This window comes from Nicotiana sylvestris, chromosome 5, assembly GCF_000393655.2.
Source record: "Nicotiana sylvestris chromosome 5, ASM39365v2, whole genome shotgun sequence".
Lineage (NCBI taxonomy): Eukaryota > Viridiplantae > Streptophyta > Magnoliopsida > Solanales > Solanaceae > Nicotiana > Nicotiana sylvestris.
The window spans coordinates 80,175,827-80,320,005 of NC_091061.1; the positions used below are offsets into that span (position 1 = coordinate 80,175,827).

At 38.5% G+C, this 144,179-nt stretch overlaps 2 protein-coding genes across 4 annotated transcripts; both read left to right on the top strand.

Annotated features, from left to right (window-relative positions):
- Positions 1–29,519: 29,519 nt before the first annotated feature.
- On the top strand, positions 29,520–93,103 carry LOC104236172 (DNA topoisomerase 3-alpha). 3 transcript variants are annotated; one of them, XM_070174492.1, is made up of 24 exons: positions 29,521–29,917; positions 30,853–31,031; positions 31,133–31,205; positions 31,457–31,579; positions 31,669–31,790; positions 31,871–31,943; positions 32,037–32,153; positions 36,902–36,985; positions 46,351–46,530; positions 46,693–46,821; positions 48,499–48,573; positions 60,504–60,593; positions 60,754–60,858; positions 63,767–63,801; positions 69,691–69,820; positions 73,152–73,204; positions 73,275–73,374; positions 74,018–74,056; positions 85,475–85,553; positions 85,656–85,727; positions 86,669–86,752; positions 89,839–90,006; positions 92,055–92,175; positions 92,649–93,103. In XM_070174492.1, exons 1-24 carry the CDS (start codon positions 29,600–29,602, stop codon positions 92,845–92,847), a joined length of 2,748 nt encoding a protein of 915 aa, XP_070030593.1. In that variant the 5' UTR covers positions 29,521–29,599; the 3' UTR covers positions 92,848–93,103. The 3 variants fall into 3 exon arrangements, with proteins under 3 accessions (XP_070030594.1, XP_070030595.1, XP_070030593.1); XM_070174493.1 differs by lacking the exon at positions 74,018–74,056 and having other exon boundaries at positions 29,520–29,917; XM_070174494.1 differs by lacking the exon at positions 46,351–46,530 and having other exon boundaries at positions 29,520–29,917.
- A 37,270-nt stretch (positions 93,104–130,373) lies between these two features.
- On the top strand, positions 130,374–138,551 carry LOC104236171 (phragmoplastin interacting protein 1). The gene is made up of 4 exons (XM_009790050.2): positions 130,374–130,965; positions 134,831–135,002; positions 137,725–137,771; positions 137,850–138,551. Exons 1-4 carry the CDS (start codon positions 130,517–130,519, stop codon positions 138,358–138,360), a joined length of 1,179 nt encoding a protein of 392 aa, XP_009788352.1. The 5' UTR covers positions 130,374–130,516; the 3' UTR covers positions 138,361–138,551.
- Positions 138,552–144,179: the final 5,628 nt, after the last annotated feature.

Below are 144,179 nucleotides of genomic sequence, written 5' to 3' on the forward strand. Positions count from 1 at the left end.
CGTATCTTCGATTCTAGTGCCTCTTGCCCATTTCCGCATCTGCGACCCTAACTGCGCTTCTGCGGTCCCCTAGCCGTAGGTGTGGTTATGACAGACTTCAACAGCTTCAGCTGCAACTCCCCAACTCCAACTTTCTGTCAACCATCCGAAAACACCCCGAGGCCCCCGAGACCCCAACCAAAAGCACGAACAAGTCATATACCACTATCCACACTTATACTAATCCCCGAAACACCTAAAACAACATCGAATCAACCAAATGACATCGGATTCAAGCCTAAGGTTCCAAAAACTTCCGAATTCCGCTTTTGATCAAAAAGTCTATCAAACCTCGTCCGAATGACCTGAAATTTTGCACACACATCACAAATGACACGACGGATCTACTCTAACTTTCAGAATTCCATTCCGACCCCTATATTAAAATCTCACCTACTAACCGGAAAATGCCAAAATTCCAATTTCGCCAATTCAAGCCTAAATCTACTCTGAACCTCCAAAATACATTCCGACCACGCTCCTAAGTCCCAAATCACCTAACGGAGCTAACCAAATCATAAAAATTCCAATTCGAGATCATATACTAACAAGTCAAAACTTGGTCAAACCTTTCAAATTTTAAGCTTCAAACTGAGAACTGTCCTTCCAAATTCATTCCGATTACCCTGAAATCCAAAACCAACAATTTACATAAGTCATAATACATCACATGAGGCTTGTCATGCCCGAGAACTGGCGAGCGAAGTGCAAAAGCTCAAAACAACCGGTTGGGTCGTTACATCCTCCCCCATTTAAACATATGTTCGTCCTCGAACGTGCCCAGTCCGAAAACTATCAAATCGCTGTGTAGCCTTACCATGCACATACCTAGGGTAAAAGTAATATGACTACGCCAACTCAGTAAGTAATAAAAGTAAATGAAAGTTGAGCAGTAAGAAAACACGTAAGCCACGTCATAACGCTACAGCAAATGCAGTACATTTTCAAAACAGTAAAGAAATATTCACTTCGTAAATCAAGCTCAGTTTCAGTAAATCCTTTTAAAACAACTTTCAATAGTTTCAAACGAATGATAAAACAATGCATAAAAATGATGGAAACATAAACAGCCTCTCGAGCAAAACATGTACCATAAACCGCCCCTCGGGCATAATATCAACAGAACCATCCCCTCGGGCTACCTCACAAACACTCGTAATCAGCCCCTCGGGCATAACATGAATCAAGAACCGCCCCTCGGGCAAACATGGATCAAAAATAGCCCCTCAGGCTATAACATATCACTCACACTGTGTACCCGCGCTCATTGAGGGGGTGTACAGACTCCGGGAGAGGCCCATTATGGCCCAAGCGCAATAACAAGCCACCTCGTGGCATAATCAAACAGGCTCTCGGCCTCAAATCAAGCCACCTCGTGGCGTAACAAATCAGGCCCTTGGCCTCCAAATAATGAATCAGCAACACTGCTGCGGCACGCAGCCCGATACCACAGTATCCTCACAACACAGGCCCTCGGCCTCACTCAGGCAGAAATCGCTCAAGCCACTCGGGCAACAGTAAAACATGATGCTCAGCCCAAAATATCGTTTAAAGTATCAAAATGGAGTAAATGTGGCTGAGTAATGAAAATAGTAGCATACAGCATGATTGAGTACAAATATGAAGTCAAAACAGTGAGGAATAATAGTAAAAATCCCCTAAGAGTCCTAAACAATTGACACGAGGCCCAAATATGGCATTCAGCCCAAAATATGGTAATACTTTCCAAAACACAATGATAACAAACAATTTTCAATTAAATACGTGACTTAACAGTCATACGGGACAGACTAAGTCACAATCCCAATGGTGCACGACCTCACGCTCGTTATCTAGCGTGTGTGTCACCTCAAAGTAGCACAACGATGTGAAATCCGGGGTTTCATACCCTTAGGACAACATTTACAATCATTACTTACCTCAATCCCCTCCAAACTCTAGCCCGTGATGCCTTTGCCCCTCGATTCGGCCTCCGATTGCTCCAAATCTAGCCAAAAGCAGATTCATACCATCAAAATATGCTAAGGGAACAAGACCCACTCGAAAATCCAATTTACATAAAAAATCCCAAAATTGGCCAAACCCGACCCCCGGGCCCACATCTTAGAATCCGATAAAAAACACATCAATAGAATCCTTATCTCAAATACATATCAAATATACCAAAATCCAATCACAAATGACCCCTCAAATCCCTAATCGAAGGTCTCCAATTTCAAGCCCTAGTTCTTTAATTTTTAACCACAAATTTCCATAAATTTCAAGCCTAATCAGTGAAATAATACCATAGAAACGAGTTTAGGGTCCAAAAACCTTACCTCTACGAAATCCCCTTGAATCCCCTCTTCAAATCGCTATCCAAAGCTTTCTCCCGAATGAAATATGGTGAAAACCCACTCAAAATTGCAAAGGACCAAATATATGTTCTGCCCCAGCTAAACCGCTTCTGCAGTACAAAATCTCGCACCTGCGGTCCCAGGTGCGCTTCTGTGCAAATCACTTAAGCACCCCAGACCGCACCTGTGATCAAACTCCAGCATCTATGCTATCACAGGTGAGCTCAACCTCCCGCATCTACGTTTCCTGTGCCTCATGCCCATTTTCTCATCTGCGACCCTAATTGCGCTTCTGTGGTCCCACACCTGCGGTCCCCTAACCACAAGTGCGGTTATGACAGACTTCAACAGCTTCAACTGCAACTCCCCAACTCCAACTTTCCGTCAACCATCTGAAATCACCCCGAGGCCCCCAGGACCCAAACCAAAAGCACGAACAAGTCATATACCACTATCCACACTTATACCAAACCCCGAAACACCTAAAACAATATCGAATCAACCAAATGACATCGGATTCAAGCCTAAGGTTCCAAAAACTTCCGAATTCCACTTTTGATCAAAAAGTCTATCAAACCTCGTCTGAATGACCTGAAATTTTGCACACACGTAACAAATGACACAACGGACCTACTCCAACTTCCGGAATTCCATTCCGACCCCTATATCAAAATCTCACCTACCAACCGAAAAACACCAAAATTCCAATTTCGCCAATTCAAGCCTAAATCTACTTCGAACCTCCAAAACACATTTTGACCATGCTCCTAAGTCCTAAATCACCTAACGGAGCTAACCAAATCATAAAAATTCTAATCCGAGATCATATACTAACAAGTCAAAACTTGGTCAAACCTTTCAAATTTTAAGCTTCAAACTGAGAACTGTCCTTCCAAATTCATTCTGATTGCCTTGAAAACCAAAACCAACGATTTACATAAGTCATAATACATCACACGGGGCTAGTCATGCCCGAGAACTAGCGATTTAAGTGCAAAAGCTCAAAACGACCGGTCGGATCGTTACAACGGACTCAATCTTCCAATTCAACAATTTATATTAAACCTTCATTATCATAGCTAATGATGAACAATAGACAACAATTAAGCATTCAACTAGACTAAACAAAGGAAACTACAACAAAGTAGATATAAATAAAACCCATATGAATCACTAAACAGAAATTAAAATGAAAGCCTAGGCATGATAAAAACGACAAAGCATCCAATAACCAGTGAATCCATATATCCCAAGATTTTAAAAGAAAAGTGAGAACAATGAAAGGATAGAAGTGAACCTTAAACTGAGCTTTTCAATTAATAAGAACCTCTAACATTATAAATTCGGTTTGGATGCAAAATTGATATGGCATACGACGACGACTAGAACCTGAACTGCGGACGACGGTGAACTTCAGACTTTGACCTCGAACGGAACTTAAATCCAAACCTCAAAACTTGCCGGAGTTGGTGATGCTACTACCACAATGATGACGACATTGTTAGGTCTAAACCCATCCGATATAGAAGTGAAGCACATAAGAATAGTGGTGATGAAACAGTCGCCGGATTAATTTTCCCGATTATATCGAAACCAAGATTTCTAGCCAGACCATGGTTGAAACGGCAGTAGAGGTGAGGAGATAAAGAACTCGAGTTCGTTTTTGGTGGAGTGACGACTGGTTTTTTTTAATGAAGGGAGGAGTTGGCGGGGAGAAGGTGGAAAAGAGAGGGTGCTACTGGTGTGTGTTATTCAAAGAAGAAGAAAGGGGAACGGTCCTCTCATGGGGGTGGATGGCAGATTAGGTTCTTAATTAGCAAAATGAGGTTGTCGTTTCCAGATTTTGGGAAATTGGGTCTTTTCGATCCTTGCGCTGGTGCTCCCTTAGAGATTAGGGTCCCTCTTTTTTATTGTGTAATTAGGTTTTATTTAGCATTATCAGAAGGTGTGGGCTCAAATGAGTGATGGGTCAATTGATATTGGATTTTGGGTAGTGTGCTTGGCCGAATTTGGGCCTTTTTGGGCCAAGTCAAGCTCAAAATAATAGTCTTCTCACATAAAAACAAGACAATATTAGTCCAAAATTTTTCTTCGTATATTTTTTTTGGAAAAATATAATATCAATACTATTTCTTATACTTTTAATTTATGAAAGATAATGTGTAACACCTTGAGGAGGGTCAAAAATTACATGTCTACACTGTCTTCCTAAAACTTTGTCGCTCTATCATACTTTAGCTTGCGACATACATATATCTATTTATACTACTTGCAACCTTCCTTCAACTTGCTTGCCCCATAGATTTCTTTATGTTATTCTGGAACATCAGGCGAGAGATCGCATCATCTTTAACTTTTCTTTACTCTCTTAACTATGCCTCTTGATACCTAGAAACCATAGGCTGAAAGATATGCCACTAACGATGCCGCTATCATTCCTGGATACTGAGTCTAAACGCTTCTAGCCTTCTATCTGAAGGATGGACTATTCACAACCTTTTGCATTTGAATATCTCGTACGTTGTTCACCTTTACCTTACTTACCTTAAAATATTGCATTGTATCTTCTATCTCGTTCATGACCTCCCTTCCACATAGGTATTATTCACATCCACAACTTGAAGCTCTATTATAATACTTGCACCTCTGGTGCATACACAATCCGGTGGGAGCTTCATACTGACTTCTTATAAGGCTATTACTTCTTCTAACTGGTTTATCATAGAGCCATTATAGAATATGGCTATTGTACTATCTGTCTTGTACCTTTGATATCTAAGAGTAATCCTGCAATGTTCTCAATCATGATTTCTATAATTTTCCAGGTTGATATAACTCTTTAGTTTTCTCTTCCCTCTGATCAACCTTTTATGTAAGCTTAAGCTATCTTCCGACTAGTGCCTCATGGTATTAGTTAATACTTTAGCCCTTCATTGATACTATGGAATATCCATGATACAATCTTCTAACTATTCAATCCTTTGTCTATGACTTGGGCTCAATTTTTTCTTTTAACTTTTACCGGAATCTTCTACGGCTGTATGATTGTCAACATATATGCTGCATGGATAATACTCCGAAATATTAAGTGCATTCATAATGTAACTAACTCTGGATCATTGATCGAATAATTCCTTTCGTTCCTTCTCAACTTCCTTTAAATGCGAGCAATTGTTTTTCCTGGTTATTATGCCACTTGTCGCATGAATACTTGGCTTATCTTAGTGCCCACACATATTGAAATTCCATGCAACCCATATCATCTTGAATATCACCTTTTGATATTTTTCTTCTTCCAGTTCATTACCCACGACAGGTGCCACTTTCATATGAGGTGCATACAATGTTGTTATGGGACTATTGTTACAAGACCATTTCCTCTTTAGGTCACTGTGCTTAGGTTGAAGCCTTCTTTCTTATTTTTCTCAGCTAGTCTTTCATTGTAGTACTTAGGGAGGACCCTCTGACTCATGTAAAGCTGTAAGCTTATTGCATTGTATAGTCGACGGAATTTGATGTCCTTCCTCGCCTATAATTATCCGTAGTTACTTACCTCCACGCCCTTGTGCTTGTAGGGTTGCTTCTGAACTTGATATTTGACAGTTTTTCCGGTGGCATTCTCTTTTATTTCTGTAATACTCATACGGTATATTTAACTACCCTAACTCCTATCTGAATATTTCTCAAGGCATACGATGTCATACTTGCCTGAATTCCCCATGTTGGGGTTTACTATGTTTATCTTGCACGATCTGTTGATTTGTCTGTATCCTCTGGTCTAGCCATAATGAGGCTCATCCTAAAACAACTACTAACTACTCATTGGCCCATTCTCATATCAATATTTCGTTAAAGCTTTCTTGGGTTATTCCCTGTGTTTGAACTTACCTCTCGCACTATCTCCTTATTTATCAATAATATCTCGATCAGGAACCCTTACTTCCTCTCCTTGACGTCGTGCTTGCATAATGTTCTAGAATCGTAGCATATCTGTAGGATTTGAATAAGTGCAGTCACATTCCTTTCTCATTTTTATCGCATTCTTCATTTATCATTCCCTAGTTACTAGAACCATTTAACTCTAACTTAATGTCACATCACTCCATATTCCCTCATTTAGGGGAGTACTAAGATTTAGCATTACGACGATATACCTATAGATGTTTTACCTCTTCATCTTTGGCGTCTTCTCGCATCATTAATGACCCTTACTCGCCTTGCAGTGATACTTTTGTACCAAGGATAGCAAAATTCCTTACTCGCGAGGGTGACACTTAGTTTAACTGGCACATACAGTCCCTTAGGCTTAATTTTACTCACATTGCATATTTTAGGGAGCGTCTTCCTGAATGACCATTCTCTGAATTTCTCATGAATATTCCATTCTATTATCGCTAGAATGCAATCTGAAATTCTCATGATGCCGACTATTATCAGATCTGTTACACCTCATATTTTCATACGTGAAAGTATGCCATAAGTAATTGATGGAAGCTCGGAAATGAGATATTACATCCCGCATTTTTGTGTGTTAAAGTTCCGTTGTAAGTTAATCGACGTAAGTTCGGGGATGATATTTTCTTGAAATTACAAGGATTATGCTATTTCAAACACATGATGAGTAAATTCGTGAAGAAGAGAAGGTAAGCAAATAGAAGAAAATGAGTTTCATTAAAGGTTGTCGATTTGGGGATAAAATACGATCCAAGTATAATACCACATATTCATGGACTAATGCCACACAAGGTACTACATGACCATGATAGTGAGGTGTATAAAGTGTATTAAAAGTAAGTAGTATTTTAAGTAATTTGAGATAATTCCTAAATTATGGGGATAATTGATTAATGATAGGGATAATTGTGGTATTAAGAAGAATTATGTGGATAAGGATATTCTTTTGGGGTTGCCACATGGCATTAAACCAAGCCAAAGTGGCAAAATGTCTATGATGGGTCAAAAAGACAAGAGTTTGCCTTGATTACACATTCTTCTTTGTATAACTTAGAGAATTAGACATAAGTTGCCTAATTTGGTTTCTTACTTGAATGCCATTTTAGAAGATATGACCAGCAAGCTAAAGCCATGGATAATCTTCCAACAACTTTAAATAAATGGCTTATAAAGTAAGTGATATGAAAAAAGAAATGCAGACAATCTTAAGAGACTTCCAACTAAGGGTCTCTTATTTAATACGGCTTGCAAATACCAAAATGGAGGAATTCTCAAATGAATTCATATGAATTTCATAACGCTAGAACTGTGTGAGACGCAATTCGGAGAGAGCATGGTACAATCTTTCTCAGGAATATCATACGGATTTTCCCCTACTTTGATCCGCCATTACATATTTTATTGCAATCAACATGTATTGGAGGGATTGTCAAGAAAATCGGTTTAGGTATGTTAAGGCTATCCCTTCTTTCTTTTTGGCATGATCTATACGACACAAACGAAACGAGCAAATGTACAACTTCCATGAATGACTCTACTCATAGAAGTATTAGAGGTGTCTATGTTCTTGAATTCTCATATGTCTTATTGTTCTATCATCTGTTCATGGGTCTCAGAAAAATACGTAGTTGATAAAGTTTATCCAAAACGTATATTGATCTTATTAACATATTTTTATGCATTTCATTCATTTATACATGTACATTGACCCATGACTAGATGGCATTATATACGCGCATATATATATATATATATATATATATATATATGTACTTATATGTATATGGGATATTGGGAAAAGGTTACAGTGTTATATGCGCACCACTACCTGATCAGTTGGTATACATTGATGATGTTGCCCACAATGGCCAAGATGATATGATGGGATGACCTTAGAGGCTTGATGATGTTATGAACGCATATACCTATGCATGGTATGGCATTTATATGCATATGCATGACATTATAAAAATAAAATGATTTACAAAACTATGTAGACGTACATTTCGAGTCTTTTACTCCATGTTTCTCTCATGTTTATTATTTATTGATTTTCATTCCTTACGTACTCGATACATTATTTGTACTGACGTCCCTTTTGCCTGGGGACGCTACGTTTCATGCCCGCAGGTCCCGATAGACAGGTTGAGAGTCCTACGAGTAGATTATCAGCTCAGCGGAAGGTGTTGGTGCGCTCAATTTGCTCCGGAGTTGCTTCTTTGGTTAGTATGATTAGTTCATGTATTGATTGGTATGGCGGGGCCCTATCCCGACCTTTATGATATTATGTATTCTTAGAGGCTTATAAACAGATGTCATGTATATGGATTCTTGTATGGCCTTGTCAGCCTATGTTTTGAGTATATAAAGGATCACGCTGGCCTTATAGGCCCGTACGTCATATGTATAAGTTTGGATTACATGTTGGGTCGTCCAATATCGAGTATTTCCCCTTGTTGTACTCTGCCTATTTCACGGAAGCCTATCTAGCTCAGTTATCTATGATAGTATGATAGTAAAAGATACCTTATGTTGGTACTCGATTGAGTAAGGTACCGGGTGCCCGTCGCGGCCCATCGGTTTGGGTCATGACAAAAGTGGTATTAGAGCATGTTTACCGTGAAAATGGTAACAACAATTAAATTTGTAGATGGGATTCTAAAAATATGTGATCTATTTTTATGCTAGTTATATGAGCATATGATGCTAAAAATATAAAGTTTAACGATGAAATGCGAGCTAAAACGAGGCAATAATTAGACCGAGGGGCTTACTGTCCTGGCTTCGGACTGGTCGATCGAGGACCTTGGGGTCGATACCTGGGCTTGATCTCGAGCTATCGGGGGTAGTCGGGAATGGGATAATAGTTAAGATATGATTAATCAAGGCTCCTTATGGCCAAGACCAAGCAATAGATGAAGAACAAGTAAGAAAGCTATAAATGCTAAAGTGGCCTCGAGCCAGAGAGAACGAACAAGTTAGAAAGAAGATAGAGAGAGAGATATTATTGATCTTGTGGAGAAATAGTTGGAGCTAGATCAGCCCTTTACAAGGTAGTATAGGTTCCCTTTATATAGGAGGGGAACCCGGCTATAGTACAAGGGCATTAATTGTAAGGTATGGAGATGTGACGGCTAGACGCCATGCTTCGGCGTAGGCTATGGATAGGCCAGCCCTGTCAGACTTAGCCGTGTGTTTAGGGAACTTCCCCTTCTATTCTAGCCTCGTCCTCTGTCTTCTTCGAGTCGGGCCCCGACGAGTCCCGAGGGAGGGAACTCGGTCGTGGCTTCACGTCCTTGGGGTGTCGAGGCATTCTTTTGAAGTGGCTTGATAGTGAGAAATCAAGTCCTCTGATTTCTCCGCATATAGAGTAGTTCTGTCCTAGGGTGTCTACAAGTCGTGTCTAGTAAAGTCTTGTTTATTGGTGTGTCGTGCAAAACACTTATAAGTAGGAGACTACAGGGCATTTAGGATTGTCACTCTTTCTTCTTACTCTAGATCATGTGGTAGAGCTCAGTTGTAAGAATTCAAACTCCTAAATTCCATTTTATTCGTAATACAACGATACCTACATCCAAAAATACGGTTGGTAAGAGGTATAGTTGTGGAAGAGTTGAGTCAGAGGAACTCAATTTTTGCATCATGCTTATGATGGATAAATATAAGGCATTCAGCAAATCATGTGTATACTAAGATGTGCAAGCTTCTTGATAAGGATCCCTAAGGCAAGAATGTCTATCCACTCTTATGGTAAAAAGGAATAAGGAGGGAGACACAAGTTTCAGCAAGTAAAAGAAGCAAGGTGAAGAAGGGTACAAGGTACTTAGTTAATGAAGATTATCAGTATTACAGTTCAGGCAGAGAAATATAAGCATTTTGAGTTACTTTCAACTGTAACAGAGGTATGTACAATTGGCCACAACCATCTCATTTATGCCCAATGGAAGCTAATAGAAGTAGTAAAAGAGAAGGGCGGATATCAGGATTCGGCTGGGGTTAGAGTGACCTAAAATGGTGGATAGATTGTTTGCGTTAGTTGACATTTCTGAAAGATATTACAAATATGCTAATAGATCTCCTTGTGAGACATCCAGATGGTGTAGTCTAGAATATTATTATGGTGTAGTCTAGATAAATATTACCTTAACGTGGCTCCCGTCCCTAATAGAGAAAGAATGTTAGGCAACCCGAAGAGCCAGTAGATGGAGCAAGGGGAGCTAAAAGCAAAAGAATATCTTGTTCGAGTTTCCAGAATAAATTGATAGACATAAATGTTAGCGGGAAATAGGAAGAGAGTTAATGAAGCATTATGACTAAGATGTGATACATGGATGACAACGGTAGATCAAAAATATAAAAATATTATAGAGTATATAGTCAAGTGAAGGAAAAGATGAGAGGAGACGGGCCTTGGGACAACAAAAGAGTATAGACCATAAAGTCATATCCTCATTTTGAGAAATAAGCTCGTGGTTCCAATGTGATTACGAGAAGCAAAAGTTAGACTCCAAAGTAATAGAAATCAGTATAGATTGGTAAACATGATAAACTAAACATGAACTAGGGACTGAGTGGTTTGATAATGGTCGACATCATGAGAATTTTAGATTGCGTTTCGGCGATAATAGAATGGACAACAGAAGAAGATTCATGAGAAATTCTGAGAATGTTCATTCAGGAAGACGCTTCCCTAAAGCAAGCAATGTGAGCAAAAGTAAGATTAAGGGACTGTATGTGCCAGTTATACTAAATGTCACCCTCGCGAGTAAGGAATTTTGTTATCCTTGGTACATAAGGATTACTGCAAGGCGAGTGAGGGTTATCGGTGATGTGAAAGGACGCCAAATATGAAAAGGTAAAACATCTATAGGTAGGTCGTCATAGTTCCAACTCTTACTACTCCCCTAAAGGGGGAAATATAAAGTTATGTGGCATGAAGTCAGAATTAAGTGGTTCTAGTAATCATGGAGTGGTAAAGGAAGAATGCGGTAAAAACAAAAAAGGAATGAGATTACACTTATTCACCTCCTACATATATGCTACGATTCCAGGGCATTATGAAAACACGAAGTCAAGGAGAGAAAGTAAGGGTCCATGCCTGAGATGTTATTGATTAATAAGGAGCCAGTGCGAGAGGTAAGTTAAGACAAAGGAAATAACCCAAGAAAGATTACGCGGATTATTAATATAGGAATGGGCCAATGAATAGTTAGTAGTTGATTCAGGAAGAGCCTAGTTATGGCTAGACAAGAGGATACAGACAAATCATCATATCGTCTAAGATAAACATAGTAAAACCCAATGTAGTGAATTCAGCCTCACAGTTATGACATCGTTATCATTGAAAAATATTTAGATAGGAGTTGGGTAGTTAAAGGTACCATATGAGTATTACGGAGATCAAAGAGAGTGCCACTGGGAAGTCAGTCAAAATATCAAGTTCAGAAGCAACCCTACAAGTACAAGGGGGTGGAAGTAAGTAACTACGGATAATTATAGGCAATGAAGGACATAAAATTCTGTCAGGCATACGATGTGATAAGCTTACAGCCTTACAAGAGTTAGAGGATCCCCCCCTTAAGTACTATAATGAAAGACTAGTTGAGGAAATAAGGAAGAAGGCTTCAACCAAAACACAGTGACCTAAAGAGGAAATGGTTATGTAACAGCAGTCAAACTACAAAATTGTATGCACTCCAAAAGAAAGTTGCACCTACCATGGCTAATGAGCGGGGAGTAAAACCAAAAGTAATATTCGAGACCATATGAGTTGCATAAAAACTTCTGCATGCGTGAGAACTCAAATAAGTATGCACGCAAAAAGAGGGCAAAAATACTAGGAAAAGCAATTGCTTACGATTGAAGAAAGCTAAAATGGAACGAAAGGAATTATTCAATTAATGATCAGCCATAAAAGACTCGGGTATAAGTTAAAAGAAGGAATTGGGTCCAGGACATAGACAAAAGATTGAATTATTAGAAGATTATATCATGGTTTTCCATAGCGTCCATAAAAGGCTAAAGCAATAACTAAATGCCATGAGCCAGAGATCGGAAGATAGCTTAAGCCTACATAAAGGCTAATCAGAAAGAAGAGGAAACTAAAGAGTTACACCAACTAAGTAAATTAGGAGTCTGCTTATTGGACCCAGAAAGTTACATACATCATGATTGAGAACATTGTAGAATCACTCTTAATATCATGGGTACAAGAAAGATAGTACAGTAGTCATATTCTATAACGGATCTACGATAAAGCCAGTTAGAAGTGTCCCAACCTCATAAGAAATTAGTATGAAAGCTCTCACGAGATTGTGTAAAGAGGTGCATGTATTATAAGAGAAGTTCAAGATGTGGATGTGAATTATTCCTATGTGGAGGGGAAGTCACGAAAGAGAAAGAAGATGTGATGTGAGGCTTTAAGGTAAATAAGGTAAAGGTGGACAACGTACGAGATACTCAATGCAGAAGGTTGTGAATAGTCCATAGTTCAGATAGAGGGCTAGAAGCATTGGGATTCAGTATCCAGGAATGGCAGCGGTGTCATTAGTCGCATACCTTCTAGTCTATGGTTTCTAAGTACCGAAAGATCTAGTCAAGAGAGTAAAGAAGAGTTAGAGACTAGGTGATGTCTCGCTTGATGTTTCAGAATAACACAAGAAAATATATGATGCAAGAAAGTTGAAGGAAGGTTGCGAGTAGTATAAATAGATATGTGTAGGTCGCAGGCTAAATATAGTAAAACGACAAGGTTTTAGGAAGACAAGAGTAAGGATAAGAAAGGGCGAGTGAGAAGGTGAAGAGAATGGATAAGTCCTCGGGATTAAGCCTACAAAATCGAGAGAGCTGATGGTTTCTCTAAGTTATAGAAAGATCAGTATAGCCTAAATGAGCTCAAATGAGTCTATGACTAGTAGCATCTAGAAGAAATTGAATGTTGCCCTAGTAGTGGAATGAGGGTGTGATTGTGATAGATAAAGGATGACGCTTGGGCCTTCGATTGAGTAATGAATTGAAGAGGATTTCATGAATTGTACGGGATTAAGATACCCATGTAAGGTGAGTCATATTCGGATGCTATAAAATACGGTTATGGAAGTATAATATCGCCCCTAAGAGGATCAATCTAATTACTCCAGATGTTTCTAATGAGACGTAAGCCCTAGTGGTAAGGTATTATGTAAGAAATTTCAAGTTATCAGTGGTAGATTGTAGATCAATATTGAGGTGAATCAACAATGGATGGATAAAATTACAAAGTATGAAATGAGATTAGGCCGTCATTTTTAAGATGAATAGTAATGAGGAAGCATTAAAGGACTTATTTATACATATAGGATAAGCAACGAGAGTAAGCTAGAATTTGGTAACATACCTCGATAATAATAAAACCAAGGTAGGAGTAATGGAATAGTGTGACCTACCTAGATGCAGTAAAGTCATACGAATGAATAACCAGGTCTATGAAATGAGATATAACAATATTCGTAAGTTCGACAAAGTACCGAGAGAAGAACTTCAGTATACTAATAGATGCCCATAGAGACATCTTATTAATCTCTGTATATGCTTACCAAGTGAGGCTTAGAGGTTGGCTAAAAGCAGGAGGAAAAAGAAGAGAAAAGTCGCATAGGCGCATTTACAAGGTCAGAATCGTACTGGCTACAGGATAGAAGGTAGCAACAGTTACAAGATTGGCTGCAAGTCAGAATCGTACTGGCTGCAAGTCAGAATCACATTTAAGGATATCCCTTCTTTCTTTTTGGCATGATCTATACGACACAAACGAAACGAGCAAATGCACAACTTCCATAAATGACTCTACTCATAGAAGTATTAAAGGTGTCTATGTTCTTGAATTCCCATATATCTGATTATTTTATCATTTGTTCATGGGTCTCAGAAAAATACGTAGTTGATAAAGTACATGTAAATTTTATACATGTACCCTCTCACCTTCACGAATTAACTTATCACTTGTTTGAAATAGCATAATACTTATAATCTCCAAATAATCTTGTCCTTTAACTGGTGTCAATTATCTTACAACAAATTCAACGTATAATACTACAGGGAGTAACATCGTCGTAATATAATATTGTGGGGTGTAACATCATCGTAATATAATACTGCAGAGTGTAACATTAACGTAATACTATGGGGTGTAATAATATTGATCAATAATAGATCGGCTCTAGTTTCAAAACCACTAAGAACAACTAAACACTACTGATACACACGGTCAACAATAATAAAATCTCCCACAGGCGTGGACACATAGATAGGAGAACTCAAAGAATTATGGGATATGCCCAAATATGGAGCAAAGTAAGATGATACATAGGAATAAGTGGAGCCTGGGTCAAATAAGACTGATGCATCTCTATGACAAACCAGAATAATACCTGTGATAACTGAGTCGGATGCAACTGCCTCTGTCCTAACAGTAAGAGCATAATATCTGGTATGGCCTCCCTCTCTAGGGCGACCTCTATCTGCCCAACCTCCACCTCTAGCTGGTTGTGTAGGTGGAGTGGCAACTGGTGTGATAACTACGCCCTGAGAAGCCTAATGACCTTGTGGAATACGTGGGGCCTGAGTAGTCTATGGAGGTGCACCACTCCTGAGTCTGGGGCAGTCCCTCACCATATGACGAGTGTAGAGAGATATTTGCAGTTTCGCAAGACTGTGCAAACTGCATAGGTGACAAGTGGGTGTGTCACTAAAGCTTTTTGAGAAATACATTTCATGTGTTATATGAGATCTTTTTGGGACATATTATAAACCAAGTTGAAGGTCTTGGAATGTAGTTTCTAATGCTCTTAATCGTTTGTTCATAGGACATCCGAATAAAAAGATATAAGTGTCGGAAGAAGGACCAATGCTGGGGTACCAAGTTAGCACCTCTTTGACTTTTCAAAAGTTAATATATATAGGGTTTTAAATCGTCTTTCTCTTCATTTTTCATAGAACACGACCAGAGAACCTCGAAAAACTTACCCTTAAGCTCTCTACAAGGGTTCCAAAGAAGATTAACCTCCCGGGTACGAAATCAAGAAACGATAACATTAGATCGATCCCTACGAAGTAAGTATCGCAATATCGCCTCTCTTTTTCTTTGTAGTTTGAGTTTTGGAAGGTACTTCATAGTTAAGAAATGCCTAATTTATGTATTTAAGCTTTTAAATGGCAAGGAAGGTTGATAAATTTGTTTCCTAATAGTTAGAACTCACGGGACAGTGATCGAAAACCGTGAGTTCGATTTATTTTACTTTTAGTCAGTTGTTTTGTAGTCCACTCATGTTGGCCTCTTGTGCTGATGTTATGGAGTTTTGGAGGAGAAAGGGTGTGGAGAAATACCACATAATGACGGAATGGTGGGCTGGTCGTTCGTTGTTACATTTTCTAGGTTGTTTGGCACTACTTTGGTTGTCGTTTTATGTATGAAGTGATTAGGGTGTGTAGGCTATTTTGTGGTATAATGTGATGGAGATAAGATTGGAAAATGATGCATACATGTTATTATTGTTGTTTTCTTGTTGTTGATGGTATATGGTATTGGAGGAGGGCCTTGTTACAGGGGAGATGCTGCCCAAATTTATGTAAACGAGCTACTAGTTTAAGTTGTGTACTAGCCTTTACTCAGCACTGATTTTAAATCTCCTTATGCTGTGGCAGATTGAGTTGAGTTGTTTGAAGAATTGCTTCGAAGGTATTAAGGACTCAACATAGTTAAGGTATGTTAAGGCTATACCTTTCCTTCATTTTGGCATGATCCCGTAACTACATGCGTTTGATAATAAGACATAAAGAGAAGTTCTTATTCCTGAATTTATGTACATTATCCTAGTCTCATAAGCTATAGTATTCTCCCTTATCGGGACTTCATATTCAGTTCAGTTTTGTCTTCTTTCAACCAAGAGAGCAGATAGTGTGTGTGTGTGTGTATATATATATATACACACAGTATTACAGTATTTTCACCACCATCGAGCTATAATCGATGGGCAGGCCCCTATTGGGAAACCTCTGATTAGATGGTAAGTTATATATACCGAGCCTACTGTGGCCGAGCACCTATGAGCGAGCCCTGAATGGTCGAGATATAGAGCCTAGTATAGCCGAGCGCCTATGAGCGAGCCTACTACGGCAGAGCAGTTAACATACTGAGCCTTATAGGTCCGGATAACTATTTTACTTACTATATTGAGAGAGATGAGTCAGTATCAACAGGTAAGCATATTTTCAAATTATATTTAACTCCCAAGTACTTTCAGCTATTATATTATCAATTTAGTTCCAGCTTTCAGTTATTTTGTTGCATTATATACTCGGTATATTATTTTGTACTGACGTCCCTTTTGCTGGGGACACTGCATTTCATGCCTGCAGGTCATGATAGACAGCTGTATAGACCTTCCCAGTAGACAAAGTCAAACACCAGCTTGGTTAGTAAGCTCCACTTCCTCGGAGTTACCAGGTCTATACCAGGAGTCCATTTTATATATACAGGTTTGATGGGTAGGTCGTGTGACGACCCAAAGGGTCATCACCGTAATTCTTCCTAGTTCCGTGCTTTCGAGGCCCTGAAAACCTCGCTTTTAGTTGCCTCAATTTGCGTGCACAGTTCGAGCGCATAGATGGAAAGTTTTTATGTTAGAATATGCGAATTTGTGAAAAAATTGATGAATTTTGATATTAATATTGACTTCGGTCAATATTTTGGGTAAACGGACCCGGACCTGTGATTCGACGGTCCCGGAGGGTCCGTAGAAAAATATGGGACTTGGGCGTGTACTCGGAATCAAATTTCGAGGTCCCAAGCCTGAGAAATGAATTTTTGTGTGAAATTGTTTTCTGAAAGTAATTAAGGAAAATGAAGAAGAAAATTGATCAGAAAACTATGGTATCGGGCTCGTATTTTGGTTCTGACGCCCGGTACGAGTCTTAAATATGTTTTAAGCACTATCTATAAAGTTTGGCTAAAAACGGATGTTATATGACGTGTTTCGGACTTAAAAGGGGGAATTTGAGTTTTTATGAAAGTTGAAAGAAAATCATGTATTTTGAGGCTTGATCCTATGTATATGATGTTATTTTGGCGATTTGATCACACGAGTAAGTGCGTAAGGTGTTTTCGAGATCATATGAATGTTTGTTTTGGAGCCCCGAGGGCTCGGGTGAGTTTTGAGTAGGGCCTGGGAGGTCTTAGACTTAGAAAAATATACAGGTTCAGATGTTGCAGGCCCAGCGCGTCCGCGGCCATTTCCACGCGGTCCGCGTTGGCAGCCACGCGGCCGCGGTGCTTTTCTGTGCGGTCCGCGTGGTGGGGTTCAGAGGGTCGACCAGCGCGGCCGCGCACCAAATCAGTGCGGTCCGCGCAGGGTGGGTTCAGAGAGAGCCCACTTCTCCCCTCCCTCGGCGCGACCGCGGTACATTTTTGTGCGGTCGCGCCAGCCCCCAGCAAAATGTATAAATTCGGGATTTTCAGTCATTCTTTTCACTTTTAAAAACCCCAAAACCTAAGAGGCGATTTTTCAAATAACTTTTCTTCTTCAAAACGATTGGTAAGTGATTTCTAACTCATTTCTTCACTTCTAAACATCTTTAACATGATTTCAACTTCAAAACAAAGATTTTCATGGGGGGAAATTAGGTGTTTTGGGTAGAACCTAGGTTTTCTACAAATTGAGAAGTTGGACCTCAATTTGAGGTCCGATTTCAAAACAAATCATATATTTGGATTCGTGGGAGAATGGGTAACCGGGTTTTGGCCCGAACCTCGAATTTCGACCACGTGGGTCTGGGGGTGTTTTTGACCATTTTGGGAAAAACCTTGTAAAATTTATTTTTCATGCATGGGGAGTGATTCATTTAGTAATTATTAACGTGATTAAGTAACTTATGACTAGATTCGAGCGGATTGGTGATGGAATCAAGAGGTAAAGCTATACTAGAAGCGTGAGTTGAGTTTGGAGCATTCGAGGTAAGTGTTTGTTCTAACTTTGGCTTGAAGGAATAGGATTAGGATGTTATTTGCTACTTGCTAATGTGGAGTACGGTGTATAGGCATGGTGATGGTTATCTATGCACCGGAGTCTAGCATGACCGTGAGTCTTAATTGCTTTTAATTCGAATAACGTGACACAATCTCCTTGTTCATTCGATGAGTTTCGCATAATGTGAACGGTTGAGGTAAAATTGTGATTGGTGTACTTTTGGAGCATTAGCTCGAACATGAATGGTGTTAGTTGAGGAAGAAGGGATTTAAAAAGAGAATGTGTTGTGATTACTCCCTTGCCGGGATGTGTATACCGATATATATACTCTCCCTTGCCGGGATATTTTGGGTTGTTAGTTGTACCCTTGCCGGGTTAGAGTGATATGTTGTTGATTTCCCCTAATGGGACTCTCCTTACAAAATCAGATGGTTCGAGTTATATTATGGGATCATGTGGCATGCCGTCCACTTATATATGATATTATGGGATCGTGTGGCACGCCGTCCACTTATATATGATATTATGGGATCGTGTGGCACGCCGTCCACTTATATATGAACATTGGGATCGTGTGGCACGTCGTCCACTTATAAATGATATTATGGGATCGTGTGGCACGCCGTCCACTTATATATGAAAATTTGGATCGTGTGGCACGCCGCCCACTTACAAATGATATTATGGGATCGTGTGGCACGTCGTCCACTATATATATATATATATATATATATATATATATATATATATATATATATATATATCATGAAAACCGGAGTTTCTTCTGTTTATTTCCGATATTTTATTTTTATCTGTAACTCCCCGATGTCATGTCCCCTCCTAGCTTTACTTTGTATTATCTTGTTATTGTCTTCTTTCACTTGTATATATATCTATACAGGTTAATTGTGGTAGGTCATGTCTAGCCTCGTCACTACTTCGCCGGGGTTAGGCCAGGCACTTACTAGCACATGGGGTCAGTTGTGCTGATGCTACACTCTGTGCATTTTTGTGCACAGATCAGGGAACAGCTTACGGACCACAGCAGTAGGACTTCTGGGAGCTATCTTCAGTCCAGGGACTCTCGAGGTAGCCTAGCTGGCGTTCGCAGGCCGAAGCCCCTTTCCATGTTTTCGTTTGTTCATCTTGTATCAGACAAACATGATGTATTCCCTTTCAGACATTGTTTGTAGTATTCTGTAGTAGTCCGTGAGCTAGTGACACCAGACCTTGGGTAGTGATGTGTATTAAACTTCCGCACTTTTGGTTTTCAGTTGCTTTAGATTTAAAGTCTTCCGCTTAAATTTTGTCTCGTTCATTTTATTGTTTGAAAGAAAGCAGGAAAGGTGTTTTAAATATTTGGCTTGCCTAGCTCCGATAGTAGGCGCCATCACGACACCCGATGGTGGGAAATCCGGGTCGTGAAAAGTTGGTATCAGAGCACTAGGTTACTTAGGTCTCACAAGCCACGGACAGCTCGGTAGAGTCTGAGGGATCAGTACGGAGACGTCTGTATTTATCCCGCAAAGACTATTGAGTTAGGAAAACTTCACTTTGTTCATTCTTGTCGTGTGATTCTGTTTCTCAAGTACTGATTGTCTTTCCACTCTGTTCTTTCGCAGATGGCGAGAATACGTGCTTCCTCTTCTACCGCGCAGTAGCCTTAGCCCCCAGCAGCAGCTCCTATTAGGGGTAGAGGGTGAGGCCGAGGCAGAGCTCAGCCCCGAGCAACAGTCCCAAGGACGGAGCCTTAGGTCGATTTTGAGGAGGACGTTCCGGCCCCAGCTGTTCCAGTGGGCCCAGCTCAGGTCCTAGAGGGTTTCATAGACACTCCAGTGCTTCAGGACGCTTTGGTTCGACTGGTAGGCTTTATAGAGGGAATTTCTAGAGCGGGTTTGCTTCCCGTAGCTCCAGCCACATCTCAGGCTGGGGGAGGAGTTCAGAATCCCGATACTCGTACTCCAGAGCCGGTAGCTCCTCAGGCTCAGGTTCCAGCAGTTCAGCCAGCCGTGGTAGTTCAGCCAGCTGTGGCAGCCCAGCCAGGTATTGCGGCTCAGTCCAGTGATGGTGCGGATATGTCCGCGGATGCTTTGTGGAGGCTTGATCGTTTTACCAAGCTCTTCACTACTACATATAGTGGCACTCCCTTAGAGGATGCTCAGGATTTCATCTTCAGCTGTCATGAGGTTCTACGTACTTTGGGCATTGTAGAGACCAATGGGGTCGACTTCGCCACTTTTCGCCTGGCAGGATCCGCCAAGACTTGGTGGAGGGATTTCTGTGTAGCTAGGCCAGCAGGGTCGCCATCATTGACCTGAGATCAGTTTTCAGAGTTATTTCTGGGGAAGTTTCTTCCAGTTACTCAGTGAGATGCTCTTCGCAGGCAATTTGAGCGTCTCCAGTAGGGTCCTATGATGGTCACCCAGTATGAGACCTGGTTTATTGATCTTGCTCATCATACCATTGTGATACTCCCCACCGATAGAGAGAGGGTGCGGAGGTTTATTGATGGGTTGGCCCAGCCGATCCGTGTTCAGATGGCCATGAGTGCCGATAGTGAGATTTCATTTTAGGAGGCGGCAGATGGTGCCCGCCGGATAGAGATGGCACTTGCTCAGGGAGGTGGTCATGGGTCTGATAAGAGCCCCCGTCATTCTGGTAGATTCAGTGGTACCTCATCTGGAGGTAGGGATTCTTATGGTAGAGGCCATCCTTCGAGGCCCTTTCAGTCAGCTCTCCAGGCTTCTCATGGTACACCAGGTGGTTGTGGTTCTTAGCCACAGTATTCTGACCAGCAGCTCTTCAGTTCACCATCAGCACCTATCAGTGCACCACCACTTCGTTATTCTCAGTAGCCGAGGACTTGTTATACTTGCGGCGATGTGAGTCACATTGCCAGATATTGCCCTTGAGCTTCCAGCAGCTCGTAGCAGCAGGGTCCTCGCCCGATGATCCAGCCACCAGTTACCCCACAGCCTGCCCAGCCAGCTAGAGGCGGGGGTAGAGGGCATAGAGGTGGAGGTAGAGGTCTTAGAAGTGGAGCTCAGACCGCTAGAGGTAGGGGTCAGCCAGCAGCAGATCGTCCCAGGGATATGATTCAGGGAGGTGCGGCCCAACCCCATTATTATGCTTTGCCAGCCAGGCCAGAGGCTGAGTCATCAGATGTTGTGATTACAGGTACTATTCTGGTCTGTGATAGGGATGCTTCTGTGCTATTTGATCCCGGATCTACGTATTCATATGTGTCGTCCTATTTTGCACCCTATTTGGTTATGCCTAGTGACTCGTTGAGTATTCATGTTTATGTGTCAACACCGGTGGGTGATTCTATTGTGGTTGACCAAGTTTATCGTTCTTGTATCGTAGTGTTTGGGGGTCTTGAAACCCGTGTTGAATTGTTGCTTTTGGACATGGTCAACTTCGATGTTATATTAGGGATGGATTAGTTATCCCCGTACCATGCTATCTTGGATTGTCATGCCAAGACCATGACCTTAGCCTTACCGGATTTACCCCGTTTAGAGTGGAGAGGGACTTCTAGTCATTGTACTCGCACTGTTATCTCGTATATGAAGGCTCGGCGTATGGTCGAGAAAGGATGTTTGGCCTACTTGGCGTATGTTCGCGATTCTAGCGCGGAGGTCCCTTCTATTGATTTTGTGCCCGTTGTTCGGGAGTTTCCTGAGGTTTTCCATTCAGACCTGCCGGGTATGCCGCCCGACAGGGATATCGACTTTTGTATTGATTTGGCCCCGGGCACTCAGCCCATTTCTATCCTGCCATATCGTATGGCCCCGCCGGAGTTGAAAGAGTTAAAGGAACAATTGCAGGATTTGCTTGAGAAAGGTTTCATTAAACCCAGTATGTCGCCTTGGGGTGCACCGATGTTGTTTGTTTAGAAAAAGGATGGTTCGATGAGAATGTGCATCGATTACCGGCAATTGAACAAGGTTACAATTAAGAATAAGTATCCACTGCCGAGGATTGATGATTTATTCGACCAGCTTCAGGGTGCGAGGGTGTTCTCGAAGATAGATTTGAGATCTGGTTATCACCAGCTGAGGATTAGGGCGTCTGATGTTCCTAAGACAGCATTTCGCACTCGGTATGGGCATTATGAGTTTTTGGTCATGTCATTTGGATTGACTAATGCCCCAACAACGTTCATGGAGTAGATGAACCGAGTGTTCAGACCTTATTTGGACTTGTTCGTGATAGTATTCATTGACGATATTCTTATATACTCCCGCAGTTAGGAGGAGCATGAGCAGCACCTCAGAGCGGTTCTTCAGACCCTAAAGGATAGTCAGTTGTATGCTAAGTTCTCGAAGTGCGAGTTTTGGTTGAGTTCGGTCGCATTCCTGGGTCATGTCGTATCAGCAGCAGGTATTCAGGTAGACCCGAAGAAGATAGAGGCAGTCAAGGACTGGCCTCGACCAGCTTCAGCTACGGAGATTCGGAGTTTCCTGGGGTTAACAGGTTACTACCGTTGGTTCGTGGAGGGGTTTTCATCCATTGCAGCCCCTATGACCAGATTGACCCAGAAAGGTGCCCAGTTCAGATGGTCAGATGAGTGTGAGGCGAGCTTTCAGAGGCTCAAGGCAACTCTGACCACGACACCGGTGTTGGTTTTGCCCACAGGTTCAGGGCCCTATACAGTCTATTGTGATGAATCTCGTATTGGACTTGGTGCAGTGTTGATGTAGGATAGCAAGGTCATTGTCTATGCCTCGAGGTAGTTGAAGGTTCATGAGAAGAACTATCCAGTGCATGATTTAGAGTTGGCAGCCATTGTTCACGCATTGAAGATTTGGAGGCACTATTTGTATGGTGAGGCGTGTGAGGTGTTCACGGATCATAAGAGTCTTCAGTATTTGTTCAAGCAAAAGGAGTTGAATTTGAGGCAGAGGAGGTGGTTGGAATTGTTGAAAGATTATGACATCACTATCTTATATCACCCGGGAAAGGCCAATGTGGTGGCCGATGCATTGAGTAGGAAGTCAGCCAGTATGGGCAGTCTGGCTTATATTCCATTCGGTGAGAGACCGCTTGCTTTGGACGTTCAGGCTTAGGCTAATCAGTTTGTGAGGTTGTACATTTCTGAGCCTAGTCGGGTAATAGCTTGCACGGTCGCTCGTTCTTCGTTATTGGAGCGTATCCGTGATCGGCAATTCGATGATCCCCATTTGTGTGTCTTGAGAGATACGGTGCAGCGTGGAGGTGCCAAGAAAGTAGCCTTAGAGTTGATCTTAGTGGAGGCCCACAGTTCTCGGTATTCTATTCACCCGGACGCCGCGAAGATGTGTCAGGATCTGAGGCAGCACTATTGGTGGCATAAGATGAAGAAAGACACTGTTGCGCATGTGGCTCGGTGTTTGAATTGTCAGCAGGTTAAATACGAGCATCAAAGACCTGGTGGTCTATTTAAGAGGATTGCACTTCCCGCGTGGAAGTGGGAGAGGATTACGATGGATTTCGTTACTGGACATCCGATGACTCGGAAGAAGTTTGATGCAGTTTGGGTCATTGTTGATAGGCTGACCAAGTCAGCACATTTTGTTCTTGTTGCAGCCACCTATTCGTCCGAAAGGTTAGCCGAGATTTATATCAGGGAGATTGTTCGCCTTCATGGGGTGCCGCTATCTATCATCTCGGATCGAGGTACGCAGTTCACCTCGCATTTCTAGAGAGCGGTTCAGCGAGAGTTGGGCACCCAGGTTGAGTTGAGTACAACATTTCATCCCCAGACGGACGGTCAGTCCGAGAGGACTATTCAGATTCTTGAAGATCTGCTCTGAGCCTGTGTTATTCATTTTGGAGGCTCGTGGGACCAGTTTTTGCCTTTAGCAGAGTTCGCCTACAACAACAGCTACCAGTCCAGCATCCAGATGGCTCCGTATGAGGCGTTGTATAGTAGGCGATGTCGGTCTCCGGTTGGATGGTTTGAGCCGGGAGAGGCTCGATTATGGGGTGCTGATTTGGTTCAGGAGGCCTTGGACAAGGTCAGGATTATTCAGGATAGACTTCGTACAGCTCAGTCAAGACAAAGGAGTTATGCAGACCGCAAGGGCAGAGATGATGCTTTCATGGTTGGGGAGCGGGTATTGCTCCGTGTATCGCCTATGAAGGGCGTGATAAGATTTGGGAAAAAGGGCAAGCTCAGCCCTAGGTTCATCGGTCCATTTGAGATTCTTGATCGTGTGGAAGAGGTGGCTTATAGACTTGCCTTACCACCTAGCTTGTCAGCTGTGCATCCCGTGTTTCATGTATCTATGCTCCGGAAGTATTGCGGAGATCTGTCGCACGTGTTAGATGTCAGCACCATCCAATTGGACAAGGATCTGTCATATGAGGAGGAGCCGGTGGCTATTCTAGACCGGCAGGTTCGACAGTTGAGGTCGAAGAGTTTTCCTTCGGTGCGTGTTCAGTGGAGAGGTCAGCCTCCTGAGGCATCGACCTGGGAGTCCGAGTCCGATATGCGGAGCCGTTATCCTCATTTATTTCCCGACTCAGGTACTTCTTTCTTTTGTCCGTTCGAGGACGAACGGTTGTTTTAGAGGTGGAGAATGTGACGACCCAAAGGGTCATCACCGTAATTCTTCTAGTTCCGTGCTTCCGAGGCCCTGAAAACCTCGCTTTTAGTTGCCTCGATTTGCGTGCACAGTTCGAGCGCGTAGCCGAAAAGTTTTTATGTTAGAATATGCGAATTTTGTGAAAAATTTGATGAATTTTGATATTAATATGCATAATATTGACTTCGGTCAATATTTTGGGTAAACGGACCCAGACCTATGATTCGACGGTCCCAGAGGGTCCGTAGAAAAATATGGGACTTGGGCGTGTACTCGGAATCAAATTCCAAGGTCCCAAGCCCGAGAAATGAATTTTTTTGTGTGAAATTGTTTTCTGAAATTAATTAAGGAAACTGAAGAAGAAAATTGATCAGAAAACTGTGGTATCGGGCTCGTATTTTGGTTCCGACGCCCGGTACGAGTCTTAAATATGTTTTAAGCACTATTTGTAAAGTTTGGCTAAAAACGGATGTCATATGATGTGTTTCGGACTTAAAAGGGGGAATTTGAGTTTTTATGAAAGTTGAAAGAAAATCATGTATTTTGAGGCTTGATCCTATGTATATGATATTATTTTGGCGATTTGGTCGCACGAGTAAGTCCGTAAGGTGTTTTCGAGATCATATGAATGTTTGGTTTGGAGCCCCGAGGGCTCGGGTGAGTTTTGAGTAGGGCCCGAGAGGTCTTAGACTTAGAAAAATATATAGGTTCAGATGTTGCAGGCCCAACGCGGCCGCGACCATTTCCACGCGGCCGCGGTGCTTTTCTATGCGGTCCTCATGGTGAGGTTCAGAGGGTCGACCAGCGCGGTCTCGCACCAAATCAGTGCGGTCCACGCCGGGTGGGTTCAGAGAGAGCCCACTTCTCCCCTCCCTCGGCGTGGTCGCGGTGCATTTTTGTGCGGTCACGCCATCCCCCAACAAAATGTATAAATTCGGGATTTTCAGTCAGTTTTTTCACTTTTCAAAAACCCAAAACCTAAGAGGCGATTTTCCAAACAACTTTTCTTCTTCAAAACGAGTGGTAAGTGATTTCTAACTCATTTTCTTCACTTCTTAACATCTTTTAACATGATTTCAACTTCAAACCAAAGATTTTCATGGGGGGAAATTGGGTGTTTTGGGTAGAACCTAGGTTTTCTACAAATTGAGAAGTTGGACCTCAATTTGAGGTCCGATTTCAAAACAAATCATATATTTGGATTCGTGGGAGAATGGGTAACCGGGTTTTGGCCCGAACCTCGAGTTTCGACCACGTGGGTTCGGGGGTGTTTTTGACCATTTTGGGAAAAACCTTGTAAAATTTATTTTTCATGCATGGGGAGTGATTCATTTAGTAATTATTAATGTGATTAAGTAACTTATGACTAGATTCGAGCGGATTGGTGGTGGAATCAAGAGGTAAAGCTATACTAGAAGCGTGAGTTGAGTTTGGAGCATTCGAGGTAAGTGTTTGTTCTAACTTTGGCTTGAGGGAATATGATTAGGATGTTATTTGCTACTTGCTAATGTGGAGTACGGTGTATAGGCATGGTGACGATTATCTATGCACCGGTATATTTTAGGCTGTTAGTTGCCGTGATGTGTATACCGATATATATACTCTCCCTTGACGGGATATTTTGGGCTGTTAGTTGTACCCTTGCCGGGTTAGAGTGATATGTTGTTGATTTCCCCTAATGGGACTCTCCTTAAAAAATCAGATGATTCGAGTTATATTATGGGATCGTGTGGCACGCCGTCCACTTATATATGATATTATGGGATCGTGTGGCACACCGTCCACTTATATATGAACATTGGGATCGTGTGACACGCCGTCCACTTATAAATGATATTATGGGATCGTTTGGCACGCCGTCCACTTATATATGAAATTTGGGATCGTGTGGCACGCCGTCTACTTATATATGAAAATTGGGATCGTGTGGCACGCCGTCCACTTACAAATGATATTATGGGATCGTGTGGCACGTCGTCCACTATATATATATATATCATGGGAACCAGAGTTTCTTCTATTTATTTCCGATATTTCATTTTTATCTGTTACTCCCCGATGGCATGTCCCCTCCTAGCTTTACTTTGTATTATCTTGTTATTGTCTTCTTGTACTTGTATATATATCTGTACAGGTTAATTGTGGTAGGTCCTGTCTAGCCTCGTCACTACTTCACCGGGGTTAGGCTAGGCACTTACCAGCACATGGGGTCGGTTGTGCTGATGCTACACTCTGTGCATTTTTGTGCACAGATCAGGGAACAGCTTACGAACCATAGCAGTAGGACTTCTGGGAGCTATCTTCAGTCTAGGGACTCTCGAGGTAGCCTAGCTGGCGTTCGCAGGCCGAAGCCCCTTTCCATGTTTTCGTTTGTTCATCTTGTATCAGACAAACATGATGTATTCCCTTTCAGACATTGTTTGTAGTATTCTGTAGTAGTCCGTGAGCTAGTGACACCAGACCTTGGGTAGTGATGTGTATTAAACTTCCGCACTTTTGGTTTTAAGTTGCTTTAGATTTAAAGTCTTCCGCTTAAATTTTGTCTCGTTCATTTTATTGTTTGAAAGAAAGCAGGAAAGGTGTTTTAAATATTTGGCTTACCTAGCTCCGATAGTAGGCGCCATCACGACACCCGATGGTGGAAAATCCGGGTCGTGACAGGTTGAGACCCTATCCCGACCATAATACAGTTCAGTTATCTCTAGAGGCTTGTAGACGAGTCCTGTTTATTTTTTATATCAGTATTGTGGCTTTACCAGCCTTATGTAGATGTTTAGTTTGGTATTGCTGGTTGTAGATATTAATTTTCAGATGATTTAAAATATGACCTCATCGGCCTAAGTTGAGGGTTACCCCTCCAGAGTTCACAGTTATAGAGTTGTACGCTCGAGCCGAATATGCCACGGGTATGTGTCACGCCTTTTCGGGTTTGGAGCGTGACACCAACCCAAAGTCCCCAGCCCTACTTGAAAAAGTCCTTCGACAACTAAAATCTTACCTGAACTAACCCATTCCCTTATTTCGCTAGTTAGTTTTCATTATCTCAGTTAGTTCCACTCACCCATTAAAGAAATGGACGACAATGACAGTTCCACTTTATTGCACATTTTTAGAAATTTCTCTAGGAATGTCTCACTCACTCTACACAATAACACATCACATTTCTTAATCCATAGCTTACTTGATAAAAAGAATTCATAGAGAACAAAAGATACATGCAGAGATATAGACCACCATGAAGGGACGATTTTTTTGGGATAAGATTCCATAACCCCTCAAAGATATCTCTCCTACCTAGGGACGACGAACAACCTCTTATTCATTTATTACTATCCATAAATGACAAAACACATTCTCAGTCTCCATTATGATTTTATTGCCATCGTCCTTCACCGCCTCACTATTATACCTCATAGATTTGTACTGAAAGTATTACATATCCTCAAAATTAAAGGTGAGGGTAGGCGTTTTCCTATGTAATTCCCTGTTTGTGGGTTTCCGTCACTGAAGATGTATTTTGGAGCCTCTTATTATTTTTTATTTTTTAATGATGGAGTGCGCTTGATAACTGAGAGTAGGCCATGTGAAATGAGATAGGTGTGCATATGAGAATCTTGTCGAATGGAGTCAAGAAAAAGGGCTATCTAACGTAGGGGCTTTTTTTTTGTGGGACCGGAGGACTTTGGGTTGGGTAATAAATAAATATAAGGATGGTCTTTTTAATCATGTGAAACCACATAGAATTCCGTCGAAAATAAGGGTATATCTGCTTCATAGTATAACGGTAGGGTCTGAAATGACCAAATAGTATAACATAGGGCATATTTAAATTATTTTTGATAATACAGAGATATATTTGACCTTTTTCCATTTATAAAATCTACGTCTAGCATTGGTAAGAATAAACAATGCAAAATAATTCGTAATCAGTCCACAATAGTATCTATGTGAGTTAATTGGATCACGAGAAGAAACTGGAGATTCAGACAGTGATGAACTTTAAAAGAACTAATTTTACAGAAGGTGTAAATGGGAGGAATTGAAGAAAAAAGAGCAAGAAGAAAACCCAAAAGCTTATTTTTAAAGAAAATAATACTTAGACGAAGAAAGAAAAGAAGGTCACACAAAATGGAGGAAAGAAATTACTTGGGCCTTTTTTTTAGGAGAATTCGGGTCGAGGTGGTATATGTGGGTCGAATGGGTTTTTAGTGGATGGGCATTTTAATTTAGATTTGAGTAAAAAAAGGAGCAATAATTGAGTGTCACGAAAAAGTTATATTTATAATGGTAGTGGTATTCAAAAGTTTAACTAATTGGGCGTTTGGACGTAAGAATTGTAAAATTCCAAAAGGATGTGTTTTTTTTAAGTGAAAATGGTATTTAAACATTACAGTTGTGTTTGGACATGAATATAATTTTGGGTTGTTTTTGAAATTTTTTGAATGATTTGAGCATAATTTTTGAAAAATAGCTTTTTGGAGTTTTCCAAATTTTTGAAAAATTTAGAAATTTTTGAAAAATTTAGAAATTCATAGTTAAAGGTAAAAATTGAAAATTTTATGGCATTTTTGTTATGTCCAAACGGCTCTAAATTGAATAGGTTGGGGCATTTTTAGCCACTTCCGAAAAAACGAATAAAAAGAGGTTTGGCTGCACAGCTTTAAGTTAAGCCGGGAAAATCCTATAAAGCAGCGGCGGAATGGCGAGCGGTGGAAACGGAGGCGGAGGGCGGGTGATAAGGGTGCTGAACGTGGCAGAAAAGCCATCGGTGGCGAAGGCAGTGTCGGGGATACTATCGAGGAATCAAGGAGGTGGGATGAGAGTGAGAGACGGACGTTCCAGGTACAACAAAATCTTCGAGTTCAACTACACCATTCGGAACCAGCCTTGCCAGATGCTCTTTACCTCTGTCACCGGCCACCTCATGGAGCTTGAGTTTGACGATCGTTTCCGCAAATGGCACTCCTGTGACCCCCTCCACCTCTACGATGCCCCTGTTCGCAAGTATGTACCTCAGGTACCGTCTTTCATCTCCTCCCCTACAGTTTGTTTTTGTTGGAAAAGAATTGGTATTTCTTCTAGATGCAGAATTGGTGTTTCTAATCTTCCTCTTCTTGCCCTTCAAGTATTCTTCTAGTCCTGCCTATCCAAAATATACACAATGGGGTAACCTTCCAAATATCCTTCCCCCGCATCCCAAAGGGAAGTTCTAGATGCAAATTATGTATAGGGATGGCAATGGGGTGGTGCGGGTGCGGGTTTGAGTGCTAGCGGCGGTGCGGGTTTGGGAGTTTGCGGTTGCGGGCAGGGCGGGTTCAAATTTTAAATTAAAAAAATCAAGCGGGGCGGGTCGCGGGTTGGGGATTTAATTTTTTGAACTAACTAGTGCTGTGTCCTGTTGAAGGTTCGTTAAAGTGCTGTTTTCGTAACTAATTTTTCTTCTTCTTTGAATATCAAATTTGGTGAATTTAACAGAAGAAGCATTAGTAATTCTTTGTAAATCCTTGCATATGCAACATCCTTAAACGCTTTCAGATTTGACACGAACGTGAGCAGAAAGTAAGTCCCACATAATGATCGGAATCTATGTTATTTCCAAGTCACCTGATGTGATTAGGGTGGAAGTTTATTTGTGTTATTGGCAAAAAACCACAAAAAAAGAGAATTTTTATTAAAAAAGTTTGCGGGGCGCGGCGGGTTGAAATTATGCGGGTTCAGACAGAACCCGCCCCCCGCCCTGCCTGCCATTCCTAATTATGTATCCCCAATTTAAAATTTTTCAATATTTTATATTCATGTCAAATGTTGTTGTATTTGTTTCCTCCCTCTTGCTATGTTGTAATTTATATTTTTCTCCTTTGGTTTATCGCAACATTGTTGTGATTGAAATTGAGACGTCATTTGTAAAAGAATATGAAAATATGGGCTATAATATTTTCTGGTAATTTGTAGGATAAATTGGATATCAAAAGGACACTGGAGGAAGAAGCCAGAGGATGTCAGTGGATTATATTGTGGCTTGATTGTGATAGAGAAGGAGAAAATATTGCATTTGAAGTGTTGGAAGTATGTAGACAAGCGAATCATAACCTTAATGTGTGGAGAGCTCGTTTCTCTGCCTTAATTGACAGGTTCTGCCAGCTACCTGACATCTTGTGTTCCATATTAAGGTTTTACGTGCTACTCATGAATTGTCATTTTACTTTCTGAAAAATACTTCTGAGACCTCCAGGGAAATTCACCAATCAGTGCAGACCCTTGTTCAGCCAAATCAGTTATTTTCTGACGCTGTAGATGTTCGGCAAGTGAGTTCCGTTCCACAAGTCATTCTATTTTAAGACAGTGAAAAGCTTTCTTAGGTCTGAGACAGCTAACTAGAGCTTAACCATCATCTTCCTGTGGCAATAAAATTGCAATAACCTTTTTAAATAATAAATTAAGTGCTAACCATTATATTTTACAGTTGGAATCTTTATTACTGGTTGGTCAAGTATGACAGAATGCTCTAATATAGTTCTTTGTTTCTCATACTGTATTTTTCTATTTGAATTTGCAGGAGATAGATCTTCGTATTGGAGCTTCTTTTACAAGATTTCAGACAATGCTTCTGAGAGATGCATTTGTCCTTGATTTTGCAACTGATGATAGAAATCTTGTCTTAAGCTATGGTCCCTGCCAGGTAACAGATAGTATAACATTTTCACTAGGTTGATTTTATTTTACAGTGTGAGGTGTAAAATTTTGCAATGTACATTGTATTTGCTGCAGTTCCCTACACTTGGCTTTGTTGTGGAGCGTTATTGGGAAATACAAGCACATGAGCCTGAAGAGTTTTGGACAATCAATTGTACTCACAATTTCGATGAAGGCAGTGCTACGTTTAACTGGATGTAATGTTGCACTTGGTTCCGTCATAAGATTATTTCTGAAATAGAAGGTCAAAGTACCTATACTAATTTTGACTTGGCAGGCGTGGTCATCTGTTTGATTACACATGTGCAGTAACAATTTATGAGATGTGCATCCAGGAACCCACTGCAACAGTGAGCTCTAGAAAGCCAATTCTCATAGCTAAACCTTTTTATAGACCAGAAATTGAGGTTGCGAAGCTTAATTGATTATGTTGATTTGGGAAGGTTTCCAAAGTTAAACAGCAGGAGAAACTCAAATACCCCCCTCATCCATTAAGTACAATTGAGCTTGAAAAGCGTGCATCCAGATACTTCCGTATGAGTTCCGAGCAGACAATGAAGGTTGGCATTGTTCAAAAGTTTTTCCTGGAAATGTCTCTTTTGCTGTTTTGCACATATTCTTTTCTTTAATTTTATGGAAATATTGTTAGTTTTCCTTTTCTTTTCTTTTATTTTCCTCTTTGGTTTCTTTGTAGAATTGAGGCCTGCAATTAATATAGGTAAATTAAGGTATAAAATTTACACAACCGTTATATTAGGTGATTATAATCAGCTTCAAGCGCTAAGTTCTTTATTTGAGGCTTTGCAGATGAAGCTTCATATCCCAAGGTCATGGGCGTTGTTGCTGTCAAGGATCGTCCTATCATTTTATGTTGCTAATAGTTTTATGCATTTGTTTTCTTGATCTTAAAAAGCACCCGGCTAAAGTTTTTTACAAAACTAGCGAAAGTGTTCTTCAAACTCACGTGAGAAGAATGTAAGATGAAAAGAACCTTACCCACACGTTCTTCAATCCTGCAAGATTGCAAGAAGCGTTGAATAAAGGAAGAAAAAATAAACAAAAGAGAAATCACGTTTTTGAAGCAAGAGCTTAGAAAAACCAATCACCAATGTTTATTTTCAGCATATTGAGCTCTTTAAATAGGTGTTACAATGAGTAAGATTGATAAGGTTAAGGAAAACTAATCCTAATTAAACTAGAATAAGAATAAGGCTAAGAAAAACCTATCCTAACTAAAATAGGAAAAAAAATTCTTGTAGGAATGGAATACCACTAATCCTACTAAAATAAGAATTAAGAAATCCTAATCTTTAAGGAAAAGAAATCCTAATCTTGAATGAACTCTTGGACTTCTTCAATTTCTTGAAATTCTTGGGCCTCAACTGGACTAAGGCTAATTAGAGTAAGCATTTTAAATTTGTGACCCAATTCTCCAAATCCATTGGCACCTTCGTGAGCCTAATAATCCTCCATTGTTGTAGAAAACATGGCCTCTACTTGTGCTTCTCTAGCATCACGATTTGAGAATGTATGTTCATCATTCTCCCCTGGTTGAAAAGGACTCGCCCTCGAGTCATCGAAATAGTAGGGAGCAAGATCTGCTACATTGAAGATAGGTGATATCTCAAAGTCATTGAGAAGCTCCAAGCGATAAGCATTATCACCAATCTTTTGATGCACCTTAAAAGGTCCATTAGCTCATTTTTGTAATTTCGAAAACTTGCGGTTTGGAAACTCTCCTTACTTAAATGAACCCAAACCAGGTCGCCTTCCTTGAACGCCACATGTTTCCTATGCGTATCAGCCTTTTCTTTGTATTTAGCATTTTGCTTCTCGATATGTGCCCGAACTTTCTCATGTAGTTTCTTGAGTTGCTTCAATTTATCGACAACATTTCCACTAAAAGAATGAGTAACTAGAAGAGGGGAAAGATCAAGTGGTCTAAGAGGATTCTTACCATATACGACATCGAATGGACTCTTTCCCGTAGTGCGGTTAGTTGACTTGTTGAAAGCAAACTCAGCGGTAGGAAGTAACGATTCCCACTCTTTGAGATTCTTCTTTATTAACCCACACAGTAAAACAACTAAACTTCGGTTGACAACTTCGGGTTGCCCATCAGTTTGGGGATGATGAGAAGTGCTAGGTGTTAGCTTAGTACCAAGTTTAGCCCATAAAGTCCTCCAAAAATGACCCAGGAACATCGAAACCCTATTTAAGACAATAGTTCTCAGAATTCCATGCAATTTCACAAATATGATCAAAGAAGAGATCAACAATGTTTGTTGCATTTGAAGTCTTATCGCAAGGAATAAAGTGAGCCATCTTTGAAAATCGATCAACAACAACGAAGATGGAATCCTTACCCCTTTGAGTCCTTGGAAGGCCCAACGTAAAGTCCATGCTATTGTCTTCCCAAGGTTGAGTAGGAATTGACAGAGGAGATTAAAGACTGTGCATTTTTGCCTTTATACAAGTTTCACATCTTTCAACCAGCTTATTGACATCTCGAACCATCTTAGGCCAATAGAATTTTTCTTGAACTAGGTGTAGAGTCTTTGTTTGCCCAAAGTGGCCAGCTAATCCTCCCTCATGGGACCCACGAATTATAAATTCACACAATCTCTTTTGTGAAATACAAAGCTGCTTACCATAATAAAGATAGCCATCCCTAAGCACAAACATACACTGAGGACCCTCCCAACATTGACTCCAGATAGCTCCAAAGCTCGGATCTGTTGCATATAATTCCTTTATGTGCTCAAAACCCGAAATAGTATATTGCATAGCAGAAACAAACAAGGTTGACTTAATGCATCTGTTACTTGATTGACCTTCCCAACCTTGTGTTTAATAACAAAGTGAAAGGCTTGCAAAAATTCTACTCACTTGGCATGCCTAATGTTGAGTTTTTGAGGTTATTTACATACTTCAAGGCCTCATGATCAGAATAAATTATAAATTCTCGAGGTAAAAGATAGCGACTCCAATGAGAAAGAGCTCTAACAATAGCATAGAACTCCTTGTCATAAGTAGAATACTTTAACTTTGCATCATTCAACTTCTTGGTGGTGGTGGAGGTTGTAGGCATTGTGGCGGATTTGGGGGCTGATTTTGAATCGCCAAACCTTCAACTAATTTTGCATTAATTTCTTTAAGCCATCTAGCTGGACTTTAATTTTTTCTTTGTCCCGTTCAAGGGTTTTAGCTCTTAATCTTTCAATTTGAAGTTGTTCATCAGTTGAAAATGATCCCAAGTTTGTTATTTTCTTGTCTGGCGACATGATGAACAAGATAACAATTTAAGAATTCAGACCTAGAACTAGTGCTTTGATACCATTGATGTTCTTGCAAGGTTTTGCACCTCTCAAGCACAAAGAAGAGAGAAAACAAAAGCACCCTGCTAAAGTTTTTCACAAGACTAGCGAATGCGTTCTTCAAACTCATGTGAGAAGAATTTAAGATGAAAAGAACCTTACTCACACGTTCTTCAATCCCGGAAGATTGCAAGAAACGTTGAATAAAGGAAGAAGAAATAAACAAAAGAGAAATCACGTTTTTGAAGCAAGAGCCTAAAAAAACTGATCACCAATGCTTTTTTAAGCATATTGAGCTCTTTAAATTGGCTTTACAATGAGTAAAATTGATAAGGTTTAGGAAAATTAATCCTAATTAAATTAGAATAAGAATAAAGCTAGCACCCAAGGGTGTGACCTAGTGGTGGTCAATGAAGTGGGTGAGAACCATAAGGTCTCATGTTCAAATCCCAGAGGCAAAAAATACTAGGTGATTTTCTCTCATCTATCCAAGTCTTGATGGATAGAGTTACCTGGTACCTGTTGCTGGTGGGAGGTGGCAGGTATCCGTGGAATTAGTCGAGGTGCACGCAAGTTGAATCGGACACCACGATTATATAAAAAAAAGAATAAGAATAAGGTTGAGAAAAACCTATCCTAACTAAAAAAAAAGAATTCTACTAGGAATGGAATGCCAACTAATCTTACTAATTAAGAAATCCTAATCTTGAATGGATTATTGGATTTCTTCAATTTCTTGAGATTCTTGGGCCTCAATTGGACTAAGGCTAATTAGTGTAAGCGTTTTAAATTCGTGGCTCAATTCTCCAAATCCATTGGCACTTTCGTAAGCCCAATAAACCTCCATTGTTGTAGACAACATGGCCTCCATTTGTACTTCTCTAGCATTACAATTTGAGCTTGTATGTTCATCCAGAATTTAGATATTTTTCTTTAAATATCCATAATTTCTAATGCATTTGAACTATGCTATCCACATTTATTAATTTTGGGTGTCAAAGGGGCGAGTTTACGGAGGGGGTGGGTCAAAATAGGGTGAGTCAATAAATGATTTATGACCCCAATTTTATGTGGAGCAAGATGGGTGATTGACTAAACTATGGGTCATAGTTGAACCTGCTCAGATCAAAGCCATTTTTTCCACTTATTTGTTTGTTATGTTAATAATTTATTTAGTTATCAAACCATTTTTTTTCTTTATACAGAGAAAGATTGTGAAAGTATAAAGACAGAAATATCCATAACGATTAAATAAAATGTCATGTTGTATTTGTTGTCGAAGTTTACTTATGGGTCAAGTTGGGCTGCTCTGAAGCTTCTGTATGAGTTATCTTGGGTTTGGTGTGCCCAAATCGACCCATCAATGAATGTATTCCTAGCCCAATCTGTCCAAGCTTGGGGGAGTTGGACGGGTACGCTTTTCTAGACTAATTTGACTCTCTTAGTTTTTTTCTGGTGTGTTACTTCATGCGTCTCAGAATGATTGGTGTTGGTAAGGCATTAGTATTTTCATGGTTTTCGAATGTCCTACTTCCTTTGTCTTTGTCCCCATCTTAATGTGATGTTGTTCAACTTGCGAATTCTACAGTTTAAATTGAATTGTATGTTTTTGTTTAAATAGAACAAAATGATAGTTGAAAATTTGTTTATATGGAAAAATATTTTGTCAGACTTCAAATTTGAAATTTTGAATAGCTAAATGTACTGAGTTCTTGACAAGTTCTCAAGAAAATTAATACTAGCAGCGAGACGAATTTTGGGAGTCCAGGATGCAAAGTGAATAACATAAACTAGGATAGGAGTATTATGTATCTTCTTCCGGTGTCTTTTCTATCGGTCAGTGAGTTGATTGGTCTAGTGTTCAGAATTTTACATTATTTGCCTCATTGATGTGGTATGCCCTTTAATATTTACTGATGAATATGTTTAATTGCTCGACATGCTTCTGGATCAGGATTATTAGATTAACTTCCTCTGTTCCTTTTTGGCAGGTGGCAGAAGATCTATATCAAAATGGTTTTATCAGTTATCCTCGCACAGAAACTGATTGCTTCTCGGAGAAGACTGACTTGCGTGTGAGTAACTATTTTTTTCACTTATAAGCTAAATGTAAGTCATGTTGTAGGTAATGTTATTCAAGCTATGCCACTTGTTAAATCATGATTAGTATGTGAAGAGAGAAGTTATGAAAAAGCATGAGTTCCATCTATGTTGCTCGGATCGGGTGTGGCACCTGACATGAGTACGGATCTAGAAGTTCGTCATCACCTAAATTTTAGGATTCGGGGATTAGGATAGGAGCATGTGTATGGGTGTTAAGGTAAAACCAGTAAATGCATATTACGAAGTATATAAGCCTCTTTGAAAAGCCACCATGGGGTGCAATTACACAATTTAAGATGTTTGTTTGACCAAATAATTACACGGTCAGCATGTAACTAAGTGTAGGGGGAGGGGTTGCAATTACAATCTCCAATTCTCAAGGGGTAAGTAAGAATTGGTGGTAATTACCCGTGTAATATAACCTTATATAGCTTTTCTAATTCTCTTTTTTTTTTCTTTTTTTTTTCCTTCAAATATTTAAGTGTTATTTTTACACTATTTTTCTTCCATTTCTCTTATTCTCATTTTCAACCTTCGAACGTATTGCTTATGGTGTGCTTCCATACGATTTTGCAACTTCGCATGTTTCTTACTTTATTTTTCTTAATTGTTAAAAACAATTTCGTATTTTACTAGCTTTACTTTCCATTCATTAGTATTAATATGTATTAAGAAAAAATACCTTCTAAACTCATATATATCTTTTTGTTATTTAAAAAGTGCAAAAAATAAAATATTTCATATAATATTCATACGAGCGGGTAAAAAACTTAATTTCATAGTTAAAATTTGTATTGATTATTTTAAGTTAAGATATTATTTATTTGAAAGATAGTCAAGATACCGATTATTCTTTACAATATTAGTTAGGCAGAATATAGTGGGACTCCCCCTGAATGTGACTGATTTTAATTCAATACACACCTAAACTTTAGGGTAGCCTAATTTCCCCCTAAACTTGGCAATCTGATAGCCTCAACTCCCTTGACACTGATGTGGCAAAGAGCGTGAATACACTATCTGTTTGTGCGTGGGAGGGAGAAAAAATTAAAAAAACAGATTCCAAATGGGATATTTTTCAACTATTATGCCACATAATCAAATACAATAATTTATTTGTTTCAACTTTGTTTCTCCTTGTTTCATCTTACTATACACTGGATATTTTATCTCAATTGTATTTCTCTTTTTTTTTTCGAGCAAAATCTTTGAAACTCCATTATTTTAGCCAATTAAAAAGATGTTTTAACAAAAGTAATTGAGTTCAAGTGATGTATTTTCAAGAGTGAAAAAAACTGTGTATTTCTTCTTCTCATGCAACGACTATTTGTTTAACTATGTATTAATTCCTTTTTGGGTCAAATTCGTTAGACATTTGGTTGGAATTTTGTTTTTTGCCTTTTTAGCCAGAATAATGGAGTTCCAACTGCATATTTTTTATTTCTTCTTACATGGAATGATTGTTTATTATAACAGTGTCATTTGTTTAAACAACTTTACTAGGATATCATTATCTTTAGCCAAAATAATAAAGCTGTTATACAAAATAACGTTTTAAAGTTTTTTCTAGAGATTTGGCTCCAAAAAAATGATCGTAATAATTGGACTTAAAAAGATTAAAAAAAAAATTATTCTAAAAAATGCCACATTGACAAAAAATCCATGTGACGGTGCGTGTGCCACACTTATATGGGTTTTTACTGACTCCCGAACCTTTTGCTCTAATTGAGGCCATGACCTTGTCGCATTCTACCGGCAAATATCTCCTCTCTACTGTTGCTTCACACCACAAAAAGTCCCTTATTAATTTCTTACTCAAGCTAAGAGAAGCAAAATGGTGACCAATAACATGAGTTGTGAACTACCGGCTTGAAAGTGTCGCTTCTACAAGAGTTTTTTTTTTTGATTTGCACCGGGTGTCCGAGTCTCTTCGAGCCCCGACTATTCCCGGGGGTGCACAGGCCCTCGGAAAGGAGTTTCCCGCAAGTGCACCACGGTTAATTCAGGTTTTACCCAGTCCGATGGCCCTCAGAAATTGTTTGCACCCAGTGGGTTTTACCCAGTCCGGGGGTGCACAGGCCCTCAGCTACAAGAGTTTTTACACCCCTATTGGAAAAATATTGCTTTTTTTATTCTCCAATCTCCTTTAAATTTTTCGCATCACCGGTCACCACCCTAAGGTAGGGTCAGATAAATGGGCTCAAGTAGAGTGGATGGAGTATAGAGGATTCAAATAGCCTATCTCAACTAGTTTGAGATGGAGGAGTAGATGAATGATAGAAAGTGGGATCAGATAAGTTCTCAGGAGATTAGCCACCTTATATCCATATGATGATGTTAATTCTTGTATGGTCTGTGCTTCTCCTATGGGAATATAATCTCAATTAATTATATCTATACATTGTCTGGATTAACCTGAAACCATATCAATATTTTTGAATGTCTTATTTGTAATTCGCACAATATCAATTTATCATCTAGGAATAAAAGATGTGGAATATGGATCTTTTCATTCATTCCCTCGATCGCCAGAGATGACGACGAGTTTCCTTGTCTAATGCCTCTATTATTACTGGAAAAGCCATAGGAGTCCCCTTAATCATTATGGAGAACTTTAAGGTGGATATGTGATAATGTATCAACTTTTTGTCCCCAAAAGCCCATTGTGCAGTAGTATTTATTTAAGAGCTTCCTTTTTACGTGGTCATAAGCTTTCCCATATCTGCTTAGCACGTAAGCGATGATCTCCGCTTCTGAGCCTCGAGTACCCTGTCTCATTAGAAATAAAACTTGCATCCAAGATTTGTCTTCCACTCACAAAGGCACTCTAAGTAAAAGATTCTAATCCATTACTATCCTATATCTTATTCATTCTATTTTTGCCATGATTTTGTACATGCTCCATATCAGATGCCCCTCTTCTCTTAGGCATCCAAACTATTAAATGATGAACTGAAACTTATCCCAAATGATCCACAAAAATGGAAATATCTATACATTCCAACACATCTTTTTTCAAAAATCATTTCTGTTAGCGGAAACGTAAAAGAAAGAACACAAGATTTAACGTGGTTCGGATCAAAATAATCCTACGTCCACCAGAGAACAGTTGCCTTCTTATTATTAACAAAGGAAGGGGAGATTTCCCAATTACACTTAAGAGAATTTCTCTTTTAACTCTCTACTCACTACAATGTATTGTATTATTTTTGGGATGGTTTCTACAAATGAAGGAGTGCATCTATTTATAGAGGTCATTGGTGACATCAAACTACCTCCTCTTGATGTCATGGGTGACATCAAAGGAGGAAGCTTCCTCCTAGCATCCACACCAACTCTTTCCACCAACTCTTCCAATTGGCATGCCATTGTTGACTAAACATAAACCAACATTTTCAGCATGCCATTGTTAACTAAACATAAACCAACATTTTCAATCTCCACCTTGGTTTGCGTTTCGAGCGTGTGAACAACTCTGGCCAAAACTTCTAAGCTTACTGGGCAACCCCGTTGTAAGAAACAAGAAGAATCAAACCATTGTTGAACATACCACCTCCACCTAGCAACTGTTCTCTTCGGAGTTGCATCAGTTGATGCACACCCCCGCCAAGTCCTTGCAGTGTGCAAACTTAGCGAGCGGGACTATCTTGGTCAACATGTCTGCAGCATTATCATCTGTGATAACCTTCACGACCTTGATAGTTCCCTCATCAATAACATCTCGAATAAAATGAAATCTGACATCAATGTGTTTAGTGCGCTCATGAAATCTCTGATTTTTCATTAGATGAATAGCACTCTGACTATCACATCTAAGAGTTGATTCCAGCTGAACCAAACTCAATTCCGCTACTAAACTTTTCAACCAGATAGCTTCCTTTACCGCCTCCGCTGCTGCCATGTATTCTGCTTCTGTCGTAGACAAAGCGACAATCGACTGCAGAGTCGACTTCCAACTAACGGCACTGCCAACGAGGGTAAAGATGTATCCAGTTGTGGACCTTCTTCTGTCAAGATCTCCTGCATAGTCAGAATCTACATAACCGAGAATTGAAATACCTCCACCACTTTTTCGAAAGGTCAGACCAACACCAGAAGCTCCTTTGAGATATCTCAATATCCACTTGACAGCTTCCCAATGCCTCTTTCCTGGGCTGGACATGTATCTACTTACCACACTTACAGATTGAGCAATATCTGGACGTGTGCATACCATAGCATACATAATGCTACCAACTGCACTGGCATAAGGAATCTTTGACATATGCTGGACACCCAAATACTCGTAAGTATGAATAGTTAGAGGGTTCACCTGACCATACCTCATTCGGAGTCTTAAAGTCAATTGCCGATGCTGGAGATCGATTGACAATATGAGCAGCAGTGTGAACTGCTTCAGCCCAAAATACTTTGGACATTTTGGCTTGTAGGAGCATACAACGAGCCTTTTCAAGAAGAGTTCTGTTCATTCTCTCGGCAACTCCATTCTGCTGTGGGGTATGCCTGACAGTCCTATGTCTTGAGATCCCATGAACCTTGCAGAATTCATTAAACTCTTCATTGCAAAACTCCAAGCCATTGTCTGTGCGAAGATACTTGATTTTCCGCTCCATTTGATTTTCAACCAAAATCTTCCACTCTTTAAATGCTTCAAAAGCATCACTTTTTGCCTTCAAAAAATACACCCAAACCTTTCGTGAGAAATCATCAATAAAAATGAGAAGATACCTCTTTCCGCCCTTCGATGGAAGTTTAGAAGGACCCCATAAATCTGAATGGATGTAGTCTAGCACTCCTCTTGTCTTGTGTTTGCCAGTGCTGAAGCTGACCTTCTTCTGCTTCCCTAGAACGCAGTGCTCACAGAAGTCAAGCGTGCTGATCTTCTCACCTTCCAAAAGTTTACGATTGCTCAACATCTCCAGTCCACGTGCGCTCATATGACCTAGTCTCATGTGCCATAGTCTTGCCTTGTCATCATTAGATAACTGCATTGTGGATGCATTTGCAGAGCCAACAATGGTGCTTCCGACCAATGTGTAAAGGCCGTTCTCTAGCTTGCCTTTCAGCATGACTAAAGAACCTTTAGTCACCTTTATAGTTCCTGCTTCGCTCATGTACCTGTAGCCTTGTTCATCCAGAGTACTCAGGGAGATCAAATTCTTCTTCAGATCAGGAACATGACGGACTTGTGTAATAGTCCTCACGACTCCATCATGGCAGCGAACCCGAACTGAGCCAATGCCAACTATTGCACAAGTTGCATTATTGCCCATTACTACGGTTCCTCCACTTTTCTCATAGCTGCTAAACCAGTCTTTTCGGAACGTCATATGCAGAGTGCAAGCAGAGTCTAACACCCATTTGTTTCCATAACTACTATTATTATTACACGATGTTGTTAGTACATAATCATTATCAAAATCATGTACCTGTTCAACTGTGGATGCACTCGCCTTTTCCTTGGACTTTGACATTGGGCAGTCTCGTTCAAAGTGCCCCTTCTTGCCACAACCCCAACACTCTGTATTCTTCTTGTTCACACGAGACTTTGATCTGTGCTTTGATTTGCTCTTTCCCTGTTGGCTAGTCCGGCCTCTCATAAAGAGCCCACTTGCCTGGTCATCTCTATCTCCTTCGATGTGCCTCCGCACATCACTAGAGTTAAGTGTCTGCCGCACTTGCTCAAGCTTGATAGGCTTCTTGCTATACATCATTGAATTCTCAATATCACGATATCCTGAAGTCAATGAAAATAGCAAAGCACATGCAAGCGTCTCCTCTTCCTTTTTAATTCCTGCAATCAGTAAGTCCATGACAAGTTTATTGAACGCATCTAAATGATCTTGTAACGAAGTACCTGACCCCATCTTAAATGTGTGAAGACGCCGTTGTAACAACATCCTTGTTGTCACTGATCGGTCTTGGTATAGCCCTTCTAGCTTTTCCCATAACTGTTTGGCCGTCTCTTCGGTACCCGTACTCACTTCACAAAGCACGTTAGGTGCAAGGGATAGTTGGATTGCACTCAATGCATCCCCTTCAATCTTCTCCTTGTCGGGAGCTGATATATCCGTAGGATACTTTCCGTCAATAGCATGGATTGAACCTTCCCTCCGCAGTAACGCCATCATCTGGATCTTCCAGATATTGAAGTTGTTGCGTCCATTGAATCTATCAATTTCAAACTTCATGGAACTCATATTTGCTTGTTCTTCCTCCTTGGATCGTTAAAGAATCCTGTCGCTCTGATACCAATTGTTAGTGGAAATATAAAAGAAAGAAAACAAGATTTAACGTGGTTCGGATCAAATAATCCTACGTCCACCAGAGAACAGTTGCCTTTTTAATATTAACAAAGGAAGGGGAGAGTTCCCAATTACACTTAAGAGAATTTCTCTCTTAACTCTCTACTCACTACAATGTGTTGTATTATTTTTGGGATGGTTTCTACAAATGAAGGAGTGCATCTATTTATAGAGGTAAAGACCTCCTCTTGATGTCATTGGTGACATCAAACTACCTCCTCTTGATGTCATGGGTGACATCAAAGGAGGAAGCTTCCTCCTAGCATCCACACCAACTCTTTCCACCAACTCTTCCAATTGGCATGCCATTGTTGACTAAACATAAACCAACACTTTCAATTTTCCTACAATGTTGAAGAATGTTAGGGTTAGAGTGCATACCATCAAACCTTGGTGCCTCATTACCTAAGCAATGGCAAAACAACTTGTTTAACCACCTCTTCCTGAAAGGTTTCTCAAGCTCCTTCTCATTCTCATGGCTTATACTCGAGAAAGTAACACCATCCATGCCTTGTCTCTAGGCTTCCTTCTTCAGTATGTAGTGTCTGATAATACTGTAGCATCATTTGCCAAACTTTGAGACTACCAAATTTGTTAAGTTCGCGGGCGGGGGGGGGGGGTTGATAATTATTTAATACTTCTATCTTAAAGAAAAATATATAGTTTAAATTTCTTATATACATGTATTTTTCACACATTAACGTTTGCTTACTTTGTATTCTACTAGTTTTATTTTATACTCCCTCCGGTCCACAATAAGTGACCATTTTACCTTTTTATTTTTATTCTGGGAGGGTAGAGTGTAAGCAGACCTTACTCCTGCCTTTAAAAAGGTAGAGAGGATGTTTCCGGAAGACCCTTGGCTCAGGAAGGAAAAAGGGAAGTGGCAATAACAAGCAAACCAGTCTGACAACCAAAGCGAAAATACAAAACTAACACTAAGTAATGCAAACAGAAAACCGAAACATGGCAACAATAAGTAATAACAACAATCTAGGGATAAAAAGAAGTACTCGAGGGACACTAAGAGTTGTAAGCTACTGAGACAAACAAGGACAACAATCTGCTAGGTAACCCTCTACCTTTATTCTCAATCTCCACACCTTCTTATCTATGGTCATGTCCTCAGTTAGCTGGAGCAACGCCATATCTCGCCTAATCACTTCACCCCAATACTTCTTCGGCCTGCCTTTACCTCTCCGTTGGCCCTCCAATGCCGGCCTCTCACACCTCCTCACCGGAGCATCAATGCCTTTCCTCTTTACATGCCCGAACCATCTAAGTCTCGCCTCCCGCATCTTATCCTCCACAAGGGCCACGCCAACAGGATGCTCGGAATTAAAAACTGGACTGCAAAAGACGGAGTAAAACCAAAATTTCTGATTTGGCAATAGATTTGTGCCTTCAAATATTTTGACAAATTGGATTAACCTGAACAAGCTGAGAGCATCCAACCCAATACTCATACTCGCGACAAGTATTAGTAGAATATGAGTTGAAGTTCAATTATTGAAATTGAATTGTGTTAAAACATGAGATAACATTAATCTTTTTGGCAAACTTAGTACTCTCTCTATCGTAAGAAGACTGGCATGGTTCTGAGCACGAGGGCCAATGCATCTAATTTTTAATTTTTTAATTTTTTGGAATAATTTACATATCCAGGAAGTACATAAACGTACTATATAACAATCTATTATAAGTAAAACTATGTAAAAACGTTTCAACAAAATGCAGTAAAAAATACTCCACAAATAATAACTTTCCTTTTAGATTGAGGAAGTACTTGTAGAAGACAAATAAGTCCCATGCTCCGGTTTCAGTTTGGGTAATGAAAGAGCATATATGAGTTTCCTTAAAAATCTAATTTTTCTCCAATGCAGTAATACAGAAGCATTTGGTGTTGTGGAAAAACCTAACTAGTAAACTAGACATAATTAACCAAAAATGAGACTAAGACAGTTAAATTAGGCCAATTGGTAGGGTTAAGTTGAGGAAAGCTCATCGAGGCTTGCTAACTAAAACACCAGAATTTTTTAAATAGCTCTTAGAAGCCAAAAGCAAATTTACTATGAATTTGAATTAGAAAACAATTTTCTTTTGTTTTTGTTCTGCATTTTTTTTCCCAGAATGTGTTCAGATTTTGTATGTGAGAATGGTTTCTGGGTGTGTGCTGAGAATTGGCTTTGTTTTTTCTTTTTCTTTTTCCAAAAAGAAAACTGTTTTTTACAGCAAAACCCGTTTTGTTTTGAAAATCAGAACAATTTTCTTCGTTTCAAGAAACTATTGTTTTTCAAGACATACAGTTCCAAAGATAATAACTGGACTTGTAGAGAGGGACCAGTATTAAGGTACTTGGGCTCTTAAATCTCTAAGCTTAATAACTCGTACATAACTTGTAACATATAAGGAGAAGTTCTCAAAACAATTGCTCCCTCTGTTTCAATTTGTTTGGCAAAATTTGACTTAGCACGAAATTTAAGAAAGAAAGGAAGACATTTAAAACATGTGGTCTTACACATGCCATATCATTTGTGTGGCTATAAGACTTTTGAAACTTGTGGTCTTAAACATGTCATATCATTTGTGTGACTATAAAAGCTTCTCATTACGGAGATATAAAAATGTACCCTTCTTTTTGAAACAGACTAATTAGAAATAGTGTCAAACAAAGTGGAAAAGAGGGAGTAGCAAGTAACAACTTAGCCAAGCCATAATGACCTTATTGCCCGTACCCATGACATAGCAGAGAATAGCTCAGGAAATTCAGGAAAAGGTAGGAAGTTGTTATATGATTTAAAATTAAAACGCTGGTAACAATTGAGCTGAGAAAATTTAGTAACAATTAAAGCGTGGAATTCAGCTGTGTCAGCTGACCAGAATGCCCATGCTGCTTAACTGTAATATTCAGGCAACCAGAATGGCTACTAAGGTTCTGTGATCTGTTTTGACTGAGTTGCTTGATTGTTAGAATACAGTCATTTTAGGTATCATTAATGAAATTACACAGTTGATTCTTTTTATATACACAGACAATGGTGCAAGAACAAGGTGGTCATCCTGTATGGGGTTCATATGCGCAGCGCCTACTAGACCCTCAATCAGGACTATGGAGAAACCCTAGTGGAGGTGGGCATGATGACAAAGCCCATCCACCCATTCATCCAACTAAATTTTCTGCTGGAGAATCTAGGTGGAGCCAGGACCACCATGTTAGTACTGGACCTGACACTAATTCTTAGTTGGTGTCAATTTAGATGAGACTTCCCCTTGAGGCCTATGTTGACACTATTCATCCAACTCAAGGGGAAATGACTTCCCCTTGAGGCCTATGTTGAACTCCTTTTCTACTACTGACATTTGTTCTTGTGCAGAGAGTGTATGAGTTGGTTGTTCGCCATTTCTTGGCCTGTGTTTCTAAACCTGCTGTTGGGGCTGAAACTACAGTTGAGATTGATATTGCTGGTGAATCCTTTTTTGCATGTGGGAGAGTGATACTTGCAGTAAGTTTCCTATTGCAATAATTGCTTCTGTATGCATTCTGTCCGACTGCTGGCGCATGCTCTGACAGCGTGCCATTTTTGTTCTGTGATGGGGTTGACCGTGTGCTGCCATGAGCAGAATAAAGTGAACTTATAGTATGATACTGCTTCTAAATTGCTTTCTTAGTTTTAATTTTGTTTAAAGTGATTAAAGTCTCAAGCTAAGATTTAAAACTTAAAAACACTTGTCATAAAAAGATTTAAAACCTAAACAAGTATATTCTTTTAGTGCTTTATGCTTCTTCGGATAAAGTTAGTCTTTTTGGGATACAAGTTATTTGTGGATCATTTTTGATTTTTTATAACCATGGTGTGCGAGCCAGCTTGCGCACACCTCGGCTACTCACTAGCACAGGTACCAGGTAACTCCATCTGCTAAAGCTTGGACATATGGGAAGAAATCACCTAGTGTTTTTGCCTCTGCTGGGATTGAACCTGAGACCTCAAGGTTCTCAACCTATTTCATTGACCACTAGGCCACAACCTTGGGTTGTTTTGGAATTAGGTCTTCCTTTTTAAGTACAAACTGTTGCTTTTAGTTGGGTTTTTTCTATAAAAATGGATAAATAAAATGAGTAAAAGGATGCCTACAACGAAAAAGCTGTGTAAAAAGGATTTCCGTGCAAGTTTGGGGGGGATAAGGTGTGTATTAAACGTTTTATCCCATTATATGGGCCCTATGAGATGTTTATTTGAAGTCTACAATTTTTCAGTTACACTTGACGGTTTAGTAAGTCGGTATATTGACAGTTTGCTCTTGATGAAAGCTTTCTTTCCCCTATGGACATTTGCCCTTTTTTGCCACCCTGCTGGTGTTTTCCTCACTATTTCAATTATCAGGTTCCAAACTGTGAGATCCCTATTTAATGCTCCTGGCGGTAGGCTGGAGAGGCTGTTTTGGTGCTATAGCTTAGGGTCCTTTTAATGATAGTTGATCAAAAGGACATTTAATGTGTTGCTTCAACCTCTGAGGTTAGCTTTGCTCATATTTATCCATTAGTGTTAACGTCTCTGATTCAAAACCGAACATGAAACCTTGGTTTCATTTGCCTCCTTTATGGAGAGGAGTCAATTTATAGATCCAAGATGTGAACAAAATTCAGAAAAAATATTTTTACCCATAACATCTATGTCAGTTTTTGGTCTGAATGCAGGTAAAATGAATAGATTTGTAGATAATCCTTCTAGAAGAGGGGGATTCCAGTATCCTTTCTAGTTATTTCGTTCTCTATTTCTATTTAATTGGATCTTGAGGAAAAGGATTTTGTTTCAGGATACATGTTTGATTTATCGATAATGGAGGAAGAAGAAACCTCCAACTGCTAATATTGTTTTAATTTGATTTTTGAATGCTTTCCATTCATTCTCTTCTTTAGCCTTTTTCTTTTCATAATTTCTTCAGTTTTCTTATACTGGACCAATTTTTACTATGAGGATAGACTTTAAACATCTACTTAGATACCAATACCTGGAGGATGTTAATTACCTCTTCTTCTTTATAAAATTCTTTTGGCACCCTAACTCAAGCATGTAATTTCTTCACTCAAACAAGAAAGTGAGAAATATGTAGAGGACTTGTGCAACTACGATCGTAATTTGGCTATTTGTAATGAATTGTCATTTTTTCTATGTTCACAGAAAAACTACCTTGACGTGTACCGATTTGAATCATGGGGAGGTTCAGTGATCCCCACGTACACTTTTGGTCAACAGGTTCGTTCATACTCTTTGTTTCTATCTAATCACCAAGTAATTATTTTGTTACTGATTGCAATTATGCAATGGTGAGGCTAAGCATGCACTTTTTGGTGATTTTCTTTGCAGTATTTTGATTATCACCTGCGCTATGATGATAAGCTTTATTATTTCAACCCATTTCTAAGTATATTTAGGAAACTTCAAGTTTATGAACTAAAATTAGAGAATGAGCCTGTGGTCGTGGGGCTGACAACTGATTTCACATGAAATCTTGATATGCTTTTTCATATTCAGACTTGAGAATTCAGATTCCTCTTAAGATGCATGAGTCCTTTGGCACTCTTCTTCCCTTTATTACTTCTGGCAGTGGTTGGTTGCTAGATGTTACAAAATTTTCTTAAACAACTTCTTACATCCTATTTCCTCCTCTAGATCCCTTATCTTACCCCTTCCCTTTTCTCTAAGGATATCACTAACAATGAAAGTGGGCTATTATGAAGGCACGAATTACGAAGCCACCAAATCCTATGTTGTTCGGATCTTCCAAAAATGCCGCCCAACCCATGTTAGATCCTCCAAAAATGAATAACTTTTGGAGGATTCGATATATTCGGAAACATTTTTAAGGATCTGAGCAACATAGACCAAAACTGTGAAAGCTAATCCAAACAAAGAGGGCGCCCCCAGCTACTGTCATCTAGTTACTTTTTTTCTGATTTACTTTTCAAGGTTTTCAATGCAGCCTCTTGAAAAGAACATTATTCCTCCCATTATCTCTTGACTGTCTGAAGATTAAATTGCTCATCTAGTTTATGCAGCAAATTTAAATTCGATGATGTAAGTCTAGACTGGGCAGGTTGAATCTGCCAGGACTTGAAGAGGGGAAAGGTCAATAAGTTAACAGATTCAGCGGCTCTGCCCTCAACTTTGAGTTGACTGAGGTTGGTCGCTGAGGAGGACAAAAGGTAGCTCAAGGGGGATAGTTAGGTGGTAGAGGGGGAATAGTGTGGGAACATGAAAGTGGAGGCAGTGCTGGGGTTAGCAAAGGCCTATCAGCAGTTCCTTCTTCGATGATCAGCGCGTTTGTTGGCAAAGAGGTTATAGCCCAGTATTCATTAATTATACAAGAGTATGGACCAGCTATAGAGGGGTTCCCGCTACTAAATGCATCGAATGGTCTATACAAGTACATAATACACGTGTTCGAAAAGAGCCAAAAATAATTACATCAGCCTGTCCACTTGGAGCTCTGTTGTTTCTTTTTATCTTTTACATCTTTTTCTTGGGTTTTCCTTTTAATTCCCATCTTACCTCTCAAAAGTTAATTACATCATGGGTGTGCTACTGAAATTAAAAATTCTCTTCATTTTACTTTTAGTTGACTGAGTATCCATTTAAGATCAAATATTTTAGTTTGAGATGCAACAACAGTTTGAAGACCAGCGCTAACTTGTAGCTTTAGCTTGAACAATAATTCTGTAATTTATAAGTCCTAAGTTCAGTAAGATAGCTTCAGAGTTTTCGTAGCATTGAGGACCACTTTTAGCTTTCTTTTGCGTAAGCAAAAGAATGCACTTTCTGATTTGCCGAGTGGCCCAATTTTACATGGTTCATTTCATCTTCTTGTTTTTGTGTTAGGACAGTCCGTACCTCCAATAAACCTGCTTCAAAAAGCAAACTTTTTTGCCTTTATGTTGAAAATGTTAATGATGTTTATGTGGATTTTGAGAAGAAGAAAAGGCTTTTTATATTTCTGTATGTTTCTTACATCCCTAAGCATATGTATCTATACACTAGGTCCTATGACTATTTTAGTAAGGTAGATAAATTACAATCAATCTGAATAAAAATCAAATCTCAATCAGAATCAAATTTTTTTCAATCAAAATCAAATCTTTCCTAATAATTAAGCCAATCAACACCCCCCTTAAGTTGGTGCAAAGATGTCACACATGCCCAACTTGCAAACCAGTGTATGAAAAGTACGTTTGTTGATACACTTGGTAAACACATCAGCTAACTGTTTTTCTAGTGACATATGAAACAAGCTCAAGACACCACTCGTAACTTTTTCTTTGATGAAGTATCGATCAATTTCAACATGCCTTGTTTGGTCATGCTGGACTGGATTATAAGTTATGTTGATGGCAGCCTTGTTGGCACAATATAAGAAAAGTTTCCACTTTCCAGACAGTCTCAATTCCTCTAGTAATTTTAGTAACCAAAGAAGTTCACGTACACCTTAAGCCATAGTTCTATATTTTGCTTCCGCACTTGATCTAGCAACTGCAATTTGCTTCTTACTTTTCCAAGTAACCAAATTCCCTCCTACTAGTGTACAGTAACCAGATGTAGATCTTCTATCATCTAAAGATCTAGCCCAATCCGCATTTGTATAGGCTTCTCCTTGAAGGTGACCATGTTTAGAGAAAAGCACACCTTTGCCTGGAGCAGACTTTAGATACCGCAAAATGTGAAAGACAACTTGCATATGAAGATCTCGAGGATCATGCATGAACTGACTCACGAAGCTGACTGAATATGCTATTTCAGGTCTAGTATGAGAGAGATAAATGTGTCTTCTAACCAACCTCTGATATCTCTCCTCATTAACTGGTTCTCCAACTCCTGTTTGTAACTTGTGATTATTTTCAATGGGCGATTCTGTTGGTTTGTAACCTGTCATACCCATTTCTTTCAAGAGATCCAGAATATGCTTCCTTTGAGAAATAACGATTCGTTATTTTGATCTAGCAACCTCAATTCCCAAGAAGTACTGTAGTTTTCCTAGATCCTTGATCTCAAATTCGTGTGCCAACAACTTCTTCAATTGGGCCATCTCCTCTTTGTCATCTCCTGTCATTACTATGTCATCAACATAAACTATGAGAAGAGTGAGTTTACCCGTTTGATGTCTTATGAAGAGGGTGCGACCAACATTGCTTTGTTGGTATGCAAAGGAGATTATTGCTTTGCAGTATCTGTCAAACCAAGCTCTGGGGGATTGCTTCGGTCCGTACAAGGCTTTCTTCAATTTGTATACCTTTCCTTGACTTTTTGCAGTATCAAATCCAGGAGAAATCTTCGTATACACCTATTCTTCTAAGTCTCCATGAAGAAAATGCATTCTTCACATTAAACTGTTGCAAGTGCCAATCAAGATTAATTGCACAAAACAAAAGAATACTAATAGTGTTCATCTTAGTAACAGGGGGCAAATGTCTCTTGATAATCCACTCCGTCCGAGTGATTCCTTAGCCACTAATCTTGCATTGAATTTTTCAATCGAGCCATCAGCTTTGTGCTTCACAGTGAAGACCCATTTGCAGCCAACCAACTTCTTGTCGGGTGGTGAAATGACAAGTTCCCAAGTCTTATTTTTTGGCAAGGCCTTCATTTCTTCAATCATAACTTGCTTCCATTTAGGATATGCAAAAGCTTCCCTCCAACTCTGGGGAATAAACACAGAAGAAATAGACAAGGCAAATGCTCTATAGGAAGGAGACAAAAAATTATAGGAGACAAAAATAGGATAAAAGGGTGTTTGGTGGTGCAAGATGTGACTCCTTTTCTGTGAGCAATAGGCAATAATTCGTTAGGAAATGTAGATAACTCACCAGTAGAAGAAGGTTCAGATTTGGTAGATTGCATAGTGGCTTCTTCTGCACTATTTCTTCTTGAGTAAGTTTTTAAATCAAGCCTATCCAAATGCCCAATAGTCTTCCCCTGAATTCTTTCTCCAATTTCACTTTTCTCTGTGACAATGTCATCAAGAGGTTCAGTAATGGAATTAGCTAGACTCACCTCTTCCTCCTTATTGCTCTCCCCTGAAGAGGTATGAGGTAATACTTGGGGTTCAGATTCACGAAAGGTAAAATTCTTGCTAATAAAAGATCTCCTAGAGGAAGGATGATAACATTTATAACCTTTTTATTAGAGAATACCCTATAAAAACACACTTTATAGCTCTAGGATCAAATTTTCTAGAATTCCTAGTATAGACAAAGCAAACACACCCAAACACCTTTGGAGGAACAATATATTCATTATTACCCTTTAAAGCTTCCAGAAGACTTTGAAAGTTGAGGATTTTACGTGGCATTCTGTTGATAAGATAGGCAACTACTAGAATAGCATCACCCCAGTAAGGTTTTGGTAGATGCATGGTGAACATAAGAGATCTTGCTACTTCTAACAAATGCCTATTCTTTCCTTTCAGCAACCCCATTTTGTGCACTACTGACAGGACAACTAGTGTGATGGACTATCCCATTGGACTCCAAATAAACACCAAATCTTTATCCATGTATTCGTATCCATTGTCAGTTCTCAAGGTTTTCATTTTGGCATCAAAGTGAGTAAATCATCTTATGAAATGACTGAAAACAAGAGAAAACTTCACTTTTGGCTTTTGACAAATATGCTCAAGTCATTCTGGTGCAGCAATCAATGAAAGTAACAAACCATCGACTACTAGACAAAGAAACAGTTTGGGTAGGACCTCATACATTATAATGAATAGTCATAAACAGAGTTATGCTTCTATTGTCACTCACAAGATAAAAGTTTCTACTATGCTTGGCATATTCACACGCATCACAGCACAAAGATTCAAATTGAGTTGTTGAAAACAAATTAGGATATAACTTCATCAAAATAAAGAATGATGAGTGTCCTAACCGTCTCTGCCACTGTATTATTTCTTGACTGAAATCTTTATTTTCCCCTAAAAAAGCTTGACCAGAGTTTTGAATTCTATCTAATATATACAAGTCATCACACAATCTACCACTGCCAATCATTTTCCCTATTTGAAGATCCTGAAAAATACAATGATCGGGAAAGAACTCGATTTTACAATTTAGAGCTTTGGTGATGGCACTTGTGAGAAAGCACGGGAGAAAATATTATTGATATTATTCTCATATGTTAAACATGATACAATGAGCCGTATATAAATATACATAAGATTATATTAGAGTTATTTACTCCTATTTACATAACTATTCTAACACTCCCCCTCAAACTGGTGCATGTAAACCATATGTACCGAGCTTGTTACATATGTAGTTAATACGAGGACCAGTGAGGGACTTGGTGAAAATATCTGCAAGCTGATCATTTGACTTCACAAATTTTGTAGCAATATCTCCCGAGAGTATCCTTTCTCTGACAAAGTGACAGTCAATCTCAATGTGTTTAGTTCTTTCATGGAACACTAGATTTGACGCAATATGAAGAGCAGCTTGATTATCACAAACAAGTCCCATCTGACTAATCTCACCAAATTTCAACTCCTTGAGCAACTGTTTGATCCAAATTAGCTCACGTCGCCATAGCCATTGCTCGATATTCTGCTTCGGTACTAGACCGAGCAACCACATTCTGTTTCTTGTCTTCCAAGACACCAAATTTCCTCCTACTAAGACACAATATCCAGACGTAGAACGTCTATCAGAAGGTGATCCTGCCCAATCAGCATCTGAGTATCCAATGATCTGCTCATGGCCTCGATCCTCAAACAATAAACCTTTGCCGAGAGCTGATTTTATATACCGAAGAATGCGAACAACTGCATCCCAATGACTATCACACGGAGAATCCATAAACTGACTCACAACACTCACATGAAAGGAAATATCAGGTGTTGTCACTGTAAGGTAATTTAATTTACCAACCAACCGCCTATATCTTGCAGGATCGCTAAGAGGTTCCCCCGTCCTGGCAGAAGTTTAGAATTCGGATCCATCAGAGTGTGAACAGGTCTACAACCTGTCATTCTTGCCTCCTCAAGAATATCTAAGGCATACTTCCGTTGTGAGATCACAATACCTGAGCTAGACTGAGCAACCTTGATACCCAGAAAATACTTTAGTTAGCCCAGGTCCTTAGTCTGAAAGTGTTGAGAGAGATGTTGCTTCAATTTAGTAATACCATCCTGATCATTGCCGATAATAACAATATCATCAACATAGACCACCAGACTCGAAGCAGAGTGCCGATAAAACACAGAGTGATCAGCTTCACTCCGAGTCATGCCAAACTCCTGGATAACAGTGCTGAACTTACCAAACCAGGCTCGAGGAGACTGCTTTAGACCATAAAGTGACCGGCGCAAGCGACATACAAGGCCACGAGACTCCCCTGAGCAACAAACCCAAGTGGTTGCTCCATATAAACTTCATCCTCAAGGTCACCGTGTAAAAAGGCATTCTTAATGTCCAGCTGATAGAGAGGCCAATGGCGAACAGCAGCCATGGATAGAAAAAGGCAGACTAATGCTACCTTAGTCACCGGAGAGAAGGTATCACTGTAATCGAGCCCAAATATCTGAGTATATCCCTTGGCAACACGACGGGCCTTAAGGCGATCAATCTTGCCATCCGGACCAACCTTGACTGCATATACCCAGCGACAACCAACAGTAGATTTACCTGAAGGAAGAGGAACGAGCTCCCAAGTACCACTCGTATGTAAAGCCGACATCTCGTCAATTATAGCCTGTCGCCATCCTGGATGAGACAATGCTTCACCTGTAGACTTAGGGATGGAAACAGAGGACAAAGAAGATATAAAAGCATAATAGGGTGATGACAAACGATGATAACTTAAACCGACATAATGGGGATTAGGATTAAGGGTGGTCCGTATACCTTTCCGAAGTGCAATCAGTGTACTAGGAAGAGATAAGTCCGCAGTAGGAGCAGGGTCAGGTGCAGGACGTGAATCAGCTGGGCCTGATGCTGGGTGCGGACGACAATAATACGTCAAGAGCGGTGTTCTTGTGGCGGGAAGTCTAGGAGGAGCCATACTAGACTCCCCAACGGTTGGAATGAGTAAGACTTCTGTGGCGGAAGGTGAAGGAGGAGCTATAGTAAACTCCTTAAAGGTCGGTATAGGTAAGACCTCAAATATATCAAGGTGGTCAGAATGGTCAGAAGAGGTAAAGAAAGGTTTAGACTCAAAAAATGTGACGTCAGATGACGTAAAGTACCTACGAAGATCAGGTGAGTAACAACGATATCCCTTCTGAACACGAGAATAACCAAGGAAGACACACTTGAGAGCATGAGGAGCTAACTTATCTTTCCCAGGGGCTAAGTTATGAACGAAACAAGTGCTCCTAAAAACACGTGGGGAATAGAGTATAAGGGTGACTAGGGAAACAATACTGCATATGGAATCTGATTCTGGATGGGAGAGGAAGGCATCCGATTAACCAAATAACAAACTGTGAGAACTGCATCGCCCCAAAAACGCAACGGAACATGAGATTCAATGAGAAGTATGCGAGCAGTCTCAATGATGTGCCTATTCTTTCTCTCTGCAACCCCATTTTGTTGAGGGGTATAAGGACAAGAGGTCTGATGAATAATTCCTTGAGAAGTCATAAACTGCTGAAATTGAGAGGATAAATATTCTAAGGCATTATCACTGCGAAAAGTGCGAATAGAAACACCAAATTGATTTTTAATTTCAGCACAAAAATTCTGGAATATAGAAAACAACTCAGAACGATCTTTCATTAAGAAAATCATAGTACATCTTAAATGATCATCAATGAAACTAACAAAATAACGAAATCCCAAGGTTGAACTGACTCTACTAGGACCCCATATATCATAATGAACTAAAGAAAAAACAGACTTTGCATGACTCTCAATACTACGAGGAAAAGAGGCTCGGGTATGTTTCCCGAGCTGACATGACTCACACTCTAATGTAGATAAACTAGACAAACTAGGCACCATCTTCTGAAGCTTGGATAAGCTTGGATGCCCTAAACGTTGTGAATTAGGTCCGGAGGATCTGTAACTAGACATGCCTCGGAAGAATTGAGTGAGTTAAGGTAGTAAAGGCCTTCTGATTCAAGTCCTGTTCCAATCGTCTGGCCCGTACTGCGGTCCTGCATAATAAAAGAATCATCAATATAATATATACCACAATGGAGGGCACGAGTCAAACGACTAACAGATGCAAGATTAAAAGGACAACCAGGGACATAAAGAACGGAATCTAGAGTGACAGAGGGTAGGGGATTCGCTTGTCCAACTCCTTTTGCTTTAGTTTGAGACCCATTGGCTAAAGTAACAATGTGAAGAGACTATATATACGCAATATTTGACAAAAGTGATTTATTACCTGAGATATGATCAGAAGCTGCTGAGTCCACAACCCACTGTCCAAGAGTACTAGACTGGGAAACACATGCAAAAGAATTACCAGCACCAGAAGTATCAGTCTGAGCAATAAAGGCTACTTATGGAGATGTCTGCTTACTTGCTCGATACTGAAGGAACTCATTATACTCCCCTTCAGATAAAGAAAATCCCTGGTTACCTGTAGTTTCGGTCTGAGCAACATAAGCATTTTTGGGTGGACGACCATGTAAAGAATAGCACACGTCACGAGTGTGTCCAAGTTTATGACAATAAGAGCACTTGGGTCTAGATCTTCCAAAATGACTTCCTCCTCGCCTATTCTCCATAGTTTGAGATGTCTGATTGTGTCTATGAGTCAAATGTCTATGATGACTGGGATACGAGGACAGATGAGTCAAGTGTCTATGATGAGCTCACTGGGTGACTTGGTGCTGCAGCAAGGCGAAGTAATCTAGAGAATAATTCATCAACTGTGGGGACAGTCGGACTAGCCAAAATCTGGTCATGTACTGAATCAAGGTCATTAGGGAGTCAGCGAGTGTAAGAACTAGAAACATCTTCTGTCGTTGCTCTTGTTGCTTTTCAATACTAGCAGAAACTGGCATCAACGTCTCAAATTCTTCCATGACTGCCTGTACTTGTCCCAAGTAAGTAGACATATCCAATTCCTTTTTCTTCAAGCTTGTCATTCGCGATATTACATCATAGAAACGAGATATGTCATTAGTGTATAAATTACGAGCCTTTTCCTAAACTAAATAACATGTCTGGAATGGACGGAACAAGGGCATCAACTTGGAATCAATAGATCGCCACAGGATACTACATAACTGAGCATCGACCTTCTCCCAAAGTGTTTTGGCCTTTTCAGCACCTTCGCTGGCCTTTTTTGTTAAATGATCTTGAACTCCTTGACCTTTACACCACAACTCGACAGACGAAGCCCAAGCTAAGTAGTTTGAACTTCCCATTAAAGGTTCTGAGGTAATCATAACACCGGAACTGCCAGAACCTGGGTTTTTAGACCCGAAAGCATCGACTCCCAAAGACATCGTTGGATTGAAGTGAGGTCTATAAAATTATCACCAAATAACAGAAAGAATCAATTGAAAACTCGCTGAAACAGATGAAGGAGACACTGTTTTTGCCGGCTGCCGAAAAAAATAAGTGTAGTCGCCGGAAAATCTCAAAGTGGTCAGAATTTGGTTTGAACTAGATGGGTAGGCTCGGAATTATGAGGAGAGCAAGCTGTCCTGAAGAATATTTTTCAAAATCTGACCGGAAGACGCGCCACGGGAAGCAGATCTCCGACAGGCGCGTGGGTGAGTATTTTCCGGTGAATTTTTCTGGGGTTTGGTCAGATATCTCTTGGGAACCTTGTGGTAGTGTTGGATTTTGCACAACACTGATAATTAGTGACTTTGACGCAATCAGTCGCTTAGGTCACCGGAAAATTGCACGATGACCGAGTTCTTTCTTCCCGGATGTCGCTGGAATGACGCACAACGATCTCTTCTCACTGATGCTCTGATACCATGTGAGAAAGCACGGGAGAAAATATTATTGTTATTATTCTCATATGTTAAACATGATACGATGAGCCCTATATATATATACATAACATGTCCTACTCCTAATACATATGGGATTAGGGTTATTTACTCCTATTTACATAACTATTCTAACAACACTAATAGATTAAAGATTGACAAGGAACTCAGGGACATGGAGCATGAATGATAGTTTAATATTAGGAGTATAAAGACAAATAAAAGAACCCTCAGGGGTTGGCCTGGTGGCAATTGACTTGAGCCTTGAGGTTTGCTCCCTTTCAAGGTCTCAAGTTCGAAACCCACTGGGTGCAAACAATTTCTGAGGGCCATCGGACTGGGTAAAACCTGAATTAACCGTGGTGCACTTGCGGGAAACTCCTTGCCGAGGGCCTGTGCACCCCCGGGAATAGTCGGGGCTCGAAGAGACTCGGACACCCGGTGCAAATCAAAAAAAAAAAAAAAGACAGATAAAAGAACCATTGGCTATTTTAACATTGTCTCCTTTGAGATAGGGAGAATAGTTTTGAATGCCTTTAGAAGGTGTCTATTTGCAGCAGAATTAACAATCCAAGAATTAAAGTGAGCAGCAAAGGTAGTACATGATTGTACATGAATGAAGGTGGCAACACTAGTGGGGTTAAGTTTGGCTAACAGGCGACACAGTAGCTGAATTTCATCTGAGGACAAGGTTTCTCCAGAAACCATCTCCTTGAATGTCTTCATATTTTCTGCCCAATCAGAAAAAAAGAAAATTGCTCAAAAAATTATCTGCCATGCCAGAAACCAAATCTGTCTTGACGGAACCTTAACTCCGGTGAACGGAAAAATCAAAACTAGTAGGGATAAGCTTGGAATGTTCCAGCGACCCCAACAGAAAAGAAAATTCCAAAAAAACCGACCACAAGGAGTTTGTGTTGCGGATGGTCACCAAGAGAGAGAAAACTCGACCTCTTTGATAAAAACAAAACCCTAATGCTACGAGGGAGATAACTCACCTCAAAAAAGCAACAATGGCTTTGATACCATGTAGCTTTTGAGTGGAAGAAAAAGTTTCTTGTATTTCTGTATGTTTCTTACATTCCTATGCAAATGTATCTATACACTAGGTCCTATGACTATTTTAGAAAGGAAGATAAATTACAATCAATTTACAATCAATCAAATTCTTTCTCAATCAGAATCAAATTTTTACTAATAATTAAGCCAATCAACAATTGCTACTGTGAAGCTGTGGGAATGACCCCCGAAATATTTTATCTAGGTACTGACTATCCATTATTGATATTGCAGCTTGCTGAATTTTATCTTTAATTTGCCGTATAGCTCTTTCTTGTAAGGGAACATTTCTACGGTGCTTGAATGCTAGAATGAATTGATGTCATATTTCCAAAGAATTACTCCCTCGGATGTAGCTTGACTCAGCACAGGATTTAAGAAAAAAAAAACTTTTGGAACTTGTGGTCGTAAAAGGTTATAGGGTAAAAACTTTGTGGGTCAAATAATTTGTATGGCTATAAATTTTTTTCATTAAGGGTAAAATAGGTAAAACATAAAGTATAAAAAGTTAGTTTTAAATGTAGAAATGTCTCATTCTTTTTGGAATAGACTAATAAGGAAAGTGTGTCACATAAATTGAAACGGAGGGAGTGTATTTTTCTCTCTTTCAAACTCTGTTGTGTATATATCGTGCGTCCTGGAATTCTCATAGTGTTACAGCTCACAGTATGCATGCTTGTTAATTCAACCAGCTGAAACAACCAAAAGCCTCGTGGCCAATTCTTTCACCAATTAACGGAGTTATGATGGTTAATTAGCTAGGACAGATGCTGCATGTGGAATCAATTTCTGGTGGATGCATTGATTTACTATAGTTCTTGATAAGATGGGCGTGTAGCTTTTCCTTTTTTATTTCTGGACATTCATCTCTAGATCTTCTGTGGTAGAACAATTGTTCGTCTCCCGAATCATTTCCTTTTCTATCTTTGATTTCATTGTGACAATCCATTTCTGCCAGCATCATAATGCTCTATATTTCGATCATATTTGCAAATACAACCTTCCTTGTTGAGAGATCATATTAGAAATTTTCCCTAGCATCAGATAATAAACATGCATTCTAGAAAAAGAAGAGGATATGTGAAGAATTGACTTATTTTGTTTTGTGGATTATCTTCTGTTGTCTTCCTGGAAGATGCTTTAACACATACCTGTTTGCTGTTGTAAAGTGCAGTTTATACCAAGAAGTTTGACCCTTGATTCAGGAGTTACTAGACCTCCTCCCCTTTTAAGTGAGGCTGATCTATTGGGTTGTATGGACAAGGTATGGGTTCTGTTATGCTAGTTTTTTTCTTTTTTTGTTCAAAAAGCTCTAACCACGTGATAAACAGTGTCTCCTCATGTGTCTGACCTTCAGTTTTATAGGTCTCCCAGGTAATGATCACAGGGATTTTCATTTATTTCCTTATTGGTTTTTCTAATAGGCTGGCATTGGAACTGATGCAACAATGCATGACCATATAAAGAAACTACTTGATCGATTTTATGCAATTAAAGACTCGAGCACTCGGTTCTCGCCAACTAAACTAGTAATCTCTTTACTCAGTCAGATTATTTATTATCTTATGTGTATTTCTTCTTTTCCTTTATTCCTTCTTCCATTTCCCTTTTTCACATTTGCATATATTGCTTTGCTTGGAAATGAAAATTTGGTATAAGCATAGTAAGATTTACATCGGATAATGGATACATTAAATATGGTAATTGCATGTTTCCCCTTCAGTGTTTTCTTGAAGAACTTTGCCCTTCCTTTTTATGAGAGCTTCTATAGAAGTATCAATTGGTGGAATTAGATGCCATTTTAGTGTCCATAGTAAGAAGAGTGTCAAATTTTGGAGGTTCAGCTTTCTCATTCAGCAGCAATCATGCATTCAGTACGTGTCATTATGTTCCTACTTTTACTGGTACCACTCCTCCCTTAAATTGCACTGGTAAAGAAATGATCAACCCCTTACTGGTTTTGCATTAGAGGTTTGAATTACATGCTGCAGGTGCCTGTTTCAGGACAATGTGGTATCCAACGACATTATTCTTTGCCCATTTGAAATACAAAATAGCATGCTATTACAAAGCATAACTGGAGTTTCACAAACTACATTCATGTGCATGTCACCATCCAAGTTTTGTATTATACATTTTATCGGAATTCTTTCTAATCAATTGTTAGTCTGGTGACCACCAAATGCTTCTTCCTCTACAAGCTGACTTGTTTCCATTCGTGGTAATTTACCATTAGATCTGCTTGGTCTTTACCTAAATCTTTTCATTTTCTGGAAGCCTCATTTTTACCTACACGAATTATACATCTCCCCTAGTATCTTTATTGAAGGTGTAATTGCTTGAGTGATGAAGGCAGTCACCTATTTGCTGCTTCATGGTTAAACACAATACTTGTTGATCACGCCCAACTCTAGTCCTAAAAAGGATAAGCGGTCGCTGCAAATATAATCTGGTCTAAAAGTCCGGAGTCGAATCCCATAGACAACTAAGGTTTAGCTACAACTGTTCACTGTCACCAAGAAAACAAGCTCGAACAATTCCTAAGTTATAAATATTAAGATTCTTATGTCTAACTAATTAACTAAAAAATTTAAAATAGTAAATTAACAACTAAAGATACTAAGGGTTGGAGATAAGATTAAGGAGATCTAGAGTTATGGTTTTTCCAATTGCGGAATCCTTCCCGCTACGTCTCCTATAATTTCGCCTAATTATTCTCTACTGATCGTGAGCCCTTCAGGTGTCGTAGTTATCTCCCGAACAACTACAATAATTTACTAGACATATTCTCCCGAACTACGCTCGCTGGCACTATCTTACCTCTCACTATGACCACGCCAAGACTTTGTTATTCCTAATCCCACCTTTAAACCTGCCGTATTGATTCCTCATATACGTTAGGAGTGACGTTGTTCAACAACTACCTAAATATGTACCCTTTCCCAAGCAATACATAATAAATAAGTATAGTCAATTGATGACCATTCAATCAACAAAAATAAGCACGTAGTTGAACAAGTAAAGAAATTCAAAGGCTATATTATATTCAAACTTAACAAGAATTCATCCTCCAAGTGGTTCCATCAAAACCCTAAATAATAAATTAGCTACTCATAGTAGTATGTGAAAATACAATACTAAAATTCATAACCAACAATAGAAAACAGGAAGAAGAAAGGAAAAACTCGTGGTTGAATCTTCCTCCTTGCTCCTAGTGTATTCTTGCCTCCAAAGGTGTTGTATAACTCTACAGTAGTGTCTGCTCCTCTAAAGTTTTTGTTTTAGGATGTATTTATATGACCAGGTAGGGTGGAGGGCCGTCCAATACAATCTAAATCTCGAATAGGAGAGCTGGAATCCGCGTCTGCCTTCGCGCGTCGAGCGCCCATAGACGCGAACTCAGCTTTTGCAATTTTTCCAGTTCGCAAAGCGATCCGTGCCTTTGCTTCACTTCGCTGTTTTGTACCTTCAGTTTTCTCCTGTTTCGCGTCTGTTTTCGTGCCACGCACGAGATTGGACGAGCTCCCAATTCTTTCCATCTCTTTCTTTTTGTGTCAAATTGTCATCTTTTGATCATTTATCATCCAAACTCGTTCCTACACATAAGAAACACATAATGAACATATTTCACTTCAAAAACCATGCAATCTCCCGCGACTCATTTTTTTGAGAAGAGGAAAAAAAATGATCAAAAGATGACAATTTGACACAAAAAGAAAGAGATGGAAAGAATTGGGAGCTCGTCCAATCTCGTGCGTGGCACGAAAACAGACGCGAAAACCGTGCGTGGCACGAAAACAATCTCCCACGACTCATACAAGAATTAATCTACAAATATACTCAAAAATATGCACTTTTCATCATTTATAACTTGTAGTTCAGCAGACTTGAGAGATTCTTTGACTTTGAATGTTACATCATATGTAACAAGAAGTTCCTCTCGAGTTGTTTCTCCTTTTGTCACGTGCTGCTGTTTCTCTATATTTGTAGAATGTTGGTTTTAACTTTGTTCTCTGCCACATTATGACTGGTTTCTCAAAATGGGAAAGTTACTGGAAGTAGGCCGTGATGGCTGGAAAAAAATGTTTCTGGTTTGACTCTGATGCTCAAAATGTTATGTTGCTGCTATGATGCACAGATAAAACTTTCTTTCCAATCTCTCAAAGAACCAATGACATGATGTGAAGGCTTTCGATTCAGCAGTGGTTCTAATTACAGATAATGAAAAAAAACTTTTTCCTTACGTCGCCTCTTTCCTTGTCCCGTTGCTTTTCCTCGTGAAAAAATAAATTGTTATTTTGAGCTTTCAATATGTTTGTAATCTTATTTCCATTATAACCTTGATTTGTTCTCTTCTCAGCTATTTCAAATGCAGTTTCCTTTGCATCTTCTTCACTTTTTAATTAATTTATTCACAAGGAGTTTTCTTAAATCCAGGGGGAGGCGCTAGTTATGGGATATGATGATATGGGGTGAGTATTCGGATTTAACTTGTTTATCTTGTACTCTTATCTCGATGTCATCTTTGTGTTGTCTTTCTTATTCTTTTCTGATGATTGTGCAGTTGGTCGTCATATTAGAGAAAATGACCAAAATGGCCCTTAATGTATGAGGGTTGGATCATTTTGGTCCTTAATGTATCCCATTGATATAATAGTATCCATGAGGATATTCCTTAATGTTTGTAAAAAAAGTGACACATATGGTCTAAAGCCCTATCTAACGGTCACTCAAAATAGATGTTAAAATTAATGCTGCCTCCATAGGTCTCCCAAAACACAAAACAGAGGACTTCGATCGACCCTAACTTCGATGAGAAAAGGTCAACCAACTCTGAAAGCGTCTCATGTTCTCAAAAGTCAGATGGGTTTTCTCGCCTACAATTGAATTGTTCTTGACAACTCAAATTCATCGGGATGGCTAGAGAGAGAGACTCCTAATTCTCTTTAGAGGCAAGGAAACATAAACTCCAATTGTACAAGAAGACTTTAGTGTGGCCAGCGCTGACTTTCGAAGGGGCTTGTAGAAGGGAGGGGAATGGGCACGAACCCACTTTAACATTGTCTCGAGATCACACGTTGTGGCAAAAAGGAGTTTCTTCAGATCCACTTGGTTGGTAAATTTGAAACTACGTTGGGCTCGATGGGGCTAGTCACTGACTAGGCAACGGAGGCTCGGGAAGTGTTGGCGGGGTTGAAAGTATTAGCTATGGGCGAGTCTTCTTTTCTCTTTCGATTTGTCACTGAAGAGGAAGCCTTGCGTGTCTTGGGCGATGGAACAATATGGATGGGAGAAAATTATCTTCTGTTTTTCAATTTCAGACAAGAAGAAGAAACGTCAGTCGTGAATGTGGTTGGCCTGCTGGCACACTTCTGATGCTATGAGCTTTGTAGAACAATTGGAGATGTTTGTGGAGATTTTGTGGTTGCATATTGTAATTTGGCGGATATGGGCACGGTTACGGTGCTTGTGAAGAAGGGGGAAGATTCTATGTTCATGGTTTGGGGGGGGGGGGGAATTTCAATTTCAGGGTTTGGCTAACTCTAGAGTTCAACTTTGAAATACTGGTTAAAGGTGCTGATAGTGTGGGGAAGGAGGGAGGAGATGACTGGGAGGGTGGATGAGGGGGCGAAATAGGACTTGGGGAGACGTTGAGAGGAGGTTGGTGTCTGAATTTATGACTAAGCCCCTCGTAATGTTAAGAAAAGAGAGGTTGGGTGGTGGGCATTTTGAATTTGGTAGGGATTCGAGAAGGAGAAGTGGTAGGAAAGAACAAAATAGAGTGTGGGACTTGTTTCTGGATAGTTGAGGAAGACATATAACTAATAAGACAACAAGATGGGAGAATTTCATCCCTAAAAAATGCAATGGAACATGGATTGTATGAGTAGGGTACAAGCAATCTCAATGGGATGGCTATTCGTCTTCTCAACTACATTTTGTTGAGATGTGTAAAGATAAGATGTATCATGAATGATCCATAAGAATTCATGAACGGCTGAAATGGAGAAGATAAATATCTTGGTCATTAATCACTATGAAATGTGCGGATAAAAATATCGATTTTGGATTTCAGCGTGGAAATTCTATAATCTAGAAAACAACTATAATCAATTTTTCATCAACAATATCCAATTTCACTTGGAATAATCATCAATGAAACCGACAATTTAGCGGAATCTCCGGGTAGAACTAACCTCATTAGGGCCTAAACATCGGAATGAACTAAAGTAAAAGGTGATTCTGCCTAATTATCAATATATCGAGGGAAAGGGAAGCAAGTATACTTTCATTAGTTGACACGAGAGACATACTTTTTGAAGTTTTTACAAACTAGGATGTTCCAACTGTCTATGTAACAGATCAAGTGAATCAATAACTGAACAATTGTGGAGGGAGGAGAAGCTATGAATGATTCAAAAGGATAATGTAATAAAGTCCATATGATTTACGCACGCTCCTAGTGATCCATCATGTACTGCATTCTTGTATAATGACAAAGTTAATGAAGAGTATTATTGAGTAGTTCAGTGTTTAGCAGTATTGTGAAAAGCGCTCCCTTCAGCGCTTAAAGCGCGAAGCGAAGCGAAGCGAGGCGGGCACATGGTCGCTTCTGTGTTGTGAAGCGTAGCAGGTGATATGAAGCTTGTGCTTCTGCCAAAAAAGCGAGAAGCGCGACTGAAGCGAGAAGCGACAGTAGCAAGTGCTTCACTATATTAAGTGGCTGCCAACGTTAATTAAATAAAAAACTGTCTTTTTTCAAAACATCATCTAGCAGCAGAGAAAAACGACGAATAGGGTTCCCATTTTCAGCAATTTTCAAGTTCAATTTCATTAAGTTCAAGCCCAGGTATGTGATTTCCCATTCTTTTTTTTTTGGATGACCGAGAAATCCGTCTGGGGCCGATCCTTTGGACCAACCGCAGCCTTCGAAACTCGGTGGATAATGGGCCCGCCCCTCTATCCTTCTCCACTTAAATACCAGGCTTTGCTTTGCATGGTGTGGGGGCTTGAACCTGTGACCTAAGACACAAATCCACCACCCTTTTCCACTTGAGCTAGGCCCTAGGGGCTATGTGATTTCCCATTCTTCTTCTTCTTCGGCCTCAAAATAGCAGCGAAATGCTGCCAATTTTTTTTCCCTTCAGTTCTTCTTTTCTCATTCTCTTCTTCTTCTTTTTCTTTCGCTGTTTTAGTCTTAAATTGCAGAAATGTTGCCCAATTTTTTTCTTACTTACTGCCTTCCTTTTTGTTTCAGTTCTTCTTAGTTCTTACTGCCTTTTTTTGTTTCAATATTTATTTTAATATTCTTTTAAAAATTGCGCTTCACTTCAAAAAAGCGAGTGCTTCGCTTCTCGCTTCACACTTTAAGCGAAAAGGGGCTTGTCGCTTTTGCTCGCTTTACGCTCTTTACCACATTGGTGTTTAGGATAAACAGCTAATGCATATGAGATTAAAAGAACAACCAAGAACTGAATTGAAGTGAAGGAAGGAAGTGGGCTAGCTTAACCTATTCCAATAGCCATGGTCTTCGATCCATTAGCCAATGTGACTGTTTGATAAGATTGAGAACAAGAACTAGAGAAAAGGGATTTATCAGAAGAGATTTATTACTAGAAATGTGATCTGATGCACCTGAATCAATGACCCGAAGACTGAGAGACATCTGTTGCACTATTTCTTATAAGAATGATAGGAGCTATCTTAGAGGATGTCTCCTTACGTATTTTTTGCTGAAGGATTTCAATATAATTAGGCAAAGAAACCATCCGACCATTCAACATATTGGATTTGATTTTGGCGCAACCAAATTTCTCAAATCCTAGGAAAGTGCCAAATCAACTCAAATAATGAAAAAATTTGAATATTGTTGCCAAAAGATCATGGTCACTATTGTTGAATTTGAAACCTGCCGGAAACGTCGTAGGAATATTCTTAGGAACTGGTAAGGAACTCCAAAGTCCTAGTCGAGCTGGTCAATGCTAAAAAAATAATGGAGATAGGTCTGTATTATGCAAATTTGGCTACAAAAATGGTCTAACAATACCAAAATAGGGTTCTGGTGACGAAAATTGTGTAAAAGCACTGAAAAAGCTTAGAAAAGTTATTGAAAGTGGCCAAACATAGAGCGGTTGACCACGTAATGTCTAGGCAACCCCAAGGATCAGAAACCAGCCTTTGGAAAGTTGTCGGAAAAGTGAAAAATGAACAACAAAAGTTATTTAAGCCTCGTTGGAACCCTAGTCTCGGAATCTTCATAAACTTGGACGGGTAGGGGTGGAATGAGGAGACGAGACAACAAAAGAAGTTCAAGGAGATCTTGTCGGAGACAACCGCACACGCAAGAGACTTGTGCTGACGCGATAGCGAAAAAACTCTAGATTTTGATGGTGCGTGGAGGCATATATGACAGTAGTTATGAGCCTAGTGGTAGTCTTGCTTTTAACACAACATTGCCAAAAATTAAAGTTGAGTCGGACGACTTCTCTGGTCACTAGAAACAACACGACGATGAACTTTTCCTCCTTCCTAATGTTGCCGGTGATTGCACAATAAGAGTTTTTACACAAGGGCTTTGATACCATGTAAAATAAGACAACGAAGAGAAAATTTAATGAAACTCAGCTTGATTATTAGCTCAAGCTACTGGGTTTATTAGTGAACGTACAAGTGATAAAATAGGAAAGAAAATATTCCGACCACCTAATTACCGGAAAGAATCAATCTAACTAATTCTGACTAATCCCAATCTGCTGAGTTGTGGTATGCTAATGCAGATTGTATTTCATCAGATGTAAGGTAACAATTAAGGTAGGCATTAACATTGGTGCGGATATTGAGCGCTTCAGCGCTTTAAGCGTGAAGCGAAGCAACGTGGCCTCTGTTGTGCTTAAGAGAGTTGAGGCGAATCAGGTTTTGTGAAGCACTCGCTTCTGCCTAAAAAGCAAGAAGCGTGTGCAGCGAGAAAGAAAACACTGGACTTTTTAAGAAAAAAAATCTAAACTTGTACCAAAAGATTTCTCAAGTGACTTTCTTGTGCGACTGCAGCTAGGGTTGTGGCTTTATGCTCCCCCTCTTGTACTTCTTCTTCTGCTGATGATATGTGCATCGATTTGTCTTTTTTCTTTTACTTTGTTAATTTAGTAATTGAAATTTTAAATTATTTCTATTCCCCTTTTCAGTTTTTTAATTAATTGAATTTATTTACTTATTTGTCTCCTTCTCTTGGTATTTTTTACATGTGCTCTATTGTTTTTTTCTAGGTGCTCTGTTTTTCTTCCCTTTGTTAATTTAATTGAATTTTTATATTATTCTATTTTTTTTCCAGTTGTTAATTTAATGGGATTTTCGTGCCCTTGTCGTTTTTTTTCCGCTTCATGCTCTCAAAAACATTGGGGATTGATTGGTTGAGATGATGCATGTCGCGATAAAAAGGTGATTCAATTGATTAGGACGTTCTCCCTTTCCGAGGGTCTCCTGGAAACAGCCTCTCTACCCTTCGGGGTAGGGGTAAGGTCTGCGTACATATTACCCTCCCCAGACCCCACTTGTGGGATTATACTGGGTTGTTGTTGTTGTTGTTGTTCTCCCTTTCCTTCCCCAAACTCTTTTTATGTGATCTTGTGAAAAAACTCGCAAGTTATCTAACTGTTTCATTCATTAGGCTTTTGAATTAGAACTACAACATTAGAAGTGCTAAAATCCCACAATTGAATTGATATATGGTCGGGTGAGCGTTTTTCAGTTTGTGGTTTGGTGAGCTTTTTTATATCTGTCAAGGTTTTTCAACTTCCTTTCCAACTTGAATAGTAGCAGCATTATGCGGACTTAAAGAATTGATGGTCAAACATCCTTGACAAAAAGCAAAGAGATTTCACTAGCTCTATGTCTCACTATGAGTTAAAGCTATATGGAATTGTTCTCTTAGCCCAATTTTTTTGATAAGAACAACTGTTTTCTTCTCATATTTGTTGAGGCAGAAAGACCTACAGAACACAACTTCCTACTTATGATCCATAAAAAACAAAGAGCAAGGTCACCTTTTGCCTCAGTGTTAGAGGAAGTAGAGAGCTTTCTAGAAAACCATTTATTAGACTGTTAAAACCTCAACACATTATTGCACAAGCTATTCAATGAGCATATTTCTTTTCAAAAATGTTATCTGAACTAACAAATTGATGGTATATTTCCCACTATATTAGCTTTATGTTTGAGTAAACATTTGTTCATGTTAGAAATCTTCACATTTTCTTTTTAAGCATGATTATGTTGTTGCATATGTGCTAACATTTTATACTACATTACTGCTTACAACATTTAAGTAACTTGCAACCTTTTATTCTTTTGTTTTTCTATTACAGTTATGAACTATGGAAACCATATCTCCGTGCTATGATGGAATGTGATATGAAAGCTGTTAGCATGGGAACCAAGAGAAAGACAGAGGTTCTAGAAACTTGCTTGCAGCAGATGAAAGCTTGTTTTTTAGATGTAAGTAAATAACAAAATTCAGCAACACAAATGATTTTCAAGATTTTCTTTCGATACTTAACTTAAAAGTTCATTCGGAGCAATGGAATTGTGTCTCCTTTTGAAAAGAGCATGCTACTTTGTCAAGATTCATCTCTTAAGACAATGGGACTTTGTTGATACCGTGGCACAACATAGCGATGTCGAAAACTAGCATTTTAGAAGGTTTCGACTTCCCTTTGAATGAATTCTTTTATTCCATATTTTACTTGAAATGCATTAATAAAAGACAGCCTAAAGTATAGGTTTTCCTCTTTGAGTGCATTTACTTGTCTTAGGGCATGATTTTGTTACTCTATGAAAGGGTAGTAAACATTATCTTTTCTTTGATGCTAGCATTTGTAGTATATGGACCTGTTGCCTTGGCTAAGGTTGTTTCCCACAGTTGTGAGGCTTGACAGATCGTAAATTATTGCTGCTAGGGGTTTCAAATGAGCAGGTTGGGCTAAATTTGGCAGGTTGAAGCAAGTTGAGTTGATTAATGGATTGTGTTAATAACCCGCCCAAAATTTGCTTGGGTTAAGAAGGGCGAGTTTATTTAGGCTAAAGGATGGGTCATAATCCAATTTGTTTTATTTCTGTGTTTGTTCTTTTATAATTTGTTTAATTGTCAAATCAAAGTGCCAAAAGCTTTTTGAGTTCTCATGACTATATTTAGCTAAACAAACATTGATAATTTTATTTTCAATGTTTTGATAAGTTCTCTTATGGTTCAATTCGGGCATGATAGGTTAACCCAAATTGGCCCAAGCTTTTAGATGGGTTAATTTAGCTTATGCCGAAATTGACCCGCCAATAAATATATGCCTAGCTCTACCTAGACTTGGGTTGGGCAGGATATATTGGTATGGGGTAAATTTAACACCCTGAATTGCAACATTTTGTTAAGAGCACTGGTTACTTGCTTTCCCTCTGTGCCCTTTGTCACTCAAAATCATGGTCAGGGGAAGTCCAAGAAGCAAAATGGTGTTAGAGAGTACAAAGTTATCCAAAACGGTTTTGTAGTGGTCTTGAAGTCCTCCTCTCATTGTTTAAGATTTTGGTTGGATGCTCATATTCTTTCACAAGTTATTAAAACTAACTTTTGACAAATTAGTAATGCCAAGCGAATACTCTATAAGGAGTAAGAAGTTGACACAAATATAATGTAGAGGTGCGTCCAATATCGATCCCACTACAAAGTGGAGCTACGATTGCTAATGAAATTATGACCAGCTGACTAAGCCAAACAATTGCTAAAAATGCATATGTAAACTAGTAACTACTTTCAACTTTAAGTTACTTAATGAAGAAACAAGTAAAGATAAACAAAAGAAGTCTCGAGAGAATGAGTGATAAAAGACCTAAGGTTGTAACTTCCCCTTATGCCAAACCTAATGCTTGCCTAATTCCTTGCTTAATTCTGCTTGTGCTAGTGTTATTAGCCATGAATCTCAACAACAACATACCTAGTGTATTCCCACAAGTGGGGTTTGGGGAGGGTAGTATGTACGCAGACCTTACCCCTACCTTGTGAAGGTAGAGGGGTTGTTTCCCGAAGACCCTCGGCTCAATAAAGCAAAAATATAGCAGTTATGGCAAAAAACTATGGTAAGCGAAATAGTAACAACAACCGGAAAAAAAAGAAATCAAAGAAAAGGAAACATTAGATAACAATATCGATATGAAAATAGAGAACATGAGGATAACATTAGTACTACAACTATAAAAGGAAGCACATATTTGGAAAGGAAATACGGCCGACTACTTACTAACCTACAATCCTAATCCTCGATCTCTACGTCCTGCTATTAAGGGTCATGCCCTCAGTAAGCTGAAGGTGTGCCATGTCCTGTCTGATCACCTCTTCCAATACTTCTTCGGCCAACCTTTGCCTCTCCTGGGACTCACCATATCCAACCTATCGCACCTCCTCACTAGGGCATCTGTGCCTCTCCTCTTCACGTGCCCGAACCATCTCAATCTCGCTTCCGTCATCTTGTCCCACCACACATGCCACTTCCACCTTATCTTGAATATCTTCATCCCTAATCCTATGCCTCCTACTATGACCACACATCCATCTCAGCATCCTCATCTCCGCAACTTTTATTAGCTATGAATCTCAATTCTTCCCACCATCTAACGAGCTTAACTTTATTGACCTTTCCTGTTGCACTAAAATGCAGTAAGGCTCACGCGAATTTGGTTACAAGGGCTGAAATTGGCCTAGTCCTAACCTTGTATATGCAATCAAACCAAACAAATAACATAAAAACTCAAGATTAAATATGCAAGAAATCAAGAATATATTTATGTAGACATGAGGTTTTATAACAATCTTTGTTTAGAGCTTAGCCAAGAATCATGGTTAAGCTTAAACAAAACCAAAGAAATAAGCATTACAATTTCATGCGCTTCAATAATCTTAAGGAAGTTTAGGTAGAAGACTATCCAATTTTCTTATCTTGTGGATTAATCCAAGTTCTTTGGTATAGAACTTGCTCTTCGAGTCTCTCCAGTCCAAAGATTCTTCAAAAAGCTAAGGGTTTGGGTATTCGTAGGCTTTCCAACCTCCTAGCTAAAAATGGCATGACACAAAGCATTACAAGCATGTCAATTTACGCTTGAGGCAGTGATTATTTCCATTTTACACTATTTGGTGTCAAGTTGCTCTCTTACACGTTGGATAAATGCTGTCAGTTGCTGTTGTATAAATGAATTTGCAGAATACTGAGTCCTTGTTTCCATCTCCCTAGCAAAATAAAATGGCTGCATATTTCATGAGTTATTGAAATTACTTGTTTGCTAACTTGCCATTAAATTGGTCCCTGCATGTTATTTCTCTAGTTTGATTATATTGTCCCTTCAGTAGCTCAAGCTGTTAGAGAAGGGAGAGTTCTGTTGAAAACTATGGCCTCTAACCTAGTTTGCTACCATCTTTCCACAAGGATGTGAGGCACTTATTGCTAATACAGCAAGGCTTGAATCCAAGATCTCATCAACTTGTGTCTTTATCTGATTTCCAAAGATTATGTTGTTAGTAATGGTGATCATACTGTTTACTAGAATCTTCAGCATCTCCTGCTGGTGGTCCTACCAAAAGAATTTTGGCATAAGGCAGAAGTGCTTAGATCTTAAAAATAATTATAGCTAGACATTTGCTCGAAAAAAGGTTCCACCGCTTATTTGTTACAGGACAAAGGGATGCCTATGCTAAGATAATAATCAGAATGAGACACAGTGCTTCATGTACCTTAGGTTCAAGGTACTTCGTTTTACTTTTTATGTACTCAGAGAAACTTTTTTGCAGGCCAGGGCAAACAAAGGAAAACTCTTTGAAGCCATGGCTATCTTCTTTGAAAGGTACATCTTTTGCTTGCTTTGCTGACGCCGGGATCATCCTTTTCATTGCTTGAGAATTGTGGCTCTGCAGATCAAATAGATCCAGCGGTGGCGAGCAACAAGTAGTTGGAGATGTCGTGCGGAGATGTGGACTTTGTCTAGAGTCAGATATGGTACTCAGACAAAAACCGGTAATGCTTGCAGTTACTTTCTTTCTTATTTTTTGGGGTCTCTTCTCCACCTCCAGCTCCATTGTGCCTCTTTCGTTCAGCATGTGGCCTTTAATGGGAGACAACAGATTAATTGCTGAGAAGAAGTTTGATGATTATTCATAGAACTAGGATACCATTAACTTGAGTCCGTCAGCATTCTTTTCATAAGGGCCATCAGAGGTGGATCCAAGACTTAAACTCTATGGGTTCAGCCTTTAAGATTCTTAATATTGAACCCATTATATTTTTAAAGTTACTGGTTAAATCCACGTGTTGTTGCAATTTTAGTAAATTTTTATACATATATTTATGCACTGCGTCAAAAGTTATGGGTTCAATTGAACCCGTAGGAGTTACGCTAAATCCGCCCCCGAGGGCCATCACTAAAGCACCAGGCCTAAAATTTTCCTTTTGAAGATCAGCATGTTAGTGTAGATATCACTACATCAAGAGCCTGTCTGTTGTGTGAAATCATCTACTGGCTAAATTGGGTTATATGAGACGGCGGCATGCTTAACAATGTCCGTTTTTCATTTCTATAATCAACTATTTTCCATCTTCTGATTGGATTTTCCCTATTTTTATGCAAGGTTTTTTTGATAAAATTTTACCTTAAATGCAGGATGGTAATTTTATGGTTGGTTGCTTGGGTTACCCACAAGTAGGTGCTTTTCCTGTACTTCTGTTAAAAAATGAAGATATCTTGTACAATTTCTTGAGAGCCTTTAATTCCAAAATAGATAAAACCTGCAAATGTAGATTGTAATCGTCATTCATTGTTTCATGAATTCTAGCTGCTTACAGTCTAGCTGCCTGAACTGCTGGTACTTTCCTTGCAATTCTTGGAAGGCAATCTATCAAGATCTATGAGACATTAAGATTGAAACTTTAGTATGAAGCAAGGTTTTCAAAGGCGAAAAGCTCTAAAAAGTGTTCTAGGTCAGTTGGGGCTTTAAGCGCAAAGTGCAATTTAAGTGTGAGCTTTAGTTAAAAAAGGTGCAATGCAAGAAAAAAATAAAAATATACTCCCTCCATTTCAATTTATGTAAATCCATTTGATTGGGCACAGAGTTTAAGAAAAGAGAGAAGGCTTTGAACTTGTGGTGTAAAATGAGGCACATATATTTTGTGTGGTCATAAATCATTGCATAGAGGTAAATTGTTTCCAAATATGGAAAAGAGTCATTCTTTTAGGCACTGACTAAAAAAGGAGATAGATTCACATAAATTGTCACGGATGGAGCATATGTAATTAAAGAGAAAAGTAACAAATTCATTCATATTGTTTTCCTTAACAACTAATATACTTATTTGCCGATTATATTTATAGTCTAGGATTGCTCCATTCGAGATAGAACTCATGGGCAATAAGGGGCATGCCGTGGTACCTTGCCTACACTAAGCTAGCGTTTGGCCATAGATTCCAAATTTGTTTTGAAAAATTTGATTTGGGTGAAGTTTGGTTTGAAGATGAAAATGTGTTTGGTCATCAGGTTTCAAAACATATTTCCCAAATTTATTTTGGAAAAACATAAAACATGACTTATACCCACAAGTTCTAAAAACTATCACAAATACCCAACGGTACCATTATCAATAACATTCATTATATTATTGCAAACCATAGTCCTGAATATAAACAAATTTGGTACAAAATTATCATTTTTATAATGAACTACATGATATACTATCAGATGACCAAGAAGTCGAAGCAATATTGTTACAAAATACTAAATGGTGGGCTCTTTTATAAAATACAAAAGTTTGGGGCAATTTTTAAAAAATGTAAGTGATATTTTGGCCGAAAACCAGCTAATGAGCTGGTTTTGGGTTTTTGCCAAAATGTAGGCCAAATTTATGGCCAAACATGTGTTTGCCAAATAAAACCCAAATTTATTTTGGCAAAATCTATGGCCAAACGGGTCCTAAACCGCAGCTTAAGTGAGATGAAGCGCACTCCTTGAGCTTCTCTGAGTTTCAGGGCTGCGCGCCTTAAAAGAGCCTTTGACTACACTGGTATGAAGTCAATTGAGTATAAGTGTGAAAAGGCTTCATATCAACTAAACTCTCATAATTTTTGTAAGCACTAGGTCAGCCTTCATAGATACGCACAGCTAGATCTGTCCGACAAATGCAACTGCAAACCAAATGCTATTGTTGACTAGCTTGACTGTAGGAAACTTAATTTTAGGAGATTTTATTCTATTCTAGGAGATTTTATTCTAATTGATTTGTGTAATAAATGTAATGATTTCCTTTCCTAAATTAGCCATAGGAACCTCTGTATCAATACTATTGCTCATTGTATGTAAAAACATATCGAAATACAAGAAATTTCATTCTTCTTCTTGAAATCTTCATGATATCAGAGCCATTGATGCCTTTTTGAGGTAAGTGATCTCCCTCGCAGCACAGAAATTCTGTTTTTATCAAAGAGGTTGAGTTTTCTCTCTCTTGCTGGCTACCCGCAACACAAACTCCTTACGAGTTTCCGGTGTGGTGACTACTTTTCCGGCGAGATCTACATCTTTTCGGTGAATTTTTTCGGAATTTTATTCCAAATCTCGGGTCGCAAGCCTATTCCAGCCCTTCATCCAAGTTCTAGTTCTGGCAAATTTCGACCGGATAGAATTTTTCCGGTGACTTAAAGACTTTTTCAAACTATTGGTAATACAAAAACAAATAATAATTCTATGTCTCAAATTAGTGTTGTTAAATTGGATGGGACTAGTACATATCTTGTTTGGTCAAGATCTTGTCTAATTATTATTAAGTCTAGAAAGTTGTGTGGTTAAGAAAGCACCTGTGGTGATCGACCTTAACTATGGTCAATGGGATTCTTATAATTCCCTTGTTATGACATGGCTTTTGAACACTGTGCACCCTCGAATCTCTAAGCAATATTTATTGCTTGATACTGCGGAAAAAGACCTGGAATTCGGCTAGGCGCATTTACTCTCGTAAGGGAAATGATGCTCAGATCTTTGAGGTTCGAAATAAAATCCATGCGACTAAGTAAGGTGAGTAGACTATCACAGATTATTATTCCGAGTTAAGTGGGTTATGGCAAGAGATTGGTTACTATCAGGATCTCCAAGCAAAGTGTACCAATGATGCAGTTCTCTTTCAACAATTGGTTGGAAAGGAAAGGTCTATGATTTTCTGGCCGGTTTGAACAAAGAATATGATCAAATCCGAGTTTAAGTTCTTGGTAAAGTTCCTTTTCCTTCTCTTGAGGATGCATGCTCTTATGTTCAACAAGAAGAGAGCTGACGAGGGGTCATGCTTTATTCAGCACCAACGGAGAAATCCGGGTCAACTGGGTCTCATGAGCAACCTAGGGCAATCACGTCAATGTGATTATTGTGGAAAGCCAAGGCAGACAAAAGAGACATGCTGGAAACTACACGGTAGATCAACTAGAGATTGTGAAGGAAAGCGTGCAGGTCCATTAAGGGGTCATACTAATATTGCAGAAAATGTGGAAACATCCAGAGAAACTGCCTCTGGAGAATCTTTGTCTTCAGACGAAGTTCATCATCTTTGCTGTCTCCTGAACAAATTTGACCATTCTAATGTTGCAAGTTCCAACTATGTGTAGTGAGGGATTGCCTTTAATGCTCACCTTAATTCTTTGATTATCGATTCCTCTGCTTCGGCGCTAGATCGAGCAACTACATTATGTTTCTTGCTCTTCCAAGAGATCAAATTATCTCGTACTAGAACACAATATCCAGATGTACAACATCTATTAGAAGGTGATCCTACCCAATCAGCATCGGTGTGCCCAACAAACTGCTCGTGGCCTTGATCCCTGAATAGTAATTCCTTGCCTGGAGCTGACTTTATATGCGGAAGAATGCGAACAACTGCATCCCAATGACTATCACAGGGAGAATCCATAAACTGATTTACCACACTCACAGGAAAAAAAATATCAGGTCTAGTCACTGTGAGGTAATTCAATTTGCCAACCAACCTCCTTAATTTGGCAGGACCGCTAAGAGGCTCACATGTCCTGCAGAAGCTTGGCATTCGGATCCATAGGAGTGTCAACAGGTCTGCAGCCTATCATTCTTGTCTCCTCAAGAATGTCTAAGGCATACTTCCGCTATAAAATAACAATATATGAGCTAGACTGAGCGATCTCAATACCTAGAAAATACTTCAATCTGCCCAGATCCTTAGTTTGAAAGTGCTAAGAGAGATGCTGCTTCAGATTAGTAATATCATCCTGATCATTGCTTGTAATAACAATATTATCAATATAAACCACAAGATAAATGCACAAATTAGAAGCAGAATGCTGATAAAACACAGAGTGATCAACTTCACTACGAGTCATTCTGAACTCCTGAATAACTGTGCTGAACTTACCAAACCAAGCTCTAGGAGACTGTTTCAAACCATAGAGTGACAGTGACCTGCACAATCAACATACAACTAGACTCCCCTCGAGCAACAAAATCAGGTGGTTGTTCCATATAAATTTCTTACTCAAGATCACCGTGGAGAAAAACATTCCTAATATCTAACTGATAAAGAGACCAATGACGAACAACAACCATGGACAAAAAGAGGCGAACATATGCTACTTTAGCTATGGGAGAGAAAGTGTCACTATAATCAAGCCCAAATATCTGAGTGTTTCCTTTTGCAACAAGACCAGCCTTAAGCCAATCAACCTGGCCATTCGGGTCGACTTTAACTGCATAAACCCAACGACAACCAATAATAGACTTGCCTGAAGGAAGATGAACAAGCTCCTAATTGCCACTCGCATGTAAAGAAGACATCTTGTGAACCGTAGTCTGCCGCCATCCTGGATGAGATAGTGTCTCAGCTGTAGACTTAGGGATGAAAACAATGGACAAAGATGATACAAAAGCATAATGAGGTGATGACAGACGATGATAACTTAAATCGACACAATGGAGATTAGGATTAAGTGTGGATTATACACCTTTACGGAGTACAATTAGTGGACTAGGAGGAGACAAGTCCGCACTAGGTGCAGTATCTGATGCAGGACGTGACTCATTTGGACCTGATGCTGGACGCGGGCGATAATGATAAGTCAAGAGTGGTGGCCTTGTGGCTGGGGATGTAGGAGGAACAACGGTAGACTCCTTAAAAGTCTGCCTATGCAGTAGTAGTTGTCGTGGTGTTATGGGTGTGGATTCCTCACAAGTAGGTACAGGTAAGACCTCAGATACATTAGGATGATCAGAAGAAGTAAAGTAAGGTTGACACTCAAAAAATGTGACATCGGCTGGCGTAAAATACCTACGAAGGCCAGTTGAGTAGCAACAATACCCCTTTTGTACCCGAGGATAACTAAGAAAGACAGACGTAAGAGCACGAGGAGCTAAGGTGTGAACAAAACATGTACTCCCAAAAATACGAGGAGAAAGATAGTATAAGGGTGACTTGGGGAACAATACTGAATGTGGAATCTAATTCTGGATAGCAGATGAAGGCATCCGATTAATCAAGTAACAAGCTGTAAGAACTGCATCGCCCAAAAACGCAACGGAACATGGGACTGAATGAGAAGTGTGCGAGTAGTTTCAATGAGATGCTTATTCTTTCTCTCTTCTACCCCATTCTGCTAAGGGGTATACGGACAAGATGTTTGATGGATAGCTGCTTGAGAGGTCATAAACTGCTGAAACTGAGAGGATAAATATTCTGAAGCAATATCACTACGAAAATTGCGAATAGAAACACCATATTGATTTTTAATCTCAACACAAAATTTCTTGGAGATAGAAAACAACTCACAATGATAATTTATTAGGAAAATCCAAGTACATCTTGAGTAACCATTAATGAAACTAACAAAACAATGAAATCCATAGGTTGAACTACTCTACTAGGACCCCATATATTAGAATGAACTAAAGAAAAAATAGACGCTGAATGACTCTTAGCACTACACAGAAAGGTGGCTCGAGTATGTTTCCCATGTTGCCACGACTCACAATCTAATGTAGACAAACTAGGCGCCATCATCTGAAGCTTGGATAAACTCAGATGTCGTAAGCGTTTGTAAATTAGGTTTGGAGGATCTGTAACTGGACATGCTGTGGAGGGATTGAGTGAGTTAAGGTAGAAAAGGCCTTATGATTCACGCCCTGTGCCAATCGTCTGCCCCGTACTGTGGTCCTGCATAATAAAGAATCATCAATAAAATATATACCACAATGGAGGGTACAAGTCAAATGACTAACAGATGCAAGACTAAAAGGACAACCACAGACATAAAGAACGGAATCTAGAGTGACAAACGATGAGGGATTAGCTTGTCCAACTCCTTTTGCTTTAGTTTGGAACCCATTGGCTAAGGTAATAGTAGGAAGAGATTGTGAATACACAATATTCAACAAAAGTGATTTATTACCACATATATGATCGGAAGCTCCTGAGTCCACGACCCACTGTCCAAGAGTACTAGACTGAGAAACACAAGCAAAAGAATTACCCGCAACAGGAGTATCAGAGCAACCGAGGCTACTTGTGAAGATGTCTGCTTACTTGCTCGATACGAAAGGAACTCATTATATTCCCCTTCAGTTAAAGAAAATCCCTGATTACATGTAGTATGGGCCTTCTCCCAAACTGAATAACATGTCTGAAATGGACAAAGGCATTATCTTGGAATCAATCGATCGCCACAACGAACTACATAATTGAGCATCAACTTTCTCCCAGAGTGCATTGGCCTGTCATCTCCATCATAAGTCTTCTTGACTAGGTGATCTTGAACCAGTGTTTTTGAGAGCGAGAAGTGCAAAAAAGCGACAGGGGCTCGCCTCGCTTCAAAAGTGAAGCGCCTTCACGCAATTTTAAAAAAAACATAATGTAAACATTGCAAAGACACAATATAAATAATCCAAAAATTCAATTTAAAAACTGGGACTTTTTTAAATCACTATTAAAATAAAAAATACATAATCAAATAAACTGAAAATACATATAAAATAAATCAAATAAACTGAAAATATAACATATCATATATATATATATATATATATATATAATAATTAAAATTTATAAACTGAAAATGCATATAAAATTAATCAAATAACTGAAAAATAACATATATATAGTAATTAATTTTATAAACTAACAATACATATAAAATTAACCAAATAAACTGAAATTATAACATATATAATAATTAATTTTATAAACTGAAAATACATATAAAATTAATCAAATAAACTGAAAATATAACATAGATATAATAATTAATTTTATAAACTGAAATACACATTAAAAAAATCAAATAAACTGAAAATATAACATATATATATAGATATATATAATTAATTTTATAAACTGAAATACATATAAAATTAATCAAATAAACTGAAAATATAACATAATATATAATAATTAATTTTATAAACCGAAATACACATTAAACAAATCAAATAAACTGAAAATAATATATATATATATATATATATATATAATAATTAATTTTATAAACTAAAATACATATTAAAATTAATAAATAAGAAGAATAAAAGGGGGGAAAAACCAACGCCTGCCCAAGCGCAGACACTGGACGAGAAAAACTGAAAAAGAGAAGAGAGAAGAAGGAGAAAAATAAAAGATGAAAAATTACCTAGATGCTAAACCCTAGTTGGTTGCTGCTGCTAACGTTCATCAGAAGAAGAAGAAAGAAGAATAAAAGAGAAAAATTACCTGGAGGCTGAACCCTAGTTGGTTGCTGCTGCTAACGTTCAATTTTTGGCAAGACAAAGAAGGTCTTTTCACTTTGGGTTTGTTTTGTATAACAAAAACAAAGACCCAAACTTTTTTTTCTTTTCAAAATGGCCCCTCTGAACAGAAGCAAGCGCTTTTGCGCTTCTCGCTTCTGGGTCGCTTCTCGCTTTTTTGGCTGAAGCGATCGCTTCTGCTGGTCGTGTTGCTTCAGTAAGGAAAAAGCGACAGCTTCTCGCTTCGCGCTTAAAGCGACGAAGCGCTCGCTTTTCAAAACACTGTCTTGATCTTCTTAACCTTTGCACCACAACTCAATAGAAGAAGCCCATGCTAAGTAGTTTCAACTTCCCATTAAGGGTTCCGTAGTAATCATCAAACTTGAATTTCCAGAACGCGTGCTTTTAGAACCAAAAACATCAAGTCTCAAAGACATTGTTGGACCAAATAGCACAGACAATTAAGAACAATAAAAGCTCACAGGAACACTGAAGAAAAAACAATCTCGCCGAAAATTGAACATTCGCCGGAAATCTTGCCGGAAAATAAAAAGGGCGTCGAAATTTGCTCGGAATAACCTCTCGAGTAAGCTATCCAAAAGAAGTTTTGTTAGGAAATGGCCGGAGGGAAACTCACGCGCCAGCGCATGAGGAGATGTCGCGGAATTGTTTTTCTTCTGGTCGGCGCGTGGGGGGTTTTCCGGCAGGGTTTGCTGGGGTTTGATTGTTGGAGGGTGTAGGACTCTGTAATGGTGTTGGTTTTAGCACAACACTAAGGAAAACGTTGGTGACGCAATAACAGCACAAGAAGTCACCGGAAATTGACTCGCGGTGACTGTCGGGTGGAGTTCTCTTTTTTGGTTGTTTCTCACCAACGCTCTTATATCATGTGAGAAGTATAGCACGAAAAAGTTTTATTAATTATTTCTAAAGTGCGGTACAATGCCTATTTATATACCGTGATTACATAATAATATGTATCTAATTTCCAATGTGAGACATTATATTACTAAACTATTTAACAATTACTTTTATTGATTGTTGTACTAGGATGCCTTGGGTATTTTTGTTAAAGGTCAAAAGTGAAATTTTCTCATGTTTCAGTCATTTCATAAGATAATTTGTATTCAATTTGAGAATAAGATCAAATTCTTGCGAACTGACAAAGGCGCATAATACATGGATAAAAATTTTGGTGTTTATTTGTAGTCTTATGGGATTATCCACCACAACAAGTTGTCCTTATACTAGTGCACAAAATGGGGTTGCTGAAAGGAAGAATATGCATTTGTTAGAAGTGGCAAGATCTCTTATGTTTACCATGAATCTACCAAAACCTTACTGGGGGATGCCATTCTAGTAGCTGTCTACCTCATCAACACAATGCCGCTTAAAACCCTCAATTTTCAGAGTCCTCTGGAAGCTTTAAAAGGTAAAATGATTATGTTGTTCCTCCGAAGGTGCTTGAGTATCTTTGCTTTGTTCACACTAGAAACTCTGGGAAACTTGATCCTAGAGCTCTTAAATGGGTACAAATGCTATCATCCTCCCTCCAGGAGATCCTTTGTCAGCATGGATGTTACCTTTCAAGAATCTGAGCCTTATTTCAGTATTACACCATCACCGCTTCTGGGGGAGAGCTATAAGGAGGAAGAGTTATTCTCCCTAGAGCCACTATTGATGCCACTACCACTTCCATGAAGGAAAGTGAATTGGCTAAAGAATTCATGGGGGAGACTATTGGGCTTTTGGACAGACCTGATTTGATAACTTACTCAAGAAGAAATAGAGCAGAAAAACCATCAATGCAATCTACTGAAGATGAATCCTTTTCTGCTGAACTCTTTTCTATTGGTGAGTTATTTACATTTCCTAATGAGATAGATTCGCCTATTGCTCGCAGAAAAGGAGTAAGATCTTGCACCACCAAATACCCTTTATCTAATTTTGTCTTCTATAATTATTTGTCTTCGTCCTATAGAGTCTTTGCCTTGTCTATTTCTTTTATGTCTATTCCCCAGAATTGGAGGGAAGCTTTTGCCGATCCTAAATGGAAGCAAGCTTTGATTGAAGAAATGAAGGCCTTGTAAAAAAAAGCACTTGGGAGCTTGTCACATCAACCCCAGACAAGAAGTTGGTTGGTTTCAAATGGGTCTTCACGGTGAAACACAAAACTGATGGCTAGGTTGAAAGATTCAAAGCAAGCTTGGTGGCTAAGGGATTCACTCAAACTTATGGAGTGGACTATCAAGAAACCTTTGTTCCTGTTGCTAAAATGAACACTATTAGAATACTTTTATCTTGTGCAACTAATCTTGATTAAGGCTTACAACAGTATATGGAGATTCCTCCTGGATTTGATACTTACCAGAGTCGAGGAAATGTGTGCAGATTGAAGAAAGCCCTGTACGGATTGAAGCAATCTCCTAGAGCTTGGTTTGACAGATTTTGCAAAGTAATGATCTCGTTTGGTTATCAATAGAGCAATGCCGATCATACTCCCTTCATAAGACATCAAAGCGGTAGAATCACTCTTCTCATAGTTTATGTTGATGATATAGTAATGACAAGAGATGACAAAGAGTAGATTGTTCGGTTGAAGAAGCTGTTGGCACAGGAATTCGAGATCAATGATCTTGGAAAACTGCAGTAGTTGTTGGGAATTAAGGTTGCCCGAGCGAAAAGGGGAATCTTTACTTCTCAAAGAAAGTATATTTTAGATCTCTTGAAAGAAACTGATATGACCTGATGCAAACCAGCAGAATCGCTTATTGAAAGCAATCACAAGTTACAAACAGGAGTTTGAGAGTCTGTTGATAAGGAGAGATATCAGAGGTTGGTTGGAAGACTCATTTATCTCTCCCACACTGGACCAAATATAACTTACTCAGTCAGCCTGGTAAGTCAGTTCATGCATGGTCCTAGGGATTCTCATATGCAAGTTGTCTTCCACATGTTGCGATATTTAAAGTCTGCTCCTGGCAAAGGTCTCCTTTTCTCCAAACATAGTGTATAGAAGCTTATACAAATGCAGATTGGGCTGGATCTCTAGTGATAGAAGATCTACATTCGGTTATTGTACACTCGTAGGAGGGAACTTGGTTACTTGGAGAAGCAAGAAGCAAAGTGTAGTTGCTAGATCAAGTGCCGAGGCAGAATATAGAACTATGGTCCAGAGTTTTTATGAACTTTTGTGGTTACAAAAGCTATCAGAGGAATTGAAATTATCTAAAAAAGGGAAACTTTCCTTGTATTGTGATAACAAGACTGCAATCAGTATAACTCATAATCCTGTGCAGCATGTCCGTTTGAAACATGTTGAAATTGATCGACACTTCATCAAAGAAAAGATTACAGATGATGTTTTGACTTTAATTCATGTATCCTCAGAGAAACAACTAGCTGATATGTTTACAAAAGGTCCTCAACAGACGAACCTTCCACACTTTGGTTTGCAAGTGGGGCATGTGTGACATCTTTGCACCAACTTGAGGGAGAGTGTTGACTAGCTTGATTGTAGGAAACTTAATTTTAGGAGATTTGATTATGTTGACTTGCTTGATTATAAGAAACTTAATTTTAGGAGATTTGATTCTATTCTAGGAGATTTTATTCTAATTAATTTGTGTAGTAACTGTAATTGGTTTTCTCTCGTAAATTAGCCATAGGAACCTCTATATAAATACTAGTGCTTGTTGGATGTAAAAACATATTGAAACACAAGAAGTTTCATTCTTCTTCAAATCTTCAGTTATATGCCATTTATGTAATTAAGAAATCTCGTACGAGCTTTCACTTCGTGTTTTATTTCAAAAAGTGTCAAAATTTAGTAGTTATCCATTTGTTCAGTAGCACAAATAATTTCAGCAAAATACTATAACTATTCTAGCAACTGTCACGAGTAATGTTACTTTTAAATGGAAGGATTTGGAAGGGAAGGGAAGGAGATGGGACAATTTCTTGTCCTAAGTTTATTTTGAGAATATAGTATTGTTCTCTCCTTTTCTTTCCTTCAGTTCCTTTCCATTCTAAATATCGAGATTCTATACACATGATTTTCTGAAATTGTCTAGTAATTTTTATTAATTTGGTTTAGTTTGATTTGATTTGATTGAGTTAGTTGTTGTAAATCAGCTATATATTAGGAGATTGACATCAAGTCTCACTTCTCTTCAATTTCAAATCTCCTATTATTACCAATGTAAAATTGCAAAGTGTTAATGATCGAGTATTTTGATTTGCTTTGGTTGATATATGGTTTGTGGAGTAGTGTTATAACAATTATGTAGTTAAGAATCCTAGTAAAATTATTGCTTCTGACATGTTGCTACTTTATCTTGTTCATACAGTGCAGAAATGTTGTCTGGCTACCTGGATCTCTATCAGAAGCTTCTGTTACGGAGAATACGTGCACCAGCTGCGGTCCAGGTTGCTTCTTGGAGTTTTCCTTTTCTTGTACTGGATTGGATAACCTTATCCTGTACATCTTTTTCTATGTTTGGTTTCCTGATTTCCAAAGATGACATTCAGGACTAGTATACAAGATTCAGTTTAGATTTCGCCGGCTGGAAATACCGCCAAATTATAGTGCTCAACATATAGGTAAGATGGACACTGGGACTGTTTTGTGAAAGTCGATCTCGTCTAAGTCTTCCTAAGAGACCCTATCCCTTTTTATTGTTCAATGGAACGTTAAATAGTTGAAAATATTTTCTTCCTTGAACAAATGTGTATAAAGAATTACAAGGCTTGCTGGCTCCCTTTTAAAATCTCTTCTCTTTAATTTTATATCTTCTTACTTTATTTCCAATTATTTAATAAAGCTAATAGTCTTTTCGTTGAACATATGTGTTGTGAGTTCTCAAATGCTGAAATGGAGAAGTCTGAATGATGAATATGCTGCATGATAATGTACTGAAAGGAATTCAAAGTCATTCTATTTTAAATTATTAAGCATGAGACTGTGCATGCTCAATATTAAATTGTTTACAATCCACCTCTTCTTTTCTAGGCGCAACATTTGCTATAGATGGTTAAAGTTAAACTAATCTTTGCAAGTTTGATACTTTACAGTTTGGTGGGTGTTGATGGCGGGACTTCACATTTGGTAGTGACAGTAAGAGAGAGACGTGTGAGGCATACCGAAATGAACTAGTTGTGTTAAACATTCCAAGAGCGGCACAAAAGCGAATGAGATCACTGTAGTGTAATTGCTGACAGCACCAGTCATGGTGTGGTTGGTTGAGTTGGAGAATATTATTTTCACCAATCAAACAGAAAGAGACATATTTTGGTGCTATGATATATGATTGTGTTTTCTTTTCAGTGGCACAGGGGATCATAAATTAAAAATAAGGAGAGTCTGGCAAAAGATTAAACTGTCACACTCTGCAAGGAATTATCTTTTAGCATAAAATACAAAAATGTCTCAAAAATTATATATGCATTATAAAGTCATGGAACTTATGAAGTGCATGCACAATGTTAATGTTGCTTCTAGACAGTGCAGCTATATAACAGTGAAAGTTCTATAATACTCTCAGGTTGCATTGGTGGCTGTGATGATATTCTAAGGCAGCTGGTGGGAATTTGCGGAACTGGTTCTCGCAGTAGTTCAAACACTTTCGGTATGTAAGGAACACCCGTCTAGAGCTTTTGTTTCGATATGTACTTTTATTTGCAATTCTGATGATTGCTTTCCTTTTTGAGGTTATCTTATGGCCCATAAAACGAATGTTTGTTTTTCTAAAACAGAACATGCTTTCTTTTTCTTCCAGAAAAACAGTTGGAAAACAAAACGGGAACACGAAGCTTCCTTTTTTTTCTGACGAAAAACGAAACTTCCATCCGTGTTCTTTTTTTGGAAAACAGTTGGCTCCATGTGGGACCACTCTGTGCAAAGTCTGTGTTGAGTTGTCCCACATCGGTGGGATTTGAGGTCCTCGGTCTCCTTATATGGTCTTGGACAATCCTCACCTCATAAACTAGCTTTAGGGGTTGAGTTAGGCCCAAGGTCCATTTATTAGGGTATCAGAGCCACTCTTGTGCAGCCTTGCCGATAGTGGGTCAGAGTTCGACTGAGTTTAGGCAAATCCCGGTTAGGCCGGGCAAACCTCAGTGCTGAGTCTAGGCGAATCCCATAAAGAGGGGGGTGTATGTAACACCCAAGACTTTAGACAGAGTTCCACATCGTCAAAGCTTATAAGTTAACAAGCCTTAGACCCTAGTAACGTGTTTTAAACCCGTGAGGGCCTAGGCCTAGAGCGGAAAATATCACTAGCGGGCTGGGTTGTTACAGATGGTATCAGAGGCAGATCCATACCAATTATTGTTACCGATGTTGGACCCCCATTTATGTTGTCCACACTCCAGTTTGCAGGCCTGGGTGTGAGAAAGGGTGTCGAGTTGTCCAACATCGGTGGGATTTGGGGTCTTCGGTCTCCTTATATGGTCTTGGGCAATTCTCACCTCATAAGCTAGCTTTTGGGGTTGAGTTAGGCCCAAGGTCCATTTACTATGGTATCAGAGGCAGGCTCATCCCAATTATTGTCTATGTTGCTCAGACTCTCCGAAAACGGTGTCGGGTGCGTGCCGGATCCTCCAAAAGTATTGTATTTTTGGAGGATCCGACACGGGTGCGGCAGCATTTTGGAGTATCCGCGCAACATAGATTATTGTTACCGATGTTGGGCCCCCATTTATGTTGTCCACGCTCCAGTCTGCAGGTCTGGGCGTGAGGAGGGATATTGAATTGCCCCACATCGGTGGGATTTGAGGTCCTTGGTCTCCTTATATGGTCTTGGGCAATCCTCACCTCATAAGCTAGCTTTTGGGGTTGAGTTAGGCCCAAGGTCCATTTATTAGGCTGAAACACCTTTGATCTCTTGCTCAAAAAGAATTATTTTGTCTGGATTTGATTTTTCCCCTTGAAATGAAAAATGATTTATTTGGAAATATGACTAGTAGCATCTGCAGACGTTTACTCAGTTTTAATCTAATTAATTTCACCCATATGAAAGTTCTAAAAAAATGCTTTAGTGTTTTAGGGTACAAAACCAAAGCGAAGGCAAAACCAACCATTTTCTATATCAAATGACCTAAGTTAGATACCTTTGAGTTACAGTCAAATTAATACTATGAACTTTTTCTTTTGATGTTTCGATAGTTTCATTCATCAGAATTAAATTTGAAATATGATCGAATTCAGTTCTTACTATAATTTGGTTTAACTTCAAATTACGCTGTTCATTGTACTGTGTGAGGAACTTCTGTGACATGAAAAATGCCGAAGTTGGAGTTGCTGTTGTCCACATGTAGGGCTCATGAAAAAGAATCAGATCCACATGTGAGGGGCCGTGTTGAGATACAATATAATTAAGCAATTAAAAGTGTGCTCTCACTCTAACAGCTTAAGCCTTTAGATGAGATGTTCAAACACTTCAACTCTGATTTTATTATGGTCAAGTTTGAATAGTGGTAGAGATTATGACTTGCAAATATTTCTTCTTTTACTTTGCTCGATCACTTCCCTTTAGCTCTTCAATTTAAATGTTTATATCTAGTTTAGAGTCTGAGCATTACTCATCTGTTACTGGTGAGAAGTCCCTTCAAATCCAAAAGCCTACTTGGTCTGTTAGATGCGACAAGAGTAAAAGTTAACCTTTGTCATCTATAATTGTATTCTTCTTTTGCTAGAAACTGTCACAGAAAGTACTTTTTGGCTATGTCAGCACGAAAATCTGCACATGAAATTGGGCCAAAGTAATTTGAGTTTCATCTCCAGCTAGTGGCCGGATATGGAAGCAAGCTGGATAAATGTGCAAAGCCATAGAGCTCAACCAGCTACAGGAACTTCAGCGTAGAATTCTAGGAGTCAAGCCTATAATCCTCTTTCCAGATGACCAAGTCGTGCAAGGTTTTACCACTTCATGACTCGTGTCAAGTAATTCCCTAGAATATGTGACAAGAGAGCTACAGTTGAACGTGGGAAGAAGGTGGTCAGTTGAGGTGCAACAAGGACAGCCAAACGTGCATTGATCACTATGGCACTAGCAAGATCGTTCCCAGATATTAGAGATAGAATTGAGACATGATTAAAAGTTGTTTATGCCCATAGCTGCCGGTCATATGCATAGGAACTTTTGTATAGAGAAGGACATATCCGATCATCACAACAATTTATACAACTTATTTTCATTTCATTGCAATTCTTTTAAGCTTTCTTTACAACTTTTGTTTACAAGCTTTCATAGGTTCTCTCTTACACAGCTTCAGTACATAACTTTCAAACTACTAATGCTTTCAAGAAGTAAAACGAGAAACCCATAGTTGAAATGGCAAGCAGCACTCGACAGTACAGCACATGCATCTCATCGTCTTGGCAGCACTCATAGCTATTTGAGTCATTGCATTAGGGCAGTAAAACTACGAAACCGGTCAGAGTCCCCTCCCCAACATTAATCATTTGACTTTCATTTAGAAATCGTCTGTTGACGATTTCGGCTGCCATAGCCAACCCAGGAAAATTCAATTTTGAGTATTCTTTAGTGTTTCACTTGATGATTTAGTTAGGAAAGATTAGTGCATAATGCCATCAAACATCTGAAACTTTTGGTATGAATGTCATGATTTATTTGTTGCTGTAGGGACTTAATTTCCTGAGTGATATACTTCACATCCTTAGGACTGACTGTAGCTGGGTTTTTTTTGCCAGGCAGAGGACGAGGAAACCCTACAGCATCCAGCAGTGCACAGAGAGGCAATTCCAGAGCACAAGGTTCTTGTGCATACTGCAGGCAAACAGGGCATTTGTCAAATGATTGTCCTTCACAGGCTTCTCGTAGTTGCACTGCTCGGTCTCAGGAAGTTGACTTGCAAAATGGTTTGGTGCTCTTCTGTTACCTTATCTGTATATCTTGTGTACAATGACCAACACCCCTGCAATTTTCTCACCTTCCCTGTGGTCCCCAATGAAAAGATAATGACGTAGAAGTAATGTTTGTCCACTGGTTGACTTGATGTGATGTTGAGGAGACTAACATCCGTTGTTAAAATATTGTTAAGAGTCTCACATTAGTTGGGGAATTGTGTTGTTTCTTTGTATGTCTTGGACAATCTTCACATGAGTTAAGCCCAAACTCTTTTTTATTACATGGTCTCAGAGCCAAACCCATCTTTTTCTTGGTTTTACCCAATTTTTGGCCCCCATGTTATGTTGTCGATGCTAGAGATGTCTAAAGCTAGGCATGCGGGGATGTTGTAGTCTCATATTGGTTAGTAATCCTCACCTCATGACCTAGTTTTTGGGTTGAGTTAGATAGAAGTCTATTTCTTATACAAATATTGGCAATAGTAAGTGTAGCTTAGTACTCCCTCCATCCTAATTTTATGCGAAGGTGTTTGACTGGGCACAAAAAATAAGAAATAGAGAAAGATTTTAGAAACTCAAAGCATAGAAATTAGTGTGGCTAGAAATCATCACATTAAGGGTGAAAAGGAAAATTTAGAGTTGAATTGTTACTAAATATAGAAAGATGTCATTCTTTTTGGGGCTGGCTAAAAAGGAAAGAATGTCACATAAATTGGGGGAGTGCAGTGGTACCGATTTTTGAAATTAAACACAATGGTATTGCAACTTCGCCACTTCTATGACAAAAAGTTTGAAACTTAGAGAGTCAATGGTTTTCTTCCATTGCTTCCATAGTTCAGTTTTGGAATGGCAAAAGTTATCCTTTGGCCCACCAAATTGGTCTGAGTATATGATATCGCGGATGTTCATGAAAAATTGAAAAACCAAATCAAACCGATAAAAAAACCAACAACTTTTTGGTTGGTTTTGGTTTTGAATTTTAATAACCGATCAAATTTCGTTTTGTTTTGGTTTTGGTTTTAAGCAAAAAATAACCCAAAAAACTGAACCAAACTGACTATAGAAATACCTATTTAAAACTTATTATTATACACACACACACAATATATATATATATATTATAAGTTTTTAAATTTTATGGTATACACATTAATTGTTTGCACTCTTAGTTGGTATTGTAGTTCTTTGCTTTACAAAAATCTAGTTCTTTGCCTTTACATTCTAGTTTGATTGGTAGTTTTATTATGCGAAGTTCAAAAATTTGTTTATATATATATATATATATATATATATGTATGTATGTATCTGTATATGTATATGTATGTATATGTATTATAAGTTTTTTTATGGTATACACATTAATTGTTTGCACTCTTAGTTGGTATTGTAGTTCTTTGCTTTACAAAAATCTAGTTCTTTGCCTTTACATTCTAGTTTGATTGGTAGTTTTATTATGCGAAGTTCAAAAATTTGTTTCGTGTTATAAATGTTGTCTTTAATTGAGCCCTTAAAATTTATCACTATTTAATTCAATTATCATCAAAATATTTTGGTAAATGACGAATTTTCTCAAAGAGTTATTGGTTTGATAATATTATGTTGGAATGTAGTTGTTGGAATATGTGTTTGCTAGTGTATAAGAAAAAACTGATAAAAAAATTGAAAAATCGACAAAAATCGAACCGATAAAAAACCGACTTAATTGGTTTGCTTTGATTCCCATATTTTAAAAACTGACTTAATTGGTTTGGTTCTTTTTAGGAGAAAACTGACCCATACTGAACCATGAACACCCGATATCCATGGAATTTTTGTTATCCCGCTATTTACCTCCCTTACTAACCTGAGGATGTTCTCCAGTTACTTTTACTCTCTATCCTTTCCAATTCTCACCCTATCAAATAGAATATTGTTAAAGCAACTAAAGAGTACATGAAGTGATACTGTGAGGACAGAATTCAAAATGCGAAAAAAATATATTGGTATGTGATGTGATATAGGACAGATCCTGCTTTATTGTTAATTACAAACTTTATAGCTAATCTTTTCTAACAATGCAGGAGAATCTTCAATCCCTTGTAATTCATGTGGAGCGCCTTGCAATTTGCGCACTGCCAATACTGCCAGCAACAGGGGAAGAAAGTTCTTTTCATGTCAATCACGGGAGTGCAATTTTTTCGTGTAGGGAAAACTATATTTCAACATAATATTTTATTTTTGGAAATAGTTTCCTCCTGAAAACTTACTATATGTAATCTTTTCTAATCTTGTTGTACCTTCTCTCTCCGGGTCTTGATTATAAAACTAAATCACCATGATCTAGAAAGATATAACTCTGTAAACCTTGACAACTAATTATATAGCTCACCAAAATATTGCCTCAGACCTGTCATAGTTGATATTCTGTTCAGCCAACCTGTAAAAAACTGCTGCAACACTTATAGCTGACGCTCATTTGCAAATAAAAATCATAGCATTATACTGCTGGAAAATCATTTGTATATTGGAGTAATTACTGTCCTAGAGGACGACGAGATTGAATTGCTGACATTGGAACTTCATTTTAATTGCTTACATTTATCTGTATTACTCAGAGCTCTTGATAGTATTAAAGTAGTTTGCTAGTTGATACACCTTTTTTGCCTGCATTGCAGTTGGGAAGATACCCTCAGTGGAGGTGAGCGCACAAATACTTCTGCGTCCACTAGCAGCAGAAGAGGTGGTCGTGGCCAAGGTGCTCCAAATACCAGTGGTGTGTCATTTGTGTCAGCAACAGGTGAACCAATAACTGGCAGATGTTTCATCTGCGGTGATCCAGGTCACTTTGCTAATGTCTGTCCACGTCGTGGATGATGAATTTTGAATTCTCTTGCATTAAAGATGTTTTTGCATTGAATAGGCCAATCTTAACTCGCAGAATTAGATTACCATTATGTGTCCTTCGTCACTCTAATTGTTGGTCTCTTCTAAGTAGGATGTGAATGTAACACCTCTTTTGGTGTATATAGCATAGCAGTTTTAGGAGACTTTTTAACTCTGTTCAGTAGTTTCTGTAGTATATATGTATTGAGACTTTTTTTTATGGAGTGAAATGTTAAGCTTGTCACAATCTCAGAACTCCGGTTTTACATATGGACCTTTGCCTATTGAATGAACTCTTTGAGCTTTGTTTATTACTCTCTCCATTCCAATTTGAGTGACGGTATTTGACTCGGCACGGAGATTAAAAAAGAAAGAAAATCTCTGGAGAAACTTATGGTCTAAAATAAGCCATAGATATTTGTGGCTATAAATCATCTCATAGTAAAGTAGGAAGTTTCAAGTTAAATTGTTTTTAAATAAGGAAGTATGACATTCTTTTTTTGACAGACTAAAAAGGAAAGTATGACACATAAATTGAGACAAAGAGTTGCAATACTTCCGGTTCTTGTTGTAGCAAGTTACTTGACGAACGTGTATAACTTTCACTGGGTTTTATCAAAAAGATAATTTATAAAGTTTAAAAACTATGGTAAGCTTGTATTTTCTTTCAGTCCACTAATTTTGGTTTGAATTTTGTGAAATACCTCTTCCATTTCCTTTAATTAGAGTTAGAAAGATTTAGGTTCCAATTCTTACACGCAAAACTGATTAGAGTTTAGTTTTGAGTCCCTTTTTCTTTTCTACGTATTTAAAATATATATATATATATATATATATATAACATCCTTTTGGATTCCGACAAAGAGGGTGTTTGGCTAAGCTTATAAACTGGTCAAACTGGCTTATAAGAACGTTTTGGCTTTTCTACGCATTCGGTACACATCCAAAGTGCTTATAAGCTAAGCGCTTATAAGTTAAAATCAGTCATAAGTTGGTCACCCCCAACTTATGACTTTTCAGCTTATAAGCACTTTTAGTTTGACCCAAATTTTTACTAGTTTATCCTTAATAACATTTTTTAATTTATATAATATTTTTCCCAAAATAATTTTTTAAATTTTCTCTACATTCCATATTCGTTGTTTATCGTTTTCTCTACAAAGAAACTTTTTAATTCATAATCTTTTGTAAAAACTTTAAGGGTATTTTAGTCTTTTTAACAAGAGAACAACTTATCAGCACCTTTGTACCAAAACATATCAATTGTTTATTATCAGTTTCAGCAGGTTTATCCAAACACGTAAATGCTAATTTAGAAAATCAGTTTCAGCACTTCAAGCTTATCAGCTATTTACAATCAGCTAATCCAAACGGGCTCAAAGTATTAGAGAATTAAAAGTTCATGGAGTTTTGGGGAGAAATTAAAAAATCGCCAGATTTACAAGTGGTCATCCAAAAATAGCCATAGTTTCAAAAGTAATCGAAATTTAGCCACTTTTCATGTAAAGATAAATTTGAACGAAAACACTGTTCAAACTCTGGAAAAATACTCCAGTATAATATGTTGGAGTTCTAGTGTAATATACCGGTCCAACATATTATACTGGAAATTTTCGCGTATTGGAGTTCCAGCATAATATGCTGGAAGTTCATACACAGGTGCACCGATCTCCAGTATATTATGCTGGAACTTTCCGTGTTGCAGCAAAATAGTAGTTATTTTTTAATGACTTTGCAAATGCTGGCTATTTTTAAATGACTAGTCCGAAAACTGGCTAGCTCATACTATTTTAACGGAGTTTTGTGATATCCGTTTGGTGTACCGTTATGGAAGGTGTTAACGTTTCCATTATTAATTATTAAAAATATGAAAACCATTTGCTTGACCTTTAAAAGTGCAGATTATGCTACTATCCAATGGCTACAAATACTTCTTGTCAAGAAGTACCATTTCAAGAATCACTCGAGCCAAATATGTTTAATAAAGAACCTGGAAAACTTCACATTGGCGAAGTTAAGGTATGGACAGAACAAATTGAGGAGGACTCAGAAGAAGGAGAATTCTTGGGAAATGAAGATTGTAGTGAAGATCTGAATAAAGCTGAAGATGATCAAGATGGAGAGGAGGAACAACGCGTGAATGGACAAGGTTTACAAGCTGTGATACACCACAATGAAAACCCACAATTAACAAAAGCATAAAAAATGCGTGAAGATACTGAACAATTTGGTCAGATGCAGAACGCTTGCCTTAAACCCCCTGAAGGTACCTCCATTCTTGATAGGAGTAATACAGTTATTTCATTGACGGGTGATCCGGGGGGCACTAGAGGAGACTTAAGTGGTATAGGTGATGAAGTAATCAGTGATAAAGGAGAAAAACAAGTCACTACAACGGTACAGCTCAACGATGCAGGGCAACTTTCTCCAGAAAGAGTCACTGTTCCATTGACTATAACTAAAGCTAAAGGAGATCAAGGAAAGGAGAGTGCAGGGAGATCGTTGATTCCTAATCAGGGAAAAAATGAAATCATTACTACTCCTAAGGGCCATGGTGATGATGAAAATGTGGAAACCAAAGGGAGAGACATGGATGAAGAATCAACGACTCAAAACTTTAAGAATGTAGCAAGACAAAGTGATCTTTCACCTAGAGCAATTGAGAAAGGGAAATCTGCTGGGAGAGGTAAAAAGAAGCAATCTAAAGAAAATCAAAGTGTCGTTCCACCTGGGGTTCAAACAAGAAGGACCCAATCCAAATCGCATAATCAATGATGAATGCTCTATTTTGGAATGTGAGATCGGTGAATACAATTGAGAGGCTGGTCACTATGTAGAGGCAACATCATTTTCAATTCATAGGTATCATGGAACCAATGCAAAGAGCCACGAAATTAAAATGGTATAGAAAAAAGATTGGAATGCTACAAGTTTACGCAAATGTTTCAAACAAAATATGGGTATTTGTTGATGAAGATCATGGTGTTGATATCATTATCAATATGGACCAACAGATAACACTAAAAATAACAAACATGGATTCTGGAAGGTCACTTATTGTTACATTTGTATATGCAAAATGTGACTCTACTGAAAGAATTGAATTGTGGGACAGCTTATATGCACTTGCGAGAGATATGGATCTTCCTTGGCTAGTGGAAGGAGATTTCAATGTTATCTGGGATGAAGAAGAAAAATTTAGAGGCCGACCCGTCCACATGAATGAGGTTCTTGATTTTAGGCATTGTGTAAATACTTGTAACCTTTTCGATCTTGTATTTAAAGGAAGTATTTACACTTGGTGGAATGGTCGAGGTGAAGATGACTGCAGGTAAACCATCTTTCCAAAATTGGTTCTGACCACTGCCCGATGATGTTGAGTGTTCAGGCCTCTATAGTCCAATCAAGAGGTCCTTCAAATTTTTGAATTTCTGGACAAAAAATCCAACTTTCAAAAATACAATAGCAGAAAACTGGACAACAGACTTTCATGCAAACCCTTTCACTTTGTTCAATCACAAGCTCAAAAAGGTGAAGAAAGCTCTTTCAATCTGGAGCAAGGCTACATTTGGAAACATTTTTGAAAAGATTGCTAGTTTGGAAGAGGTGGTCTTAGTTCATGAAGCACAATTCGAGTTGAATCCTTCTTTTCAGAATAGAGAAAGACTTATGAAAGTTCAAGCTGAGTTCATAAAATACTTAACGCTAGAGGAGGAATTTTGGAAACAAAAATCTGGATTGTCATGGCTCAAAGATGGAGATAGGAACACAAAATTCTTTCATGCGCAAGTCATGGGAAGAAGGAAAAGGTTGGAATTGAAGAGAATCCAAAATAGCGAGGGCAATTGGATTGAAGATTCAGTGGCTATGGCAGAGGAAGCTGTAAAATATTTCACTGATCAATTTCATGAAGATAAGGTTCCTGATGCATTTGACATACTGGATCATGTGCCACACATGGTGAATAATGAGCAGAATGATATGCTTTTGAGGCAACCTAACAAAGACGAAGTGAAAGAGGCAGTGTTTGTGCTCAATGGAGACAGTGCAGGTGGACCAGACGGATTCACTGGTTGTTTCTTTCAAGCATGCTGGGATATAGTCGGAGATGATGTCTATGACATGGTTAAAGCTTTCTTCAATGGGCATAATCTACCAAAGTTTGTGACTCACACAAATTTGGTGTTATTACCTAAGAAGAAATAGATTTTGACTTATTCTGATATGCGACCCATTAGCCTTAGCAATTTTATAAATAAAGTTTTCTCGAGGGTTGTTCATGAAAGGCTAGGTGGAATGCTTCCTAATCTAATATCAGATGAGCAGACATGATTTGTTAAAAGGGAGAAGCATCGTTGAGAATGTGCTGCTAACTCAAGAAATAATTACAGATATTAGACTAAGGACTAAAGCAGGGCCAAATGTGGTGATAAAGTTAGACATGGCTAAAGCCTACGATCGACTTTCTTGGCTTTTTTTTACTAAGGTTTTGAGAAAGATGGGGTTTGGAGAAAGACTCATAGGTCTGGTGTTTGGTATCATCTCAAACAATTGGTATTTTGTAATGATAAATGGGTAGCCCTATGGTTTCTTCAAGTCGACAAGAGGAGTGAAACAAGGAGACCCTCTATCCCCTACTCTTTTTATTCTGGCAGCTGAGGCATTATCAAGAGGTTTGAATGCATTACATTTGAACTTGCATTTCTGTGGATTTGGATTGCCTAAATGAAGTCCTAAGATTAACCATCTTGCATATGTCGATGACACTATTATTTTCTCCTCCTCGGATGCAACTTCATTGCAATTAATAATGCAAGTCCTATTTGATTATGAAGTTGCATCTGGACAGCTTATTAACAAGTCGAAATTTATTGTATATTTGCACCATAATACTCCTGTAGAGGTGGTAAATAAGGTTGAGAGGATATCTGGGATTAACAGGCAAGATTTTCCCTTTACTTACCTTGGGTGTCCTATTTTTTATACAAAAAGAAAGATGGATCATTACCAAAATTTACTCACCAAAGTTATGGACAAGTTACAGGCATGGAAAGGTAAACTACTCTCAATCGGAGGAAGATATATTTTGATCTCGCATGTTCTGCAAAGTATGCCTATTCATCTACTATCTGTTGTGAACCCCCTACAAATGTTATAAACAAGTTGCATAAGATGTTTGCACAATTCTTCTGGAGTAGTACTGTGGGTGGAACGAGTAGACATTGGTCATCTTGGGCTAACCTATGTCTTCCATGTGATGAGGGAGGAATAGGTTTTAGATCTCTTCATGATGTCTCCAAAGCATTATTCTGTAAGTTGTGGTGGAATTTTAGAACGAAACCTACCCTGTGGAGTTCGTTCGTGAGTCAAAAATATTGCAAGAAACTCAATCCTATTATTGTCTCTTGGCGTCGTGGATCTCATATATGGAGAAAGATGATAGAATGCAGGGATATTGTCGAACATCAAATTGGTTGGCATCCACGAATGGGTTCCTCTCTCTTTTGGTATGAAAACTGGACGGGGCTTGGAGCATTATATTTTATTACTCCTCCAGATTTGGTCATTGATGAATCTGCTAATAATGTGCACGATGTGGTACAAGAAGGTACATGGGATTTAGACAAATTAAAGGAGCTATTGCCAGAGAAGTATGCTACACATATCATAGAGAACATAAAGCCTCCAGTTGCATATGATATTTTGGATAAACCATTTTGGATGTTGGAAACAAGAGGAAGTTTTAGTGTGAAGTCTGTCTGGGAGTTTTTGAGAAAGAGAAATGATCCAGCCATTGCATACAGTAAATTGTGGACAAAAGGATTACCATTTAAAATATCTTTCTTCTTGTGAAAGGTTTGGAAAGCAAAACTGCCTTTAGATGATTGGATGAGATGATTGGGCTATTCTATACCATCCAAATGTTGGTGTTGCGCTCAAGAACAAGAATCAATGCCTTATTTATTTTTTACATCTGATGCAGTAACAAGAGTATGGACCTACTTTCTAACAAATGCAGGAATTACCATGGAAGGTTTGTCGTTGCACCAAGCAATTGTGAAATGTTGGACAGTAAAAGTTGTACATCGTCTGCAGCATATTCTACAAGTGTTACCAGCTATCATCGTGTGGGAGCTATGGAAAAGAAGAAATAGCCAGAAGTATGGACAGGTGGTGACAATAAGTCGAATTATATACCAAGTCTCTACTACCTTACAGTCGCTTGTCAAAATAAGGAAACCTAGCATGCAAAATGTACCTCACAAATGGCCTGAATTGATTCAAAAATTAGAGAAGTATACTCCAGATTTGAAGGTGACAAAAGTGATCTGGGAACTACCTAATGAAGGGTGGATCAAGGTCAATACAGATGGGGCGAGCAGAGAAGATTCCGGAAGGAGTTCCATAGGTTATGTGATGCGAGATGAACAAGGAGATATAATCTACGCACTAGGAAAGGAAATAACACATGGTACAAATAATGAGGCAGAGGCAGTAGCGATTTTGGAAGCAATGAGGTACTGTGTAGACAAGAGACTCGCAAATGTTATGCTACAAACAGACTCCATGCTCATGAAGAATGTTTTAGAAGGAAAATGGGGAGCTCCGTGGAATATTAATGAGTACGTTGAGGAGATTAAAACACTAATGGAGGAATGCAATGTTCGAGTTTCTCATATTCTAAGGGAGGGCAATAGTCTAACAGATTATATAGCGAATTGTGCACTGGATAGTGGTGACTTTAAAGCTCAAGGATTTGCACAACTTGATTCAAATAGTAGGAGGATTGTGAACTCGGATAAATCGCAATGTCCTTATTTGAGGGTGAAGGCTGCCAAGAACTAAGAGGGAAACAGATGGATAACAAAGGAGAGAAAGGGGACCAAGAGGAATGCTGTGATCATTTACAGGAGATCACAATGTTATGTACTTTAGCTAACGTCGTGTTCTTTGTTGCAGGGATCATTGGTGTAACCATGGCTCACCAGCTGATTAAACTTACTTGGGTGGTATTAGCACGGTCTGCTCACTCCCAGGTAGTGAAGTCAGTGGTGAGCTCAAGCATGAAAGCATCGATAGGATACAATGGTTTAGGGAAGTGGATCTGGAACTTCACCTGTAAGCATCTGATAGTTTGCTACAGGATGTGTCAACGACATAAGGATAACATTTGGCTGGTGAGAAATATGACCTCATTACATAAATGCACTACAAGAAGTCACATATCAAGAGTCACCAACGGAAGATACAGAAACAACAGGACACAACATCAATCAAATCGAAATGGCTGTTATGGCAAGGACATCTCTTCATGCATAAAGGAAACATCACAGCAAAGTTTAAACAGAGCTTTGCAGAAGAACTCAATTGCGCTTAAAAATAACTGTACCTACTGGTACAAAGCTGAAGAACAGACGAGGAGCTCAACAATGACCAAAGATACGGTATACGTAAATGGAGTCACCATGAGGTTCCGCGTGCTAAGAGGCTTTATGTGCAGTATGCAAGTTTTGAAATTGGACACGCGTGCTAATCTGATGCATGGGCTAGGATTTTTTATCAATGTGTACATTAGTTCATATGTGATACCAATTTTGAGTCCGTTGCTCAATATTGGTAATAGGTATTATGTAATAAACATAGGTTATTATTTCCATTTTGCAAGACCACCTGACATTGTATATTTCATTTTGTTTTGATTTATAGATATAAAAACTAGCCCTAGGCATTGCCTAGCAGACTGCCAAAAAAAAAACTTTCAAAAGTTACGATCGAAAGATCTATGCTAAGCCCACCCAATTAACCCACTTAGTATAACTTCATTTTTCACTTATACTAGTGTAATTATTGTTGAATCATGGTATACTATGATTGTTGGTACATTAAATGATATTCATGCTCTTAGTATATTGTATAGTATATCATAATTATAGTTGAATACTGATATTCTATGATTATTATTGGATGATGGTATACTATGATCACATGTATCTTAAATGATATTAACAATATTTTTGGTATACTATAGAGTATACCATGATTACAATTGCATTTTCGTATACAATGAATCTATGTTTAAAAGTATTCATAATGAGAAACTTCAAATCTTATGTGGGCGAACAACGTGGTCGATATTTTTCAGTAATTGAGTATTTTAAAAATTAATTTTAATTGAGTATTTAGGAAATCAAGTTCCCCCCTTATATGAATATTGTATGGGCGAAAAACATCATGTTACATGTTGACCAAGTCAACATGAAGGAAGCCTTCGGAGGCTACCACGTGTCATCAATAAGATACAAAGACCTGTCCTCAAAGGGTCGTCGCGCGAAGATAACGGGTCGTCGGCAAGGTCGAAGTGACTTGACAGAAGTCAGAAGACGAGGACGAGAACAAGGACGAGCACTCCTCTTTGAAGAGCAGTAACGGCTAGTTCTAGGATTACTATTCCCAAGAGAATATTCCAGTGAATATTCCTCCCAGTTGTACTATTTAGGGTTTTGTGGCCCTTGTACTCTTATAAATAAAAAGATATATAGTTATAGAGGGGGATTGGACACATTTTGTAAAGAACAACATATTGACATTCTCTGAAGATTCTCTCTTTATCATATACATACAAAGTTCATATGTTTACATCTTTATTTATCTTTTCTTCCTCGATCCAAGAAGGATCGAAATATACAAAGATTTATCATTATCTATCATTGTCAGAGGAATTACTGGGAATCTCACCTTTGTCTGGTAACCTCTATTCATTTATTACTTGAATGTCATTTATTGCTATTTATTGCTCTCTTTTATATTCTTGAGTCATTCATTACACCATTATTGTTATTATTTATTGCTATCCAACGGCACACCTGTGATATTTTCTATAAATACATTTGGTCTATTATTTGGATATTAATATTGACTAAGATTAATTTTTTTTCACTACAATTCTAATTATATAAACCTAGATCTAACTTTTGGGTCATTCAAATACTTTGTTACTGGACAAAGCTTTTCTGCAAAGCTTTTCTTTTTATAATTTTGTTTTGAAACAATATGATAGCTTCTTTGATCATATTGGATTTGTTTAACCTGGAGAAATTCTAGCAATGCTTGTAGGACTGAGATTATAGTTCCTATACTTGAGGTTAAAGTTAAAAAGTTGTTTTTTTATTTATAATGGGTGATAATATGCTAGATTTACATATAATCTTATATGTTTTACTCCCTGTGTGTTGAAGGTTTAAATATGACCAATTAAGCTTAATGGTTGAATTTTGTTATGTAGGAAGGCAAAGGGAAATAAAGAGGTGATTTGAGCAATAATGAAGCTAAAGGGCAATTTCTAAACAATTAAAAGGAAAATCATGACCCGGGTAGTGAAGCAACTGCCCATAGCACAGGAAAATTGTGACCCAGTTAGTGAAGTAACTTCCCATAGCACAAGAAAAGCACAAGAAAATCTGGAATTTCAACCAGATACTGTACAAAGCACAACTATAACAGCAGTACAAATTAGTCTGTATTTTATCTTGAGGGGCAACTTAGTCATTTGGCTCAAGGACGTGATATAAAAGCTTTTAACCCTTATTTTAGTGGTATTCATGGCCTGAGAAGGCAACGAACACCATTGTTGAAGCAAAATTGAGCCCTGAAGATCCTCAAGTCCATTCCACAAGACGAATCGAAGAGTTTTTCTCTACTTTTCGATCTTTATTTCTATGGATGTTGGTATGTTTTTTGAGTATTAGTATGAGTAGCTAAACCTTTCTTTTAGTGTTTTGATGGAATCAATTATTGGGTGAATTACTGACTATTCTTATTTATAATTGAGCCGTTTTTGTAATCTATTTGTTCAACTACGTTTTGCATGTTATTAATTGAATAGCCATCGATTAATTGTGCCTAATTATCATGTGTTTCTTGAAAAGGAATATTTGATTAGGTTATTGTTGATCAACGTCACTTCTGAGTAAGTTAAGAGATTAATTACTTGGATTTAAAGGTGAGATTAAAGATAACGAAAGTTTGAAACGATCTTTGTGAGTTTCTTGAATTGCTAGCTACGGTTAGTTCGAGAGAATAATTCTAAAAAATTATTGTTTTTGATCGAGAGATAATTGTGGTGACAAGAGAACTCACGACAAATGGAGAATAACTCATGGAGATTATAGTGAACACATTAAGCATTCATCCTAATAACTGAGGAAATCATAATCCTAGGCTTTTTTCTTTTCAATTCACATATTTTTCTTTAGTTGATAATCTTATTGCTTGAGTAATGTAACGATCTGGCCTGTTGTTTTGAGTATTTTAGCCACTATCCCCTATTTATTTCATCCTCTATGTTAAATCATGGTTATGTGACTTGCCGGGGGTGTTTGGTTTTGGTTCGGGTGAGTTTCAGAGTGAAATGAGTCACATAGTCCCTAAGTTGGAGGCTTAAGTTGAAAGAATTAATTATAGTTTAAATTTGTGTAGATGACTCTGGAATAGAGTTTTGACGGTTCTAATAGCTGAGTATGGTTATTCTGGATTTAGGAGTGTGTCCGGATGTTGATTTGAAGGTCCGTATGTCGTTTCGGCTTAAATTGGCGAAAGTTAGAAAGTTGAAAGTTTGGAAGGTTTAGAAGTTTGACCGAGAGTTGACTTTATTGATATCGGGGTCAGATTTTGATTACGAAATTTGAAATAGGTCCGTCATGTCATTTATGACTTGTGTAAAAAAATTGAGGTTAATCGGAGTTATTTTGGCATGAGTAGGCGTTAGTTTTGTAAGTCGGATGTTCATAGTTTTAATATGCTTGAATTGGGTTGCGATTCATAGAATCAATGTTGTTTGATTTGATTTTTATCCTCGAGTAGGTCCGTTATATGTTATGGAACTTATTGGTATATAAAGACGGGGTCTCAGGGATCCCGGGTGTAGTCAGATTGAAATCGAACCAATTTTAGACTTGATTGAATTGCTGAAGCTGTTGGTTTTTCTGTTCAGGTTTCCTTATACGTGTTCATGAAGGTTCTACCGTGATCGCGTAGAATCATCAGGGATTGCTAGGATTTTCACTTTGCATTCCCAAAGGTAAGGGCGCGATTGCGAAGTTTTCTGAACTTGATCATCGCGAACGCGTGAGGTAAATGGCGTTCGCGTATAAGGAAGGTGAGGGTGGGGGCTGAGGCACACTTGTGCATTGCGTTCGCGTAACCTGGGACGCAGTCGCGTGCGTGGTGGAAGCTGGTAATCACGTTCGTGACTAGCTTCATGCGATCGCGAAGAGTGTTTTATTGAGCTGGGGAGAATTGTTCTACGCGATCACGAGTCTTCATCCGCGATCACGATAGAGGACGACTTAGTATTAAAATTTCAAAATGACGGTTCATCTCATTTTTCATTTTTGGATCTTGAGAACTCGGTTTGTGGCGATGTTTCGAGGGATTTTCAAGGAAATCATCGGGGTAAGAGATTCTAACTCGATTTTTGCTATATTACATGAAGTCATTGTTATTTTCATCAATTAATTAGTGATTTGAGTTGGAAATATGGGGAAAATTGTGAAAACTTCTTAAACTAAATTTTGGGTATTTGAAAGGCGATTCGTAGTCGGATTTGAGTACTTCTTATATGGTTGGACTCGCTATCGAATGGGTGTTCGGATTTTGTAATTTTAGTCGGGTTCTGAGATGTGAGCCCGGGGTTGACTTTTTATTTCTATTTAAAGATTGCAACTTTATTGTTTGGAATAGCTTCCTATAGTTTATATTTATGGTATAAAGTTATTTTGGCTAGATTCGAATTGTTCGGAGTTGGATAATCGAGGGAAAGGCTTACTAGTGGATTGAGTTAGCGTGTTTTGAGGTAAGTGTCTTGCCTAACTTTGTGTGGGGGAATTTCCCCTAGGATTGGTGTTGTTTTGTGTTAATTGTGATATGTGAAAGCCGTGTACGTAAGGTGACGAGTGTGTACACGGGCTAAATTTGGTAATTGAACGGTTTTAGCTATGTAGATTCCTTTCATGCTTTTAACCGAGTTAAAATAATATGTTATATCCATCATCGTTAGTCTATCTTCACATGCTTTGCTTGTAATATCCCTTACTTGTTAATTGTCTTTACATGTTTAGTTGAAGTTATTGTTGCCTCTATTCCGTATGCATTATTTAATCGTCGAGTTCCTTACTTCAAGTTGTTATTATTGGAATATCTTATTGTTGCAATTGGTATTGAGTTATGAAGGTCGTGATTCACATTGAGGCAAAGTTGTAAAGTTGTGAAATACCATTCTTGTTGAGTTATTCACTTTTGGTTGTTATTATTGAGACTCTTGTGTATATTGTGGTTGAGCCATGGGCTATTTATTATGAAAGCATCATTATTGTTGATTTCTTTGGCAAGTTGTGATATTAGGCACTTGAGGTGCGATTTGTAATACGTTGTAATATTGGTACGCATGCGGTGGTATAAGGCTTGGGGTTGACACGCATGCGGTGAGATAAGGTGGGCTTGATACGCGTGTTGCTAGCAGGGGAACTACTTGAAGCCACGCAATGTGATAAGGTGGGCTAAAATGTGGGAAGCTATTTCAGGAAAAATGATTTTCAAAACTAAATGCAAGGCTCCCGCGGTGATATAAGGAAAGATTATGAATTGTTTTTTGATATGAGACTACAAGGCGGTGCCTCAGTAGTGATTCTTATTGATACGTTTCTATTATCACTTGTTGTTTTGGTTGCTTTGTTTCCTTGGCATAGTATTCTTTGCTTTCTTTCGTGATGCCTTATTTTCCTTAGTTCAGTGTAGCTACTCCTGGCATATTTCTCATTGTTTCATTTCCATTGTTTGTCATTATTACGCTGTCATATATTTGTTCAAATTTCTTATTTATTCCAGTAGGGCCTTGACCTAACCTCATCACTACTCTACCGAGGTTAGGCTTGGCACTTACTGGGTACCGTTGTGGTATACTCATGCTACGCTTATACACATATTTTTATGCAGATCTAGGTACCTCTTACTAGTCCATGCACTAGTGAGTCGAGCTTGGATTTAGAGACTTTAAGGTACACATGTCGGCGTCTGCAGGCCTCGGAGTCACCCTCTATCTAGTCTATTTCATTTTCTTTCCCTTTGGGATTTTTAGTACTTTCTTATAGAGCTTGTGACTTGTATTCGCCGGATTTTGGGGAGTTGAGTTAAGGAGTATCTTTATATGATAGTTGTTGAGTTATTTGAAGTTTTTTTTATAAATTCTTAGTTAAATTCTGCATGTATGTTAGGCTTACCTAGTCTTAGAGACTATATGCCATCACGACATCCTATGGAGGGAAATTGGGGTCATGACAAGTTGGTATCAGCTCTAGGTTCATAGGTGTTATGAGTCACAAGCAGATTATTTAGAGTCTCGCAGATCGGTACGGAGACCTTTGTACTTATCTTCAGGAGGCTATGAAACTATTAGGAAAAGCTTCACTTCTTTGATTCCTTATCGTACGAATTTATTGACTTTGAAATTATAAATCTCTGTCTTTCTATTCTCTCACAGATGGTGAGGACACGCATAGCTGGATCTGATGATCAGACACTCGTGCCTTCTGCTAGAGCCGCGAGAGGCCGGGGCCAAGGCAGAGGCCGAGGACGGGCACGTGGTGCAGCTAGAGAACTCGCTCGAGCTGCGATAGAGGAGCCACCAGTAGCTCTAGTTGGGGGCAGACACGTGAGATGCCTGTTACTACCGCTACACTTCAGGAGACCCTCACCCAGTTTTTGAGCATGTTTGTCACTCTAGCTCAGGCGAGGTTGATTCCACTTGCTCCTGCCATATCTCAGCCTGGGGAGGAGCACAGACTCTCGCAGACTGCACTCTAGAATAGCGGGTCTAGGTTGAACAGGTCCTAGAGGTCATACCAGTGCAGCCAGTTATCCCAATTCAGTCCGAGGTTAGGCAACAACATCTGATGGGGAGCTACTCAGGCTCGGGAGGTACTATAAGTACCACCCCCTACTTTCAGCGGCTTAGCTTCAGAGGATACACATGGTTTTCTTGAGGAGTGCCACCGTATCCTTCGTACTATGGGTATTGTGGAGACAAGTGGGGTTGATTTCACTATGTTCCAGCTTAAGGGAGCGGCTTATCAGTTGTGGCGAGCATACGAGTTAGGTAGCCCGACAGAGACAACTTCACTCAAATGGGCTCAATTTTCAGAGATATTCATGAGCGAGTACGCATGATGCATGAATTTTGAGTAGTTGCGCCCGTGTGCTATCACCGTGTCAGAGTATACTGTCAGGTTCAGCGAGTTGTCCAGACATGCACCAGCCTTAGTCTCCACAGTCAGAAAGAGAGCCCGTCGATTTATAGAGATAATCAACCATGGTATTAGATTTAGTATGGCTCAAGAGTTGGAGGCTAATACCCTATACCAGCAGGTGGTGGAGATTGCCCGGAGATTAGAGGGTATGTAGGGTCAGAAGAGAGAGGACATGGAGGCTAAGAGGCCTTGAGATTCTAGCACATATAGTGGCATTCATGCCCCAATTACAGCCCGTCATGGTAGAGGCTATGTGAGTTGCCCAATTCATTCAGCACTTCCAGCTTCTAGTGGTATTCCAGCTACTCCCAGATCTCAGGTTGCACATTATGCACTGCAACTATCTAGTGCACCTCACACACGGGGTGCTTTTAGCGGTCAGTCCAGCCGACCAGACCCAAGCAAATTTCAGTAGCCACATCCATTGAGAGCTTGTTTTGAGTGTGGTGATACTTGTCATATGGTGAGGGACTGCCCCAGACTCAGGAGGGGTGCACCTTCATAGACTACTCAGGCTCTACGTATTCCACAGGGTCCCCAGACTTCTCAGGTCATGGTTACCGCACCAGTTACCACTCCACCTACTCAGCTAGCCATGGGTGGAGGTCGGGCAGGTAGGGGTCTCCCTAGAGGCGGAGGCCAAGACAGATGTTATACTCTACTGACTAGGATGGAGGCGTTTGCATCAGACTCAGTCATCACAGGTATTGTTCCAAATTGTCGTAAAGATGAATCAGTCTTATTTGATCCAGGCTCCACTTATTCCTATGTATTATCTTACTTTGCTCCATATTTGGGTACATCTCGTAATTCCTTGAGTTCTCCTGTCTATGTATCCATGCTAGTGGGAGATTCAAATTGTTGTTGACCGTGTGTATCGATCGTGCTTAGTCGTTCTCGGTGGTTTTGAGACCAGAGTTGACCTATTGTTGCTCAGTATGGTAGATTTGATGTTATTTTGGGCATGGACTGGTTGTCGCCCTATCATGTTATTCTTGATTGTGAAAGATGGTGACGTTGGCTATGCCAGGTTTGTCGCGGTTGGAGTGGAGAGGTACTTTGGATTATGTTCCTAGCAGGGTGGTGTCTTTCCTTAAGGCACAACGGATGGTTGGGAAGGGGTGTGATGCATATCTAGACTTTGTGAGAGATGTCAGTATTGATACTCCTACCGTTGAGTCAGTTCCGATAGTGAGGGACTATCCCGATGTATTTATGGCAGATCTTTCAGGCATGCCGCCCGATAGGGATATCGATTTTGGTATTTATTTGTTGCAAGGCACTCCCCCCCCCATTTCTATTCCACCATATCGTATGGCCCCAGCGGAGTTGAAGGAGTTAAAGGAGCAGTAGTAAAAGTTGCTCAATAAGAGTTTCATTCGACCTAGTGTGTCACCTTGGGGTGCTCCAGTCTTGTTTATAAAGAAGAATGATGGTTCTATGTGCATGTGTATTGATTATCGACAGTTGAACAAGGTTACAATGAAGAACAAGTATCTATTGCCACACATTGATGACCTATTTGATCAGCTACAAGGTGCTAGAGTGTTCTCAAAGATTGATTTGCGGTCAGGCTATTATCAGTTGAAGATTCGGGATCGGGATATTCTGAAGACTGCTTTTCAAACTTGGTATGGTCACTACGGGTTCCTTGTGATGTCATTTGGGCTGACCAATGCCCCAGCAACATTCATGCACTTGATGAACAGTGTATTCCAGCCCTATCTTGACTCATTCGTCATTGTATTTATTGACGACATCTTGGTGTATTCCCAAAGGACGGGTGGATCATGAGCAACACCTGAGGATTGTGCTATAGATCTTGAGAGAAAAGAAGTTGTATGTAAAATTTTCAAAGTGTGAATTCTAGCTTGATTCGGTGGCATTTTTGGTTCATGTGGTGTCGAGTGAGGGGATCAAGGTAGATCTGAAGAAGATTGAAGCATTGCAAAGTTGGCTCAGACCATCTTCAACCATTGAGATCCGGAGTTTTCTTGGTTTGGCAGGGTATAACCGTCATTTCGTAGAGGGTTTCTCATCTATTGCTACTCCTATGACTAGATTAACCTAGAAGGGTGCTCCGTTCAGATGGACCGAGGAGTGTGAGGAGAGCTTACAAAAGCTCAAGACTACTTTGACTTCAGCTAGTGTTGGTATTGCGTACGGTGTTGGGGTCTTACACTATGTACTATGATGCGTCACGTGTTAGCTTCGGTGTGGTGTTGATGCAAGACGGTAGGGTGATATCCTATGCGTATAGACAGTTGAAGGTACATGAGAAGAATTAACCTATCCACGACCTTGTGTTAGTAGCTATTGTTCACGCCTTAAAGATTTGGCGGCACTATTTGTACGGTGTTCCTTGTGAGGTATATACCGATCACCGGAGTCTACAACATCTATTCAAATAGAAGGATCTTAAATTGCGGCAGTGGAGATGGTTAGAGGTTCTTAAGGACTTCGAAGACACCTTCATCAAACGGCAGTGGAGATGGTTAGAGGATATCACCCAGATCCTTCTTATATCACCCAGATGCGGTGATATAAGGTGGCTTGATACACGTGTTGCTAGTAGGGGAACAGCTTGAAGCCACGCGGTGTGATAAGGTGGGTTAAAACGTGAAAAGCTATTTCGTAAAAAATAATTTTTAAAACTAAATACAAGGCTCCCACAGTGATATAAGGAAAGATTGTGAATTGTTTTGTGATATGAGACTACGAGGCGGTGCCTCGGTAGTGATTCTTTGTTATACCTTTTTATTATATCACTTATTGTTTTGGTTGCTTTGTTTCCTTGGCATAGTATTCTTTGCTTTCTTCCGTGATGCCTTATTTACCTTAGTTTAGTGTATCTATTACCGGCATATTTCTCATTGTTTCATTTCCATTGTTTGTCATTATTACACCGTCATATACTTGTTAAAATTTCTTATTTATTCCAGTAGGGCCTTGACCTAACCTCGTCATTACTCTACCGAGGTTAGGCTTGGCACTTACTAGGTACTGTTGTGGTGTACTTATGCTACGCTTATGCATATCATTTTGTGCAGATACAGGTACCTCTTACCAGTCGAGGCACGGGTGAGTCTAGCTTGAATTTGGAAACTTCAAGGTACACATGCCGGCATCCGCAGGCCTCGGAGTCACCATGTATCTAGTCTATTTCATTTTCTTTCCCTTTTATAGACACTGTTGTATAGGGATGTTCATTATTTTTTTGTAGAGCTTGTGACTTGTATTTGCCGAATTTTGGGGAGTTGTGTTCTGTTGAGTTACAGATTTTCTTTATATGATAGTTGTTGAGATATTTGAAGGTTTTTATAAATTCTCTGTTAAATTTTGCATGTATGTTAGGCTTACCTAATCTTAGAGACTAGGTTCCATCACGACATCCTACAGAGGAAAATTAGGATCGTGACAAGTAATTTTTTAGTTAAGAATTTAAAACAAAAATCTTAATCTTAATAACTCGAAAATTATTTGAACTTATTTTCTTAGTGATATTAAATAGCTATAGCTAAGCCTTAGTTCTCTAAGGGATTCGACTCCAGACTTTTAGACTGGATTATATTTGCAACGACCGTTTAGTCCTTTTTATAAGGCATATTTTGGCATGATCAAATTTTGGCGTTGTTACTGGAGAACTAATGATGTAGTTGTAGGTTTAAATATTGCTAGGGCTCAATTTTGGATATTAATTTTATTTTGTTTCATTTTATTTTATTTATTTTATTTGAGATACGAGAAACATGACATCTTGGAATTATGGTAGTTTAGATGTTGGTAGTTCTTCTTTTGATCTTCCTACTACTTATTGTGGAGGAAACCACGTGGAAAAATTATAAAAATATTCCCGAGAGCGAGTTATGTCCACCAACTCAATCTTATTTATGGAATATGTGTCATGTATGTAGTGGTAAAGATGGTCACTACCATGGTTGTGCTTATATTTTTATCCTCCCCAAAACCCTTATTATGATAATTCTACTTTTTCTTATGAAGTTAATAGGAATAAAGAACCAGCGGATGCTGATCTGAATGAGATAAAAGATATGTTAAAGCGCCTCATGGAACAAAAAATGAGAAACAATTACAGATGCAAAGACAGGAGATGACTATTCACAATTGGAGCCTCAAGTGAGTCAATTGGTTGAAGCGTTAAATGCTAAACAAGCTAATATAATGGATAGTAGTCAAGAAGAGCATGAAATAGAGGCATAAATTGGTGTGCAAATGGAGTAGGTCAAAGTAGAACACCAACCGTCTCACCAACTAGAATTCGATGATGTCATGTTGAAGAAGTGATACTAGAGTCAGCCATAGACATTAAGGATAGTAATTTAATTGACTCTAATGTCATTAGTGTTGAGGATGTTGACAAGATTGAAATTCATGCATTTGAGCTCGTAAAACCTCATTCCAAACACTTCTCTACATTGTGTTTGGACTGTGAAATGAGAGTGGATCCTTATAAATATAACAGAGAGTCAATGGAAGAGGTAGACGAGCTATACATTCTGAAATTTGCAATACAATTACAACATTCCTCATTTGAAGGCTAAGAAGTGCAAAATGCAATATTTAGTTTTTGGTTCGCAAGAGTTTATTCCACCACCCTAAGAGAATAATCATAAGCTTGAATCTAAATTGGGGATCCAATTCATAAGCTCTAGGTGGAGGAAAAAATGTATGAGCATGGGAGGCAAATCTATTGGAAGAAGGCAAAACAAGCGATATGGTTGGAACTACGTGTGGGTTGCCCTCACAAAGGACTATACCTGGGAGAAGTCTGAGTACCCTATGAGCTATTAATGTTACGGCTTTTGGCCTTCCAGAGAGTTTCTTTTATTCTCTTAATATTTATGGTGCGCATTGGGGACAATGTACAATTTTAAGGGGGGGGGATAGAGAATATCTTATTTGTATTTTAATTTTTTTAGCATAGTGATCTCATTTGGTTTTCTTGGACTTGGTTCTTTCCCAGTGAGCTTTCTTTTGAACCAAGCAATTTTTTTTCCTATTTTTAATTAAAAAAAAATAGAGAGAACTTGAAGCGAAGAGAATTCAATCCTCGAGAAGTTGTGTTTTGTGAGAATCGCCTAAATTGTTCTTGAACCTCCTTTCTGAGCTCATACATTGACTGTTGAAACTGAGTGACTTGTAAATTCTATGTAAATTGTGTGGGAAGTTTTTTTTGTGCATTTCCGTATATGCATGTCAATCTATAACTTGCCCTGCCTGTTGTTTGAGGCAAAATTCTAGGAAGTTTTGATCCTTAGAGTGATAGTAGTCTTTCTTTGATATAAACCACTAGTGTCTAAATTAGCCTACCAAATGAATGAATATCCCTAGTGTCCCGATTTGCATCTATTAACCTTTTATTTGGAAACCCATGTTACAAGCCATGTCAATTTTACATTAATATCTCTTGTTGACCCACCTTCCCCTTAACTACATTTAGGTTGTGTGATTGGGAAGAAGTTGTGGTTATGAGAAAATACTATGTACTTAGAAACTCAAAGTTGCACCAAGAATGAAAGTAATAAAGATTCAGCCCCTTGATATTCCCTTTTTGAAGCTCCATTATCATCTTAAAAAAATGTAGTTGGGAAAAAAAGAGGGTGACAAAAAAAATTAAAGACTTTTGTAATTGAGCTGTGAAAAAAAATGAAAGTGGAAAGTGTTTACAAAAAAAGAGTGGAAAACATAGAAGTTAGTGATGCTTAAAGTATTTAGGGGAAGATTTAGTCACTATATAACCAAAAGTATCCAAACATTACCCCAAGCCAACATTCCAAGCTTTGAAAAGACATACTTGACTGTGGATTGAGACTTCTACATTAGTCGATAGTGATAGAATGGGCAAGTTTATGGTACTGTATGTGTTGCATGTGAAAGTCCTTGATGAGGGTGAGTGTTTTGTTTTATATGCCCTAGTGTTTGTGATTTGCTACTATAGATGTGTATTTTGGGGGCATTTCTTTGATTGTGAGGTACAACGGGATTTGTGAGGAGCGAAGTTTCGAGTTTCAATATATGAATACGAGCAAATGAAAGGTATTCTACTCTTATGGTTAATGTCTCTGAATAATCGCTTGACAAGTAGTTTGAATGAGCTTGACCGCTTCTCTGTGATTTGTCTATGATGATTTGTATTTGCTCGAGGATGAGCAAAAGTCTAAGTGTGGGGTGGTGATAATATGCCATATTTATATATAATCTTATTTATTTTACCCCTACTTTGGTTTATTTTTAGGTGTTTTGAAGGTTGAAATATGACCAACTGAGCTTCATGGTTGAAGTTTGTTATGTAGGAGCCAAGAGGGAAAACAATAAAGGTGATTTGAGCAATAATGAAGCTAAAAGGCAATTTTTGAACAATTAAAAGGAAAATCATGACCTAGGTAGTGACGTAACTAACCATAACACAGAAAAAGCACTGGAAAATTGTGACCCCGGTCAGTGAAGTAACTTCCCGTAGCACAAGAAAAGCATAGAAAAATCTAAAATTTCAACAATATTTTGTGCGAAGCACAACTATAGCACTAGTATAAATTAGCATGCATTTTCTCTTGAGGGGAAACTTAGTCATTTGGCTCATGGGCGTGATATAAAAGCTTCTAACCCTTATTTTAGCCGTATTCTTGGCCTGAGAAGGCAAGGAACACCATTGCTGAAGCAAAATTGAGCACTAAAGATCCTCAAGTCCATTCCACAAGACGAATTGAAGAGTTTTTCTCTACTTTTCTATATTTATTTCTATATTTGTTAGTCGGAAATGGTTTTGTAACGACCCGATCAGTTGTTTTGAGCTTTAAGGTTTTGTTCAATGGTCTGAGGCCTTGAGTTGCATCATATTATGTATTATGACTTGCCTGCATGGTCGGATTTGATTTTTGGATGTTTCGAGATGAATTTGGATGATTGATTCTCACTTTAGAAGTTTAAGGTTAAAATGTTGACCGAGGTATAATTTTTGTAGAAATGACCTCGAAACAATGTATCGATGGCTCCGATAAGTTCGCATCGTTATATTGGACTTGAGCATATGCCCGAAATCGAATTTGGTGGTCCATAGGTTGATTTGTGTTGTTTTGCAGAAAATTAGCAACTTGAGGTTTAGAAGTTTGATCGTAGGTTGACTTTATAGTTATCATGTTTGGAATTCTATGTAGGGACTTGGAATAGGTCCATTTTGCTATTTGGAACTTGTCTGTAAATTTTGGCGTCATTCCGAGTTGATTTGATAGGAATCAGACGCGCGATTATGTTTTTAGAAGTTCTTATGTTTCATTGTGGATTTCATGTGTTTTGGAGGTCCGATTCATGGTTTCCTATGTTATTTTGATGGTTTGATTGCATGAGTGAGTTTGTATTATGTTTTTAGACTTGTGTTGATGTTTGGTGTGGAGCTCCGAGGGCTCGGGTGAGTTTCAGACTCGTTTCGGAGTGTTTGAAGAGTTTTAATTTTTGCTAATTTTGATCAGGTGTTGCAGATCTCTCAAATGCGAGATTTTGTTCGCATTTGAAACATTCACATTTTTTAGGAGGGAGCCACCTTTGCAAATGTAGTTGGGAACTGTCATGCTCACATTTGCGAACTCAAGGTTCATATTTGCGATAGGACCATGGCTAGGGGAGATCCGCATTTGCGATCACCAGATCGCTTTTACAAATGGTACATTGTTCGCATTTGCGAACTTTATGTCACAATTGATACAACAGTAGAGATGTGATGATTGTCGCATTTGCGAACTCCAGTAGGATTTGCGACACATGCGATTGGACATGAAAGCTGAGGGACGGGATTTCATTTTCAGATCTTTGAACCCTAAACTCGGTAGGAAGCAATTGAAGAGGGATTTTCATCTATAATCATTGGATAAGTGATTTTGATCAATTTTAAACTATTTTACATGATTATATATGAGACTTAACATCAAAATAATGAGAATCAAAGTATAATTTTGAGAAGTTTTGTCTAAGTTTTGAAAAATAAAAATTTGGGATTTGAGAGTCGAGTTGTACTCAGATTTTGAAACAAAAAAATATATGGACTCGTGGAGTTATGGCTAGCCCGAATCTACCCTTGGACTCAAGTTTTGACCGGGCGAGTCCGGGGTTGACTTTTCTTAACTTTTGAGGAATTGTGTAAAGATCATAGATTTATTTATTGGAATTAATTTCTCTTGCATTAATTGATGTTATTAAGTCAAATTTGATTAGATTTGAGCCGACGGAGGTGAATTGTAAAGGAAAAGCTATTTTTGAGTATTGATTGAGGGCTTTTGAGGTAAGTGTCTTGCCTAATTTTGTGTGGAAAAACTACCCCGTAAGAATTGGTTTGTTTTCACTATTTGAACTACGTGAAAGACGTGTACTCGAGGTGACGAGTGTGTACACGACCTTATATGTGGAAATTTGATCGGTTTAGACTCTTAGGGTTCTTATGCACACTAAATTGAAGTTGCTCTATCATGTTATGTTCTCCATTTTTAATTTATTCTTATATGACTTATTTGATGTTGTTGGTTTACGATCTATCTTTTGTTGCCAAATATACTCATACATGCTTTAATTGTAATTGTTACCACTTTATTGTCGTGTTACCTCTTTCATAGTTGAATTATTCTTAATTGAAGTTATTGTTTCATGTTATTTTTCTGTAGTTGATTATCCTTATTTGAAGTCGATGTTACATGTTATTTCTTTATTGTTGAACTACTCTGATTAAAGTCATTATTACTTGTTATGCCTTTCATTGTTAAGCTTATTCTTCCATTTCATTGTATTGTTTTCATTCTTGTGTCGATTTACTTGTTGTAACTCGTGTTATTGTTGTTATTGTTGTACTCGATGTTGTTGAGCCATGAGCTATGTGTGGTTGTGGTATTGGAATTGTTGTTGTGTAAACGTTGTGGAATATGACACATGTGGTGCATGTTGTTATATTATATTGTTATGTTGTTGGGCACATGTGGTATTGTTGAGAGGATTGTCGGGGTGTTTGCACGTGAGTTGTCCGTGCTATTATTATTATTATTGATATTTGTACATGTGGCGAAACAAGGTGGGATAATTATTATGCGCATGTGGCGAGACAAGGCGGGCAGTACTTTATTATTGCACACGTGACGAGGCAAGGTGGGTTATGTCGGGGATGATTTGTGATGGCTTGGGGGCATTGTCATTGATAATATTTGTGTGGTGGTGACTATCTTGTGTGAGTCATGCATATTTCGAATTTTGTTGTGTTGTTTTCCTATGTGTCATTTGGTGTCTCTGGTCTTACTTATTGAATCGATCTGTAATATTACACTTGCACAAGCATACACCGTAATCTGTCACTTATATCAATCCAAGAATATGAACCTTGATATTTGTTAATCATTTACATGTATTCTTGTATACCTGCCTTTTATCCATAAATGTACAATTGTCACATGAGTTATCTTTGTGGATATGAGATATTGTTACTATTAGCATGTGAGTTGTCAGATATGAGGTATTAATGGTATTGGCACGTGAGTCGTCTGTGCAACACATGAGTTATCCGTGCGGTTGTGATTGATAATGTGGGCATAAGATGCCCAGTAATTAGGGTTAATGATTTGGGACCCGTTATTTGTGATTATGAGGTGTGGTACCTCGGGGAAATTCTTGTATAAGCCTTGTGTGAGAGGGGTTAAATATTGGATTGTTACTTGTTTTTAATTACTTGGTTTCTGCTTACTTTACGGAGTTATTACATGTTTGCTTCTTGTTGCTAATTGTTGCTTCTAGTTTCTATTTGCAAGTATCGTATTGTTATTCTTACCATTTTTAGCCTTATATTGATATTGTTCCATGTTAGTGTTATATCCATACTTGCACAGGTTGTTATGTCTAGTATGTGTCTTGACTGTTCCTCGTCACTAATCCATAGAGCTTAATCTTGATACTTACTGGGTACCTCTATGGTGTACTCATGCTACACTTGCTACATTTTTGTGCAGATCTAGGTACCTCGAAGTGCTCTAGTCATTAGTTAGCTGGTTGTGAGTTGCGGCGGAGACTTCAAGATATACCTTCTATTGCGTTCGCAGGCCTCGGAGTCACCTTCCAAAGTTTTACATTATTATTGTTTACTTCTATTCCAAATAGTGATGTATTTGATATTCTTAGTTATTCTTAGAAAGGCTTATGACTTGTACTGTCGGTTTAGGATATTTCACATCTATTGATGGTATTTGGCTATGTATAGAAATTATTGGTTCATGTCTAATAATTAATTGGTTTAAATCTATTGTTAACTCAATATGTGGTAGGATTACCTAGTCTTGGAGACTAGGTGTCATCACGACTTCCAAGGAGGGATTTTGGGTCTTAACAAGTTGGTATCAGAGCTCGAGGTTCATAGATGCTACAAGTCGTAAAAACGTTTAGTAGAGTCTTTCGGATCAGTACGAAGACGTCTGTATTTATCTTTGAGAGGCTAGGAAACTATTAGAAAACTTCACTTCTTTCATTCCCATCATGCGAGTTTATTGATTTCGGAGTTTGAGCCTTTGTCATTCTTTTCTCTCATAGATGGTGAGGACACGAGCTATAGTTACTGATGACGCTACCCCCAAAGTCGGTGTTGCTAGGGGCCAGGGTAGAGGCAGAGGTAGGGGTTGAGGAGGAGCATGTGCTACAGATAGAGCACCTGCTAGAGCAGCAGCTGAGGAGCCAGCAGTAGCTCCGGTTGGGGGTGTTAATTTGTTATATACCGACTTATCTCATTGTTAATCTTAGATTTTTGCTATGTTTGATTGAGTAACTCTCGTGTTTAATGTTGTTTACATCCATTTTACATGTTTTATGTGATTTAGAAGTGATTGTGAAGAAACTAAGTGAAAACGAGTAAAAAAGGAGCTAAAATGCAAACAGGAACACTACCCAGTAAATTACCCTTCGTGAACGTGAAGAGATAAACTCAAACTCGGAGCTTCAGGAAAACAAACCTTCCGAACTTGTACGCGAACGTGAAGCTGGAGGAAACAAACCTTCGCGAACACGAAGGGACAATCGTGAACGCGAATATGAAGGAAACAAACCTTCGCGAATGCGAAGGTATAATCGCGAACTCTAAGAACAAATAGGCGAAAAAATTGGGTAATTCTGGATTTTGACATTTTTGACCCCCTATCTATTTAATACACGACCTAGCTTATTGGAAACACATCTTTGGTAGTCTTTGGATATTTTTGACACATCTTGACAAGAAAACACAAGTTTTGGAGCTAGGGTTCTTGCACACACACTTGGGTCTTGAAGATTTGAAGCTTTTGGTTGAAAATTTCTTACCTATTTATATTCATTTCTTCATTTCCTTGCTTTGTATTGAATATTTAAGTGTGTAGTATTTTTTCCAATACTTGAATCTTGTTTATGGAAATATTCATATTTAAAGTGTGGATTAAATTTTTTGTTGTGCTTATGTATTGAACGATTTTGTTTATTATGAAGTGAGTTATTATTTTTTTAATTATTCTTGTTCTTTAATGTTTCCAAAGGGATTAACTAACCTTAGGACTCGTCCATTTACTTCGAATTTATTTTGGGAAAGATAATTTAGGGATGTGAAAGACTAACTAACAAGAACTTGAGGCTTTAACCCTCACTTTATAGATTCTACCTAGGGATAGGATTGAACTACTTGTAGCCATATTTGGATGTGCTTAATCTCTTAATTGTTTTAGGGATAATTCAATTAGGAAGTCTTGTTATCTTTGGAAGAAGCTAATAAAGAATTATTACCCGAGGCTATTAACATAAACTCGCTTATATTTGTGAAATACATTGGATCGTTACTTGAGTGTAATTCCCAATGCATCCATGCTTGTAGCCATTGATCATTTTACTTGCTTTCTAGGTTATTTTATATTTTTGTAACTAGTTATAAATATTTTCTCAAAACCTTTCTATGTGTTTGGCTTAGTATAAGAAGTGATAATTCTCTTACACGCCTAATCGCCTACATATTGTTCTCTGTGGGATTCGACCACCACTCATAGTTGGGTAAATTATATTGCATGCGACCGTGTCCATTTACTTTTTAGTAGTGAATTTGGACGTTATCAAAATTGGCGCCATTGACGCAGAACAATTTGGCGTATTTAGGTTGTTTGAGAAATAAGCGTAAGTGCTTTGGTCCAAACTTGTGAATATTTGTGTAATTATTTTCTTATCTTTGTTTATTTTTCTTGTTGTTTTCTTATTTGTTTCTTGTTTATTTTCTTAGTTTTTGAAAAATGATATCATGTAATGAAAATTGGCCGGATGGTATTTGTTCATACTTTGATGACCCTTGTCCTTATTGTGGAGGGCCACACTCTTGGCAAAATTGTTTAAATTCTCTCGGAGGCGGATTGTGCGCACAATCTCAAACCCATTAGTGGAGTATATGTGATAAGTGTGGTGGTCAAAATGGCCATTGGGATAATTGTATTTATTTTTCCTTCCCTTCTCCGATCCCCCGCTATGATGATTCTACTTATTTGGGGTTGGAAAAGATTAATTAACAAGAACTTGAGGCTTTAACCCTCACTTTATAGACTCTACCTAAGTATAGGATTGAACTACTTGTAGCCATATTTGGGCGTGCTTAATCTCTCAATTGTTTTAGGGATAATTCAATTAGGATGTCTTGTTAGTCTTTGGAAGAAGCTAATAAAGAATTATTACCCAAGGCTGATTAACATGCTCATATCAGTGGTGGCAGGCTTATGAGGAAGGTAGGCCACCGGATGCAGACCCACTCACTTGGAATCAGTTTTCGGAGATGTTTTTAGGGAGTTTGTTCCCCAGACCCACAGGGATGCGTGGCGCACAGACTCTGAGCAGCTGCGCTAGGGCACTATGACAGTATCATAGTATGCTATCAGATTCAGTGAGTTATCCCTTCACGCACCTGCTTTGGTTTTTACAGTTAGGGAGAGAGTCTGCATGTTTATTGACGAGCTCTTTTATAGTATCCGATTCAACATGGCTCGAGAGTTGGAGATAAATATTCCATTTCAGCAGGTTGTGGAGATCGCTCGTAGGTTGTAGGGTATGCGGGGCCAGGGGAGAGAGGACAGGTAGGCTAAGAGGCCTCGTGGACTAGGCGGAACTACCAATCCCTATTTTGAAGGCAAGGTGCATCATGGTAGAGGTTATGTGGGTTATCCAGTTTGGTTTGCACTTTAGGCTTTATGTGGTGTCTCAAATATCCATGGGTCCGAGAGTACCTATACCGGATAGCTTCCACAGCCACCTCAGTGGAGAGGTTGCTTGAGTGTGGGGATACCAGCTATATGGTGCGAGATTGTCCTAGACTACGAACGAATGTATCATAGTGGGGTATTCAGGCTATGAGTTACGCTCCAGTTGTTGCTATACCTGCACCGCCAACTAGGGTGGAGGTTAGGCGAGCAGAGGTCGTCCTAGAAGGGGAGACCGAGCCCATTATTGTGCTTTTCCTAGTTGGGCGGAGGCTGATGCACCAAATGATGTTATTACATGTATGGTTATGGTTGATTATGGAGATGTATTTGTGTTACTTCTATCTTGTCCCATTTATTGGTAAGATTCATCCTAGCTTGCTTCGTACGTGGTTATGTTTCGTGAATCTTGTACTTGTTCATGTGTTCGCGCCATTTAGGGGTTTCTATTATGATAGCCCGTGTCTATCATTCTGGTTTGATTGTTATCGTGGGTCATGAGGCTTGGGTGGACTTTCTGTTAGTTAAATACAGTAGGCTTTGATGTGATTTTTGGATGGTTTGACCCGACCTGTGAATTGGGTTCTCTATAGGTATGGGAAGTTATTATGTGTTGTGGTTTTGGTTGTACGGGATTGAATTAGTAGAGTGTTTTAGATGCTGATATGTTTATCTTGCTTGTGATTTTGGGTGGAGGATGGAGCCTGATGTTATTTGTGGATAGGCATGATTGTACCGGGCTATGTTCCGCGGTGAGGTTAGGTTAGGTAAGATTCGTTGTGGTTGTTGTGTGTATATTGTTTCTTTCTTGTGGATTGGATCAGTAGTATGGTTTCATCGGGGAGGTGTGCTTGTTGGGCGTGTTTTATAGTTCTATCACATGTTTCTCTCTTTCCATGTTTAGTCATATTCGGGTTGCGCTAATTTGGGATTGGATTGCGATGTATGTTTCTGGGTGGCGTTGATGTGGCTTATTACTGAGGTGAGTGCTTATGAGTTCCACATATTTCTTGCATCATTGTTAGTGTTGTGAAGGTCTGGAATAAGGTTCTCGTCGATATAAGGCTATTTATTGGTATCAGGCATGGTAATGGGCAGTTATTGTGGTCTGAGTTTTTGCTATGGACATATGGGTGATGTGTTATGTTGTGTGGTTGTATCTTGTGGATGTAAGCATGAGCTGTTGTAGCTAGTTGAGAATTTTACAGAGTGGTTGCGTGATAATAGGGCGCTTAGTGGATGTGAAATTTTGGTTGTAAGGCTTATCGACATGAGTAAAAGGAATAATCTTCCATTGAGATGATGTTGCCGGGCCTATGTGGATTGGGGTGACGTAGGATGACAGGTGGCTACATGTATGGTGAGTTTATACTGTGATTTGATGTCTTGGGAAAGACTCTTGGCACGTTCGAAGACGAACGTTTGTTTAAGTAGTGGAGAATGTAACGACCCGACCATTCGTTTTGAGTTTTAAGGTTCTGTACAATGGTTCGAGGCCTTGAGTGGCATCATGTTATGTATTATGACTTTTGTGCATGGTCAGATTTGATTTTCAGATGTTTCGGGATGAATTTGGATTAGTGATTCTCACTTTAGAAGCTTAAGTTAAAAATATTGATAGGAGTTTGACTTTTGTGGAAACGACCCCGAAATAGTGTTTTGATGGCTCTAATAGGTTTGTATTATGATTTTGGACTTGGACGTATGCCAGGAATCGAATTCGGAGGTCCGTAGGTTAATTTGTGTTGTTTGCCAAAAATTGGAACCTTGAGGTTTAGAAGTTTGACTGTAGGTTGACTTCATAGCTACCGTAGGTTCATTTCATTATTTGGAACTTTTCTGTAAAGTTTGGCCTCATTCCGAGTTGATTTGATAGGAATCAGACGTGCGGTTGTGTTTGTAGAAGTTCTTGAGTTTCATTGTAGATTTCATGTGTTTTGGAGGTCCCATTCATGGTTTTCGACGTTATTGTGATGGTTTGATCCCTCGAGCGAGTTTGTATTATGCTTTTAGACTTGTGTTGATGTTTGGTGTGGAGCCCTAAGGGCTCGGATGAGTTTTGGACGTGTTTCGGATTGTTTGAAGATTTTTAGTTTTTGCTGGTTTTAATCAGGTGTTGCAGATATCGAAAATGCGAGATTTTGTTCACATTTGTGACATTCGCATTTGCAAGGAGGGAGACGCATTTCAATATCAGCGTGGTGAAAGTAGTATCGGCGATGAGGAACATTAAAGAAGCACGATTCCTAAGGTCGATGAGATCCAACCCCAGCCAGAGCTATCATATACTATGGTGTAAGTATCAAGGGACCAACGGCCACCGGACTGGGGACTGGGGACTGCCGACATCTATGTGAGGAAAAAAATAACTACGATCACAACCGGGATAACACGGAGCCCTCAAAGACGGGAGAAGACCCTCCTTGTCTAATGATCAACATGATTTTTGGAGGAAACGAGATTAATAGTGTAACCTTCTCATCCGCAAAAAAGATGAAGGTATCAGTAACCCATAGAAAATGACTCTGAGAAGTCGCCGAGGACGATATCACCTTCACGGAAGAGGACGTCGATGGACTCCTACAACCGCACAACAATGCCCTGGTACTTTCTCTTAATGTTTTAGATTTCAAAATTAAATGTGTTTTGGTGGACCTAGGGAGTTCAACAAATATTATCCAATGGAGAGTGCTGGAACAAGCCAAGCTAACCGGAAGCATCATTCTGGCCACAAAGCTCCTCCCCGGGCTAAACATAGCAAGCGTGACAACCCAAGGAGAGATTCTGTTTCCCATGAATGCAGAAGGGGTAATGAAGACGACCCTATTTGAAGTAGTAGATGGCGATATGGGCTACAACATTATTCTTGGAAGACCATGGCTATACGAGATGAAAGATGTGCCGTCAACATACCATCAACTTCTGAAATTCCCAACTCCAAAGGGAATTAAGAAAATAAGAGGATATCAACCGGTGGCAAGGGAGATGAACGCGATTTTTCTAGTAGCAAAGGGAAGGAACATGCAACATAGCAATTACAGGAACATACGCCTTCTCCTGAGCCAAACAAAGTCGAAAAAGGGTGAGTCATCGAAATCCCATTAGGTGCTAAGGTATTTTCAGGGACTAGAAGAAATAGACGCAACCAAATCCACAACGGAAGAAGTCGAACAAGCGCATTGTTCGAGAAATTCTTGGAGAGGAAATTTCACTTAAGGACAAGACTAAACCCCAAGCTCAGGTCAGGATTTATAGAATTTCTTAAATTTAATGTTAATTGTTTTGCATGGTCGCATGCGGATATGACAGGTATCCTACTAGAGGTGGTCGTGCATAAGTTAAGCCTGAATCCCAACATCCCTCCGGTAAGGCAGAAGAAACGCCCTATTGCCGAGGTCAGAAACAAGTTTGTCAAAGAAGAGATAACTCGCTTGCTTGATATCGGTTCAATCCGGGAAGTAAAGTATCCTAACTGGCTAACTAATGTAGTAGTGGTTCGAAAAAAGAATAATAAATTTTGCACGTGCGTAGTTTACAAGGATCTGAATAAGGCATTCCCAAAAGACTCGTTCACATTGCCAAACATTAATCAAATAATTGATGCGACGACCGGGCACGAGTTGATGAGTTTCCTCGATGACTATTCCGGGTACAACCAAATCAAAATGAACCTGGAAGATCAGAAAAAAACTTTGTTCATAATAAACTTTGGCACATATTGCTATAATGTGATGCCTTTTGGGCTTAAGAACACCGGTGCCACTTATCAGAGGCTTGTGAACAAAATGTTTGAAAAACAAATAGGGAAAACAGTGGAAATTTACATAAATGATATGCTGGTGAAGTCTTTGAATGCATGTGATCATCTTAAACACCTCCAAGAAACCTTTGACATCCTAAGGAAGCACAACATAAAGCTTAACCCTAAAAAATGTGCATTCAGAGTCAGCTCCGGTTAGTTCTTGGGGTTACTAGTATCACAAAGGGGGATCAAAGTCAATCCCAATAAAATTGAAGCCATTGAGGACATCCCCGACCGGTTATCAAATGTGAAAGAGGTTCAAAGGTTAATAGGAAGACTGGCCGCTTTAACCAGGTTCATTTCCCAGTCTTCAGTAAAATGTCATCACTTCTTCTCACTTCTAAAAAAGAAGAACAACTTCGAATGTACTATGGAATGACAGCAGGCTTTGAAAGATTTGAAAAGTTATTTATCGAGCCCTCCATTACTATCAAAACCAGAGGAACACGAACAATTGCTGATTTACTTAGCGGTCTCAGATGTAGTGGCGAGTGACATTTTAGTCTGTGAAGATGAAGGTATGCAATCTCCTATCTGTCATGTTTGGAAAATTTTAATGGGAGTGGAAACTCGCTACCCACACCTTGAAAAATTGGCCTTAGCTCTCGTAGTCGCCGCTCGAAAGCTTAGGCCTTATTTTCAATGCCACCCGATAGCCATGGTGACAACTTTTCCCCTATGGAATTTCCTTCACAAACCTGAACTTTCAGGTCGACTGGACAAATGGGCAGTCGAAATGAGTGACTTTGACATAGAGTATAAACCGAGGACTGCGATCAAGTCTTAAGTTTTGGCCAACTTTGTGGCCGATTTTAGTCCTGGATTGCAGCCTAAGGCTGTATTGTGGTTCGGGCCTAGCCCGGGACCGGCCCGGGACCGCAAGACCACAAGCTAAACGGGCCGGTCCAAACGGTTCGGTCCCAAGCGGTCCTAGGAGCCCACTGTGGGGCGGTCCTCCATGTTGAGACCGCGAGCCCGGGATTGGCTGGCGGGCCTGGGCTGGTAGGCCTAACGGGCCTAACGACTATTTTTCAATTTTTTTTTAAAATTGGCCAACGGTTGGAAGTTTAAAAACTAGCTGTTGGCCTGCCATTTAGTCATTTGGCTTTTTAAAAAATAGCCATTTGGCCCCCAGACTTTTTATAATTACATTTTTTCCCTATTCTCAACTATAAATACCCCCTCATTCTTTTATTTTTACTGACAAAATCATCAATCTCTCTCTAATTTCTTCTATAATTCCTTACTTTATTATTGAAATTTGTGAAAAATTGTGAAGTTGGTAAATTGAAGTATTCAAGTTTTCAACGATATACAATTTTCACGAAGTTGTTCGTCAATTCGGTAAACTCGTTCCAACTCTTATGTTTTAATATTATAGTTTTGTTTGTTTTAGTTTGTATAATTATAATTAATATGACCTTTTCTTTGAAAAAAATATTTGGTGGTAAGGGAAAATCTAAAATTGGTGAATCTAGTCGCCAAGTTACTACTCCTCCCTCGGCTCCCCGACCCAGACCTGTTACCCGTCCTCCTCCACCTATAATTCTTGATAGTGATAACCCTTGTTTTTAATTTACCGATAGTCAATTTTGCCATGATATTGTACCAAGTCAACAATTAAATGATGAATATATGAATGTTCTTTATGCTAATCAAACTATCGATGAAAATGATGAGAAAAATGATGATTTAGATGAAACGCAACCGGATTTAGATGATACACCTACTAGTCCTGTTATTAATCCAATTGATAATAATCCAAATAATGCCCCGCCTGACCCTCATGTAGTAACCCCTACTTTTAATAGACAACCTTCTAGACGGTGCAAAACATCTCTTGTTTGACACTTTTTTACTTAATTAAGAGATCAAAATAAGGCTAAGTGTAAAACTTGTGGGTCTTTGATGGCTCATAAATATACTGGAGACCGTAGCGGTACGGGTACTTTGGCTAGACACATAAAGACACACCCTAGAGATAAAGCCAGATTTTTTCAAATGAAAGCTGCGCAAGAAGGGACAAGTGTAGGTATTGAGGTTAACCCTAGTACCGAGTCAAATCTAGTTCAACCGGGAATTAACACTGTACCGGTGACATTTTATATTACGATCCAAATAAAAATCGTGAAGAATTGGCAAAAATGGTTATTGTTATGTGCTTACCCTATAGTTTTCCTTACAAATCAGGATTGGACTAATGTTAAAATGCTTGTAGACTTTTTAGAACAATTTCATATTGCTACAAATGAATTATCTGGGCAATATTATCCTACTATTTCTAACTGTTTAGTTTATATTGCAGCACTTGCAGATTTATTTACTCAATTTTCAGAGGATGGGGTAATTTATCAACTTGCTATTAATTCTATGAAAGATAAGTTTAAAAAATATTTTTTCCCTATCCCCTCTATTTTTGGTATTGCTGTCATGTTAAATCCTACCATGAAATTAGGAGGTCCTCACTTTTGGTATACAAATATTTATAAGGCTTTATCACTTTTAGATGAGGAATTTGCTATACTTGCAGATGCAAAAGCCTCATTTAAAATAAATGCTCAAATAATTTATAATGCTTATCAACTTGCCTTAGATCATACTAGGCCAAATGTTCCAACTCCTACTTTGTCTAGTTCGCAATCATCTAAAAGAACTGCGGGCCTAAAAACACTTAGTTCTTGGACGGAATTCAGAGGTTCTCAAGGTGATAATATTGATGATAGTTCACAACTAAATGAGCTTCAAGTTTATTTGTCGCAGAGACTTGAATTGGAGAATCCCGACGGCTCCTTTGATGTTTTAGAATGGTGGAAGGACAAAGAAAAACAATATCCGATTCTTTCAAGGACGACTCGAGATATTTTAAGTATTCAAGCTTCAAGATATGGACCCATGGGGTTCTGGGTAGTCGGAATCTACCCTTGGACCCGATTTTTGACCGGACGGGCCCGGGGTTGACTTTTGTTGACTTTTGAGGAATTGTGCAAAGATCATAACTTAATTTATTGGAATTGATTTCTCCTGCATTAATTGATGTTATTAAGTCAATTTTTGTTAGTTTTGAACCGAGCAGAGGTGAATTGCAAAGGAAAAGCTATTTTTGAGTATTGATTGAGGGCTTTTGAGGTAAGTATCTTGCCTAATTTTTTGTGGGAGAAATTACCGTAAGGATTAGTTTGTTTACACTATTTGAACTATGTAAAAAATGTGTACTCTAGGTGACGAGTGTGTACACGGCCTTATATATGAAAAATTGACCGGTTTAGACTCTTAGGGTTCTTATGCACACTAAATTAAAGTTGCTCTATCATGTTATGTTTTTCATTGTTAAATTCACTCTTATATACCTTATTTGAAGTTGTTAGTTCATAATCTATCTTTTGTAGCCAAATATACTCATACATGCTGTAATTGTAATTGTTGTATCTTTATTGTCGTGTTACCTTTTTCGTAGTTGAATTATTCTTAATTAACGTTATTGTTACATGTTATTTCTTCCGTAGTTGATTATCCTTATTTGAAGTCGATGTTACAAGTTATCTCTTTATTTATTGAACTAGTCTTACTTGAAGTCATTATTACTTGTTATTCTTTTCATTCTGAGCTTATTCTTCCATTTCATTGTATTTTTGTCATTTTTATGTTGATTTACTTGTCATACCTCGTGTTATTGTTGTTCTTGTTTTACTCGATGTTGTTAAGCCGTGGGCTATGTGTGGTTGTGGTATTAGAATTGTTGTTGTGGAAATGTTGTGGTGTATGAACACATGTGGTGTGGGTTTTTATATTATGTTGTTATGTTATTGGCCACATGTGGTATTATTGAGAGGATTGTCGGGGTGTTCGCACGTCAGTTGACCATGCTATTGTTATTATTAATATTTGCACATGCGGCGTGACAAAGCGGGGCTATATATGTTGGATTTGCACATGTGGCGAGACAAGGTGTGATAATTATTATGCGCGTGTGGCGAGACAAGGCGGACATTTACTTTATTATTGTGCATGCGACGAGTCAAAGGGCTATGTCGGGGATGATTTGTGATGGCCTGGGGCTATTGTCATTGATGATATTTGTGTGGTGGTGAATATTTTGTATGATTCATGCATATTAAGGGTTTTGTTGTGCTGTTTTTCTCTGTGCCATTCAGTATCTCTAATCTTACTTGTTGACTCGAGCTGTGATAGTACACTTGCACAAGTATACACCGTAATTTGTCACTTATATCAATCCAAGAATATGAACCTTGATGTTTGTTGATCACGTATATGTATTCTTGTATACCTGCCTTTTTTGTGTAAGTTGTACTATTGGCACATGAATTATCCGTGCGGATATGAGATATTGTTATGTTAGCACGTGAGTTATCCGTGCAGATATGGGGTATTAATGGTATTGAAACGTGGTCGTTCGTGCAACACATGAGTTATCCGTGTAGTATGTGAATTGTCCGCGCGGTTGTGATTGGTAGTGCGGGCACCCGATGCCCAGTGATTATGGTTCGTGATTTGGGACCCGTGATTATGAGGTATGGTACCTCGAGAAAATTCTTGTATAAACCTTGTATGGGAGCGGTTAATTATTGTGTTCCTTGTTTTTTACTTACTTGGTTTCACTAAACTTAAACTGTATTCTGTTTTCTTTACGGCGTTATTACCTGTTTGCTCCCTGTTACTAATTGTTGCTTCTAGTTTCCATTTGCAAGTATTGTATTCTTATTCTTACTATGTTTAGCTTTATATTGATATTGTTGTATGTTAGTTTTATATTCATACTTGCATAGATTATAGTATCTAGTAGGTGTCTTGACTATTCCTCGTCACTACTCTATCGAGGTTAGTCTTGATACTTATTGGGTACTGCTGTGGTGTACTCATGCTATGCTTCCTGCACATTATTGTGCAGATCCAGGTACCTCGGAGCGCGCTGGTCATTAGTCAGCTGGTTGGGAGTTGCGGCGGAGACTTCAAGGTATACCTTCCATTTCATTCACATGCCTCGGAGTCACCTTCCTGAGTTTTACATTGTTGTTGTTTACTTCTATTCCAAACAGTGATGTATTTGATATTCTTAGTTATTCTTAGAAGGACTTATAACTTGTAGTACCAGTTTTGGGATATTGTACATCTATTGATGGTTGCTGGCTATGTATAGAAATTATTGGTTCATGCCTAATAGTTAATTGGGTTAAATCTGTTGTTAACTCGGTATGTGGTAGACTTACCTAGTCTTGGATACTAGGTGCTATCACGACTTCTAAGGAGGGATTTTGGGTCGTGACATGTTTATGTGTTTTTGAGTATTAGTATGAGTAACTAAACCTTTCTTCTAGTGTTTTAATGGAATCAATTATTGGGTGAATTATTGACTATGCTTATTTATAATTGAGCCATTTTTATGATTTATTTGTTCAACTATGTTTTGCATGTTGTTAATTGAATGACCACCGATTAACTGTGCCTATTTATCATATGTTGCTTGAAAAAGAATATTTGATTAGGTTATTATTGAACAACGTCAGTTCTGAGTGAGTTAAGAGATTAATTACTTGAATTTAAAGGTGTGATTAGAAATAACGAAACTTTGGCGCGATCTTTGTGAGTCGCTTGAATTGGTAGTTAGGGTTAGTTCGAGAGAATAATTCTAGAAAATTACTACTTTTGATCGAGAGATAATTGTGGTAACAAGATAACTCACGACAACTGGAGAATAACTCGGGGTGATTATAGTGAACACATTAAGCATTCATCCTAATAATTAAGGAAATCATAATCCCAGGTTTTTTCCCCTTCAATTCACATATTTCTCTTTAGTTGATAATCTTATTGCTTTAGTATTTTTTAGTTAAGTAGTTTAAACAAAAATCTCAATCTTAATAACTCGAAAATTATTTGAACTTATTTTCTTAGTGATATTAAATAGCTATAGTTAAGCCTTTATTGTGGGATTCGACTTTTATATTTGCAACGACCACTTAGTTTTTTTTATAAGGCATAGTTGAGAATTTTGGAAAGGAAGAAAAGGGAAAGAAAATGGGTAAAATTATTGTTTAATGCATTATTTTGTATATAAATGATAGATCATATATCAACTTGTAATTAAATTAAAAGTTGGAGGTAGATAAGTTTCAAAAGTAATATAGATAAGTAATATAAATGGTTTGCCCCTTTTCTCCTTTAGGACTTAACTACCCAGACGACATCGTTTGTGTTAAGAGGTTTCCCGCGGCGAGGTCTTAGCAGGGTTTGGTTCCGCCATTGTCATTGGAAACTCAAAGTGCCTCCCGCAGCTTGTTTATGTTCAACTCTACTAACACAGCATTGGCGTTGCCATGGTTCTATCAAACAAGAAGTTGAAACAAAAAGTAAGAGCAGCTAAAGCTGAACTGCTAGCTGCATCGGAGTCGGAGCTTAAAAGAAATTCCACCAACGTGGAAGACCCAAATCCAAAATCCCTCAAATCTCTTCTAGATTCAGTGACTCAGAAGCCCAGATTATCCAAGAGGGATAAACGTAGAGAAAAGACACTTTCTTCTCAAGAAGAAGAAGAAGGTGGGCCACCGGAGCAGAAGAAAGGAAAAAATAAGAAGAGGAAGAGACATGAAAGCGAGAAGGAGAATGGGGATCTGAAGACAGAGAAAAAGCCTATCAAGAAAAAGAAGAAGAAGAAGAATAAAGGGAAGCAGAGGTTAGAAGATAGGGAAGTGAAGGAGGGTGAGACTTTTGGGGATGGAGGAAATGGAGAAGCAGAAGCAGTGGAGCCTAGTAAAAGCGTTGAAAGGTATGAAATACTGAAATTCCTCACTTTGTCATATTGGCCTTGTTTTTTCTCTTCTGGAATGGTTTTACAAAGGAGTAGCTTTGTGATATTTTTTTTTAAAAACTTTTTCTGCTTTAGTAAGTTAAATAGTTAAACTGTTGGGCTATGTTTGGTTCCTATCATAAAAGGAGAATTTCCTTTTGTGAATATGCTGAACTTATGTAGTTATTCGGAGTATTGGAGACTTCAGGATTTTTGCTCCAAAAAGGATGCGGATCGAGTGCAACAGCCTGACTCGAATCACCGATCATCGGGAATCCTCGCCTGGTGGATGGGCTCCTTCTTTCCACAACCTAATTATCTGTTGATTATTGATGCAGATAGTAAACTGTAGCTGTTCTCTCTGTGAACAAGTGAGTTTCCTCAAACCCATAGTGGTGTTTATACACACTACACTATAGGAGCTAGGGTTAGACCTAGTGGGTCGGCTAATTATTAATTAGACAACACCTGATACGTAAATACGGTTATAACAAAAATACACGGAATCAAAAAAGATAGAAGATTAGGGTTTAAAATAGTGAAAGGCAAGAATTTAACTATATTGATGTGACATCTCTAGATTCAAATTCGGTTACACTCCCACTGCCTTGCAGCCCTATGAACACACAACTTTTAGAGGTCTCAGAATATCTAACGAAATACTCTTTCTTCCCCTCGGGCCAATTTGCCATATTTATGAGAGGAATTGTGAACATAAGCTGCACATCCCCAAGGTCTCAAGACACTTAGGTCGGATTTTCTACCAGTCCATAACTCATATGTCACTAGCATAAGATACATGAATTACCTTCTGGGAGCCACTCTTAGGTGCCCTCCTTGGTTGAGTGCATTCACTAGAGTATAACCCATTTGGTCACAATTGTAGCACTTCATTTTTATCATATTTTTTTTTCTTCCACGTTTCTTCTCGACTTGTTGGTCATTTTGAGGCTTCTTGTTTTGTTGACCCTTGCCTTTCTAGTTCTCTTTGGCTTTACGTTTAAAATCAATCCTCGAGCTAGAAGCTGCAGACATGCACCTTTGCACTATGTCTGCCAGCCACCGTTCTTCTTGCTGCTCATGATTCACATCCTCGAACGTCACAATACTCTCGTCATGAGTTAGGTGCATCTTCATATGCTCCCAACTCTGAGGCAGGGAACGAGTGACTGCTTAGACTTGTTGCTCATCAGTCAACTTATGGCCCGCATCTGCTAACTCATTTATCATATTTGACGTTATCCTTAAGTGCTTCCTCATGTTGTGCTCTGGGCACTTCTTATAGGTGTCAAATTTGATATTGATCGACCTAAGTCTAGCAACCGTAGTGCTACCTAACTTAGTTTTCAGAGTATCTCACAGATGCTTAGCAATTATGTGGGTCTTGAATTCCCTCCTGATATCATCATCCATGCTGGTCTGCGACATAATGCGAGCTAGATTCTTTTTCTTGCAAGCAGTATAAGCCTCATGATCACACGTTTGCTGGGCCGTAATGCCTTGCTCAGGCTCATCTAGGACAGTGTTGAGTCTCAAGAACCTCTTGTTCTTCCGGCACATATTGCAGTTTCATGCACCAAATCTCATAATTGTTGCCGTTTAGCTTTTCACCTTTGTTAAGCTATGCAACAATGTTCTTCAAATCAGTAGACATGGTTTCTCGTGGAACACAAAAGTACACGCATGTTTATTGTTTTGCATACACTCAAATGTGTCTAGCAAATTGAAAAAATTAATACACAAACATAAATCCTTGAGTCAAAAGTTCACTATGTTCCCCATTATTGTCTATGGATTGATGTATAAATGCAAATTAGCGAAATCAATTCAAGCCAAGTCACAAAATAAAAATATTCCAATAAATATTTTTATTTCTAAACTAAGCAAGCAGTATATATAAAAAAAATATACATGTCACTTATAAATAGGATATTATTCTAGATTTACATTTAAATAAACAGAATAATTCATTAGATATGGAAAAATCAATTTTTACATATTTCCAAGAACAAATCAAGGAAAAATTCAATATTTGCCTAATTTCACTTAGAAAATAGGATATTTATTTTACATGAGGAGAGTGAGTCACATAGACATATTCTCTAGATCATATAATAATCTTTCATATTTTTTATTCTTCAAAAATACTGCAAAAAATAATTATTAGGGAATTAGCAATTAGTGTCTTGTATTATTGCAGAAAAAAATATTTTCTAGATCCAAAAAATTACACAAAAATATGAAAAAATCAGAAATTAAATTATGATAAAATAGGAAAAAACCATAGAAAACGGAGCCCTGGGGACACCGCACGCACCCCACGCGCCGCTGTCGCGATTGGACTTTGCCGGGCCATGTGCATGGTCGTCTCTCCAGTCATACGAGCCTGACCCGACCCAGAACCAGAAAATCGGGTTTTGATAATTCCGCAAAACAGTGAGGGATTTTTTCCGGCATGTTGATTCATAATTTTGGCCAAGAAACACGTTTTCTTGCCAAATTAGTTTGATTGAAATACCGACTAAAATCCTAAATGTGTTTTAGGACCAGTTAGGACAACTTATTCCACGAAAAACAAACTAAATTTGATCCCTACGATCAAAATTAATTGTTTTTCATTCAAACAAACCCTAATCATATTTTCGTTATAATCAGATCGTTTTTTCGAATGAAAAACACAATTTGATGAATTACTTTTTCTCAAGTCACTTATTACAACAACTTTCATAACAGATTTTGCAACAACTTATTACAACAACTTTCATAAATTATATGAAACATGTATAATTGAATTTTAGGGTTAAACTAGTTTTTTATGAAACCCTAAAATTGAAAACTTACCTTACTCACAAACTGTAAGGCCAAATTTTATGTTCTATATATCGTTGAAAAGCTCTCGACGAGATCTTTAAAAGTCCAAAGGTTTCACACACAAAACAAGTAGTTTTGAACATAAAATAGTGCAAGAAAGATACGGGTTTAACGTGAAACAACCCTAGAATTAATATACTGTGCAAAAAAAAAAAGAATTACACGACCAGAAAACGAGCCCGTTGGCTCTGATACCAGTGTAGTAATTCAGAGTATTGGAGACTTGCAGATTTTCGTCCCTAAACGGACTCGGATCGAGTGCAACAGCCTGGCTTGAATCACCGGTCGTCGGGAATCCTCGCGTGGCAAATGGACTCCCTATTTCCACATTCTAATTAGCCGTTGATTGGAGATGCAGATAGTAAACCCTTGCCGTTCTCTTTGTGAACAAAAATTGAGTCTCCTAACACCCATAGTGGTTTTTATATAGACTACACTATAGGGGATAGGGTTAGACCTAATGGGCCAGCTAATTATTAATTAGCCAACACCCTTTATGGGTGTACTATCCCAAAAGGCTTATTTTTACTAAAAACTTATGTAGCGCACAAGATGGCTAATGTTTATTTGATTTTAATATTACCGCTATTTCTTATCAAACTGACATAACTTCGGGTTTGCTGGAGTGCCAATTCAAAGACCTAGCTTGGTCTTATTTTGACCGCGATCGATTGTTCGAATCTGTTACAGACAGAACTATGCGCGCACAACGCGCACACAACTGGAAAAGGGAAAAAAAAAGAACCAAAGGAGCTTGAAATTGATGGTCTATGGTAGATAAGTACTCCTCAATTGCATCAAACTCTTGTTTTTGGCTGTGGGCATGGGCCTTTTTCATGACTTTTTGTTTGAACTATGTTTTTGCAGTCATGTGTGCAACTCTTATCCATTGCATGATTTCAGATGTACTCTTTCATATTCTTCTTCGTTTTTGACAACAATGTTGCTCTGGCGATGTGCCTGTTTATTCCAGGGAAGAAAGCGGCGATATTTCTAGAAAAGTTTATGTTGGAGGAATTCCTTATTATTCCACTGAGGGCGATATTAGGAGTTACTTTGAAGGTTGTGGCACCATTAAAGAAGTTGATTGTATGAATTTCCCTGACAGCGGAAAGTTCAGAGGAATTGCCATTATCACTTTTAAGGTAGATTCTTTAGGTGAACTGTGTATTCAAATAGTGTTTAATGGTGTCCTTTGCAGTATCTTTGGAGATTGTTGCTTAAAGGTTTTGGATGTGTTTGTTACCATGCAATTGTGTGACAAAGTTTTGAAGTATGTGACGATGCACACTTTTCAGGCTGAAGAACTAATTTTTGTTTGACGGTCCATTTGATAACTAAATGAGATGGAAAGTATTCCATGGAAAATTCATCTCTTAGCACAAGGATTGTCAGTGGTCCACCTTATCTGTTACAAAAATATCAACTAAGTCATATAAGATGAGTATTAAGAAGGTTAAATCTATCAGATAATTGACAAGCATCTCTTTGAGGCAATGAATTAGCTTGGATTGCTGTGTTCACGTAAATATTTGCTTACTAATATTCGTCCCTGCTTACCTTGCATTTGCTGCAATATGCTGAAGGCATAAATGAAATTTTTGACTTGCATTTATAATCATATGTTTTTTATAGCTTACATGAGCTGGTGCAAGAAATCCCATTTCTTGAAACTTGCTAAATGTCAAGAATGTTCATATGTAGCAAAAATGGATTGAAATCCTATAAGTCAAAATTGTCAAGCATCCATTCTTGAAGGCATATGGAGAACTGGATTGTGAAAATATCAACTATGATATTTATGGAGAAGGTTAAATCTGTCAGATAATGGCTAAGCATCTTTTTGAAGCATTGGATTAGCATGGATGTGCTTCGGTCATGTAGCTTTTTTGCTGACTTATACTGGTCACTGTTCCTTGCATTGGTTTTTCATTTATGAAGGCATACATGAATTGTTTTAATATGTTCAACTGATTTTATGTTTTTATAGCTTCCATATGCTGGTTTAAGAAATCCCATTTCTTGAAACTTGCTAAATATCAAGCATGTTCAGGTGTGGCAGAGATGGATAGAAATTCTATGAGCCAAAATTTAGTATAAGTTGAGGAAAACTGCATGATGACTGTTCTCGTTATTGGCATTGACTACCCTATAACATTTTTCTTATGGAGAAATATTTGAATGCATTTATTTGTTCAATTGTGTACACGGAATTGTCTTGTTTTTTTACTGCTAGCTAATTGTCAAGTAAATTACAAGGTCCCTCTTACCTTGTCTTGCACTACCTGCTTCCTACTCCCTACTCCCTACTCCTGAAATCTCACATACATCCTGCACTCTCTAGCTGAAAAGTATATGTAGTTATCAAGCCTATAGCCAGGTCAACTGACTTCATTTGCTGTTTTTACATGAGGCTTTACAAGCACATTTTTTAGGAAACATACTATTCTTAAAAAATAATGCGTATAATTGGGAAAGAGGAAATGGCAAATTTAAGGAAAAAGGAAAATTTGTCCAAAACAAAAAATAACCGCTTATCCCAAATGTTCTCTCTCCTGCACCAATAAAGACTGATCGATGCTACTCAAGCGCTCTTGCCATCTGACAATCTCTCTTACCCTTTCTCTTTCATCCGCTCACCAGTGACTGCCTCTTCTCCTCTTGGTATATGTACTGCTGTTTATACTTTCTCATTTCATCCGCTCACCAGTGACTGCGCCTTCTCCTCTTGGTATATGTACTGCTGTTTATACTTTCTCATTTCATCCGCTTCCAAAAATATGACTCAAGGAAAAGCAAGCAATATTCTCAGCGATTGTTTTGTCTTTATTTATAGGTCATAGCAAAATAAGAAGCAAGAAAGGGATATTATTATTTATGTAGAATCTTCATCCGTTCTTTGGAAGCCAATCTGTAAACTTTCTATTTGCGTGTGTCTTCTTTGTCTGTTTTAGTCAAATCAAGATTTTATTTTTCTCTTATCTAGTTTGTTTGAAAGTAACAGATTTTACTGTATCTTTTGATTCATTCTACTAATTTGACTCGCGTTGCATGTGGCAGATTCAAATGGTAGCTTTCAATCTCATTCCTTTTCTTCCATTGCGCTATTCCCTGAAAGATTTTGGATAATGATGCTTTGTGTGGGTCTCACATTTGTAGCTCCCTTTTTCTTTTCTGGAACTTGTTTTGAAGCTTATTTTCTGATTCTGTTCCGCGTGCCACTTCTGTTAATTACTTGTTTACTGCTTGAATTTCATGTGTTTCTTCTGATAATCTTGAAAAGGTTGGACAGCTTAGCAGTTTTCTGTAATCTTCCTTTTCTTTTCCGTGCTTTGTCTCTTAGAATGTTCTGTCAGTCATTACAGTATTTTGAGAATAATTTCACTGAGTGAAAACTGGAGAAATAGAGGGTGTTGGAGTTCCATCTAGAAACCTCCCAACCTTCAATAGGGTGGCTGGCTGAACCTAATTCAGAGTTGTGTATATTACTCATTAATTAATATAAAAAAAATGCTACTTTGGAATGTATTTTCTTCAAACTGTGTAGAAATTCTGCAAAATCAATCTCATTTGTGTTCGAAATTGTTTCTTCTTCTTATACGACCACTAGTCCTAAAGTCCAACTATTAGCAGCTGTCTTCCATGTAGCTTTCTGCAAAGTTTTGCTCTTGATATGTCAAGCAACTATTACCCACTTTCACACGGTTATAAAGTGCAATGCTTGTCTGAACAATTACCTAGCTTTGCATTTGATAGATGTCTTATCACCTAAAAGCCAACTCATATAATTTCTCCTTCAGACCCTTGGTTGGTTTTCCTTAGAAATTTGTTAGTGGGAGTGAGTTTCTCACTAAATTCATTTTCCAGACTGAAGCAGCTGCTAAGAGAGCCATGGAACTGGATGGTTCTGATATGTAAGTGCAGTCATGTATTTATTCGTTGAGAAAGTTAATTTTGTGTCGCTTCTCATTAACACTTATATCTTCTTCCAGGGGTGGACTATTTCTGAAAATCCAGTCATACAAGTCAGCTAGAGCAAACAAAGCATCCAACTTCTCGCCAAACATGGTGGAGGGGTATAATAGGGTATATGTGGGTAACTTATCATGGGATGTAACAGAGGATGACTTGAAGAAACTTTTTTCAGATTGCAGCATAAGTTCTATCCGATTTGGTGAAGATAAAGAAACAGGAGAATTTAGAGGCTACGCACATGTGGATTTTGCTGATAGCGTCTCTGTTAACATGGCATTAAAGTTGGATCAGAAAAATGTCTGTGGTAGACCTGTTAGAATAAGTTGTGCTGTTGCAAAGACAGGAGCTGTAAAGAAAGGCGGAGCGACCAATTCAATACATATGCCCAAAAACGAAAATGTGGATAGTGCTACAACAAGCACTGTCAGCGCAAAGATTAGGAGGCGGACGTGCTACGAATGTGGAGAGCGTGGCCACCTTTCATCTTCTTGTCCAAAGAAACAAGAAATTGAACAAGTTGCTAATTGATTTTATTGGAGACCGAATTTTTCACAATTTTTTACTTGACCTGTGCTCACACAAGTTCTGTTCATTTTTATCCTCTTAGACGACATTTTTAGAAGTCCATTGGTTCCTAATTTTGTGTCCGTTTTCTAGAAAACTTCAGCTGATGTTGTGTAATTAGCTTATCATGTAATCCCAATATGAACTTTCAGTTTTCACTGCGGCAAACCAGAAAATAAAAACATGTGATAGGCACCTAGGAGAAGTAGGACTGGGCCACGAGACGAGCCGGCTTAAGCTTTGGCTCTCCTCGCCTATATTCTACTAGAAATGCTAGTTAACTTTACATACCTTTGAAATATTTATTTAACCTTGTATACCTGCTTTATAAATTTATTACTTTTTAAACTTTTAATATCTTTACATGCTATTTAATAAATCCCACCTTTTAAGGAACTAAATTATCTTACTCCAACTTAATCCCTTTAAAACACTCCATCATCCCACGTTTTAAGGAATTAGAATTATACATGTTCACCAAAAAGTCCAAACCCCGATAATTTCTATATGAAGTCCTCCATACTTTTTCTCTCTCTTTCATCTATGTAATCAAAAGAAAAACAAAAAAAGGTGAAAATGTTCTAATTAGGAATATAATATCTAAACTAAATAAAATATTAAAATATGCTGTTCAAACCAATAAACCACAACATTCCAATGAAAAATACAATATTCAAATCAAACAACTATAATATTCTAATTTGGAATACAATATTCAAATCGAACATAACACAAAATTCTAATTTGAAATACAATATTGAAATCAAACATACAATAATATTCTAATTTTGAATATAGTATTCAAATCAAGCATACCACAATATTCTCATTTGGAATGCGATAAACCACAATATCCCAATGAAAAATACAATATTCAAATCAAATAACTATAATATTCAAATTTAGAATACAATATTCAAAATCGAACATAACACAATATTCTAATTTGGAATACAATATTCAAATCAAACATACAATAAATACATTAGTTTGAACAATACGGTAAGATTTTTCAAATTAAAAATTTTTAAATTACAATATTATAGTATTTGAATAATGTATTACAAATTAAAATATTATGGTATACTTAGTTTGAACAATATATTCTAAATTAGAATACTTTGATATGCTTGGTTTAGATATTATATTTGTTATTAGAATATTGTGATATATTCGATTTGAATTGTATTCTAAATTAGAATATTGTAACAACAACAACAACAACAACCCAGTAAAATCCCACCAGCGAGGTTTGGGGAGGGTAGAATGTACGCAAACCTTACCCCTACCTCGGAGGGGATAGAGAGACTGTTTCCGGGAGACTCTCGGCTCAGAAACAATAGATCTGTGACAACAAAATCTGAAAAATAATATCAGCAACGTGAGAGACAACAAATAAATGGAAAAGCAGTAACACAAATATTATGCAAAAGTGTGAAACACAACATAAATCGCTAGCATGGCTAGACAAAATACTATCATACTCGTCGGTACAAAGAGAAAAACCGGGACAAAGGGGAAAACCGCTCGACTACCCTTAACCTACAACCCTAATGCTCGACGTCCACACCTTCCTATCAAGAGCCATGTCCTCGGAAATCTGGAGTCGCGCCATGTCCTGTCTGATCACCTCGGCCCAACTTCTTAGCCCGCCCGCTACCTCTTCTCGTACTTGCCAAAGCCAACCGCTCACACCTCCTAACCGGGGCATCTATGCTTCTCCTTTGTACGTGTCCGAACCATCTAAGCCGCGCTTCCCGCATCTTGTCGTCCACTAGAGCCACGACCACCCTCTCCCGAATATCTTCATTCCTAGTCTTATCCAGCCTAATGTGCCCACACATCCATCTCAACATCCTCATTTCTGCTACTTTCATCTTCTAGATAAATTAGAATATTGTGGTATATTCAAAATATATAGGAAGATTTGAAGGTATAGAGTATACAATATCATAAATGAAGTTCCCATGAAAAATAGGAATATAGTTTAATTATGAGAGATGTGAATCTCAAAATTCACTGAGTACACGTTTCAACAATTAAGGCTACAATTAAGGGATATTATCCTCTTACTAATAGTGGTTGATTCTCTATCAAGATATGCATGTAATTTCTTTATGGGTATACAAGGTAACTTTCATAATTAAGGCATAGTGCATAAATAGATTTATAGAGGGGTATACAGCGTTAAAAGCCCTATTTTGGTTCGACTTAACTAGGCTCAGTTTTAGTGTGACTAACATTTTAATTTTATTTATACTTTAATTATTTTGATTTAATTAAATTCTTTATACATATCGTTACTTAACAACTTTGTTGATGGTAGGAGATGTGATTAACATTTTAAATTTCAGAATTCAAAAATTTAAAAATATTACTCCCTCTATTTTAAAAAGATTGGCACTATTTTTTGTTACTCCATTCCAAAAAGATTGACGCCTTTCAATAGTTTTTTAATAGGAAGTATTTATAGCCACACAAATGCTATGACAGATTTGAGACAATAAGTTTCAAAAGTTTTAGAGCCATACAAATGCTATGGCTTATTTAACACCACATATCTCATTTTCCCTTCTTTATTAAGGTTGTGCCAAGTCAAACTAAAACAATATTTTGAAACGAAGGGAGTAATATTGTTTTGAATTTAATGGTGCTTTTGTATACGGTCAAAATAAGCTTCCCTACTTTTGTATGGCTAACCGAAACCGGGGTGGCAGACCAAGGCTCGGCCTCGCATTGTATCGAACCATGATACAGAGATGGATTACTAAGCTCGTGAATCAATGACCATTCATGATCAAGACCAGCCGTGATCGAGACTGAAGCGAGAAAGAGAGAAGCCTGCTAAGTCGAATAACGGAAAGCCGAGATATCCGTGGTCGGCAAGGATCGTGGCGGAAATCTCGGCACATATCGATTCAGGACCAGTTATTTATCCAATCATGTGATTTCCTTCTGTATTTAGAATTGTACCATAAGTAGAAATCCTCTACTATATAAAGGGGGTTCTAATTAGGGGTGTGCATTCGATTTATCGATTTGATTTTGACCCTTATCGATAATTACTTATCGATTATCGATTTGTACATACGCTTATCGTTATCGTTTCAATAAGGTTTCGATTTTTTCGATTTTTGGGGCTTATCGATTCGGTTATCGATTACACCACTATGAAATTTGCGGGATTCCACAAAAAGTATTATCGCTATAAACACGCCTAACTAATATGGATAAAAAGAAGCTAAAATAAGATGAACACCGTTTATAACATAAAAATTATGTCAACAAACACATGCAACGAAACTAATAGGGTTAGGGACTTAGGGTAAAGGAAAAGGTATTATAAAATAAGGGTATATTTATCTTTTTAGTATTTCTTATTGGTTTATAGATAAACCGATAACCGAAAAGGACAAAATCGAAATCGATAACTTGATAAGGAAAATTTTGAAATCGAAATCGATAGATCGATAAACCGATAATAGATAATCAATTCGATTTATTAATAAACCGATTCGAATGCACACCCCTAGTTCTAATCACTTTGTAACCATAATATTAACGCATAACAAAGCAATACATTACATTTTCTCTCTTAAGCTCTGTTTTTCAGTTCATACTTTCATTTAGCATACTCAATTGGTTCGAGGGTGATCCAGCTCGAGGGCCATAATAGTTCATTACATTGGTTTGCTTTATTTTACAGTTAATTTCTAACGTTAATTCTTACATTTCTCAGTTTGTGCCAAGTCAAATCACATATCCTTAAAACCACTTATAAGTTTAATTGTTATCCAATTTTAAGGGTAAACAGTTTGGTGCCCACCGTGGGGCTAAGGATAATATTGATTGCCTGATACAATTTTCATAACACATACTATTTTATGCTTGTTCTTTGATGTGTATTTGCTTCCATGGTCAACATGTTAAACTCTCAAGTAGCATCCACACATACAGACAACGACCTTGGTCTCCATGGCGAGAACGACAACATAGCCGCCCCATGAAATGGAGTACTGATAACTACGGATTCTAGCCTATCTTATGCTCTCTTTTGCTTAGGTTTTGGATAAAAAATGTGTAAAAGTATTCTCGAAAACTAACTTATTGTTCTTGTTTGCAAGGTTTGGTCAAAATGAAGCAAGAAAGCCATAATCAGCTCATAAAGGAGTTAAACCTGCACAAGTTCAAAGCTGAGCTAAAAGCATTGACAATGATGAAATAGTGCAGCCGCGGAAGGTCCACCACTGAGGCGACCAAAATTATGCTCTCAGCGGAATTGAGGTTCAAATAAGGAAATTTTGGCACAACAGACACCGCTGATTGCAGTGAAATAGAGCGGCAGCGAAATACTTGCTGCGACCGCGGTCCAAATTCCGCTGAGGGAGAAATTGAGAATCAAAGGACTGGAAATTTGAGCTCAAATGAAGAACGTGGTTCGTGAACATATTACACGGCCGCGGTTGAAGACAACACTGAGGCTGTTGCTTTTACGCTCCCAACGAAATCAGGTCCAGTCCCAGCCCAAAAGAGAAGAACCGCGGTCCGCGCTTGCTTTTACACGGCCACGAAAGTTCAAGCACTGAGGCGCCCATTATTATGCTATCACCGGAACCTCCGTAGGGACATTCTTTGTCCAGTAATTTTAGCTGTGTATAAATAGATCTTTTTCAGATTTTTAGCGTATTTTTTGTACTGAGGAAATCATGAACAACCATATTTTACTACTTAGAGTAATTGGAGAGCAATTTTAGCCATTAATCTTAGATTTTCTTCTTGTAATTAACTCTTATGGCTTATATTTCATCTCCATCTTTGATTTCTACCTTGATTATGAGTAGCTAAACCTATTAGCTAGGGTTGTGACCCAACCCTAGTGTGGGTATTTAATGGGTTTTCTATTTTAGGGCTTAATTGTTTATGGGTTAGTGATATTTAGCTTGTTTCATGCCTTAATTGTAGAATTGGTGGTTGCAAACACTGATTCATGCCTTTGTGACTTAGACTCTTCTTGAGAAAGATGGACCAAGTATAGGAAATTCAGGCTAACAAGGAATTGGGGTGCATTTAAAATATTTCATAGCCCAAATTAAAAGGTTAAACCTAGAGATAGTAATACCCGACTTGAGCCAATTTTACTTGTATTGTTTGAACACCCAATTGGGCTTGAGAAAGCCAATTAGGGCAAAATCACTCAAACTACCGAGATGTATAAAGTGAGTAATTATGTATAATGGTTATGTCATGACCCCAATTATAACAAGCTTGCCCTAAATTTTAGATCCCATTAAATACTCAACTAGGTATAAGTCACTTCCCTAGTGTTTTTTATCACTTGAGAAAATCTAACAAAAATATTGTACTTACTTATTTTCAGCAATCCTTAGCATTTAAAAGTAGAATAGAAACAACTCCAAACATGGTTAGAAGTGCAATTAAAAGAAACACACATAGCTAGATTAGATAGACCCAAAAGGACCCATAAAGTCAATACCCCACACATCGAAAATATCAATCTCCGAGATGATGGTGAGTAGGGGTGGGCGTTCGGTATTTTGGTTCGATATTTTAAGAATTTCGGTTCGGAATTTCGATATTCGGTTTATCAATTGTGTATACCAAATACCATACTAAAATATTTCGGTACGGTTCGGTATTTATTATTTTGGTTCGGTACGGTTTCGGTTTAATATTATGGCTTCTACCTTCCTGGATTGATGCAACTTTTTTCTATTAGTTGATTAGTGCAAGCAGAAGGGTATGACCATAGTGGATTACTATGG

Coding starts and splice junctions, on each gene's coding strand:
- LOC104236172 (XM_070174492.1), top strand. CDS start 29,600: ATGGCGAGCGGTGGAAACGGAGGCGGAGGGCGGGTGATAAGGGTGCTG. Junction 74,057..85,474: donor GTTGCTTGGGTTACCCACAA/GTAGGTGCTTTT, acceptor TTGTTCATACAG/TGCAGAAATGTTGTCTGGCT. Junction 86,753..89,838: donor CAGTAGTTCAAACACTTTCG/GTATGTAAGGAA, acceptor TTTTTTTGCCAG/GCAGAGGACGAGGAAACCCT.
- LOC104236171 (XM_009790050.2), top strand. CDS start 130,517: ATGGTTCTATCAAACAAGAAGTTGAAACAAAAAGTAAGAGCAGCTAAA. Junction 130,966..134,830: donor CCTAGTAAAAGCGTTGAAAG/GTATGAAATACT, acceptor TGTTTATTCCAG/GGAAGAAAGCGGCGATATTT. Junction 135,003..137,724: donor TTGCCATTATCACTTTTAAG/GTAGATTCTTTA, acceptor TTCATTTTCCAG/ACTGAAGCAGCTGCTAAGAG.